Source organism: Dipodomys spectabilis, unplaced genomic scaffold (genome assembly GCF_019054845.1).
Source record: "Dipodomys spectabilis isolate Male_0828 unplaced genomic scaffold, ASM1905484v1 ptg000477l, whole genome shotgun sequence".
Lineage (NCBI taxonomy): Eukaryota > Metazoa > Chordata > Mammalia > Rodentia > Heteromyidae > Dipodomys > Dipodomys spectabilis.
This window is the reverse complement of record NW_024871154.1, coordinates 357,661-475,690: the sequence shown is the minus strand read 5'-3', so window position 1 is coordinate 475,690 and position 118,030 is coordinate 357,661. Positions and strand designations below refer to the sequence as shown.

At 48.5% G+C, this 118,030-nt stretch overlaps 6 protein-coding genes and 2 pseudogenes across 7 annotated transcripts; 3 read left to right on the top strand and 5 right to left on the bottom strand.

Annotated features, from left to right (window-relative positions):
* Positions 1 to 30,448: 30,448 nt before the first annotated feature.
* Positions 30,449 to 30,912, bottom strand: LOC122098393 (annotated as a pseudogene).
* Positions 30,913 to 38,916: 8,004 nt separating this feature from the next.
* Krt7 (keratin 7) lies at positions 38,917 to 55,209 on the top strand. The gene is made up of 9 exons (XM_042668752.1): positions 38,917 to 39,375; positions 41,024 to 41,235; positions 42,787 to 42,847; positions 44,233 to 44,328; positions 45,741 to 45,905; positions 47,267 to 47,392; positions 50,489 to 50,709; positions 54,534 to 54,568; positions 54,906 to 55,209. Exons 1-9 carry the CDS (start codon positions 39,052 to 39,054, stop codon positions 55,061 to 55,063), a joined length of 1,398 nt encoding a protein of 465 aa, XP_042524686.1. The 5' UTR covers positions 38,917 to 39,051; the 3' UTR covers positions 55,064 to 55,209.
* Positions 55,210 to 56,850: 1,641 nt separating this feature from the next.
* On the bottom strand, positions 56,851 to 62,834 carry LOC122098392 (keratin, type II cuticular Hb1-like). The gene is made up of 9 exons (XM_042668797.1): positions 62,460 to 62,834; positions 61,257 to 61,465; positions 60,596 to 60,656; positions 59,736 to 59,831; positions 58,900 to 59,064; positions 58,569 to 58,694; positions 57,673 to 57,893; positions 57,480 to 57,511; positions 56,851 to 57,026 (listed from the first exon to the last, which is right to left on the bottom strand). Exons 1-9 carry the CDS (start codon positions 62,832 to 62,834, stop codon positions 56,851 to 56,853), a joined length of 1,461 nt encoding a protein of 486 aa, XP_042524731.1.
* A 5,470-nt stretch (positions 62,835 to 68,304) lies between these two features.
* LOC122098391 (keratin, type II cuticular Hb1-like) lies at positions 68,305 to 76,985 on the top strand. The gene is made up of 5 exons (XM_042668796.1): positions 68,305 to 68,363; positions 69,222 to 69,255; positions 73,139 to 73,264; positions 74,446 to 74,666; positions 76,781 to 76,985. The coding sequence occupies exons 1-5, from the start codon at positions 68,305 to 68,307 to the stop codon at positions 76,983 to 76,985; spliced, it is 645 nt and encodes a 214-aa protein (XP_042524730.1).
* LOC122098420 lies at positions 76,033 to 76,127 on the bottom strand (annotated as a pseudogene).
* A 5,552-nt stretch (positions 76,986 to 82,537) lies between the features above and the next one.
* On the bottom strand, positions 82,538 to 88,325 carry LOC122098364 (keratin, type II cuticular Hb1). Its single transcript, XM_042668751.1, has 9 exons — positions 87,966 to 88,325; positions 86,681 to 86,889; positions 85,960 to 86,020; positions 85,119 to 85,214; positions 84,730 to 84,894; positions 84,403 to 84,528; positions 83,905 to 84,125; positions 83,582 to 83,613; positions 82,538 to 83,078 (listed from the first exon to the last, which is right to left on the bottom strand). Exons 1-9 carry the CDS (start codon positions 88,323 to 88,325, stop codon positions 82,873 to 82,875), a joined length of 1,476 nt encoding a protein of 491 aa, XP_042524685.1. The 3' UTR covers positions 82,538 to 82,872.
* A 9,625-nt stretch (positions 88,326 to 97,950) lies between these two features.
* Positions 97,951 to 104,498, top strand: LOC122098375 (keratin, type II cuticular Hb6). 2 transcript variants are annotated; one of them, XM_042668770.1, is made up of 9 exons: positions 97,951 to 98,378; positions 99,064 to 99,272; positions 99,942 to 100,002; positions 100,749 to 100,844; positions 101,069 to 101,233; positions 101,421 to 101,546; positions 101,824 to 102,044; positions 104,091 to 104,122; positions 104,269 to 104,498. In XM_042668770.1, exons 1-9 carry the CDS (start codon positions 98,019 to 98,021, stop codon positions 104,451 to 104,453), a joined length of 1,455 nt encoding a protein of 484 aa, XP_042524704.1. In that variant the 5' UTR covers positions 97,951 to 98,018; the 3' UTR covers positions 104,454 to 104,498. The 2 variants fall into 2 exon arrangements, with proteins under 2 accessions (XP_042524704.1, XP_042524705.1); XM_042668771.1 differs by having other exon boundaries at positions 98,019 to 98,378; positions 99,942 to 100,011; positions 104,269 to 104,453.
* A 7,032-nt stretch (positions 104,499 to 111,530) lies between these two features.
* Positions 111,531 to 117,936, bottom strand: Krt83 (keratin 83). The gene is made up of 9 exons (XM_042668778.1): positions 117,568 to 117,936; positions 115,422 to 115,630; positions 114,700 to 114,760; positions 113,868 to 113,963; positions 113,478 to 113,642; positions 113,184 to 113,309; positions 112,753 to 112,973; positions 112,162 to 112,193; positions 111,531 to 111,697 (listed from the first exon to the last, which is right to left on the bottom strand). Exons 1-9 carry the CDS (start codon positions 117,928 to 117,930, stop codon positions 111,531 to 111,533), a joined length of 1,440 nt encoding a protein of 479 aa, XP_042524712.1. The 5' UTR covers positions 117,931 to 117,936.
* Positions 117,937 to 118,030: the final 94 nt, after the last annotated feature.

Genomic DNA, 118,030 nt, shown 5'->3' with positions numbered 1-118,030 from the left:
AAGCTAAAGATAGTACCCAGGCCCTGAGTTCAAGACCCAGTACCAACACACACACACACACACACACACACACACACACACACACACACACACACTTGAGTGCTATTGGATAATCATTGTTATTTTCCTTTTTTCTAGTTTGTTTCAATCCATGTGCCTCAACTTCAATATTTGTCCCCCACTATACTTGGCCTCCAGCGTGAACCCTGGCCCTTGGTGCTCAGCCAAGCAGCTGAGATGCTCAGGCCATGCAGGTGTTCTGTAATGAGGGCAGGCCTTGAGGGCCGGGGGAGGCATGCACAGGCTAATTACACTTTCCCATCTTCAGAGCACTTAGCCCAATTTGTAATTATTTATTGTTGGTTGTTGACGTGTTTGTGTCTGCCTCTCTGGCTGAGCTCTGTGAGCACTGGGACAAAGTTGGGATCAGGGTAATCCAGCACCTTGTACAGAGAAGGGGCTGATGACTAGTTCCTTCTGAGACAAGTCCAGGCTATCCCTGCACACAGGACTCTGACCCTACTGAGTTCCAATGAAGGATGTGCCACCAAGGGCTTTCTGGTGCTGTGGAGGGTTAGGATGTGGGGTGTCCATCTTGTGGTGGGGTGGGATGGGTTTTCCATTTGGGGTGTCATGTAGACCACCACCAGCAAATATCTAGAGGCTGTATCTTCCTGTGTCCCACACCTCTGGTTTCCCTCCCCTGTCTGGGGGTGAGGGGTGGTGCTGACAAGTCCCTTCATAGGTTAAAAAAAATGGAGCCCTACCTCCTGCAAAAGAGAGAGAAACTGATGCAGTCTCCCCACAGTGGCGAAGGCCCCTCCGCTCCAGGATGTAGACAGGTGAGCACCAAGGCAGGCAGGAACCAAGCCAGAGGCCCCCAGGCTCTGTCTTTTTGAGGCAGGACCCAGGTATCAAGCATTTAGTTCAACATCTCCTGGTCCAGGCTGCCTCTGGCCCTGCCTGTTCAGGGAACCCAGCCCATGGCTAGTTGTGTGGGTGCTGGGCCCATGCCAGTGGCTTCCTAGGCCTACCTCTGGGTGGAGATGAGCAGGAAGGATTGCGCATAGGGAAGCCAGCAGGAGGGCAGGCTGTTGACGCTCCTCTGCGGGGGGCCTAGAACAGCCTGGGCTGCCTGGCTTCCTGGGAAAATACCACATTCTCTCATCTACTGCTTCTCCCAGGAGGCAATGTGGGTTCCAGAGAGCCCTCAATACCCACACTCTGCCGCTCATGTCCACTATCAGATAGTGAGGATGGTTCCTACGGCCTTGATTGCTCAGACTTCACTCTGTGCCTCTGAGCCTCCACATTGGCCCACAGCAATGACCCATATTGACTCTCTGATTCTCCCTACAGGAAGTCTCCCCAGGAGTCCCTTGCCTTGCCTTATGAGTGAGAGAGCTGTCACTAGCAACCTCTAGGATGACAAAGACTATGGCTTGTCATAGTTCGACTGTCACTGGCAGAGGAAGGATGCAATAAATAGTTGTTGAATGAACACAGTGTTACTCTATTACCTAACCTTTCTTGGCCTTCTCCCATTAGGCAATCTGAAGCTCTGTTTCCCCCTGTCCCCCAATCTCATTTAAGCCTCCATGTCTGAACTAGGGTCCCTGGAAAATCCAGTAACTCCACTCATCCCATCCTCTGATCTGATTATCCACTCAGGAAATCTTTCCAGGGTCTCTCTTGAGCACCAGCCTTGTGCCAAGCAATGGGGCAAATACAAAGATGGGGAAGATGGGGCTGTGACAGAGGTTTTCATCCTCTAGTCTCAGGGGCTGGGCCTGCCTCTAGACACCAGTGATTTCTGAGCTCTGGAATCTCACTCCAGCCAGCCCCAGCCTCCAGCCACCCCTGCCCAGCTAGTTCCAGCCTCCTCACCCTTTCCTTCCTGGCACAGCACACAGCTATTTAGGAGTTGCCCCCGCCCCCAGGGCTGCTTTCAGAGAGGAACAAAGAGCTACTGGAAGATGGACAGCTGACAAAGGAGGCTGGGGGAGTGGTAGGGCATGTAGGATGTTTATTTGGGAGCTCAAATCACTCCATGGAGCTCTAGCTACTGCCTTTATCTGGCTTGATAATAGACCGAAACCACATTCGGGTTCCCTACTGAAAGACCTGTGCACCTGCCAGGGTGGCAGTAGCTGGTACTGCTCTAGGTGACAGGCCAGCCAGCCCTGGGAAGTCTGGGAGCCAGGAGTCTTCAAATGGGCCATCATGCAGGGACATTGTCAGGGCCAGTAAGGAAGGCTCCCAGGGCACATGTGGAGAGCTGGGGCTTCATCTGCCCCATGCTTCATCCGTCTCTGTACTCCAAATGCTGACCACGGTGCCTGCCATACAGAAGAAGCTCAATGGTTGAATTCTATGCATTCAGCAGCTGCTTATCAGGGACCTACTGGGTCTTTTGAATTCCTTCTTTCCCCCAATGCAGCAAGTTAGAGGCGGCCTGGGGCCAGCCTTGTCTACCATGTCTCAGGGAGAAAGAGGAGGAAGACTTTTCCTGTGCCCCCATAACTCACATAAGTATCCAGTGCTATGGATGCAGTCTCAGTGGCATTGCCAAGCAGGTCAATGCACTGTTGTTGTATGCCACTACAGTTCATACCCATAATTCAGTACCCAGCCCCAAGTCACATTTACCCCTCGTGTTGTCTAAGAGCTTGGTCCTGTGCTGAGTTCTGAGTTCTGGAGGAACTGACATGAGCCAGGAGAGGTGGTAAGGGGAGATGGAGTGAAAAGCAGATAGAGAATGCCTGTAATCTGAACCATGCAGAAGACTCAGATCAGAAGAAGACCATGGTTCAAAGACAGCCTGAGCAGAAGGTCCAGGAGATTTTTTAATCTCCAATTGACCATCCCCAAACTGGAGGTGGAGTTGTGATTCAAGTGGTAGAGTGCCAACCTTGAGTGAAAAAGATAAAGGACATCCCTGAATTCAAACCCCGTACTGGCACAGGAAAACAGATAGCTAGCAGATGTAGGATGGAGTGGGGGGGAGCCTGGACAATGGGTGCAGGTGGACTCAGACCAGGCATCCCAGAAGGGCTATGCTGGCTGGAGCAGGACTGGATGATGGGGATCTGATGACCTCAGCTCCTCCCTCCCTGAGTTGCCTCTGGCTGCCACTTGAGTGGGAAAACAGTACTGGGCAGGACTTGGGACTAATGACTGCTTTCTAGCAAGTAGATTCCTCTATGTAGAGAATATCTTCCTGGGTCATCGCTCTACAGTCGGCACTTACCCAAGTAATAGCAGGCTGATCTGGGGCCGCCTGCCCACCCTAGGCCCCAAGGCCCTCCAAGCTGATGGCAGTAGATGAGGAAGAGGAAGGCAGGAATAAACAGGAGCGCCCCACCACCCCTCCATCTCATGTCACTGCAGGTATGTGCATCTTCCTAGTCAGGACAACTTCTGATATAGATAGGCCTCGGCACAGCCCAACCCCAAGGAACCCTAATCCCTTGTCACAGTCCTGACTTCCTGCCCAAGCCCAGTGGGTCCTCTCATTAGTCTCTGAGGTCCTTCTTCCTCTCTCCTTCTGAACACTATTCCTCATCCATCCTCAGGAAGCCTAAGGAAGAGACGAATTAATGGAGGCCAGGTGGGTGTGAGGACCACTTGTGTCATTGGATCATTGGCGCTATTTCCAGTGGACCATTGTTACTGACGTTTTTGTTTTGCCCTTTTTTTTGGTACTGGTACTAGGGCTTGAACTCAGGACTTAGTGCTGATCCCTAACTGTTTTTTGTTTTTGTTTTGTACTCTATCCCTTGAGGTACACTTCTACTTCTGGATTTTTGTTGATAAATTGGAAATAAGAGTCTCAAACTACCCTGCCTGTGCTGGCTTCCAACTGCAACCTTCAGGTCTCAACCCCACCCCTCCCCCTCTCCCCCAGTAGCTAAGATTACAGGTGTGACCTATAGGTGTTCAGAGTGTTTTTGTTTGTTTGTTTTTTGGGGTTTCCTTTTTTTGTTAGATAAGGTTCCACTTTGTAATCAGGGCAGATCTGCCTACCTTTGCCTCCTGAGTGCTTAGATTATATGCGTGCTCCGTGAACCTCTGTATCTTATAACTTGTCCAAGGTCACCCATTGTGCTAGGCAGAGAAACAGCACCCAAAGATGTCTGCGGCTGGCCAGGGCAAAAGATACTTTGCAGATTTGATTAAGGGAGAATCTAGAGATAGGGAGATTATCCCAGATTATCTGGGTGAACCCAATGTTATTACCTTTAAATGTGAAAAAGGGAGATAGAAGACAGATGTGTCCATGCTGGCCTTGAAGATGGAAGGAGAGCTGGTAGCTTTAAGAAGCAAGAAAATACAAGGAGACAGAGTATCTCTTAGAGCCCCAGGAGGAGCAAGAAGTACAGCCCTGTAGACCCCTTGACTTTAGCGCGTGAGACCTTGGCTTCCAGCGCATGTCCTTTAACAGCTGCAGTGAAAAACAGCATGTAAATAAATAGCAAGTAAATAAAATGGTACTGCGTATCTGTGCCTGTGTATGCCCATATTGAGTCTTGAATTTAGGCCTGGCACTCTTGCCTTACTATTTTGCTCAAGCTTCTGCTCTCTATTGCTTGAGCCATCACCTCCACTTCTGGCTTTCTGCTGGTTAATCGGAAATAAGAGTCCAGGCTGGCTTCAAACCATCATCCTCAGATCTCAGCCTCCTGAGTAGCAAGGATTACAGTTGAGAGACACCAGTGTACAGACAAACAATGAGGTTTGAAGCCTCTGATTTCATGATGATGTGTTACTGCATCATCAGGAGACAAATAGACCCAGCTGATGAGCACAAGCAAGGGGATTCAGCCTCCAGTGACTGCCAGCTGCCTTTCCAGTCTGGTGATAAGCTCTGCCTACTCCTTGTTTGCCTGACTTCCCACCCCCAGCCTGCAGCTGGCCAGACCGCAGTCTATGGGGGAGGAGGATGGGAGAGAAAAAGCCAAACTGGGACAGAATCTGAGGTTCAGTTGCTTCTCAACCTCCAATCCCCAGCCTCTCCACCATGGAGGTCAGGAATGCATAAATACTTGGACACAGCAGCACATCCTTGTGGGGTTTCAAGAGAGGGGTGGTTGGAGCTGGCTTTTGAGCTGCCAATGTGAAGGGGTTGCAGTGTACAACCTGTGCTTTGCTTGGTTTGTCTAGCTTGGTTACTGGGCCCTTTGAAGTAGGGGTAAAGGGATGAGGTGCATGAAGGCCCTCAAGTGTCTATCTCATGGTAGGGAGAGATAAGTGTGTTGGACTGCCTGGTTGTAGAAGGATCCAAGGGGTTCTCAGATCCCATGTACTTCCTGGACATTGTATCTGTTCAGCCCATGTATGTGTGTGTGTGTGTGTGTGAGAGAGAGAGAGAGAGAGAGAGACAGACAGACAGAGACAGAGAGACAGAGAGACAGAGGAGACAGAGACAGAGACAGAGATGGAGACAGAAAGACAGAGACAGAGAAAGAGAGAGAGAAAGGGAGAGCATGCGTTTGCGTCAATTCATGGCTCTGTTGTGGGTAGCTAAGTATGAACATGTGTCTTTCATGCCTTGTGTGTGCATCCACCCTCACCTGTGTGGGTGTGTGGCACATGTGTGTGTGTGTGTGTGTCCACTCATATTCTGTGTGAATGAATGCACCAGGGTGAGAGTGTGCACATGTGTGTCTACTCCCATGCTTGCGTGTGAATGTGGATGCGCATGAATGTGTGCACACGTCATGGCCAAACACATCTATTCTCATCTCCAGCTGTGGAGCTGTGTGTTTGGTGAGTATGTGAATGTGAGTATGTTTATTTCCTCCAATGTGTGTGTATGTGTATGTGTGAGAGAGACAGAGACAGACAGACAGAGACAGACAGAGACAGAGATAGTCTGGGTGATGGGTGTGGGGATATTCAGGCTCTCTGCCCCAGTACCATCCCTGCCCCCAGCTGGCACCGCCTCACCCGGTGACACAGCCACTAATGACTGTTTGCCATTGTCTGTGCGTGGTGGCATCACCTGCTCTAATGACAGTCTCCTTGCCTAATGATCTGGCTCCTGCCCCGTCATTTGGCAGGCACAGGGGCACTGGCCCCCGTGGTCAGAAAGATGTTGATGAGCTCAACACATTTCCTGCTGGCTGTCAGTGGGGGTGGGGGAAGCACCCATCCCACCCCTCCTCCACGGCCTTGGGGTACCCGCGTGGGCAGGAATTTCAGCTGGCAGGTGGCATTCCTGGGCGGGAAGCCCCGCGTCTGGGCCCTGCCCTGTCTCAGCAGGGTTGGATGGCAGCTGAGGAGTTTCCCAGCTGCCCTTCCTTACAAGGTGCTCTGGGCCCTGGTAGGTAACGCAGATGAACATGGGCGCCTCAGACAGGGGTCTGCCTTCCCCTTACCACACCCTCGGGCCCTCTGGCCACTGTGAGCTGAGCTATGCCTTTTGAAAAGGCCTCTCTGTGTCCGAGACGCTCTGGAAATACCAGCCGGGTCTAAAACTGCTGGAGTTCATGGCCCCTGTGTGCAGTGGGAAAACCTCACTTGCACCCCAATGCTAAAGTTTCGTTACAAGGGCCTCTGGCCTGTGAAGGACTAGCTAGGGAAGGGTCATTGCCTCTCTGTGAGCTCACAGACCTTTGTTCTTATTCTCTTACAACTTTGCCTTGCACCCTTCCCTAGATGTCCCCTTCCCCCACCACCTCCAGTCCTCCTATGGAAGTTTACCTTGATGGGCAGAGGAGTCCAGTATGCTGCCTAGTTCAGAGGTACATGCTAAAGGCTTTCCAAGCTCCAGGAGGTAGCTGTGAGACTTTGAGCCAGTGGTCTATGATGTCCCTTGCAGCGTAAGGATGTGTTAACACTTGCTGCTGGGCACAGAGGAAGCACTCAGAATATGGCTGGGCTCAGAGCAACTCCACAAACCATCTTTTCAAAATCTTGTTGGTCCTTCACTATGTGTCTATGAAATGGCATGGCTGATGTGTCTTGATTCTGGGCGGATGGAGAACATGTGTGGTGAGTTCCTGCTGCAGAGGAGGAAGGCAAGCTCACTGCCTCTTCCTGCGTCCTCAGCTGTGGCTCTTAATCTCCCCACCCATGAGGGGTGGAGGGAGGGAAAAAAGAGTGAATGTACCAGCTGTCCTGCCTGCTGACTCAGTGTCCCTGTCCTGGTGGGAGAAGTCATTCTGTTGCCAGCTTAGGGCTGCAGTCCATCTACATCACTTAGAACAGGATTTCTTCTCTCTCTCTCTCTCTCTCTCTCTCTCTCTCTCTCTCTCTCTCTCTCTCTCTCTCTCTGTGTGTGTGTGTGTGTGTGTGTGTGCTGGTTTTAGGGCTTGAACTCAAGATCTGGGCACTGTCCTTGAGCTCCTTTTGCCCAAGGCTAGTGCACTACCACTTGAACCACAGCACCACTTCCAGCCTTTTATGAGTAGTATGACTCTTATCAGAGATAAGAGTCTCATGGACTTTTCTGCCCAGGCTGGCTTCGAACTGTGATCCCCAGATACCAGCTTCCTGAGTAGTTAGGATTATAGGCATGAGCCACTAGTTCCCAGCATAATAGAATTTCTTGGACTGTCACTTGTGACTGGTTAGAGGGTCATGAAGATAGAACACTCCCCCTGATGTATTACCAAGTCCTATTTGATTGAGGCATGTATATAGGTCTCTGTGTAAACATGTACTTTGTAATAGGAGCTGAGATTTCAGACCAGGAGATAGCTGACTTGTGGTTTCTGGGCAGTGGTAGGACAGCACCTTACTTCTCTGCTTCATCATGGAAACTGTGCCCATATGTGCCATCCTGGAGTAGCTGGATTCCCAAAAGAGAAGGAAGTGGATCCAGCCAGAGGTATATCCTTTCTGACCCACTCATCTTCTGTGGTTCCTGGACAAGGCCTGAGCTTGGCATCCAGGAGTAACGAGAAGGGTATGGAGTAGACCTGCACCTGGAGGGCTGCAAGGCCTCCCAGCCACCACCCTCCCGTGGACCTGTGCCTGGACCAATGACCTGTCCTTTCCTCATGACTCTGGACCAGACAAACTATGGGTGAGTGAGGGCATCAGAAAACACTGTACAAAAGTAGACCTTAGCTGGCCACCAGTAACTCATGCCCTGAAATTCTAGCTACTCAGGAGGCTGAGATCCAAGGATCACAGTTCAAAGTTAGCCTTGGCAGACAAATCCAAGAGACCCTTATCTCTAACTAGCCAGCAAAAAGCCAGAAGTTGAAAAGGCTCAAGTGGTAGAGCACTAACCTTGAGCAAAATAGCCAAATGAGCGCTCAAGGCTCTGAGTTTAAGCCCCAGTATTGGGGCTTATTTTGCGCTGGCATGCACACATACACACGCACACAGACCTTGAAAGCCAGGGTAGTCTCTTCCCTCCCCCCACCCCACAGTCTCTTCCAGTAGCACACTAGGTATAGGCTTTACTGGGGCTCAAGGCAAGCTGGAGATGAGAGATATTGGGCCCCTGAGACAGCAAACAGTAGTCTACCTCCTGAGTGAGGAGTGTGTCAGGAATGGCACAGGCCACTGCATTTATCAGCTCCAATCTTCACCATGCTCTCATGGGGTTCTTATTATTATGCTCATTTTTACAGGCAGTGAAATTGGGGTACAGAATAGTTACTCATATGCCATCAGGAAGCAACAGAGCTGAGATTGCACTGCAGGCCGGTCGCTTTCCCCAGCCCTGTGAATGTTGCTGGGGTGCAGCATGGACAAACAGGCTAGTTCTCAAAGCTGAGAAGAGTGAGCCTGGTCTTGGGAGGGTTGGCCATACACCAAAGGTTCCCTTTGAGAAGAAGTTGATCTCCTTCTGATACCCCCCCTAGAGATTCCTGCCCTGACAAGACCTGATCCAGGGCCTCCCTGACAGTCAAAGCGAGAGCGGCAGCTATTCATTGTGGGAAGTTTCACCTGTGAGTGAGATTGCTTGATTATCAAGAGGGGAAAATGTGCAGCAAGAGAGATGTGGCTGAGATTCCAGAGTCTTCCTTGGCACTCCTCAAGGGCAGGGACTAATCCTCTAGCAAAATGGGTTTAATTAACACTGGGGACTCTCACAAGGAGCAAAGTGGTAGTTTTGTGAGAACATTTGCAAAGTCACACATAAACAAGGGCAAATGAGCACAGGGTAGCTTTGGATCTGAGTGCCGCCGAGGGGACGCGGAGGAAGCCGTGGTAAGAGTTGGGTGGGGTCTGTTGGAGAAGGCTTCTGGAAGCAGAGGAGGGTGGAAAGGGTTGGGGAGAACCAGGCTTTCCCCAGCAGGGGGGCTGCAAGGGGAGGGGCAGACAGGTGGTATCACGATAGCATCCATTTTTTGTAGTTTTTTTTTTTCTTTTTGGAAGCTGCCAGCCCCTAGGGGCCCATCCTAGAAGCCTGTGTCTGTGACCTGCTACCCTGGGCATTTGCCCTTTGGTTTTTGGCTTTTGGGGGGTAGGGGGGAGAGGGTGGGGCTTGCCCAGTCTACTTTGGTACCACTTGAGGTATAGCCCTCCTTTTTAGGGATTTTTTTTTTTTTGAGATGTGAGCCATCCAGTGTCTTCTCTGTAGGATGTTGAGAGAAAGAAAGTGGAGGGCGGCGGGGTGGAGAGAAACTTCCCTGAGGCAGGGCTGAGGGAAGGGCTCAAGGATGCTCATATAGCCCATGGCCTCCACCCCAGGGGTTGGAGGGTTCCCCCCAGTGGCCCATCTCTGTGCTAGGCTGCTTCCAGGACTTTAGCCTGAGCACCTAAACATCTGGGTAGGATTCCTCCCAGGTGGGGGTTGAGGTGGCTCTCAGCACTGCAGCTGGGGAGTTTGAAGGGGGCAGGAGAGGTAGACAGAGCCCCCACCCCCGTGACCTATGGGAGAGGTGGACCATAAGGCAGGTCCGAGCTGGAAGGGGCAGGGCCTGGGCAGAGATTACCAATGGGCAGAACTCCCAGGCGGCTGAGGCCTTTGCTTGAGGAAGGAAGCCCCTGACAGTCTAACACTGGATTTGGAGGGGTTGATAGGAGAATCATTTGGCGGGGGGTGGGGGGAGGGAATATCTGGGAATTGCTTAGCAAAGGTCAAGATGCAGAAGTCTGGTGTGGAACTTTGAGGCTGGGGTTGACTCCTGGTTTGTCAGGCCTTTAGGACGCCCCATAACTGGGGCAGAGGCACCTATTTGGAGATTTGTAGTCATTTTATAACTGGCATTTATGTACATGCTTGCAGAAACCTCAGGAATGACAGCCTTTGCCCATCCATCATCTGCCCAACATCTGTCAGTGCCCGAACACAGAAGCATCTGTCCAGGGTCTTCAGGGAGACACAGAAGGAGATGGGAAAGAAGCATGAACTGTCTGTCTCATCCATCATCTCCACAGAGAGGGTTCAGCCATGAGGCCATGGGCAGTACCAAGGGGCTGGGAGAGGGGCACAGGTGTGTCTGGGCCATTGCTAAGGGTCATGGGTTTAGGTCAGAGGACCGCCATACCTGAACCCCTGGGGATGGTTCTGTGGCCGGATCTCAGCAGCTTTCCCGCCTTCCTGTCCCCTGGGTCCATGCCCAAGCCCTGTTGTCAACACCAGCTCTCTGAGCCAGGGCTTGGCAGATGCAACCATGAGATCATGGGGCGGGGTAAGTTGGCAGGCCCCCGATCTCCCTGGAGCCGTGGCAGGTGCATGTCACAGCCCTGGGCCCGGCGCCTCTGTAATCTCCCTCCTGGCGGCCCTGTCTTCTTGCAGGAGGTGTCTCTTCCAACCAGCCAACTCAGCTTCCTCCTCCTCCTCCTCTTCTTCCTCAGTCCCCAAACTCCAGTTAAGATGGCATAAAGCCTTGAGATTAGACTCCAAGAAGAACTTGAAAAACAGATGTGATAAAGGGAAGGGGATGGTGGTTAACATCAAGGATGTGTATTAATAAGCACAACACTTGTCATTGGGGATTTAACACTTGCTCTGCTGTGTGTTTAGGGTTCTGCAAGCCATTCTCAGGTAGTCTTTTCACTGGCCTCGGAGGACACAGAAGCTCGGGCAGTCTTTTACAGACAGGGCATGGAAGGGCTGGTATCACACTTGAGCTGCTGGCTCAGGGAGAAATCTTGGGATTCCAAAAAGCTGGTGACTCCTGAGCTCTGGGGCTCTTGAGTATCTACTTTTGCCTTCATAGCTGAATGAGGTAGGGCTCTAGAGCTCCAGCAGAGTAGTGTTTATGCTGGGCACTGGTGGCTCACACCTGCAATTCTCACTACTCAGGAGGCTGAGATCTGAGGATCACAGTTTGAAGCCAGCCCAGACAGGAAAGACTGCACAACTCTTATTTCCCATTAGGCAGCAAAAAGCTGGAAGTGAAGCTGTGGCTCAGGTGGTAGAATGGTAGACTTGAAAGGAAAGCTAAATGCAAGAGTTTAGGCCCTGAGTTCAAACCCTAGTACTCACACAGAAGCACGTGTATGTGCACATGTGTGTCCGTGGACATGTATGAGCATGTGTGTGCACACACAGGGCTGTGTTCATATTGCAGAAGGCAGCAGGTGCCACGTGGAGCAGATGGTCCTTTTTCTGCCTGATACACCTCCTCTTGGGGTTGAAAGGAAATCGTCATATCAGAACTATACCAAGAGAAAGCAAGGTGAGATAGCAAGTCATTCTGATTTCCAGAGCTACGTGGCATTATTGGAAGATGGAGGACCTAGTTCCTGCAGAGACCGCAGCTAAATACATAATCTGTGTGTCCAGACACACCTATCTGCTTTCTGCTCCTGCTGACTCTAAGCTGTCCACAGTGTCTGTATTTTACCTTGGCAGGCCTTTGAGGGATGATTGTCCTCTTTGCTGATGGTCTGGTTTGCATTCATATTCAGGTACAGTGATGTCTTGATTGAGGACCATTTTTCAACGCTTTTTCAGTTGATCAGACTATTTTTTCTGTTCTTAAAGCCCCTACGTAACTTCCCCCTAGACAGTTTCCCCTGCATTTTCTTTATGAACTCCACTTCCTTCTCCTTTGCCTGAGGATGGGTTTTAGCTGGTGGCACCTACATTTCCTTCTTTCCCTGGAAGCTCGCATCCCACCCTGACTCATTTGCCATCATGTTCCAGCTTCCACAAACTGGACTGGGCATGGCAAGCCCACACAAGACCACGGTGTCAAAAAAACACAGAGGGGAGGGATGCATGCCTGGATCTAATCTCCAGATTCCTTGTGCAGTCTCCTGTTGACTTTGGGCTCCTGTCTGCCCCTGGTGATTCAACCTGTCCCCTTTGCCAGGGGTCTGGTATTAGAGTTCTAATGAGAGTTCTAGGAGATCAGAATCAAGAGAGATCCCAGAGACCAGCTACCCAGGCTCATCTGCTCCTCACTGACAGACAAGGCACCAAGAGAAGGAAGGACCTTGCCCAAGGTCACATAGGTCAGCAGACCTAAGGGGACACAGCTCTTCCTGCGGTGTCCCATTATCTCTCTAATTTTGGCAAGCCCCTCTTCCCCTCCCTCTTTGTGCTCATATTTTTCTCATGCTTCCCCTTCTCAAGTTCACCAGGCAGACCTGGCCCATTTTCTACATCCCAGTTGCCCTTGTCTGTTCTGGAACCTGCTAGATTTCTCTCCTTTGCACTATTAGCAGCCTGCCCTATTAATTCCCATTCCCTAATTGTCTGTAACACAAATTAACGCTTTATTATTTGATGCGTTAATGACTGGGGTTCTAATCAAGCTCAATTGCTTCCCAGCTGTGTGACCTTGGGCTAGTTACTTAACATTCTTAACCCTCTGTTTTCTTATCTGTGAAATGGGGCAGGCCATGGCATCTTGGGGAACAGCACTGGGCAAGGATCAGAGAAGTCAACTTGGGAAAGGCAAGGCTGATACCTAGGATGTGGTGGGTGTCAGTGGGAGGGGATCTCAGCTGGGAGGGGTTATGTGGTTGGCAGTGGGGGCTTTTTGGGGGAAGAGAAATAACAACTCCCCACCTAGGGTTTGAGGGGCAACCATGACGTGGGAAAGAAAGACCATGGGCTTCGGAAACGGAGGAACTGGATTTTAATTCCAACTCTAGCAAGCTGTGTGATAATGCACAAAGAGCTGGAGCTCTCAGAGTCTCCATTTTCAATATGTAGAATAAAGATCAACCCTATTCCCAGAGGTACAGCAAGGATTAAAGGCAGAACATCTATCAGATGCTTGGCGTGGAGTCTTAACATTGAATAATGTTGAAGGAGACCCAGCCAGCAACACAGTTGGGGATTTCATCCCCCAATGGTGACTGCCAACCAGTGTCTGGGCCTGGCTTTGTGTCTGTGTCTTCTCAGCCCTGGGTGTCAGGCTCTCTCCTCATTTCCCAATCTGGAAGTTTCCCAAGGGCAGGGCTCACTAGACTCTTGCTACTGTTGAGAAGAGGTGATGTCATCCCTTGGGCCCTCTGGATGGCTCTGTAGAAGTCCCAGGGATCAGCAAGCAGGTGGAGGTATATCAGGCCCTCTTAGCCACCCATTGTCCTGGTACTGTCCTAGAGGATAGGGGACTCAGGGACCTTGGCATGGACATACTCTCCCCTGAACTCTGTAGCCAGCTGTCACAGAGATAATCCTTAGGGCCATGACCTAAGGTGGGCCTGGCTCTCAGAGTGAACTCCATGAAGGAGACAGGCCCCGTGATGAGAGAGGGTCCCTGGGTGGAGGCCTGGGAAGCACTGACCTGACTGCCAACTCCACCTCCCCCAGTGAGCTACTCCTTCACCTTGGGAGATGGAGAGGGGAGTCAGAAATCATTAGAGCCTAATAACCATTAAACAATAGGTATGAAACACCTCCTGAGTGTTGAGTGGTGTGTGTGGTGCGAAGGATAATCATTTGGCTGAGATCAGCTGCAGAGAGGCTAGGCAGAATTCAAAAAAAAAAAAAGGTTCAGAGTTTATACACCCCAGGAAGAGGGCATAGATCCTCAAGTCTCCTCCTGCTCCTGTCTGTGACATGAAGACTTTCACACTCTCCCAGCAACTCTGATCCACTCAATGCTGTGAGGAAGGCTGGAACACCCACCTCAGTGGTCACGCTGTGGTGTGGGTGAGAGGCGCTTACCCTTTGGTGTCTCTCCGTCTCCCCAACCTGTCTGCCTGGTACATGGTAGAAGCTGAGCCTGCATGGGTGTTAGACAGATGGCGAGCCAGGCTGACCAGGTGCTCACACAGGGGGCCCCATGGCTATCCTTGCCAATAGAGTCTAGTGGAGAAGAGAAAGGGCCGCTCCAGACAACCAGGGGCTCTCTCCAACAGGCTCAGTTGCTAGTCACTAGTACTTGTCTTTCCCTATGGTGTAGGGGAGACCCCCCTTCCCACTTGCTGGCTTCCCCAAGTGCAGGGACCTGGAGATACTGGGACTAGAGAAAAACAGGGCTCAGAGAAGCAGAATCTTGGCCATGTCTGTCCTGACTAGGGGCTGAGATGGCAGGACATGGGAGCTGAGTGGGTGGCTTGGGGTTTAGTGAGTGGTTCCCCACTTCCCCCACGCCTGTGAAGGGTGCCTTGCCTTCCCCCCTGCCTCCCTCCCTATACCCACCCTGCTCTGCAGAGTCCCTGCCTGACCCCTCTACTCTCCCATACTTTCCCTTCTTCCTTCTCATCTCATCTCTACTTGCCTCCTGGCATCATTCTATGTCCCTCACTCCAAGTCTTCCTTCTGTCTCTTGCTCCTCACTGACTCCCACCTTCCCTTTCCCCCTTCATGCTGGTGTCCTCCAGTTCTCTTTGCCTTATTCCCCTGCTCTCTTCGCTGGTCAGACTTCCCTCTCATGTGGGTAGGTGGTCATCCTTCACCCTGCAGGAATCCAGGGCCCCCTCCTGCTCCTCCTTCCTCAAGGGGCATGCAGTCCTCTAGTGTCTCCCCCAGACCACCTGATTCCTCAGGCAGGGGTGGAGGAGGAGGGCATGGACCATGTCATAGACTGCTTCTGTCCACCTTAGGAATCCGGCCTGGGACAGTAGATGTGGCAGCAGCCTCTAGAGGTGAGTCTGGGGATTGCAGCTTCTTAACGGGCATCCTGTCTCCCCCGCCCCCCAGCCCCCAGCCCCCAGCCCCTACTTGCACTCTGGTTTGTGAAGATCTTTGACTTGTAAATGTCTAGGAGTGAGCACAAGCGTGTGTGGAAACCTAGGCAAAGTATGTGTCTGGAGTATGTGATTGGAGTGTGTCAGGGCAGCAGGGCATGTCTATGTGAATGTGGAATATACATAGGAGTGCGGATGGTGTGGGTGGCATACAGGCTCCTGTAGACTTGTAAGTGTGTGCATGGGACTTGTTGGTGAGGAACCTGAGATCCTTTGTCCCTAGGCATTGGGGGAGCACTCAAACAGCATGAAGAAACGTGAGGAGGGGATTGTGAATCCTTGCAGAGGGGTACACTGGCACATACCCATGAGGGCTTGGCCACTGGCCTGGGTTAACTACATGCCTGTGCTCTCATGACATGGGTGAGACTCTCAAGAGGATCTGTGGTGCCACAGAGGCCACTGTGAGTTCTCACAAGGGCTCCAGAAGCTGTCTGTGTGTGTCTGTAAAGAGCATTCTTGGGGGCTGAGGTAGGGCCAGGTGAAAGGTGAAGCACTTATGATTTGTAAGCTTTTAAAGATACACAAAATCAGGCCTCAGATATCACGCGTGCCCCAACTCAGGCCTGACTCAGCAGGCATCTGAAGCCACAGGAATGAAGAGGCTGCGTTGACCCTGGCCTCACCTGCCCACCTGCAGGGCCAAAGCCTGGGGAGAGAAAGGACACCTCTCCTGAAGTACCTGCTGGGCACAGGCCTGGCTGCCAAGGAGATCTGAGGCCATTCGAACCCTGCCCTCTAGCTGCGATGGGGTCACAGTTGAGGAGAGATTCCATTTGGGAGCCAAGAAGTAGAGGGGAGAAAGCCCTCAATAATGTTGAATGAAGAAATGGTGGTACTGGCTGGCTCTAGGGAGTGTGCAGAGAGTAGGCGAGTAGCTTAGTGCCTGCAGATTGGCCTCCAGACTCACTTTGTGCTTGATCTTTTCTCAGCCACACTTTCTTCCTTTCTTGGAAAGAGGCAGAATCCCCCATAAGGTCATTGCAGCAAGGAACTATGTCAGTGTGCCTGGTGCTATGTGCCTGGTGCCTGGCACCAGGTAGATTGAGCACAAGTGCGTCCTCTCTGAGATTTAACAGTGGTAAGAGCCCCTTCCATAGCTCCCTCCTGGACCAGCCATGAGTCAGCTATGGCTGGGCAGCAGGATGCTCGGGTTCCCATTCTGGAAGCATGAGTCAGGCTCAAGTTGGGGAGGAGGGAGTTCACACAGGGGTCAGATGCCGGACCCAAGCAGGAATAGACACATGCCTGGCTGCCACCTTATCATGATGCCAGGACCTGTATCTCAGGAGCTAGGAAGGCAAGGCCTTTGGGCTGCACCAAGCACCCGGAGTGTTGTGGGTTGATGGTGGTGCTGACATAGGCTCTATGGTGTGCTTTTCAGATAAAGCGCTGGCATGTCTGAAAGACATTGCCGCTCATAACTGCTATTGAGGCTGCTGGGGACAGTGGCTTCAGCCGTAGGCTGGCCCAGCTTGGGACTCCTTCATTGTGCAACTGAGCTCCTAAATTCATCCTGCCAGCTCAGAGCAGAGCTCTGTGTTTTATCTTGAGCTTGAACTCTCTGATCAGGACTTGTATACATTATCCTTGCTATCATTCCCTAGGATTTAGTGAACTGGAAGAGTGGAAATTCCTATCATCAACCCTTTTACTGACACCCAGGACTGTATGGAGACCTGCTCTTCCCTGGGGCTGCAAACGATGTCAGTTCAGTACAATGGACAGAGCTCATTTGCCCCATGGGGGTGAGGGTGGGTAGGGAGGGTGGTGGAGAAATGATGGGGGAGGGGAAATCTCTGTGCCTTGCAATCCTCAATTTCAGCCGTATTATACACACCCCAGTGCTTAGCATCTTAGATCTAGGGACCATCCATAGTTTCTCTGACTTTGTATAGATAACGGTGGCTATCTATTTCTGGGTAACTGGACATGCTAGTCTATACAACACTTTGTGTAAATAACCTTTATTATTATTTTTTGAGGATGGAAAGGCTCTTCAGAGTCTTTTAAAGTTAAAAAAAAGAAGGCACAGTATGACTGTGGGGCTTCTTTCTTTGCCTTCCAAAGACAATGAACCCATGCCCACATAAACACAGAGAAACACAGCATTCATTGAGTACTTGTTGTGGTCCAGCCCTGATTAAGCACTAGGAGGGAGTGGATAGTAAGGGTAGTATAGGGTTGAATTTGCAGAATGGAAGCTCAGAGCAGCAGGGAGGATATATGCATCTAGCCACAGTGAGTCCTTTTCAGAATGGCTCTGGGGAATATCAGAACCATTATGCCATGCAAAAGGCAAAGCAGTAGCTTTTCTGGGTAGAACACAAGTGGCCAGACATAACTCAGTGTCCAGCCACTGAACACTGGTCTTGACAGAGCCCACTTTGGGTTCCAGTGGCTACACAACAGTTTGTCTCTGCTGTCCCTGTTGGGGAAGCAAAGTCAAGGACAAGGCAGAGCAGGCCAAGGAGAAGGGGATTTGATGACTTAGGCAAATCAACAAATATGCATTCATCATAAACACAAAGGGAGGCTGTTAGCAATCAAAGGCTCAGCTCTCTTCATTCCCTCTCTCCTCCTCTCTTTCCGATCTGATCTCTATCTGCTCCAAGCACTCAGGGCCTCAGGGGAAGTCTTGATCATGAAGGGATGTTGAAGAAAATCCTGATTTGCTTCTCCTCCTAGCCCAGGCACCAGAGGCCACACAGATCCCCAACAATTTCCTACTAAGCGTCCTCCAGTAATCCTTTGCCTGCAGTCTCAGTCCAGTGCTCCTCTGCTCAAGCCTCGGGTCTGAACCTCTGGACAGAGAGGTCTTTGCCCAGCCCTGTCCCCGTCTGTCAAGGTGAACAGGTTTGGCTGCCTGAGCTGCCTGTAGCCTTTGTTTTGAGTTAGATAAACAAAGAGTCAGAGTTTGGGGTGCTACTTGGCTTGCCCTCCCCCCACATTGGACATTTCAGTTTGTAACTACAATACATCTTGAGGACAATGCTACGTTCCTTTGTTCTTCCCCATCTCTTCCAACCCCCATACTCCCCATACCCTCAAGTTACCTGGTTCCATTTCCATTTTTGTACCTTCTTTTTGGAATCATTTCTAACATATGGAAAAAATGTAGGAATAGTACAAAGTATTTTTTTTCTGAACTATTTGAGAGGAAAGTGCTGGCCTGGTGGTCCTTAGCCCTTAAATACCTCAATTTATATTCCCTACAAACAGTAAGATAGTCATTAAAATTAGGAACCAATATCAATGTGTTACTGCTGTCTAATCCCCAGTCCCCTCTATGTTTTACTAGTTGTCCCAATAATATCTCATATAGCAAAATGATCCAGTTCAGGACCATGTATTGCTGCATCTCTCTCCTCTCTCCCTCCCTCCCCCCTCTCTGTGTATGTGTGTAGTCTGGGGACCACAGGACCTTGCACTTGCTAGGCAAGTCCTCTAACACTGAGCTATATTCCCAGCATGGTTATTTTTCTTGTTGGTTTATTAGTTTTTCATTACTGGAAGTTGGACCCAGAATCTCTTGCATGCAAGGAAAGTACTCTAACAATTAGCTACATACACAATCCTTTTTATTTTGAAATAGTGGGGCTCACTCTGTAAACTAGGCTGGCATTGAACCTGCTATCTTCTGCTTCAGCCTCCTGAGCCCCTGGCAATCAAGTCTTGTTAGTGTTAGGTTCAAAAGATGTGGGGATAAGCCAGGTTCCAGTGGCTCATGCTTGTAATCCTAGCTACTCAGAAGGTTGAGATTTGAGGACTGCAGGTGGAAGCCAGCCTGGGCAGGAAAGCCCATGAGACTCTCTTCATCTTCAATAAACTACTCAGGGGCTGGGTAGGTGGCTCAGTGGTAGAGTGCTTGCCTAACATTCATGAAGCCCTGGGTTCGATTCTTCAGTACTACATACACAGAAAAAGCCAGAAGTGGCACTGTGGCTCAAGTGGTAGAGTGCTAGCCTTGAGCAAAAAAGCTCAGGGACAATGTACAGGCCCTGAGTTCAAGCTCCAGGACTGGAAAATACATAAATAAAAATAAACTACTCAAAAAAAAAAAAAACTGGGCCGGGTACCAATGGCTCACACCTGTAATCCTAGCTACTCAGAAGGCTGAGATCTGAAGATCATGGTTCAAAGCTAGCCCAGGCAGAAAGTTGGTGAGACTCTTATCTCCAATAAACCACCAGAAAACCAGAAGTGGTGCTGTGGCTCAGTGGAAGAGCACTAGCTTGGGCTGAAGAGCTGAGGGACAGCACCCAGGCCCAGAATTCAAGCCCAGGACAGAACCTCCCTACCTCCCCCCCAAAAAAATCTGGAAGTGGCACTGTGGCTCAAGTCATAGAGTGATAGCCTTGAGCAAAAGAAGCTCAGAGAGATACAGGGCCCAAGTCCTGAATTTGAGCCCTGGCACACACACACACACACACACACACACACACACACACACACACACACACACACACACACACACACACACACACACACACACACACACACACACACACACACACACACAGAGTAAGGAATAGACTAAAAAGACAACTCAGCACCAGCATAGCTTTATTTGGAAGAAAACTTGTAGAGGGAGCTTCCAGCCTAAGCTGGAGACTCACTACCACTTACAGGCTGGTGTATTTGTGGTGGCTTTGTGGGAATGCTAGAGTGATCTTGCAGGGGTTGATAACAAAGTAACTAATGGTGAGATATCATGAGAACTGGGTTCCAGCCAGAGAAAGGGAGGGAAGAAGGAGGTGTGTTAGTTCAAGGCCTTGGTCTGACATCAACCACACAAGCTGCACGGGATAAGAAAGTAAGATGGGAGTGTTTGTAAATCAAGGCACTGGTGGAGCCTCAGGGTAAGGGCTTTTTTTTTCCTGCTTATGTGGTGCTGAGGAATGGAACCCAGGGCCTCATGCATGCAAGGCAAGCGCTCTACCACTGAGCCACCTTCCCAGCCCCAGTCTTTTTTTTTTGTTTTTGAACCTGGAACAGATCCCCAGATTTAGTTTTCTGAATCTTGACACTTTGGAGGAGAAGTCAAGTACTTTGTTTTGTCCCTCAATCCTGGCTTGTCTGATATACCCTCAAGACTGGTTATTGATTCTGGGAGAGAAGAATCACAGAAATGATGCTGCTTTCTTCCCACCAGTGTCTGTAGAGCAATTCTCCCTGTCAGTTTGTTCTATTGCTGCTGGCGTTAACTTTGATGGTTGATTGAGATGGTGTCAGAGGAGTCTCCCAGGGGAATAGCCTGCACAGGCTTTGTAATTAAACACTTCCTGAGGAGATACTTTGTGGTCGGTCTTCATCAAATTTCCTCCCACTAGTCTCAGATAAGGGGTGCCAGAGGGCACCTGCTAGGTCAGGTCTTTTCTGTGGGCTTCCCACAGAAAGCCCCAATCACGGGGCTTGAAATGAAGACCTGGACACTGTCCCTGAACCTCTTTTTACTCAAAAGCTAGCACTCTACCACTTGGAGGCACAGCCTCACTTCTGGTTTTATGGTGGTTAACTGGAGATAAGTGTTTCACAGGGATGTTTCTATCCTGGCTGGCTTCAAACCACAATCCTCAGAGCTCAGCCTTTTGAGTAGCTAGGATTACAGACATGGGCCACCCAGTGCCCAGTTCTGTGGGGTTTCTTGTTGCTTGCTTTCTCTAGGGAATGAGTACTTGTCTGCATCCACATGACACATTTCCAACACCTGGAGAGTCAGCCTATGGTGCCCTCCCTTTCAGACATACTAGGCATGGTTGCTAAGCTTGCTAATTCAGTGATAACTTGAGTTCGTTCTCTTTTAACCCTTCCACTTACTCAGTTAACAGCTCTCTGCCAAGCTAATAATTCCTCACATTGAATTCTGTCTGTTCAAATAACCGAGGTGGCTGTCATCTCTGCATTGGACCTGCGGGACATTGAAGGCCTTGGGGCCATCTGTTTCATTTTTACCCAGAAAGGCAGGAGGAGCGAGTTCCTGGGCCAATGGCTTACTGCCTTGTTGACTGAGAAAGCAGATTATGCTAGAGCATTGCAGGTCTTCTTGTGAAGTTTCAAAGAGGAAGGTCCTGTCTGGATTTTTTCTGCTGGGAGTTGATGGCTCACACCTATAATCCTAACTATTTAGGAGGTTGAGATCTGAGGATCATGGTTCAAAGCCAGCCTAGGGAAGGAAAACCCTTGAGACTCTTATCTCCAATTACTCACCCCCCAGAAGCCAAAAGTGGAGCTGTTAAATCAGAACCCTAGGGAAAGTGCAGTGAAGTTTATTTCTCTATTTACATTCAATTTCCACCAGTTGGTTGTTTTGGAAATGGAAACTGGTTTCAACATGATTGATGCATTACAGAATTATGTGAGCCTAATCTAAGTTTCATGTTTGCTTACGCATAATTTTGGCTGTGAGAAATACCGATGGGAGGGTGGAAAACTAACTGCACCCAGCATAATTGAGCCACATAGGAACACAGGAAGTACTTGTGCTGCTAGGGGCCAGTGGCTCATGCCCACTAGTCCAGATGCAGAGATCCAGAGAACTGGGGTTTAAAGTCAGTGTGGGAAGAAAAAGCCTGCAAGATTCTATCTTAACCATCATAAATCTGTGCTGAGATATGGCCCAAGTGATAGAGTTCCTGCTGAACAATAGTAAGCAAGCAAAAAGTTGGAAGTGGAGCTGTGGCTCAAGTGGTAGAATACCAGCCTTGAGCAAAAAGTCAAGCAAGATCTCAAGGCCCTGAGTTCAAGTCTGAGTACCAGCACAAAGAGAAAAAACCCAACAACTATATACTCCTCAAACTTCTGCCAGCGGCCTCAATTCATACCCCATCTACAACAGGTGTTAAAATATTCTACAGAATTCCAGATCACCTTCCTGCTACTTTCCAATACCTCCCAAGCGGCACATCCTTCATGCTCCACACCCACCACCACAAATAAACTATTCACTTTTATTTCTCTAAAAGAAAAAAATGCTTTTTTCCTTTCTTTTATATTGTTATTGTGTAGTTGACGTACAGAGGGATCATAGTTACATGAATCAGGTATAGTCAGCAACAATGTTTTGAACTATATCTCACCTTCCTTCTTTCTCTCCCAGTCTTTCACTCCTGTCCCCATCCATAAGATATCCAATTCATCTTTCACATAGAATCTAGTAGTAGCATTGTTGTAGCATCTTTGTTCCACCTTTTATGTGCCCTCCCTTCCTCTCCCAAATACAAACTAACAAACAAGACAAAAGGAAAAGAAAAGCAAACCCAGCAACAATGGCAACTAAAGAATGTTTCCTGTTTCCTTCTCTTGGAGTTCATTTCATAGCATATTGTAGAATATTATTTTATATGACCATCTGTCCATAGCTATTGAGCCCTCTTCTTCTGGTTTAGTACTGTGGCTTGAACTCAGGACCTCAAGCTCTTGTTAGCTTTTTTTACTCAAAGCTAGTACTCTACCACAACTCTACTTTTGACTTTTTTTGCTGGTTAATTGGAGATAAGAGTCTCATAGACTTGTCTGCCAGGACTGGCTTTGAGCTGCCATTCTTGAATTTCAGCCTCTTAAGTAGCTAAGATTATAGGCATGAGCCACCAGCACTGGCTTCTTTATTGTAGTGTTTATGTATTTCTTAACCATTTCATAACAATTTTTTCTTCAGGTTCTTGTCCTTTGTGCATCATAGGTGAAGTTTTGGAGTGCTGTGAGCTTACTCCACTTCCCCCGCAGAAGCCTGGTGGTTTCCATCATGTGTGTTTATGTAGTTGCTGCTTTTCAGGAACTCGTCTATAACATGACTGTCAGCAGTGTTTTCAGCTGTCAGCATGTACAACGGACAAAGCAAATAGCAAGGGAGCTGATTGCAGAACTCATTTGGAAACTAGAAAGTCGAACAAGTTGTAACGTAGGCCCAGGAGTGCTGAATCTTAAGCCTTCTGTGGGAAAGCCAAGGAAAGAATCAGCAATCTGAAGTTAATGCTGAATAATGAGCTGCATATGCATAAGGTGAAAGTCCACCAGGTAAAGAATAATGTCTGGGAATTGTAAGCTAAACCATTTCCAGAGCTCAAGCAAGGCTGAAAGGCATTTCAAGTTCCAACCAATTGGAAAGGAGCGTCCTTACTAAACCTGATGGGTGGGAGAGAAGGGATTCTGCAGAGAACCTAGAGGGGTATGCTTTGTGGAAGGCCCAAACTAGTTCAGAAGAAATTCTGAACTCACTTCCAACAACGCTTAATGTTAAAAGAGCTTAATGCTGTGTTCCTAATCCAACACATGATACAATCTGTGGACTGATACACTCTGGTATTGGTGAAAGGTTGAATGCGTGGATCAAAGGAACAAGATTCAGTGTAGACATGGACACATACGTATGTGATAAATGATATTTCAAGAGAAGGAATGGGCTTTTCCACAAATGCTCCTGGAAGGATCGACTCTTCCTGATAACGAAGGGATGTTATGTCTGTAACCCTAACTACTCGGGAAGCTGAGACCCAGAGAACTGCAGTTTGGAGCCAGTCTATGCAGAAAAGTCCCTGAGACTCTATCACTACAATAACCAGAACAAAGCTAGGCGTGAGGAGTGGTTCAAGTAGTAGAACCCTAGCCAAGCAAGTCCAAGGCCCTGGGTTCAAATCCTAGTACCAGAAAATAAGCAAACGAAGTAGTAATTTAGGACATTCCATAAAACTTACCTGGATAAGGATCATAGGCCTCAATAGAAAAATCTCTAAAAATACAAAACTTCTAAAAGAGAATAAAGAGAAAAATCTTTGCAATCTAGAGATAGAAGATATTTAAAAGATAAAACACAAAAGCAGAGGATAAAAGAAAAAATGATAAATGGAGCTTAATAAAAATACTATTTTTGCTTGTTGAAGACATCACCAAATAGAAGAAGAAAGGGCACAGCCGGACATGCTGGTACACACCTATACTCCCAGCACTTGGGATGTGGAGGGTTGAGAGTTAAAGATGTCAGAAAAATTGAGTCTAAAGTCAACTGAAACTACTACTATTTTTTTTCATGAGTCTATGTCTCAGAGGGAACTAGGAAGAAAGAGTGCACAACTCAGAGACCTAGAGAAAATATTCATAATCCAAATGTCTGACAATAGCATTAATTGCATAATATATAAAGAACACAATAAAAACAAAATTTAAGTTAAAATGGGTAAAATATAAAATATACACTATCATAAGATATACAAAATATCATAAGATATACAAATGACCAATAAGCATGTAAATGTGCTTGTTATTAATCAAATTATAACTATGCAGAACTATTATTATTCTTTCATTAGAAGTACTCACAGCCAGACATTGGTGGCTCATGCCTGTAATCCTAGCTACTCAGGAGGATGAGATCTGAGGATCACAGTTCAAAGCCAGCTTGGCTAGGAAAGTCCATGAGACTCTTATCTCCAATAAACCACCAGAAAACCAGAAGTAGTGCTGTGGCTCAAGTAGCTGAAGAGCTGAAATGCTGAGGGACAGTGCCCAGGCCCAGAGTTCAAGCCCCATGACTGGCAAAAAAAAGCCAAATAAGTAAGTACTCACAATATCAAGAGTTGATGAATATATTGAACAGCTACATTGCTCATATGATCCTGGTAAAAGTGAATTGGTACAGCTACTTTAAATCTCTGTCTGGTCTTGAATGTACTGTATAGTCCAGACTCGGGATTTCCCTCCCTGTACATCTTGAGTCTGTATATCACACCCAACTCTGTGATTTCTTTTTTTGTGGGAGGGGGATCCAGTTGTGAGGTCTGAACTCTGGGCCTGGGCGCTGTCCCTCAGCTCTTCAGCTCAAGGCTAGCACTCTACCACTTGAGCCACAGTGCCACTTCCAGCTTATTTTTTCCTGCTTATGTGGTACTGAAGAATCGAACCCAGGGCCTCATGCATGCAAGGCAAGCGCTCTACCACTGAGCCACCTTCCCAGCCCTGTGATTTCTTTTAAAATTCTACATACTTAACCTGGAGAAATGAAAGGTTATGCCATAAAATACTTGTACAAAATTATGTCAGTTTTATTCATAATAGGCAAAAATTGGAAATATCCCAAATTATTTATACCATGAAAAGCATTTATAAACAAGCTATACTATATATACAATAATTGCTAACCTGCAACAAGAAGGAATGAAACTTGAGATACACAACAATATAGATGAGTTTCCAACAATGTATCTGGAGCTAAAAAGCTAGATAGAGCTAAAAATCATAGAAAGAACAGGTTCACAAGATCCAGGACTCTGAATAAGAGTTTCAGGGGTTGAAGGCATGGCTCAGGTGGTAGAGTGCCAGCCAATAAGTGAAAGCATCAGATACACCAGTTCTGGCCTTGGACAAACAAATATATAAATAAAAAGAAAGAAAAGAAAAAAGAGGAGAGTTTCAGGAAGAGAGAACAGAGAAAATTTAAGAGCAACAATACCTCAAAACAAGAACCAAACAACTAAAAAAAAAAAAAAAAAGAAGAAAAAGAATCATCAAAGAAAAAATCCCAGAAAAGATTTCAGAACTGAAATGAGTTTGCAGATTGAAATAGCCCACTAAATCCCCAAGAGATCCTTTCACATCCTTTCATGGGGATAAGAAAGAGTCTACAAAGAGATTTGGAGACAAAGGTTTCATATATTTAAAAAAAAAAAAACTAGATTGGGGAGTGTAGCTTATATGGTAGAGTGCTTGCCTAGTAAGCTCCAGGTCTTAATTTAACCTCCAGTATCAAAACAAACAACAAAAAAAACCCAACAAATTAGAATCAGAGTGACTTCAGATTTCTCAGTAGAGATGCTGACAGCCAGAATATGATGGACTCTTCCAAAATTGTGAGGGAAAATATTTTTTAAACACAGAATTCTACAGCTGTGCAAGCTATGAATTGGAGAACAAGGAATGTATAGTTGTATACATTTAGTTGTATGCTATGTATACTATGTATACAACTATACATAGTTGTATATACTCTCAGCTTAGGCATCATTTCTCAGAAAGCTATCAGATAATATGCTCTATCAAACTAGGGAGTGAACTAAGAAAGAGTCAGAATACAGAAGACAGGGAATCTAGAGCAAGAGACACAGAAAAGAGTGGCTTACATGGTGGTGCAGGACATGACAGGATTGGCAGGGGCCTGGTGGGAACAGGGGAGAGATCTGGGAAAAGTAGCTCTAGGTTAAAATCCTATAGATGGACACTGATGGCTCACACATGTAAATCTAGCTTCTCAGGGAGACAGATCTGAAGATTGCAGTTCAAAGCTAGCCCAAGCAGGAAAGTCTATGAGAGTCTGATCTCCATTAACTACTAGAAAACTGGAAGTAACACTGTGGCTCAAAGTGATAGAGTGCTACCCTTGAGCAAAAGAGCTCAGGGACCATACCCAGGCCCCAAGTTCAAGTCCTATGACTGACAAAAATAATCCTTTAGAAATCTGGCCATGTTTGAACAGACTGAGAGGTTTACACCAGGAAAGGAGATTCTGGGATGTTTTGTCAAGTCTGAGTAAACCAAAGTAAGAAGGCTTATTGATTGTGTGGTTCAACAAGTAAGTGGGGTATGCCATGTGGTTGTGTACTAAACATCCATTCCTGAAGCTATAGGAACAAGAAGAAGGGAGGTAGGCAAAGTGATAGCTATGAGATGTTGGGGGAAAGAGTTGAACTCTTACCTTAAGGAATGGCAAATTAATGGTTAACCTCTTATGATGGCTAAACTTCATTGTCAACTGAACTAGATTGAGAGGTGCCTAAAGGATTAGTAAAGCACATCTCAGGGTGTGTCTTAGACAGCTGTTTTGGAGATGATTAGAATGGATGGGCTCTGATCTGCTCAATGGATTAATCTCTTGATAAAGCCATAATATGATGACATTGGGAAAAGTCGGGGTGGGGAGTGAGTTGGAAGAAGTAAGTCCTGAGAACAAGCCCATGAGGTTGTATCTAGCCCTCCCCATGTCTCAAGCTCCCCTTTCCTCCGTTTGCCATCTGCCACTGGATGAGTAGCTTATGCCTTGTGTTCCTGCTACCATGATGTTCTGGCATGACCAAGAACCCAGATTCTATAGAGCCAAGCATCCACAGACCAAAGCCTCTGGCATGGAAAATGAAAGCAAATCCAGCCTCTCTTGTTTATGCTAAGTATTTTGTTGCAGTGAAAAGTAAAAGTCTAAATAGGTTGAGAAGCAGCAGGGTAAATGCATTATATAGAAATACAGATATGAGCTGGGCACTGGTGGCTCATGCCTGTAATCCTAACTACTTAGGAGGCTGAGATCTGAGGATCGTGGTTCTAAACCAGCCCGGGCAGGAAAATCCATGAGATTCTTATCTCCAGTTAATCACCAGAAAACCAGAAGTGGCAGTGTGTCTCAAGTAGTAAAGCACTCATCTTGAGCTGAAGAGTTCAGGGACAGCTCCCAATCCTAGAGTTCAAGCCCCATGCTGCCCCCCCCACCCAAGAAATATAAATATGAACTTTTCGAGTAAAATGGTAAAATCTAAATGTGCTTGTCTTTAGGAAAAAGAAATTGTGAGTGAGAGGTACTACTTTTCATCGTAGGCCTATGTATGCCCCTAAATCATGCATGTGTAACTTGGATCAAAATGATACATTCTATCTATCTATCTATCTATCTATCTATCTATCTATCTATCTATCTATCTATCTATCTATCTATCCCATTGTATATCAGGAAAATGGTGATTGAACTGGAACAATCAGAACAGGTATCTCCAAAAATTTAGTGGAACATGTAAGATAGAACTTAAAAAGTAATTTGCAATGTTTCAAAGAGGATTCAATAACATATTGCTCAAGAATGCTCTGGAAAATTTCACAAAAAAAACCCTAATTTAAAATCAAATAGAAAGTTGGTGCAAATGGCTCACATCTGTATACCTCTAGGTACTCAGGAGACTGAGATCTGAGGATTGCAGTTCAACACTAAACCAGGCAGGAAAGTCTGTGAGAATCTTGCCTGTAATTAACCACTAAAAAACCAGCAATGGAGCTGTGGTTCAAGTCGTAGAGCACCAGTCCTGAGTAAAAAAGCTAAAGGATAGTACTCAGGCTCTGAGTTCAAGCCCTAGGACAAGCACAAAAACCAACAACAATAACAACAAAACCCTGCTGTAGTTCTGGTCTGAGTGGGTCATATTATTATGTTCATCTGATATTGAACTCTGGGCTCAAATAAAGCCTGAAAAGTAAAAGTAAGCTTGGGATAGAAAAACTCTCAAATAGCAAGGAGAGATATGTTAGTAGCAATCTACAGGACAGAGAAAAGAGTGGTATATAGAGAGGAAGAGGGCTAACTTTTATTTTCCCCCATATCCTTCTTTAAAATTTTAAAGTTTTGAAGTGTTTGAAATTGTAATTAGAAGGTGTTACACAGAGGGATTATAATTACATGTCAGGTAATGTGTATATTTCCTTTTGGACAATGTCACCCCTTCCCTCTCTCCCAGTTTTTCCCTCCTGTCCCTACCCACAAGTTGTATAGTTCATTTTCAATACAGTGTTTTAATGAGTACCACTGCTGCATTTGTCCACCTTTTCTTTAATTTTTGAATTCTTTTACACCATTATTTCTGCACCAATCAATCGCCTTTAGGTGAAAAGTGATAATAAGACACACTGAAAAGTGTGTACAGAAAGGATCCTACCATCCCTTCCTTTCTCTCCCAATGTGCTTTGCTTCTTCTGGGAGACAATGAATAAAGATTGTCACTAGGGAAAAGGGCTGGAGAATGAATGTAGATAGATAACTCCAGGGGCCCCAAAGGGAAAAAACTGAAGAACACATGACAAATAAAGATGACTATCTGTGTACTTACAGGTCCTTATTTGTTGGAGAAGGGCAGTGTTCTGGCATGTCCGGTAGGGGATCCATTGTTCTCATCTTGTGAAAGTAGGCCTGGGTGATGGGAGGGGATTTAGAAAATGCCAGGAGGAGCAGCATGATGAGAAGATTCCTGGCCTGGAAGCTAAGGTGTCTGAGTTTTAGTTGTGGCTGTGCCTTTTTTATGAGCTGTGTCATTATGCAAGGTGTGTGTGTGTGTGTGTGTGTGTGTGTGTGTGTGTGTGTGTGTGTGTGTGTGTGTGTGTGTGTGTGTTGTGTGTGCATGCGCACATGCGCTCGTGCGCATGGAGCCCCCCTCCACCCGCCCCCCCCCCAGTTCTGGGACTTGAACTTAGGGTGTAGGTACTCTACCAGATTTTTTTTTCTCACACTAACATTCTACCACTTGAGACATAGCTCAACTTCCATCTTTTTGGTGGTTAATTGAAGATAAGAGTCTCACAAGTAGTTTGGAGGTTCCTCAAAAGACTCCACATTGAACTCCCCTATGACCCGGCAATCCCACTTTTGGGCATTTACCCAAACAAGACCATACTAAAGCTACCAGCACAACTATGTTTATTGCAGCATTATTTACCATAGCTAAGATATAAAACCAACCCAGATGCCCCTCAGTAGATGAGTGGATCAAGAAATGGAATTTTATGCTTCCATCAGAAAGAATGACATTGCCCCATTTGTTAGGAAATGGAAAAGACTTGAAAAAAATGTATTAAGTGAAGTAAGCCAGGCCCAAAGAAACATAGGTCCCATGGTTTCCCTTATTTGCAATAACTAGTATATGTCTGAGACAAGCAGAAAAGGTCAGATAAGATGATGTTAAGCGAAATGAACCCCAAGATAAGGACACAAGTGGTTTTTTTCTTTCTTGCTACCATGTGATTTTTTTTTGTTGCTTTGTATGTCCCTCCTCCAAGGTATAACCCCTGTTCTCACTGTATTTGATGTTGGTATAATTTGGGGAGGGGAAGGGTAAAAACAAATTGTTTAAATAAGGATACAGGTTGACCCCTTGCAACAATGAGATGTACAAGACACTATGTCGAAAATGAACTTTACAATTTGGGGGGGGGGGGTGTAGTTGTGGAGAGGGGAAGGATGGGATGGTAGGGGAAAAACAAAGGAGGAGGTAACAATGCTTGATAAGAAATGTACTCTTTATCTTGCTCATGTAATTGTAACCCCTCTGTATAGTACTTTCGCAATAAAAAACAAATATATGTATATATATATAAAGTCTCACAAACTTTCCTTTTCAGGCTGGCTTTGAATGGTATTTCTCAGATCTCAGCCTCCTGACTAGTTAGGATTACAGAGGTGGCCCTTGACATCCAGCTGTTTTGTATTCTTACTAACTTTCTCACCCCAGAAGCACTGTCATAATTCTCTATATATCTCTGGGAAACATGATGACTAAATAAACAAATAAATTGACTTGCTCAAGTTCAACCTCTGGGAGCTGCATTTGAGTCCATGGGTGTGTTCAGAAAGCTGGATGTTCTGTCCTGCTCAGTGCCATCCTCTTTCTCTCTCCTGCCAGCCGCAGCACTCTGCCACCTCTCGGAGAATCTGCTCGGGGTTGCGCACGGAGCACAGCACCAGGGTGCAGACCACCACGTCCACCGAGCCGTCGGCCACCTCCCACATGTCCTCCCCGGCCGCCACCATGAAGCCCTCCAACTGCAGGTGGTGGCTCTCCGCAAGGCTCTTGAACAAGAACCACTCGAAGTTGGGGTTGGGGTCGATGCAGGTCACTCTGCACCAGGGCGGGTAGAACTTGAAGTTGGTTCCCGTGCTGCAGCCCAGCTCCAGCAGAGACAGCTTCCCCGAGGGCCCCCCCAAACTCCTGCAGGTGGCCAAACAGCTCCTGCTTCCGGCTGGCCATCTGCGAGTTGTACATCACCAAGAAGTAGGGAAACCATTTTTTTGCACATCCAGTTCCACAAGCCCAGAAACGCGATGCAGGGGGCCAAAAAAAAAAGAAAACAAAACAAAAGAAAAGAAAAGAAAGGGGGGAAGATTGTTAGGTATACAGGAAGGAGCACCCAGAACCACGGGATGGAGAGGAGGGGAACAAGGAGGATACTTAAGGTCCTGTAAAATTCCCTCTGGCAATGTCCTGTAATCTCTTGAAAGGTGAAACACACCAAGGCAGTAACTGTTCCAAGTTCCAATTTCCTTGGGCCCTCGTGAAAACAAAGAGCACAGGCATTTCCACGAGCATGGTAGATGTGCTGGTGACCCACTGCCACAAGGACAACTGAATTATGGATTCTTTGGGACACACCAGCTTCAGATAGATGCTGTTGAGCCCCTAATTGACAGATAAGCTCACAGAAGTCAGCTCCAAGGCCACTTAGCTAGGAAGCCACAGCTGAGTCAACCAGAGAGTCCAAACCTTCTTCTTCCCATGAGGCTGCTGATCCCACTTACGAGGTATGACACCCTGTAGATGGAGACTAGAGGAGTCCACATGCAGGCGAGCAAGTCTAGAGAACTTAGGACAGACCCACGAAGGAATACTGCTTCCCTTAAAGTCTGTAGACATTTCTCTGATCTAGTCTCTGCTGCTTACCTGTGATGATCTGTGTCCTTGACCATCCTCAGCTTTTCTTCCTGCATAGACATACAGACATCTCCTCTGAGCACTTGATCGCCCCACATGGATTCTTAAACCCAACTCTCTAGACTTTGTTCTCCCCATTCGTTTCAATCTTTTGAAACCAGGTTTTTAGACCCCAGGCCCAAAGTTCAGGAGTCTCAAGTTAGGTCCAGTCACTTGCCCTCATATGCCAAATAAAGAAACTTAGTGAAAGACAGAGAAAGGAGATTTATTACACAGCATCCCCGGGAAGATAGCAATTCAGTTCATCTTCAGCCATTGAAAGTTAAATAGGGAGAATTGGGGGTAAGGGGTGAGAAATGTAGGCAGAGTTAAAACAGTCCTAAGTCACAGGTATCACCTGGTTGACGTTTTTACTTTTTTTTGGTTGTTTAAGAAAACTTGTTTGAGAGGAAGTTTACTTTCTGCACAGAGTGGTTATCTGAATCTTTTCATCTTCAAACAAGGTGATTGCAAAAGGGAAGCAAGCAGAGAATAGTTCAGATCAAAGGGCACAGAAAAAAAAGCATCTTTTAAGTTGCTGGTTATACTCTTTTATATTTAAGATCTCTTGGGTGTGGTTATGGCTAACGTGATGGAGTACCTCTAGAAGATATGAGGCCCCAGTACTGAAAAGAAAAGAAAGAAAAAAAGAAAGAGAAGAAAAGGAAAAGGAAAAGCAGGGCACTGGTGGCTCACACCTGTAATTCTAGCTACTCAGAAGGCTACGATCTGAGGATCATAGATCAAAGCCAACCTGGGAAGAAGTCTGTGAGACTCTGATCTCCAATGAACCATCAAAACATTGGAAGTAAAATTGTGACTCAATTAGAGTTATGCTAGACTTGAGCACAAAAGCTCAGGGACAGTATTCAGGCCCTGAGTTCAAGCCCAGAACTGTAAAACAAAATTCCTTTAACTTGTCTCTGTTTCTTCTTCTGTCATTCCACATGCCTCAGGTATTACCTGTTAAAATCTTCCTTTCCTTTAGCTTGTTTTCCATTCAAGTTAACCTCCCAGGTCCCTTTCCTTTCTTGCCAAATGTCCTTAGAGACTGCAGTTGGTGCTCCAGTTCCCACTTCCTCATCCCACTGAAACCTGTGCATCCCTGACACGATATCATGGCACCTCCCACAGGTGCAATGAAAATGCAGGCTGCAACTCTGCCAAGACAAAGACAAAGAGAATGGTCGCTAGAGGGAGAGGGAGAGGGAGGGTATAGAAGGAAGGGTAGTGGATGGAGATGAATGCTGGAGGAGGTAACACAGGCTGGTGTCCAGGGTACAGATGGGGACAATTTATCCTCAAGCTGGGTTGGGAGGGTCAGGGGAGAAAGATGGATAAAGGAGATCAGTTTGGGTGGGACAAGAGAAGAAATGATTTTTAATAAAAATAGTCTTGATTTTCTCAGTGAAGACCAGTGCTTCTGTGTGTATGTATGTGGGCACACCTACATGTGGGCATGCATGCACCAATAATGGAATCAGAACTCTGGGTCTGAGTGCTCTCCTTTTTTTTTTGGTCGTGGGGCCTGAACTCTGGGCCTGGGCGCTGTCCCTCAGCTCTTCAGCTCAAGGCTAGTGCTCTACCACTTGAGCTCAGCGCCACTTCTGGTTTTCTGGTGGTTTATTGGAGATAAGAGTTTCACAGATTTTCCTGCCAGGGCTGGCTTTGATCCACGATCCTCAGATCTCAGCCTCCTGAGTAGCTAGGATTACAGGCATGAGCCACCAGCACTCAGCTTTGAGTGCTCTCCTTTATCTTTAACTTTTTTTCTCAAGACTGGCACTCTACCACTTGAGCCACACTTCCACTTCTGACTTTTTGCTGTTATTGTTGATCAGAGTCTTCTGGATGACTTTCTTACCTAAGCTAGCTTTGAACTGCAATCCTTAGATCCCAGCCTCCTGAGGATTATAGACATGTGCCACCTGCACCCAGAGACCAGTGCTTCTTTGACCAAAGATAGGGTGTAGGATGTGAAGCGTGCCTGCACTAGCAGCTAGGAGGCCTGGGAAGGCCTTGGCTGAGCTGCAGACAATGCCTGGCCAAGATGTCAGATTTGGGGAATACAATTTTCTTCAGTGATGCTACAGTTTAGAGGTGGAGGAGGGAAGTTCAGTGCTTAGGCTGAAGATGGCTGGGGCTTTAAGCAGATGGCAGAGACTGCAAGTAAAAGGCTGGAGAGTGAGATTCTGACTAAGTTCAAGACTGAAAGAGAGTAAGGACAAAAATGGACTAGTTGGTTTTGAGGCTGGAGGTGCTGGGGTCACTGAGGAACTTACTTGCTGATGGCAAGACACTCAGAAATGGTCCTGCAGTGTATGACCTCAGAGAAATCAGTTGAGGGTCCAGCATGTGACCACAGATGGAATCTCAGAAGAATGGAAGTGGAAAGTACTAGAATCAAACATTTGGAGGATCCTGAATAAGCTGTGGGTGGAAATAAAGCATAGGTGAGTCATAACTATCATCCTAGCTACTCAGGAGGCTGAGATCTGAGGATCAAAGTTCAAATCTAATCTGGGTAGCAAAGCCTGACTTTTATCTCCAATTAACTAGCAAAAAACCAGAAATGGAAGTATGGTGTGTGAGTGGTAGAGCACTAGACTTAAGTGAAGAAGCTAAGGAAGAGAGCTCAGATGATGAGTTCAAGCCCCAGTACCAGCACAGGTATGTGTGCACACCCATGTACACACTGATGTGGTGGAGCATCGGCATGGAAAATGTGGGTACTAGTGAGTAAATAAGCCCTGGATGCCAGCAGGGACCAATCACAGTGGAGGGAAGGATGCATGGAGTATATAGCTGGATGCAGGTGCCCTGGAGGCTATTATAAAATCACAGCAATTTTGCAATCAATAAGTAAGGGTTAAAAGTTCAATCAGCACATAAAGATTTTATTCATGTCTTTAAATAGCATTCCATTGAATGTAAGTAGTTCAGTTTATTTTTTCAGTTTCCATTTGACAGACATTTATACTTCCAGATATTTATACTTTCCTTGGATATCAAGAATGGCAGCGAGACTTCATGAAGTTGTGTACATTCTCTGTGAGCTGCTGTAGAATAAGTTGGCAGTGAACTTTTAGGTCAATAGAGTAGGGCATCAACTGCCCTTGTTTTCACTTATTCACATAAGAACTAAAGTCTTTTTTTGGTACCAGTACTGGGCCTTAAAATCTGTGGGACTGGGCTCTCTGTCCCTTAGCTTTTTCTGCTAGAAGTTGACTCTCTACCAGCTCTATTTCTGGTTTTTTACTGGTTAATTGGGGATAAGAATCTCATGGACCATCTCAGCCTCCTGAGTAGCTAGGATTACAGGTGTCAGGCATTGGTATTCAGCTAAAAGCTGATACCTTTTCAACTCAGATCATTTGCTAATTTGACCTCCAAAGAGATTTACTTCAGTACCTGACTTATGAATCTGTAAACCCTTGTACATCACCTAACAATAAAAATGATATTTGTGCACATCAATAATTGCACAGGTGATAGACCAGGCTTTCTTTTACCTGCCTGGCTGACAGAGCTGACTGCTGGTATCGGTTATTTCAGGCTTTCCTCATTTGATAGAAAAGAGTGGCTTTTCATTTCTATTCTTGTTCTATTTTTTTGAATGAGGTCAAGCACTTTTTCATACTTGCTAATTGATTTTCCTTCTATCTGTTTTTATTTTTTTGTAAGTATTCTAGTAGTTCCAACTGTCCAGGATCAAATCTTTTCTACGTAGGACCTGTGTGAGATTGAGTAATTTTACTTTAATTCTTAGTGCCTCCGTCTCCTCTTAACACGAGGATAATAATGCCTATCTGAATGGTAGGTTTATCATAAGAACTAACTGGCTTAACAGCTTCAAAGCACTTAGGACATTACATGTATTGCCTACTTTTCTGGTGGATGGTTTTTTTATTTTCTTTTTTCCCCTCCCTCTCTCCCTGCCTTCCTTCCTTCCTATCTTCCTTCTTCCTTCCTTCCTTCCTCCCTTCCTTCCTTTCTTTTACTTTCTTTCTTCGTACCAGTACTAAGGCTTGGACTCAAGGCCTAGGCATTGTCTTTTAACTTTTTCACACAAGTCTGGCATTCTACCATTTGAGTCACAGGTCCATTTCTGGAATCTTGGTGGCTAACTGGGGCTAAGAGTCTCAAGAACTATTCTGCACAGGCTGTCTTCAGAAAGCTTCAGATCCTCAGATCCTCTGAGATCCTCAGATCTCATTTTCCTGAGTATAAGCCACTGGTGCTTGAATTCATCTTTTTTTTTTAAATTGATTCATATATTCAAGAAACTATCCTGCTGTCATGTAGCTGTTTCTTGTCTTTTATTATTTACTATCATCACCTACTTTTGTAGGGGATGATGGTTCTGGGGCTTAAACTCAAGGTCTTGTACTTGCTAAGCAAGCACTCTACCACGTGAACAATGCCCCTAGTCTTTTTACTTTCATTTTTTTCTGATAGCATCTCTTTCTTTGTTTTTGACTGGGAAGGTCTTGGTCTGTGATATACCTACCTCTGACTTCCAAGTAGCTGACATTACAGCCATGCACTGTTTCTATGACAAGATCTCCATAAGTTTTCCCTAGGTTGGCTCAAACCACATCCTCCTAACTCCCTAACTCTCCCTCATGAGTAGCTGTTACATGACATACACACACACACACACACACATGTATGCAGAATGTTGTATATGTATGCAGAATGCAGAATGGCTTTTGTTATAATTACAAGCATTCACATTCCAAGATAATGGGAAAAAATAGTGTGTGCCAAATTTTTCCTTTAAAATGTGTCTGTGTGTGGTAGTACAAGCTTGTAATCCCTGCATTCAGGCAGCTGAGGTCAGAGGTTACTGAGTTCCAGGTCAGCCTGAGCTACATAGTAAGACCCTGCCTCCAAGCAAATGAACAAAGTAAATCAGAATCAGAGGACGTATTTTAGGACATAGACAATGAGCAATTGTGACAGCAGGGAGGTGGAAAGCAGGTCTCCAGATCCCTGGTAGAGCAGCAGCAAGGTCCACTGCAAGGCAGAGCTGCGGGCCAAAGCGTCCAGGTCAGGTTTTGTAGAATTGAGCAGGGCCAAGGACTGGGGCCTGTGGTTGTTCCTAGCTGGATTTCAGAAGGAGAGGAGTGAGAAAATGTGTGTTGATGGGTGTGTGTGTGTGTGTGTGTGTGTGTGTGTGTATGTGTGTGTTTGGATGAACTCTTGCAAGGCAGGAATTTGTTTGGAGGCCTCTCAGTGTTGGCAGCTCGTGGAGCCCTCTAGAGGAGGTTGTAGGTGAGCTGCCTGGCACTGAGTGGGCCCCAGGATGGGCCTGGGAATGTAGAGAAAGCAGGAATCTGGCAAGCACTGGAGCTGACCAGAATGCTTTGGGGAGGGCAGATATGGGGAGGCCTGGAATGGGGAAGTGTTGCTCAAGGAAGCAGAACCTGCAGCCTGGGTCTGAAGAGCTTAGATGTATTTTCTCTTTTGCAAACAACCTCACAACCTCTCCCTTGGCATGGAACTCAAGGAATTGTGGCTCGGGAGTATTGTCTGGGTGACAACATGCCAGCAATGCCCTACTTCTTAGTCATCTCAGAGGCTGGGAGGAAACTGAATACTCCAGATGAAGTAGAGTGGGGGGGAGGGGGACTATAGGGACAGAGAGGTGAGGGGGGGGGCCAGCCAGCTTCAGGACATGGGGTGGGGCTGAGAGAGCAAAAGAGTTGAGGATGAGTCCTGAGAGATAAGGAAGAGGAGAGAGGAGAGAGAGAGAGTATAAATTAAACAATTGGTCTCTGTTGCTTGCTTAGGGTTTTTTTAATTGAAGTGACAAACCAGGAAGGATATTCTACCACACCCTCTCTGCCCAGGTCTCCCCTAAGGGTTTGGCAGGCTGGTAGGAGGTGACAGCTGTGGTCAACTCATTGGGCGGGGCTGGAGGTGGGCTAAAAAGACCAACTTCCTGTTTGGGAAAAAGGAGAGGTGAGTGTAAAGCAGGTGAGTTGTGTGTTGCATGCCGGGAGCTAATGGCATGAGCCTGCACTCAACTTACTCATTTGACCCAGAGTTACTGCTCTAGGTGTACAACCAGGTTCCATTAGAGAAACTACAAGGAATCATTAAGTAGAGCCACCATCAGCCTGGGACCTTTAAGAGGGGTGATGAGGAATTTGTTGGAGGGGGTAGAAGCATGGGCACACAGATATGCCTACAGATGTGGGCTTAGGTGCTGTTCCCTAACTTTTTCTCTCAAGGTTGGTACTCTTACCAGTTGACCCATAGCTCCACTTCCAGCTTTTTGGTGGTTAATTGGAGATAAGAGTCTAAAGGATTTGGGGCTGGGAAGGTGGCTCAGTGGTAGAGCGCTTGCCTTGCATGCATGAGGCCCTGGGTTCGATTCCCCAGCACCACATAAGCAAAAAGAAAAAAAGCCGGAAGTGGCGCTGTGGCTCAAGTGGTAGAGCGCTAGCCTTGAGCTGAAAAGCTGAGGGACAGCGCCCAGGCCCAGAGTTCAGGCCCCACGACCGGACCCAAAAACAAAAGAGTCTAAAGGATTTTTCTGCCAGGGCTGGCTTTGAACTGAGATCCTCACATCTCAGCCCTAGAATCATGAAGGTGTGAGCTACTGGCACTGAGCTTTGAGGTGTGCAGTTATATATTTAGCCTATGAATATACCTAGACCTGTGGCCACACAGAACTGTACCCACACCACTGAGTGTCACAGATATACACAAGTGACCCTCTGCTCTACAGGAACTCATGAAATAAGTGGACAGGAATGTGAGTAGGGGCTGGAAGACACTGGCCTCTGGGTTTCAGGGCCCCGTTGGAATGGGATGGGGCGGGTCCAGAAGTGTGTACTAGTTTCTATGGAAACGTGGTATGTTTGAGTATAGCCAGGGAAAACAGCAGGTCAGGCCCATTCCAGGACCAGATTGCTCAAGACCTGAGCAGTTCTTCTCAGGGGCAGCTGGTCTTGGGAAGGGAGAGTATCAGAGAGAGCCTCTCCGTTTTCAGTATCCTGTGGGTTGCAGTGTTGGTCCAGCTCTTCCCTTTTCTCTTCCCGTTTGGCCTCCCTTCCAACCTCTGAAATCTGGAGCTCTTCCCCTTGTTCCCAAGCCTGCTCCAGGAAGCCTTTCCTGCCCAGCGGGATAATAATCTCTGGAAGATGTCTCCAAGAGATGTTCGTGCTCCTCCTGTTCCCTGCTGTGCTCTCTGTGTCTTGAGGTGGGCAATGTCTGAGGATATTTCTGCAGGCCGTTCCTGTGTGAACACAAAGTCCTGGCGGTGGCTAGGGGAGGTGTGGAGGAGGGTTAAAGGAGGAAGAGGGCTAAAGGAGTGGCCTGGAGGCAAAGAAATGTGGCCTATGGCCAGCCCGGCCCCGCCCCTCTACCTGAGTGAACCCAGCAGCCAGAGGCCGCTGAGCAATATAAGGGGAGCAGTCTGCCAGGGGTCAGTGAGTTCGGGCTCCTCCTCTCCCGCCGCTGCTGCTGCTGCTGGATCCATCTGGGTCCGGCCAGGATGTCCATCCACTTGAGCTCACAGGTGTTCAGCTCGCGCTCCGCCGCCTTCCCGGGTCGCAGTCCCCAGGTGCGCCTGAGTTTCGGACGCCAGAGAGGCTTTGGTAGCAGCAGCCTTTATGGCCTGGGCTCCGCACGACCGCGCGTGGCCGTGCGCTCCTCCTATGGGGGTCCAGTGGGTGCCGGTATCCGCGAGGTCAGCATCAATCAGAGCCTGCTGGCTCCACTACGGATGGACATCGATCCCACCCTCCAGCAAGTGCGCCAGGAGGAGCACGAGCAGATCAAGACCCTCAACAACAAGTTCGCCTCCTTCATCGATAAGGTGAGCTAGACAGAGGGGAAGGAGGGAGCCCGGAGCCACGCCCCAGCTGCCCTGACAAAACTGCTTGCAGGTGCAGATTGCGCACCCCAGGAGGCCAGCTCAGCTTCTCTTCCCACCAATACTGGGTTTGATAGCTCTGTAGCTTTCCTGATTCCCATTAATGAACTCTGCTTGCTCCTTGGTCCCCCTCAGTCTGCAAGACCTCTCTCTTAACTCCAATGTTTCCCAGGTTCTGGCTGCCTGCCCTGGCTGGCTGGGGCTCTTGAGCCATTATCCCAGGCATCTGGCTGGAAGATCCAGAGACCAAGGCCAGAAGTTCTTCTGGGCCTCTTTCCTCAAAGAGGCTGGCTGTGTGGAGCCCATGGATGGGGTGGCATGCCCTTCCTAGCAGAAGACACACTGGATCGTCAGAGGGTGTGGCCACTGGGACAAGTGCTGGAAATAAATGTTGTGGGGATATGGAAGGGGTCTCTAGCCCCACCCACCTACTCCTGGCCTGGTTCTCCAGCTTGCCTTTGGCCTTTGGTAGTAGAAGGTGAAGTTATTTGTGCCCTTAGTGAAAGCCTAGTTGGGGACAGTCAGGGGAGTGAGTGTTAGGAAAATGGAGGAGGATGGAAAAGGAATAGGTTGGACTGGATCATCAACAGGCGAGGACTGTTTATTGAGGAACAGTGAGGGCCACAGACTTTCCCTTGGGTTTGCCCGAGAGTTGGGACAGGAGCTGGGTTTTTATAGGAGGTCCAAGCAAGGAGGCAGAGGTGAATGAAAAAGCCACTAGGTCAAGGAAGGTGGGGGCCTTTCAGTTGGGATGTTTATAGCTGGGCTTAGGTGGATTGCCCTGTCTGCACTTCAAAGGAGTTCACACATACCTGGGATTTTGCCTGGAGTCTGTATGGGCCTGGGACAACTGGGTGGGGGTCAATCCTTTAGTGGATACCCCAGAGAAGAACCATTTGGGGAGTCTTTTCCCTGTCCCTGCTACTCACAAGATCTTAGGAGCAGTGGTTGGTGGGGGATGAGAAAAAACATACTTGACTGGTGGGTCTGGGAGAAGTGGGGCTAAGTGGAGCTGAGCCCAGGAACTAAAGGTAGATCAAAGGGACTTCGATGGCCTAAGAGAAGCCAGTTCCCTTTTTCTTTGCCTGCTATTAGGTCCATGATATCCATTGGCTAGGTCCTCTCTCTTGGACTTAGACAAAGCCTCTCACCCTCAGGCATACTGGGTGCTCCCTAAGAGACTTTTTGCGTCCCAGAGCTGGGCATCAAGAAGATGCTTCTTCTACGTTGGACTGATTTTAGCACACTGTCTTAGAGGTCTCACTAGAGGAAAAAGGATGTAGAGAGAATACTAGAAGGAACAGATGTCCCAGCTGTAAGGAAGGGGCTGGCTCAGCCATCCCCAGACAGGGGGCTCTTGAGTGGAGAAGGAGGGAAACAAAGGTGGGTGGAAATCCTCACACATTAGCAGACCATGCTTACATTTATGATCACACTTGAAACAAAGTCTAGAGAAGAGGAATGGCGGCAAGTACAAGGCATTTTGGACAGGGACCAGCCAATGGGAGCATGGGAGACTGGGCACTCTCTTTTATCCAATGTGGTGACATAGTCAGTCCCTCAAGAATTTCCTCCTCCATACCCTTTCCAGGTGCAGTTCTTAGAGCAGCAGAACAAGATGCTAGAGACCAAGTGGGCACTGCTGCAGGAGCAGAAGTCAGCTAAGAGCAGCCGCCTTCCCAGCATCTTTGAGGCCCAGATTAATAGCCTGAGAAGACAGCTGGAGGCACTGCAGATGGATGGGGGCCGCCTGGAGGTGGAACTGAGAAGCACGCAGGAGGTGGTGGAAGACTTCAAGAATAAGTAAGCTCCCTAGTGCCAGGTTCAAGGATCTGTGGCCTGGATAATATGTGCCTCATCTGTTGACCTTCTGTAAGTCCTCTGGCTCAGGGGTCAGAGTGGGCAGCTACTCTGCCCAGTAACTCCCAGGAGGGGCACAAAGAAACAGTGTGGGGAGTAAGAAACAACAAAGGACAACTTGTCCTGGCTAGTGATGGGCAGAGGCGCCAGGACTGAAGCCAGAGCAGAGCCAAGAAGGAGGCTGCAAGAGGGTTGGAAGCCTGAGGTTTGAGGATAGTCCTCTAGATGATTTCTGGGCTCGCTTTTTCTTGTTCTTCCCATGGAGCAGAAACTAAAGCCAGAACCTTGGGTGGGCCCCACCCTGACACACCTGCCAGTGGACACTGGGGACAGCGAGTTTGCTCTGTGCTTTGCCTGTGTTTGTGACTAAGCACAGACAGGCACACAGGCAGTGACTGGAGGAGAGTAAACAGACCCTCTGTGGAGTATCCCCCACCTGCTACTTCCCTAGAGCAAAAGTCAACAGATTAATCCACAGCAGGTGGAACTGGACAGGGAGGCCTGGGGTAACCAGGCTGCTGTCAGGGACTCACTGATATGAATGTGTGCATGTTCACCCCACACCCACCTACCCCTACCCCAAGGCTTTCATGGTCCCTTCTGGTGGAGCCAGGCTGAGCTCCAGCCTGGGCTGCAGGAGAGGCTGACAGGGGGGTCAGGAGAGCAGGGGAAGATCTGGGCACTGCTGCTCCGGGAGCTCCAATCTTTGCATCCTCTGGGCCCAGTAAGGCAAGACAGAGGCAGGCTGGAGAGAGGGTCTTACAGAAATTTCCACAGCTTCTGTAAGAATCCAAGTAGAACTTTTTTGCATGCATGGACACTCTAAGATAGGGCTCCTCGAGGGGTCCCATAGGGAGCAGCCCATTTCCTCAACACCCAGGCTCCACCTGTTGCCTCCAGCAGCTCTTGGGCACTGCTCTTTAAAAATTCATTTTTGAGGGCTCACATAAGCATTGGGTCAAGACAATGCTTCCTCGTTGCTACTTGCCACAGTCCTCCTAAAGTCAGGAGCTGGCTCTTGGAAGGAAGCAGGATTTAGAAGGAATGAGGCTGGTCCATCTGGCTGGGGCCTGGTTCTTCCTGAACTCCATAATTTCCCCCCACTGTACAGCCTAACTTCACTCCACAGGGGGGTGGAATGTGAAGCACGGGCTGGACACTAGGCTGCCAGGACTCAAGTCTGGGCTTTGTCCCTGATCAGCTTAGTGACTTGGGCAGGTTACCTTTCTCTCTGCGTTTCCAATCCTACCTCTGATGATCACAGTGGTGTCCTGACAGGATTGTGGTGAGGGTGAAATGAGCTGATGTACAGGAAGTACGCAACAGTGCAGGCCCCAAAGCAGGCCCTAAGCAAGGCTGTTGTTTGCCCTGCCCCCAGTGGATGCAGCCTTTGTCCTTTAGTTCACGTGCATTATTCGCCAAATTTCCCATCTGTCTCCATGGGGCTCTGGGGCAAAACTATGCCCACACCAGGCTGTTTCTCCCCCCTTGCAGGTACGAAGAGGAAATCAATCATCGCACAGCTGCTGAGAACGAATTTGTGGTGTTGAAGAAGGTGAGGTGCACCCAGGCTAGAGGCATATGGGACAAGAAACCACAGAGCCCCTCTCACCTGAGAAGCTGGTTGGGGATTTTGTTTTTGCCAAAATCTGGCCTGGGTTGCACAAAGAGGAGTGATAGGCTTCCAGAGGGAGAAACTGGGATCTGAAAGTCAGAGGTGCATAGTGTTACGCATGTGTGTGGACAAGTATGCGTGCATATTGAGTCAATGGACTTCTTTCTGGGGTTAGGCTTAGAACCAAGAGATGGAAGTGAGGGGAAGAGTTCTTATTATTATCTTTAAGTAGTTGTACAAAGGGGATTTCAATTCAACATGCATGAATATACTGCATCTTGATCAATGCCAACCTTTCCAGATTCCTCCTCCCCATCTCTCCCAAACCCATCCATCCACGAAGTGGCTTGGCTCCATTTTCACATATGTACATGGAATATGATGTCTGTATTTACCCACGTTTCCTCTCTCTATGTGTTTTTCCCCCTAGAGAGAGAGATTTAACCTTGATCAGGAAGTGCTCTCTCACAGGTCAGAGCATTTCATCTCAGACAGGGTGGCACCTGGTCTACCTAAAGTATTTGCTGAATGAAGGTAATGAGCTTTCTGAGGCAGGGAAAATTCTCTGCCCCTGGAGATGTGCGAGTGGAGTTTGAAGGCCTTGAGAGTATCTTAGAAAGTGTTGGGATACATATTCCTTAAAGTTCTGTGTCTGTGCACACTTGCTGAGCAGCTCTGTTTGCTAAATCCATTCACAGAAAAACAACCTGTCTCATAACCAATCAGGACCGGTCTTTGGTGGGAATAATTGCAGTATAGATTCAGGGACAAGGGAAACTAATAAAACCTAGCCTTACTCATAGACATTCAGCTCAAGGAAATACAGCCTTTCTACCTGGGCATTACCTGTGGCCCACCTGCCTTGAAGTTGCCCATGCTTCCAATTGAGCAGCCAGCTCTATCTCAGATAGCACCTGGGAATCTGGGTGATACATGTTCTCCTATAGACTGAGGAGAAGCTAAGGCTTGCAGATAGATATGTGATTTGCTCCAGGTCACATAGCTAGTTGGTGGCAGAACCAGGGTAGTGTTGAAACCATAAAGCATAAAGTTTTTAGGCTCCTGGTTGCTTTGGGTTACCAGTGGAGTCAGGAAGATGTTGCTGGACCTGAGGATATGTCCAGATGCTGCCCATGTAGCTCACAGCCTGGAGAGCCAGAGGATGGTTCTTGCATGGCTATGTCAGGCAGCCTGGAGAAAGCAAGTTTCTGGATAGGCCAGGGGTGTTTGGCCCAAAGGATTGGATAGGGATTGCTTGTTCCTATCACACACCAAATATTCTCTGTGCTGAAAACATGGTGCTCCTCTGCTACCCTCTCCTCTAGGATGTGGACGCTGCCTTCATGAACAAGGTAGAGTTGGAGTCCAAGATGGACAGCCTAAATGACGAGATCAACTTCCTCAAGACTCTTGATGAGACGGTGAGGACCTCAAGGGGCCATGGTCACTTCCCACCCTGGGTGTGTGTTGGGGGAGGGGAGTTTTCCTGTTTTATACCCTTTCTGGACTTGGGAATCTGTGATGCATTAGGGGGTTAGGAAGAGCTGGGAGTAGCCGAGAGGCTGAGTGGATCAGGTCCGGCCTATAGGAAAATGTCTGTGGGATGTCTGCAGCATTTGTCAGCTAGGGCTGACAGAAGCCTGGAAGAAATCAGAGGAGCCCACGCTGTGAGTGGCTTCGAAGGTGAACTAGATGTAGTAGAGGGACAGAGAAGCCCAACTTAGGAGGTACAGGGTACCTGAGAGAGCCTGGGGATGTAGCCACCCACTGACCAGCTACTCTTCTCTCTTCATACTTGCCTTCTCATTCTCTTTCTCTTTGCACTCCTGTCAGACTGGGCTTCCAGTATTTCAAAATCTCTTAAGGGGATTTAAAAACCTCCCTGGCCTTAGGCAGAAGATAGGGCGCCTAATCATCTGGCAGAGCTTGGGCCTGCTAAGTATACACCAGTTCTCAATTCCTTCAGCCTCATCTTTGTCTGGATGCCTAGCCTCAATTAGCCCTTCAGAGCAAATGCCTACATTCATGTGAACTTCAGGGACCAGGGCCTCAGGGATGTTCACACAATCCAGCTCAGCCCAGGTCTTCCTGTGCCTAGTGTGCACATTCTACCTACCTACTTACCTACCTGTCTGTCTGTCTGTCTATCGTCTGTCTGTCAGTGTCTGTCAGTCTGTCTGCCAGTCTCTCTGCCTCTATCCTATCTCTCTTTGTCATCACTTTGTGTATCTGTATACACATATGGACACATGCTACATTTATATAACTTTATGTATGACATCTGATTGTTTCCTTGTGGAAGTAGCATTGTAAAATTAACACATACTCATTGCAAAAAGCTGAACATTAAGTAAGGCATAAAACTGAAAACAAATCATTTATACCTACTGCTACCATCTTTGTAGTTACCTTTCCAGTCTTTGTACACTTAAGAGTGATATGTTTTTATAAAAAGAGTCATACCTGTTATGACATTAACACTTCCCACTGACAAGCTTCCCTGCCCATTCATATAGCCACTTACCCTGTTTCAAAGGCTGCAGAGAACTCCCCTATAGCATGGGCTATGATTGGTTCTCCATCCCCACTCACCAGTCACACACAGTACCACTCCACCACTCGATCTCCTTTCATTCTACCAGACTCTGACATTGGACATGCTGGGGGAAGAACTGTTCAGCGTGTGCTGGGTCTGTGTCCTTCCTTGCCTGGCCACTCAGGCCACCGCAGCCTCTTTTCTCTTTCCCTTCCTTGAGTGGGATCTCAAGGCAGGTATGGGCACAGGGGTAGATCATGGCCAAGCCCCAGTGTTGAGTATGTGTTCTCCCTGTAGGAGTTGGCAGAGCTGCAGTCCCAGATTTCAGACACATCCGTGGTGCTGTCCATGGACAATAGCCGCTCCTTGGAATTGGACGGCATCATTGCCGAAGTTAAGGCCCAGTATGAGGAGATGGCCAACCGCAGCCGGGCTGACACCGAGGCCTGGTACCAGACCAAGGTATGTGGTCACTTGTTCCTGCCAGGGCCCTCAGTGGGATCTTCTTTTCCTCCTTGCCCATCTGGGACTTTCAGAGCCTTATAGGCACCAGTGGCTTAAGGCCATTACATTCTCTGAACCCATGAAGAAAAGAATAAGAAAGCCAGGTCCCCGCCTTGGGTGAGGTCACAGCCTTGATTTGGAAACAAGACAGAGGCAATAGACATGCACTAAGAATTAAACCATTGAATCCTAGCTACTTGGGAAATCAATCATCAGGAGGATCATGGTTTCAGGCCAACCTAAGCAGAAGTTTTTGGAGACCCCCCCACCCCCTCAACAAATAGCTGGATGTTGTGGTGCCAATCTGTCATCTTAGCTATGCAGGAAGCATAAATAGGATCATAGTCCAGGCCATGACTATAAGACCCTATTTGAAAAATAATGAAAGCAAAAGGGCCTGGAGATGTGTCTCAAATGATAGAAGAAGCACAAGGTTTTGAGTTCAAATCCCAATACTTCCAATATGAAAGAAAACATTTGGCAAGACAGTTTCAGTACTTATGCAGACCTGGCCCACTTACCTAGTGGTAGTAGGTGGTATTTCCAATGCTCTGCCTCTGTTGACTTATTTAATCTAAGAGCAGCTCTATTAAGTATGCAGTAGTTAGGATCACCATTAAAGACGAGGCAACTGAGGCACAGAGAAACTAAGTAAGTTGCCTAACTTTACCCAGCTAGGAGGTAGAAGAGCAGGATTAAATCTTGAGCCAAGGGCCTTAAGTCTGGAGGCTTCATTGTGAAGCATCCTTTCATGGAGGCTGACAGATGAGGGCATGGGTACTGAGGAATAGAAGGGAACACAGAGGTAGACCAGTGTCTCTGACAGAGAGAGCCCAAGCAGCCACCTAGAGGATGCTGTGCAGAAGCAGGAATCCTCTGGGGTACATGGATGAGAGCATAGACATACCCACTGGAGAATCTGGCCCAGGCCCTTGTGTTGCTGTTGACTTGCTATGGGATCCCTGGTGGTGCTTCCCTTCCTCTGGACTCACTTTTCACATCTGTAGGTCTGGGAGAGCTAATGGTCAACATCTCAGACTTTCAGTAATTCCATAGCACTAGAGCAGTGTGAAGAACTCCAGAGTTAATGTCAAAGGGCCTGAAAGATGTATAGGTCCTCACTGTACTAGTTAACAGGGGACAGAACCCTTGTCCATCCCACTGCCCGGTAGTTTGGTCTGTGGGAATTGGGTGGTGATGGGCTTGGAGTTGGACTGTCCTTTTGTGGAATGAAGGCTGGTGGAGCTTTCCTCAGATAAGGAGAGGTTCATCCCCTTCCCCCCACTCCCCATCCATCCTCCTCTGTATTGCCCTTGCAGGTTGAGACTCTCCAGGCCCAGGCTGGGGAGCATGGAAATAACCTCCGGAACATCCGCAACCAGATTTCAGAGTTGAACAGGATCATCCAGCGGCTGAGGGCCGAGATCGAAAATGCCAAGAATCAGGTGTGTATGAACCTCTCTCCCTGCACCTCCCTTGCTCCTTGCTCCTTGGGGGCACAGGAGAGGTAGCCAACAAGGCCAAGCTCAGGGTGAGACCTAGACGCAGAAAGGAAGAGGTGCCATGCAACCCTCCTTGGGTTGAAGCTGTGTTCTAGCCTGGTGAGGCCTTTAGGGCAGAATGCTCTTGTTTGGGTTCTGGCTTGAGGCCAGAAGAAGAAGAGTCCTGGCTGAGTATAAAGTCTGCAGAAGAGATCTCAGATTGAGATCACACCACATTCACACTGAGCGTTCTACTTAGAGCTGGCTCTGGGGTAGTCTGGGAAATGGGAGTGCACATGGGCTCCTAGGAGAGACTGAAGCCAACAGAGACCCTTCATATGTCCCCAAAGCCCCTCCCTAACCCTGATCTCCTTTCCCCTGGTTGTTCTCCCTCACTCTGGCCATCCTTGCCTGCTTCCTGGATCCAGCCTGAGCCAAGCATGTTCATGCTTCAGGGCCTTTGTACTTGCTTTCCCTCTACCTGCAGCAGTCCCTTTCTCATACCTAGAGTTTAGGATGGCTGGGTGATGGCTTCTTCAAACACCCAGCCACTATGTCAGCAGTCCATCAGGAGCTGTTTGAAGCACCCATCCCCTTCTGGCATGCTGTCTCATTGTGAAGTTATACAGTACACTGTCCCTTCCCCCACGCCACAGAGACAATGCCTTGAGAGCTGGATCTCCCTGCCTGGTTCACCTGTCCTCTCTTCCGGCACCTGGTACATGATAGGGACTCAGGTCTCAGACATGAGGCCCATGGAGGCATTTTGCTGGAAGCTGGATTGCAGTATACTGATGTAACACAGGTGTGATCATTGCAGCTCAGCCTGAGCAGTTGTTTGCCATGGAGAGAGAGGGCAGATGACACATACTGAAGCTTCAGAAAATGTGTTTCCAGATGAGATGGGGGATGGGACTCACAAACATCCTCTCTTGGGCCCTGAAGGCTTATTTACCCAAGGGTGAGGCTGCCTGCTGGCACAGAAGAAGAGCCTATGAGTCACCCCCTGAAGGGGACCAGCCTTCAGGCCAGGAGGTGAGGCTCAGAAGAATTAATTATGTTTTTCCAACCTTGCAGCCTCTACCATATGCAACACCCAGTTTTCTATCTTTGTGAAAAAAAAACACCTAAGAAAACCAACACTGAGGGGGAAAGATTGGTTTCTGCTCACAGTTTTAGAGGTTTTAGGCCATGGCTACATAGTGTTATTGCTTCTGGCCCATGGGCAGGCAGAACATAATGGAGGGTAAGCATATAGTGAAGAAAAACAGCTTACCTCTTGGAAGCAAGGAAGCAAAAAGAGAGAGAGAGAGAAATGGGACTGGGTACCCATATCTCCTTCAAGGCCATACCTCCAATGACCTAACTTACTTGTATTAGGCCACACCTCCTAAAGGTTCTACCACCTCCCAATAGGGCTATCAGCTAGGAACTGTGCTGAATTTGCAAATGGATAGCAACACCCTTATACTTCATAAATTTTACTTAATTTATTTAAACACTTCAAATACAATCCATACCAATAACTTACTCATGCCTAATTCCACTAAGTGTGTCCCACACACGGGGAAGCTCACAGGGCACGTCACTTGGTCTGGAGGTCAAGCAAAGTCCACCAAGGGTGTCCTCCAGGCTGCTCCAAGTCACTGAAGGGAGAAGCCACTGGCTCCAGCAGAAAGTCAGTCGCATGAGGTCACCTCGCTGAGTCTCTGATGCCCTGGGTTTTTATATGTTTTAGGCTGGGCCTTTCGTTTCTGTCTGTCTGATTATCAGGGATGCTTCAATGGCAGCATTGCTTCTGGTCACATCGATGAGGGCACAGCTGGCTTGCCTCTGACTGGGTCTGGTTATCTGGTGGACTAGTTGCCTTGGTGATGGCTCTTATCTCTATCGTCCATAGTTCTAACTTCTAACTCCTCAACTCCTAATTTTGCAGCTTAACATCTCATAGTAATTCACAGCACGCATCCATTGAATATATTCCTACTCAATAGCCTACTATGTCAATAACCAATAACAGGTTATGTGAGTATTCAATAAAACTCCATGTCAGTATTTAATAGCACTATGTCAGTACTCACTAAGTCAGTATTCAATAACACACACACTATGTCAATATTTCATAATATTTACTACAGGAACCAAGCACATGGATCTTTAGGGGGAGGAGGGATTCAAGATCCAATTCAGTAGGAGTCCCAAAGCAGAGGCTCTCTAATGCCAAGTAGTGTTTGGCAGCTGCTCAAGGCAGATGCAGGTCCTTTGGAACCAGACTATCCCTCTCCAGACTCATGACCTTTGGATCATATAGCCAGTGGCCTCTAGGGTGACTAAGTAGGGTCTCTGTTTTAAAGGCAAGTTATTGGTCCTTGTCAGCTGCCTGGCATTTGGGAATTTGACCAGGATCTTATGATCTTAGAGCCTCTAGTCACCAACATCAGTGGCTTCTAGCTACTAAGGAAGCTGAGATCTGAGGATCTTGCCTCAGTGCCAGCCTGCATGGGAAAAGTTTATGAGACTCTAATCTCCAATTAACCACAAAAAGCTGGAAGTAGAGCTAAGGCTCAAATGGTAGAGTACTAGACTCGAACAAAAGAGCTCTGGGACATTGCCCAGGCCTGAGTTCAAGCCCTAGGACTGATGTGTGTGCATGTGTGTGTATACATGCACACACACACACACACACACACACGATTGCAATCATGGTAGTATTAATTAAGCACTTAGTGCTAGCCACTATGCTAAGACTTCTGGCAATAGCCCTATAAAGTAGGTCTTGAGATCATTGATCTTTTAGAGAAGAGGAGATTTGGGCTTAGAAGGATTGATTCAGCTTAAGCCACATAGCTAGTAAGTGGCAGACAGAATTGAAAGCTAGGCATTGGATCTCCAAATCCACGTATGTGTTTAGCCCTTGGGATTCCCTGGAGTTTGATGAAGAAGATGGTACCAGTGGAGCCATCTTAAGCTTCCCAGGTGTGTGCTGTAGGATGAGTCAGCAGGAAGGTAGTGCTGGTTGTGGGCCCTTTCCTCCAGTTCACAGCTCACTACTGCCCACAGAATGGCAAGTTGGAGGCCGCCATTGCTGAGGCCGAGGAACGTGGAGAGTTTGCCCTCAAGGATGCTCGACACAAGCAAGAAGAGCTGGAGGCTGCCCTGCAGCAGTCCAAGCAAGGCATGGCGCAAATGCAGCGTGAGTACCAGGATCTGTTGACCGTCAAGCTGGCCCTGGACATCGAGATTGCCACCTACCGCAAGCTACTGGAGGGCGAGGAGAACCGGTGAGAGTTGGGGAGCCTAGACAGAGAATCTTGGGGTTCTGCAGGGATCTAAGGCCTGACATTCACTCATCTTTCTACAAGTATTTCCTGTGTGTTCCTCCACTGCAGGGCACAGGATACAGAGGTACAGAGCTGATGCTTGCTGCTTAGCTCTCAACCAGACAATCTTCTAGAAGGAAAGGCTACAGGGTGTGATGAATGTTGGGAAAATGGAGAACAGAAAAGGAATAGGCTGGACTATAGACGAGGACTGTTTATTGAGGAACAGGGAGGGGCACAGACCTTCCTGCGGGTCTGGAGGTCGTGCCAGAGAGATGGGACAGGAGCTGGGTTTTTATATGAGGTCTGAGCAAGGAGGCAGAGGCTAATGAAAAAGCCACTAGGCCAAGGAAGGTGGGGGCTTTTCAGTTGGGCGCACAATGGGATGTTTACAGCTGGGCTTAGGCGGATTGCCCTGCCTGCACTTCAAACAAGTTTGCACATACCTAGAATTTTGCCTGTATGGGCCTGGGACAATGGGGGTGGTGGGCAGTCATTCAAGGAAGGGACATTAGCAGTATATCTTTTGTTGTTGTTATTGTTTTGGTGCCAGTACTGGAGCTTGAACTCAGAGCCTTGTGCTCTTGGTTGGCTTTTACTTTTTTCTGCTCAAGGCTGGTGCTCTGCCACTTGAACTATACCTCCACTGTTTGTTTGTTTGTTTGTTTGTTTACTGGTTAAATGGAGATGTCTTAGGATTTTTCTGCCAAGCCTGGCTTTGAATCAAGATCCTGAGATCTAAGCCTTGTGAATAGCTCTGATTACAGTCATGAGCTACCAGAGCCTGGCTTTAGCAGGGTATCTGATTTGATTCTCAGCATATACTCAAGAGAAATAGGTAAGGGAGTATTGGTTCCACTATCTACAGGGTGGGAAAAGCTAAGAGTTCACTTTTGTTAGTTGAGGGAGCAGGGTAGTCAAGAATTCAATCAAGGCCTATCGGTTTGTAATCCAAGCATCTTTCTGAGCCCAGGCTGCTTCTCACCACATAACTCAGCTAAGTCACATGGTGCTGACTGCCCTGGAAGAGGACCATTTCCTTTGTCTCCAGAGAAATTTGCATATTTGCCTGCAAATCAGAAAGGAAACTGGATGAGTTAGTCTGGTAGGATATTGTTTATGAAAGACTGTTTGAGTCTTTCATGCAGGTATGCTTCATCTATGTAGTTGGGGTTTGGTTCATACATTCTTAGGGTGATTGATTCTTTCTGTCAACACATAGGGCTTTCAACTTGCTCTCAGGAGAGGTCAGGATCTACAGAGGTGAGAAGCAACAGTATGGGCAAAAGCTTGGGAGAGGACTTGTCATGCTTGTTAGAATCCAGCACAGAGAGATAACTAACGTGTAAGACGTGTTTCAGTGCTCAGGGAGAGTACACATCAGTTGAGGAGACAAATCACCTGCCAAGGAAGCACACAGAGACAAAGGGCTTGCATTTTAAAAGTGCTAAATTCGTGAAAGAACCTTTTCTGAGTGGTTTGGGGAGAGGATGGAGTGTGGATGGAGCTGAAAGGAAGAGGAAGGAATGAGGGTGTTAGAGATTGGATCTTGGAAGGAGAATGAGATGCAGGAGGTGTGATGGGATAGGGAGATGTGGGAAGGGTCTGTATCTGAACTTGAACTGTCCTTCCATGGGTACATCCAGGCTTCTTTGTGGAAAGAGAAACTGAACATCAAAGACCTCTGAGAAAATCATGCTGACCTCAGGATACAGGATAGCTCTAGCCAAAATACCTCTCATTGCAACCTTCATTCCCATGGGCCTCGAGTCTCCAATTTCTTGGGAATCCATAACCTGAGCTTCATTAATTCATAGAATTCATGGATGATGGCTTTTACAGAAGGACCTGATCCGGCTTTCTCCAATGGGTTAATGAAAGGCCTAGAGCTCGGAGAGAGTAAGGGATGTGCCTCAAGTTACAACAAACACACATCTCTCCTGAAAGCTTTTCCCAGTCTGGATTGTGAGTCACACTTCCATCCTGGTTCTTGGAGAGGAGACTGCTCTCCCTATCCCAGAAGATGCAGAGATGGATACTTAGCATTTTTCCCTTACCCCTATAGTCCTACCTGGAGCCAATCCAGGATTATGGTCCTGAAATTTATACAGTTCAGGGGACCTTTGAGAATATAAAGCTACAACTATAAAACTAAGCACACTCAGGAAAGTAGCAACTTGGAAAAAACAATCTAGCATGCCTAAAGTTTTCAGGAGATGCATATTTCCTTTGTCTTTCTTAGGCTGCCTGCATGTAAAATAAAATAAAAATAAGCACAATAACACTTTAAAATATGGAAAGAAATCACACAAATCACGAAAACTTGGACATTTAGGTCTCTTCTTGTAAATTTGTTAGACATTGAACCAGAGATTCTTATGTAGAATTGCTGCTTCGTTATATAACCTGCTCTCGCTCACAAATTCTACTAACTTCCAGAACTTGCAGGGACTGTTTGAATAAGCATTCAGGAAGCTTCTAGAAAGCCCATCTCTTGCTCCCTTCTAGGTGGGAGCTAGATTCTCTTAGCTCCTCCCCTTGCAGAACAAACAGATTCCCTAGGGCTTGGTGACAATGGGACTGTGAGTCACAGAACAAACACACCCAGCTGCTTCAGAATAGATTCTAATTTCCACTGTAATTCCTGTTTCATCTCCACAGGCTGCCAAAAGCTACCCCACCTACTGTCCCTCCTCAGTCTTAGCTAGATTCTCATTCAGTCAGTCAACAATTCATTAATTATTTCAACACCTATTAAATACTATTAGTTCCAGGCTTCATGCTAGGCAGCTGAAGACACAGGAATCAGTAGTAGTCAACAACCTACTTTTAGCACTTTATGATGTGATGAGAGAAAGCAGATTATGATAAATGATAAGTACGGCTACCAGTTACCAAATCCTGGGTGTACAGGACTTGTAGGTAAATTATATTATCTAACCAACACAGACAAGTCTTAGACTTTGGACTTGTATCTCAAATAACACCCCTGCCCCCCAAATTTTCCATCCAGCCTGGTGCTGGTGGCTCCTACCTGTAATCCTAGCTAGTGAGGAGGCTGAGATCTGAGGATTGAGATTCAAAGGAGAGAAAAAGAGAGAGAGAGAAAGGGGGTTGAGGGTCCTGGGTGCTATCGCTGAGCTTTTTGTTGTTGTTGTTCAAGGCTAGTTCTCTACCACTTGAACCACAGCTCCAATTCCAGCTTTTGGGGTAGTTAATTGGAGATAGAGTCTCATGGTCTTTCCTGCCTGGGTTGGCTTTGAACTTCAATTCTCAGATCTCAGCCTCCTTAGGAGCTAGGATTACAGATGTGAGCCACTGGTACCTAGTATCCAGGAGATTCTATTTCCAGTTAACCAGCAAAAAGCCAGCAGTTGAGCTCTGGCTTAAGTGGTAGAGCACCAGCCTTGAGTGAAAAGGATGAGTAGGCCCTGAGTTCAAACTTCAGTACACACACACACACACACATACACACTATATATATATATATATATATATATATATATATATATATACACACACTATATATATATATATAATCCAATGTATAAGTGAGAAATAGCTCTAGGATGTGGCCCAGGGGTCATATGGCCAGGAGATAAAAGTGTTTAAGGGAATCCTTCCTGCCCTCACTCATCCACCAGCATTTTGCAGTATTGAAGGCAGGCTGGAGGTATAGGACAAAAAGAAAGGGGTGAGAACCTTCCTGGAAAGTGGGGACTTGGAGTCATTGTCACCAGCATCGAGGCAAGAACTACATTCATCTATCTGTCCTTTGTCCCTAGGCTGGTGGAAGATGGAGCAGGAGCTGTGAACATCTGTGAGTTCTTAGCCCCTATCCTGTGCTATGCGGATCAGGCTGGGTGTCCAGAATGACAGACTAGTCTGGGGGCTTTGCTTGTGGGGCCAGGGTCTCCTTTCTTTCCAGAGTGCTGGCAGGTTCCTTGGAGCTGAGGTCTAGCTCCATGGTCCAGAATAGCAGTACAAGAAGGCACAGGGTGACGGGGGAGGGGAGGGTCCCATCAGAGGCTTCTTTTGGATTGGCTGATGGAGGAGCCATTGATGATGGGCAGAAGTGAGGGAGAGGGGCAGGAGTATGGGGTGGATGGCATGTGGGGAGGTCTCACACCAATAGAGCCTCTGCCTTTCTCTCCCAGCTATGGTGAATTCCATCGGGGGCAGCGGCAGAGGGCTGGTCTTCGGAGGAACCATGGGAAGCAATGCCCTGAGCTTCTCAAGCGGCGGGGGACCCAGGGCCCTTAAGGCCTATTCCATCAGGACCACATCCGCCACGCGCAGGAGCACCCACAACTGAGCTATGGGTGTGCAGGGCCCCCTCTCTCTCTGCCCTCATCGTGGGAAGCTTATTACTGCCCATCCCTGTCCTGAGATGGAAAAACTGCCTGAAACTGGTATACAAATAGCTTCAATAAAGAGTCCCTCAGAGGCTTGGGTATGCAATGCTATGTATCCTATGCAATGCTTGGTATCCTGGCTGGACCAGAGAAGGCAGGACCTTCCTTAACATTAAGGAAGGCTCTGATGCAGGGAGCTGAGGTTGCATGTGGTATTTTGGGGTGCTGCTTTAAGAGGCTGGGTTAATCTTCTCCCAGAGCTGGGTCTGGGGCTGGTCCCAGTACTTTCCTACAGAAGCACACGAAGGCACAGTCAGCAAGTGAGCCCTAAAGACCTCCTTTGCCCAGGGTGGAAGGGCTGTTGACACCTTAGGCCTTCTGCTGCCACAACACATTGTTCTTGTAATGAGAAGGCCACACACATATGGTGACCCCAGGCCTGGGCTCTGAGTGGCCCAGCCAACTTTTATGCCATCTTTCTGAAGCCTTTCTGGGTACTGGGTTTGCCAGGCTCTGAGCCCTGAAGCCATATGTGTGACTGAGTGTGTGGAGGACCCACTGTAACTGGGGTGGTGGTAGTGGGTGGTCTGAGTGTATATGGGAAGGTATCTCAGATTGTAGGTCCTGGTAAGGGGTCTGTGCCTAAATCTTAGGTGGAGGAACAGGCTGGGCTGTGTCTAGATCCAGTGGTGGGGAGTGGGGTATGGGGGTAGAGGGAAGATGTCTCTATGATTCCTGGACCTGCTTTATGTCTGGGGGCCTCCAAATGTCAGGTCTCCAACATATCTGGTGAATAATGGGGAGGAAGAGAGTGATCTCTATATCTGGGGTCCCTGGGAGAAGGGAGGTTGATGATGGGTGGTGGTAAGGAGGAGAGCATTGGGGACTTAAAGGTTGTTATTAGAGTCTATGTATTTGACACTATGGGCCAAGGATTTGGAGCTGAGATCACTGTGTCCCAATAGTTGCAAGTAAAGAGGTCCCTACCTTGTGTGTCAGGTGATCTAGGCTTTTCCTCTCCTAAGTAGAGTCCTTCCTGAGCCCCTCAGCTCCTTCCAGGCTGTGTGTCAGGGCTTGGGGGCTGCAACTCACCCCCTCTGCCCTTCAGGATGGAGCATGTGTACAGCAAGCGCAGGATATCCAGTGACAGCCCTTCCTCCAGGTCTATAAACAGTTCTGGGCTGGCAAGACTTCTACTTGACAAGAAGTAGGCAGGGCCAGAAGGAGGTGATCAGAATACACATCATATATGACCATGAGCTTTATTGGTAATGAGAAAACCAGGCAGAAGAGAGGAAAGGAAGCCCAGGCAGCTGGAACTTTGGCCTTTTGGAGAGCAAAAGGCAGCCTGTCACCACCATAGCATGGTTGGGAAGGTGGAAGATGCAGACCCACAGGACCCTGGGACCCATTTTTGTCCCTCCTAAGCGAGAGGGGCCCAAGCCTCCTGGGATTGGGTCTTTGCCCAAAGCAGCAAAGAAAGCAGTCATTTACACACTTGGGAGTGGCTGAGCCACACCAGACTTATGGTCCAGGAGCCCAGCCCTGGAAGAGATGAAGGGACAAGCGCTAATGGGGATGAGATGGAGGTGCATGGCAGTCAGGCCACTGGTGACTCCAGCCCTTCTTCCTCAAGTCCAGGGAGCCTTTGGGGCTACAGGAACACAGTAGAGGCAGGAACTGTGGTTCATGGAGTAGCCAAAGTGCAGAGACTGGGTTGTGGGGGTGGCAGGGTTGTGGGGTGGCATTATGCAAACCGCACAGAACGGCTACTGCCACAGCCCTGGCCACAGGGTGCACACATGCCTGTGCTCACTGCCAGGTTCCCAGTGCATGGGGCACTGCACACGCTGCCTGTCACAGGCCTGGAGCCAGACACACAGAGGTCACCGCACACGACCCCGCCCCGGGAGCTGCTGACACCTGCAGGAAGAAGACACGTCTTAGCCCCAGACAGATGGTCACTGGCGGCCAGTACCTGGGAATCAAAACCACCTCTTGCTCTGGGCTTCTCCCCTCAGCTTCTACTCCCCTTTCCCTCTCCTGTACACCTTACGATAGTCTAATAGTTAGCCCAAGTCTCCCTAGGCAGCAACAGCAACTTAAGTTATCACCGCCTCCTTCATCTTAGTCTCTGCAAATCATGGCCACCAGCTGGCCTCCTGTTTTGTAGACTAAGTTGTACTGAAATCCAAGCAGACCTATCTTGGCCTAAGGCTGTCACAGCTTTCACCTTATAAGGACAGTACTGAGTAGTTGAGACAAAGACTGCATGACCCACAAGCTTAAACTATTTACTATTTCACCCTTTAGGAAACATTTGCCCTTGGGAACCCAGAGCTCTTATTTCAGAAGCTACAGTGTTATTTTACTTACAGACATTCACGGCACCAACACCCTCACACAACCTGGGGAGAACAAAGAGACCAGTATTAGTCGGGCCAGGCAATACTGAGAAGATCCTTTCACTGGCAAATTCCCCTCTACATGATGCTGATGCAAATCAGATGCAAACAACATGCAAATATGCTCCTGGCTCCTCTCTCCTTGGGAAAGTGAAGAGCCTCACCTGTGCTCCTCGCCTTCCAGCAGGCGCCTGTAGGTGGCGATCTCGATGTCCAGGCCCAGCTTGGAGTTCATCACCTCCTGGTACTCCTTCAGCAGGCAGGCCATGTCCTGCTTGGCCTTCTGCAGAGCACCCTCCAGCTCCGCCAGCTTGCAGCGGGCATCAGTGAGGGCTGCCTCACCCTGCTGTTCAGACTGGGTCACTGCAGCCTCCAGCTTGGTGTTCTGGAAGGAAGGGGAGGGTTACTGAGGTCCTCTGCTTCATTCTCAGAGTAAGAAGTCTTGGCATCAGGACAGAGCTTCCAGGAAAGCTACGTTCCCGGGAATGTTAGCTCAGTGCCTTCTCTTTTGAACATTTCCTGTAACAATCCAGATTCATAGCTTCTTGTGAAAAATCAGAGGATCTGGCCACACTAGATCTCAATTTCCTTCTGGGTTACCTGTCTCCTTTGACTCTGGTTAGCTCTGCCCTTGGTGTTTTCGAACTGGCTCGCAGATCCTTCCCTGGCCTAACCCAGTGTCCTTGCATGAAGCCTGCTGTATTCCTTTACTAGCACTGTTGATGTCTAAGTGAGTGATTGCTGAGTAGAATGCAGGGCCAGAGAGGTCCATGGCTTACTGAAATTGCATGGCCTGCAAGTAGCAGCCCAGCTTTTTTGAACCTTTCAAACCAGAGCTAATTCCTCTATCCTTCAGCCCTTGGGACCAGGAAATCCCTGGTCACCTCATTTTCTCTCACCATCCTCCCCCCTCTCTTTTCAGACAGAATGAGAACATTTCTTATAGCAAGACTCTTTGCTGTTTGCTCCTCTTCCCACACATTGACAAGGAACTGAACTTAAATTCTTTGCTGTTTGCTGACCCCATTCTCTTCCTGCACAGGGCACAGCTGCCCCATACCTGGCACTTGGCATTCTCAATCTCAGCCGTCAGCCTCTGGATCATGCGGTTCAGCTCATTCATTTCCTCCCTGGTGCGGCGCAGGGTCTCCCCATGTCGGATCACTGTGGCCTTGATCTCCTCACACTGGAGAGAAACAGGGGTGCCCATGGGCTGACATTAGACAGTGCTCAACCTGCCCAACCAGCCACACATGGCAGCCCTGACCTGAACCCTGCCTAAGAGCTGTTGGCCCCTCCCTTCCAATCCCACCTTTCCTTCCCATCCCACCTTTTCTAGGAGGCACCTGCTCCTTCTCACTGTCTAGAAGGCAGCTTTCTGGAACAGTTACCTTGCTGCGGTACCAGGACTCAGCCTCAGCCCTGCTGCGGGTGGCGATGTCATCATACTGAGCCTTGATTTCAGCCACAATGCAGTCCATGTTGAGGTCCCTGCTGTTGTCCATCTTGACAATGACTGAGGTGTCTGAGATGTGGGCATGGAGGACACGGATCTCCTGCAGGAGGAGGTGGGCAAGTAGAGGTGCTTTTTAATGTAGAGGCCTACTATCAACTGCATCAACTCGTAGTCTCTGTCTGTTCCTTCCCCTGCTTTACCCCCCCCCACCCAACATGCTCATAGTTGTTCCTTTCTTTTTTTTTTTAATTTAATTTTATTTTATTTGTGAACATACTGTACAGAGGGGTTACAATTACATGGGCAGGATAATGCGTACATTTCTTACCAAGCATTGCAGCCTCCTCCTTTGTTTACCCTTCACATCCCTTCCCAGCCTCCCCCCTCACCCCCCAACCCCAACCCTTCTCCCCCCCCCCATAGTTGTTCCTTTCAACCTTGAGACATCAATGCCATTGGGTTTAGAGTCCCAGGACTGAGAGGAGGAAGTAGAGAAAATTCATGTTTAAGGCCAACTGCCTGATTTCACTCAAGACCTTTAACCTGATCCTTAGAGCCCAGGACCTGGTTTTACCAAGTTGTGATGGGTGTTACTATCATAACCAGACATTCCAGCTTGCCTGCATATGCTCTTTCATTTCCCAAGAACCTGCCTCAGGTCTTTCAACTGCTCTGCACCCCACTCCACCATGGGGTTCACGAGACAAATGGTGATCCCTCCTCCCACTAGTTAACATCCTCCTTGCCACTCTTTGCGCTGTGGCCCCTCACCTCCTCATACAGTCGCCGCAGGAAGTCGAGCTCCTGGGTCAGCGCCTCTGAGTTGGCCTCCATGTCAGACTTGCGCAGGTAGGCACAGTCCACATCCTAAAAGGGGAAGATGGGTGGGAAGCCTCACTAAGAGGCACACATTCGCATGTCTTCCCCTGTGTGTGTGTGGAAGCCATTACATGGGAAACCCTCCTGAAAACCATCCTTAGATGGTCATCCCTGGACCTGATGGCATGGTGTAGGCAATGCTTATTACATAGCTGGTGGGGTCAGGAACAGATATGGGGATATGGGGAGGAAGGAGAATCCTGGGGTTTCCAAGCTCTTCCTTTAGTACCACTGGGATGATTCCTCTAAATCTATACCTGGTACTATCCCCTCAACTCAAGATCCAGTGTGAAATAGGCCCTTCCCTTTCCTTCCCTTCCCTTTTTCTTCTTTCTTTCTTTCTGTTCCCTCTCCCCCCATCTTTCTCTCAATCTTTCTTTCTAGCACTAGAATTCAGACTCAGGGTCTCACACGTGGTAGATAGGTGCTCCACTAGTGTTTCCAACTGTGGCCATCCACAGGGTGCATCCAGTCCCTGGTATTAGTGTGCACACTTCCTCATCTAGTTTTCAGGTGTTCAGTCTATCATTTTCTGCCAAGCACAGGACTGAGAGAGATGGGCAGCTATTGGCCAGATGGATGTGGGAAGACATTGCTCTGCTTGAGGCTGGCAGTGGACTCTGATGCCAGAAGCCACCCTTCTGGGGACAGGGCGAGGTGCAGTGGAGCAGAGTGAGTCTGAATTGCCAAGCGCCCCTGTTTGCCTTTGCCCTAAGTTCTGATCAGAGGATGAGCAACCAAGGGTCACTCACCTTCTTTAGGGCCACAAATTCATTCTCAGCAGTGGCCCTTAGTGCCACTTCCTCTTCATATCTGGGGACAAAGAATACAAAGCTTAGATTTGAAAAGAAATAAAAAATGAATAAAAGCCCAAACACCCTGGGAGCTGGACTTTTTGCAGGCAGTCATAGAATCAAACAGCCTGAACTGGAAGGGGCCTTGCTGTCCCTGTCCCCTGGGCACAGAAACCAACCAAGTCCCCTGAAGTACTTCCTGCCTCTGGGGTTCTCACTGATGACCTTATCAACATCCTTCTGTTTTTGTTTGTTTGTTTTGTTTTTTGCGGGGGTCTAGGGGTCAAAGTCTTTCCCTGGTTCTGTCACCCACCCTTTCCCTTCCTTCCTTTCTTTTCATCCATTCAGGACCTAATTGAGCACCCAAGACCAAAAGATGTTCAATGAAATATTTGATGAATAATGAGATAAACATATGATAAAGTAGCTGGAGCATCTCAGAATTTCCACAGTCTTTAAACTCAAGGCCCAGGAAAGAAATTGCTTCCTGCCCCCAGGGGGTCACGGTCACTGTCTTCTTTCTGCTGGAAAGTTCCTCCTATGCTCTACCCCAAATCTATCTGGCTTTGACTAAGACCCATTTCATTTCTACAAACCTTCCCTCCCCCACAGCACTCACTTCTTCTTGTAGCCCTCCATCACCTCCTGCACATTATTGAGCTCTGCAGCCAGCCTCCCACTGTCGGCCTCCACAAGTTCAGCCTCCCTCCTCAGCGTCTCGATGTAGCCCTCGAACAGAGGCTCCAGGTTGCTCTCGCAGCACTTGCGGTTCTGGTAGAACTGCCACTTGGTCTCCAGCAGCTTGTTCTGCTGCTCCAGGAAGCGCACCTGGGATGAGAGAGGGGGCAGGTCTGTGGGAGAAGCCACCATCCTTCACCCTGCTTATTGAACAGGCAGAAGTAGCAGCAGGAAGGGCTAAGGCCTAATGGGCATCACGGCTCCAATGGGGCTCTCCTAGCTGAAGATGCAGTGGGTGAGCCCTTGGTTCATAGAGGCTTGTTCAGGCCTGAATGAGGGTCTGCCAATTGGGCAAGGATGAGAGGGGAGAGGGAATGGAGGATGGTGATCTTCAGTCCTGGAAAAGCGACTGCAAAGTAGAGTGGCTGAATGGTCAGGGTGGGAAGGACTTTGTAGCTATGAGGACAGACAGATGAGGCTCTGGTCAAAGCTGGAGAGGCTTGAGGTAGAGGGAGATAAAGTCCTAAGGGGCCTACATGTGTATCAGACACTGGCATACATCTCTGGAGCTACTCAAGAGGCTGAGATTCCAGGACCATTGCTGGAAGTCAGCCTGGACAGCTCTTATCCCCAATAAACCACCTAAAAGCCTGAGGAGGAGCTGTGGCTCAAGTGGTAGGGCTCTAGGTGTGAGCAAAAAAAAAAAAAAAGCTAAAGGAGAAGGCCCAAGCCCTGAGTTCAAGCATGCACACACACACACACACACACACACACACACACGCACAGCGGGAAAGAAAGGAATATTAGAGAAACACTGAAGGCATTAGGACCCTGTGAGATTTTTCTCCACCTCTTTTTGCAGGACAGACACAGCCAGGAACATCAGATTTTTCAATGCTACTTAGTATCATGGGGCAAGGACTACCCAATCATCATAGAACAGCTCTTTCTTTCTTTCTTTCTTTCTTTCTTTCTTTCTTTCTTTCTTTCTTTCTTTCTTTCTTTCTTTCTTTCTCTTTCTTTCTTTCTTCTTTCTTTCTTTCTTCCTTTTTCTAAAAAGACCAGCTTGAGGTTCCCTGCTTCCCTCCCTCCGCCCCTCCAGCCCCACATCTCCCCAAGGTGCTGCTTGATCCAGGACACCCACCTTGTCGATGAAGGCAGCAAACCTGCTATTGAGACCCTTGATCTGCTCCTTCTCCTCATGCTTCACGCACTGCGCATTGGGGTCGATCTCCAGGTTGAGGGGCGTCAGGAGGCTCTCGTTGACAGACACGGTGGTGATGCATGGGGGGCTGGGCCCGCAGACGCCCCCTGAGCGGTAGCCGAAGCTGCGCCCATAGGAGCCAGAGCGGAAGCCCCCGCAGACGCTGTGGCTGCTGGAGAGGCCGCGGTAGCAGGAGATGCCGCGGTAGGGGGCGGCGGTGATGCAGCAGCGGCCTGGCCGAGGTCCGCAGGCCGAGGCGCAGCTGAAGGCGCGGGTCCCGCTAGGGGCACCGAGGCGGGAGGAGAAGCAGGTCATGGCTGGCGATGAGGACGGGATAGGCTGGACCCCAAAGCCGGCGCGCTGTGCCTTATATGGCGGCCCCCTCCCCCCTGCCCTGGGGTCCGGGGAGGGAGTTCGCCGCCCAGGCGTTTACGAGCTTGGAGGGCTCGGCCCCAGCGCGCCTGGCGGAGCCTGGGAATCAAAGCGGGCCGGGCTGCCCCCATAAAACAGCGTTGGCCTCCCGCCCTTGCTTTATGGGGCCTGAGAAGCGCCTGGTCAGCTGCCCGGGGCCGGTGCACTGCGGGCGGGGTGGGGTGGGATGGGGGGGGCCTGGCCCACCACACCTGACTTCCACCCAGGGCTCTCCCTGGCTACTACCTGGGGCTCTAGGCCTGCAGGGCCGCCAGCCTGGGCCTCGGTGTGCAGTGCATATCTACACGGTGTGGGCGAGGAGCCTCCCGAGTCGTGGGGGTCATGACCTTGAAGCATAGGCTCACCAGAAGCAGGTATAGTAATGGCACCCACCTGAGTCTCCTTGGAAGGATCTAATGAGATCATGCCACCCCCCCCCCCACCCCACCAAGCATTTAGGCTCTACTTGGCATTTACTAAGAGCTCCACAAATGTTTGCTTGTGTATTTATTTGCTCTGTTTATTCTACTATCGTTAATCTGTCACTCTTCCTGTATCCCTTGGGGCCCAAACTTTCTCTTTTACTCCTTCTGGGAACTCGGCTTCTACCTCCTCTCCTCGTAAGGTTTTCTTCCTTTCCTCTTCCCCCCTACCCCCTCCTTACACCTCACAAGGATTGCTATTCACTCCTGCACAAAGATGAGGGCAGGGAAGGGGCTTATGTTGGTTGATGGAGTGCCAACAGTGTGTCTAGCGCTGTGTGGAAGGCTGGCCTCTTCAAAATTAGCATACATGAGTTATGCAAGAGAGGATTTTCATTGAGATTTCTATACCTGTATACAGTATATTCCAATCAACCCCCTCTCTGTACTTCTCCCTTACTACCTTCCCCCTTTCTAATACAATGTCAACAGATTTCATTGTTTTATTGTGACACTTGCCTTTAACAATCTATTTGGATCATATTCATTCTCCTTCACCCATGTTAACTCATTGTACTCATCTCTGCCAATAGAGATTCTTTCTGCTTTCTCTCTCCCCGCAATGCAGATCAATAGCTTTTGTTATTCCCCTCCTCTGTGGGTATGTATGTGTGTGTGCGTGTATGTATTGTTACTGAGACTTGAACTTGGAACCTGGATGCTGTCCCTTAGCTTTTTTGCTCAAGGCTAGTGTTCAACCACTTGAGCCAAACCTCTATTTCTGAGTGTTTGGTGGATGGTTGGAGATAAGAGTCCCAAGATTTTCTTGCTGATTTCAAACAAGGATCCTCAGAGCTCAGGCTCCTGAGTAGCTAGGATTACAGGAATGCTACTGGTGCCTGGCCATTGAAGTTCTTTATGTTGTTTTTAAATATAGTTGCAGTGGGCTGGGAATATGGCTTAGTGGTAGAGTGTTTGACTAGCATGCATGGAGCCCTGGGTTCAATTTTTCAGTACCACATAAACAGAAAGAGCTGGAAGTGGCACTGTGGCTTAAATGGTAGAGTGCTAGCCTTGAGCAAAAGAAGCTCAGGGACAGTGCCCAAGCCCTAAGTTCAAGACTCAGTACTGGAAAAAAATATATAGTTGCGGTGGATCTCAAAACTATTCCCCTTTATCTTTCCTTTACCCTTTTCCTTCTTAGTTTCTTATTTAGACTCATATTCTATGTTTATCCATATGTACAATTATGTATACAGGTATATATACATATGTTCACCTGAGCACTTTCCCTGTGCTCTTCAGCTCAAGGCAAATGCTCTACCACTTGAGCCATAGTGCAACTTCCAGTCTTCTAGTGGTTTATTGGAGATAAGAGTCTCACGGAGTTTCCTGCCTGGGCTGGCTTTGAACCATGATCTTCAGATCTCAGCCCCCTGAGTAGCTAGGCTTACAGGCGTGAGCCACCGGCGACCGGCTATGTGGAAGGTTTTTTAATATATAATCTCCAATAGCTAACTGCCAGAGCAGTCTTCCTAGTGAGGTTGGTATTATTGTGTCCATTTATCTGACCAGGAAGTTAGCTCAGAGTGTTCCAGTGACTGAAGATCTTATTATCTGAAAGGAAATTCCAGCCCTCCTCCATACTGGTCTCTCCCAGGTCTGTGTCTTTGGGGTCTGAATGAGGCTGAGTATTTTGCATGGGCTTTTTTGGGTTTGGGACTCTCAGAGAAGTCAGCCTGATCCTAAACGTTCCCCTCAATGGATGCCATTATAAAGGAGGCTAATTATGTGCCCATTATTGGCAGAAGAAACTATAGTGTGTACTCAGCAACCTGCATTAAAGAGAAGCTTGCCTGTCACCTTGAGCTTCCTTTGCTTTTAAAAAAGATGAGTTATTGTGCATGCAGCAATTAAATCTTGCAACTGCAAGGTCATCAGGGCCATCCGTGGCTGCAGGCTGCCTAGTACCTCATTTCCGTGGAGTGTCCGATGGCCTCCTTTGCTCTTTTCCACACTCTCCTGGGTTTAATTTCCTTTGATCCAGCCCTGGTCTATTTTGTAGCAGTTTAAGCCCAGCCACAGTTCTCTCTAGAAGACAGAGTTCAACAGCTCATGTCACAGGCTCCCTTCCAAAGCCTCAGCATGGGTCACCAGCTGTGATTATGTGACTAAGGCTTGGCTGTAAGACCATTTCTACTCTATTTTTCCTTTTTTGGTGCTGAGATGGAACCCAGGGACTTCTGCATGCTAAAATCTTGCTCTACCACTGAATCACGCCTGAGCCTTCTTTTTGGAGAATAATAGTGTTGAAAGAATCTTCCCCTGGGTCTCCCCCACTAATGGAGGGAGACTTACCTTATAGGATTTAAATTAGATTTATAGTCACTTATGTGCTTGTGGCTTGGACCCTATCTGGGCATGGGTGAGTAGATGAAGTAGGCTTTCTGTGCTGTCTCAGGCAATGAGGATGTTAATAATCCATCTTCATCTACATGGAAAATAAAGTGCATTAAAAGTCCAAAGAGATGGGACAGCTGCAGGCTGAATTGTGCCACTAAGAACACAACCTAAAGGGGATGAAGTTGAAAGAGTTGGCATGTAGAACTCAGTGGGATCCCAGAACACTAGAATTAATCAGATCCAGTTTCATAAAACCATGCTCTCTGATAGCTCCTTTATTACTCTGGAGATTCAAGGGAGAGAGATGAGAGGAAGCATTAGGCACTGGTGGCTTGTGCCTGTAATCCTAGCCACTCAGGAGGCTGAGATCTTTAGATCTTTAGCCCAATCAGAATACTCCATGAGACTCTTTGTCTCCAATAAACCACTAGAAAGCTAAAAATGAAGCTGTGGTTCAAATGATGCAGTACCAGCCTTGAGCCAGAAAGCTAAGGGATAGCATTCTGGTCCTTAGTTCAAGCTCCAGTATGCACACATACACAACACACACACACACAAAGAAGAGAAAGCATAGGAAAAGGAAGAAGAAAAAGGAGGAGGAGGAGGAAGAGGAGGAGGAGGAGGAAGACATGCAGAAGGAGGAGAAATAGGAGAAAGAGAAGAAGGCAGACTTTTCCCTAAGAGGGCTGCTAGTGACAGGTGCTGGGAAGAGTAGGGTTTTGCCATTCTTTTTTTTTGTCAATCCTGGTACTTGAACTCTGGGGCTGGGTGCTGCCCTAAACTTTTGTGCTCAAGGTTAGTGCTTTACCACTTGAGCCACAGCTCCACTTCTGGCTTTTTGTGGTTAATTGGATGTAAGAGTCTCACAGACTTTTCTGCCCAGGCTGGCTTTGAACTGTGATCCTCAGATCTCAGCCTCCTGAGTAGCTAGGATTACAGGCGTAAGTCACCAGCACGTAGCTTTTTGTAGATACGGGGGTTTGAACTTAGGTCCTCATACTTTCTCAACATGTTCTCTGCCACTTGAGCCAAGCCTGCAGCCCTTGGGCTTTGCCATTCTTAACCAGTAACCAGATCTTCTAGATAGAAAGGGTCTCTGCCCCTTTCATCTGCAGCCACCAGTCTATGGGTGTGGCACTAATGGCCTGCCTTGGTCCTTATATCTCTTCTTGACTTCGAAGAACCAACTTGGGGCACAAAGTACAAATCACCCGAGGGCCTATCAGGAACCAGGTTCACATTATAGTTCACCCCACCCCCTACATAGACTACATGGAGAAGCTTCATACAAAGCTACAAGGGCCTGCAGCACTGGAATCTAGGGACCAGGCCAGGGCTGGATTTTTGGAGAATGAGAACAGAGTTGGGCCAGAGAAAGGTGTGAGGAACAGAAAGAGGGGAGGATGATTCAGGAGGAGGAAATGGAGTAGGCAAAGACAAGCAAATGAAGGAGGTCAGAGCACATGTAGGAGTGGCAATCCCAATCTACTTTGGTAGAAAAACAGGGGATAGATGAAGGCTGGGGAAGGAGCTGGCTGAGGCCAGAGAGTGGGTAAGGAGGGATGTAGGAGTGAATAAAGTGTCGAGCTGAGCACTGAGTGCTGAGAACTGTAGAGAGCTGTGCTAAGAGATGTGAAGGGGAATTCAGAGTGGGGCAGTGCACAGAAAGTGTGTGTGTGTGTGTGTGTGTGTGTGTGAGAGAGAGAGAGAGAGAGAGAGAGAGAGAGAGAGACTTCATTGTGAAACATCTTAACCATCAGTGTACCCATTCTTTAAATACATCTCATCCTCAAGTGTGCCCTTGATTCATCTCAGCTCTGGTACCTCTAGGTGAAATTGTACACATAAGCCTTAGTTTTCTCTGTAACTAGAACTGAGGTGATCAAACCAGCACAAAGATATTGCAAGCAGAGTGAGGTATATGTGAAAAGCAATGCAATACCTGCTGTAAGGTAAATAACCAAAACAATGTAGCAGCTTTTATTTATTATTATTGTTGCTGCTGTTGTTGTTGGTCGTGGGGCTTGAACTTAGGACCTGGGAACTATCCCTGAGCTTTTTTGCCCAAGGCTAATGCTCTGCCACTTTGAGCCATAGCACCACTTCCGATTTTGCTGTTAATTGGAGATAAGAGTCTCATGGACTTTCCTGCTTTGGCTGGGTTTGAACTATGATCCTCACATCTCAGCCTCCTGAATAGTTAGGGTTACAGGCATGAGCCATCAGTGCCCAGCTAACTGCTTTTTATTACTGTTGCTATTTTCTCTCCACTGCCTGTGAGTGGCCCTGAGCACCTGCCCTGGTAACCATCTCAGAGCTCCCAATGGCCTCTGCTGCTCTTACAGGTCTGGGGCTGTGGCCTCCTGCACAAGAATGTTCTCCACTAACCCCTGAGTTCAGGCTCTGTAGGCTGGCCAGGCTCATCATTTATGGGGCAATCTATCTTGAAGGGCATCCAGTCCAACAGAGCCCAGGTAAAGAATAAGTCCATGGTTTTTGGCCAAACTGAGGGGGAGACTGTTTGGTAGGAGACAGGCAGTCTTGAAGGCATGGAGGTGGGCAGCTTGGAGACCCAGCTATTTGGAGCTTTCAAGCCAGTTGCTTACACGTGATCACCAAGTTCATGAGGCTTGCAGGAGGAAGAGCTGAACAAATAACTGTTTGGTTGTGTGGCTGATTTTCCTAAGAGTGAATATATATCCTCCAGGCCATGTCAGGGGCCAAATGTTCCAGATGACCTTGGATTTGAACTTGGACCTTATTAGGCTCTGCCTGAGGGAGTCTCTGGTAGCCTGTGTTTCTCAAAAGTGCCAGGGTGCTTTTCCCAGAATGAAGATGGCTATTTTTGTCTTTGGTCATAGATAGCCTAAACTGAGTGACAGAAAGGTTATGACACCCCCCAAAGGGAGCATGATAACCCAGCTGCCCTTCTACTCCTTACTTACCTCACAAAATACAGTTCATAGGCATTGGCTGAGCTTGACTTGCTAAGTACACTCAGAAGAATTCTGCCAAGGTTTCAGAAGACAAGACAGCAGACATACTAAAATGTCACCTAAGAGCCTCTCCCCATCTCATTGTGAACTTCTTAGGATTACAACTCCATCTCTCTGTCATCCATCCATCCTCCATCTTCCATCCCTTAACTACTTCTGGGAACTAATTCTGTTCCATTATTGTGTTAGATGCTGAGGATACAAAGATTACAAAACTCTCCATGTGACTCCACGGTTCATAATCACCACTTCCCTGGATCTAGGCTCAGGAAAATTAGTTTATTATATTACATGGTTAATAAGAGCAAAATCTTTCAATATGTAACATCTGCTCAAGTTAGAGGACACCGAAACGAGTGGAGAGTGATGTTTCAGATATCCTGGGAGAGGGATCTGACACACCAGATTGGCTGTTACTAATAAGTCACTGAATAGTTTCTCTTGTTCCAAATCTCTTTCCTTTTGTGCAGGACCCCAGCCCAGAATGTGGTCACAACCAAGCAGGTAAGTGGTAAGCATGGGAACACTTGGTCTGGGAACCTGGCTGGTTCCCATGTCAGGCCATTTTTCTCTGTCCCACTAGATCCATGGGGAAAGAATTCTTTAGAACTACCTTCAGGGAAAGGCTCAAAGAGATGGAAGAATGCATCAAGGTCACATAGTTTTGTCCTGCTGGAGTTAAAGGGAGAGTGAATTTCTCTGACCCCCAACTTCTGTACCTATTCCTTTAACTTGCTGTGCAGGGCTAAGAATGGGAATGGGAAAATGGTGAGTAGGAACTCAACAGTCTTTTTGTGTTTCCAGGAGTTAACTGTGCCTATGTAGGCAAGGGAGACCTGAGACCAATGCCCACAGCCTGTGGACATTAGCTTTCCTTGTATGAGCAGAAAAGCACTGTACTAGTCCTGGGACTTGAACTCAGGGCCTGGACACTGTCCCTGAGTTTTGTTTTTTTTCTCAAGGCTAGTGTTCTACCACTTGAGCTACAGCTCCACTTCTGACTTTTTGCTTGTTCATTACATAAGAGTCTCGGGGACTTTCCTGTCTGGGCTGGCTCCAAATCATGATCCTCAGATCTCCACCTCCAGAGTAGCTAGAATTAATAGTAGGCATGAACCACCAGTGCCCAGTTGGCATATATGATCTTAATGAGAAAACAAGTGAGAATTATAGAAAAATAATAAAGTAGAAATTCTAGCAATAAAAATTATAATAATGAAACATTTAAAGAATGGATTTACATAGTAGATTAAAGGTGTCAGAGACAGGTGTTTTGAGAGCCTCCAGGTGAACTTGGTTCCATTGTACCTGACTGAGTGTTCACAGTCTTCCTTATATGGAATGTTTCCTTTATCCGGCAGAAGTCTTATGACTAGCTGTCTAACCTGTTACTGGGGGGCCCTCACACTGAAAACCTGTTTGCAGTTGCTCTTGCGGCTTTTTGTCTGACTCATGTCCAGTTTATCTGTGCCTGACCGTCACTGTGGTACGGTGAGCCTATCCTTGTGCTCTCCCCTGGTGTGTGTGTGTGTGTGTGTGTGTGTGTGTGTGTGTGTGCGCACATGTGTGTGTATGCATGTGAGCATGCATATGTACATGGCCTGGAAGCAATCCTTGGTTCTTCTGATGAAATAATACAGTAGGAAATAAATTCTAAGATTTATTGATTTATTATGCACAGGCTCGAGCAGATAATAAGTAAGTAAGTAGTCTTCATTCTTTGGGTGTGTGAGATGGAAATAAAATTGGGGAGATGGAAGGAGGGGGGGAAGGAGGAAGTAGCTAGAAGTTTATGTAAGGGAATGAGGTGTGGGTTGCTTTCCCATGTCAAATGCTTGAATAGTCCATCCGAAGGCAGTGATGGGAGCCCAGTCTGAGAGATGTCTCCAAGTTCTTGTCTTCCCCTAGGCTGGATCTTTGGAGGTGGGGCTTTACTTCTAATGGCCTGACAGCTACCTTTGCTCTGCTCTTCCCATTACAATACAGCCAGGAATCTTGAAGACAGATGCATAGAAATTTTCCAGTCCAAAGAATAGGAAAAAATACTGAAGAAAAAAATAGCACATCAAAGACTTATGAGAGGGCTGGGAAGGTGGCTCAGTGGTAGAGCGCTTGCCTTGCATGCATGAGGCCCTGGGTTTGATTCCTCAGCACCATATAAGCAGAAAAAAAAAGCCGAAAGTGGTGCTGTGGCCCAAGTGGTAGAATGCTAGCCTTGAGCTGAAGAGTTGAGGGACAGCGCCCAGGCCCAGAGTTCAGGCCCCACGACTGGACCCCTGCCCCCCCCCCAAAAAAAGACTTATGAGAAAATTTTTATTAATCTAGCATATATACAATTAAATGTTGTCATGGAAGCATAAAACTAGTGTGATTCTATTGCACAGAGATTGAAGTAGGCAAAATTAGACACTGGTTTAGAGATCTATGCATGACAAAACATAAAGGCAAGAGAATGTTTAGTATAAGAAACTAAGATAGTGGTTACTTGGAGATGGAAGGGCTAAGAAATATATGGTGGTGGGATCAGCAAGGGACCCCATGGAGCTTTGAAATTACCACTGGGAACACAAAGATTTAGTGTGTGTGTGTGTGTGTGTGTGTGTGTGTGTGTGTGTGTGTGTGTGTGTGTGTGTGCCAATACTGGGGCATGAATTCAGGGCCTGAGCATTGTCTTTAGGATTTTTACTCAAGGCTATTGCTCTACCACTTGAGCCAGCTTTTGGTGGCCAATTGGAGATCTCATAGATTTTTTTTTTTGGCACGAGATGCATTTAAACCATGATACTCAGGTCGCAGATCTTTCATAAGTATGATTATAGGTATGACCCACTGCCTCCTGGCTAAAGAAATTATTATTGTTATTTCAATCATTAAGTGTATGCTATAGATGCTCTTTTGCATGCATAAGAAATTAATAAAACCAAAGGCTAATGCTGATGGCAGCTTCTGTTCGCTAGTCCCTGCTCACTCCTCTAACACTAAAGCCTTACCTCAGCTTTCATACTGACTGGGAGATGATCTCCCTAGCCCATTTCTCATTCTCCAGTCCATCACCCAGGATGCTTTTCCTCAATGATCTTTCACAGCAAGCCATTTTTCTGCTCAAGCATATGCTGTGTCTCCCCATTGCCCCACCATAAGCCCAAACTCTGGCCTGAAAAAATCTTCCCCTTCTTCCCCTTGTCTTCACTTTCCCGTGTCAGCCCATACACTTCTGTCTTCCCCTCTGGGTTCACGGTATTGCTTTACGCCTTTCCTGTTCTCCAATCGGAACATTACAGCTGTAATTAGGTGAGGTCACAAAGCCCCCAGAAAGGAGAGGCTTTAGAAGCGAGAATTCTGGGAGCATTTTGGGCTCGAGTTGGGCTTGAAGGAGGCTATAGCTTCTTTCATCATGGTGAGAGTTGGCCACCTTTGGTCACCCAGGGGTGAGGGGACTTGGGTCCTACCCAGATCTGCTGAATGGATCCCTCTAAGAGTCTGCTTGGCCTCAGCTCCTGAGAGTTACCTATAGAGGCAGGAGGTCTACTGACATCATCTCACCCCTGAGGATAGCAGTTGCCATTCGTGGCTTTGAGCTTGGAGATGGACTGGCATTGGATCCATCCCTGGGTTCCTACTCATAATATTAATCAAGGGTGTTTCCTCATATTCCTGGTGGCTTAGGGGTAGGGTCAGGGTGGTACTTGGATTTGAACTCAGGGCTTTTCACTTGCCTGACAGGTGTTCTACCACTTGAACCACACCCTAGCTTTTTTTTTTTTTTTTGCTTTAGTTATTTTTCAGCTAGGGTCTTGCATTTTTTTTTTTTTTTGGGTCTGGTGATTGCCTTGGATCTTGATCCTCTGACTTATACACCTGCATAGCTGGAATCACAGATACTTGCCATTATGCTCAGCTTTGTGGTTGAGATGGGTTCTTGCTTTTAGTCCAGGTTGACCTCAAACTGTAATCTTAAGAACCCCTGTTCCCAGAATAGATGAGATTATAGGCGCAAGCCACCATATCTAGCTCCACTGGATTTTATTAAATGCTTTTTGTACAACTCCAGTCACCACCTAGAGCTGATCTCATAGAGACTAAATGATGCTGTTCCTGGGACAACCCTTTCTGTGGCCTCAGTGCTAAAGATCCCTTTAGCAGATGGTTGCCTGGTGAGTTTGACTGCAGGCTCCCTTTTGGCTTGTTCAGGCCTGGCTGGCCAAGTACATTACATCCTCCCCAATAACTCTGGGAGACAGGAAAGATCACATTTCACACATGGAGAAAAGAATGCTCAGAAAAGCAAGATGACCTGCCTGGGACAGCAGGTAGCTGGGGTGGTCACTGAAACTGCTTTTGATCTTCTCTCCCTGCCCACTTCTATGTTCTGTTGCTGTGGTCCCAGTGTGAGGAGATAAAGTCAACCATGCAGAAACACAGGCAGAGCCTGAGACACGGCAAGGAGGATCTGAACAGGCTTAACCAGGCCATCCAGCAGCTGACAGTAGAGAAGGATGGGGCTAAGACTCAGGTGAGCTCAGGAATGTGGCTACTGTGTAGCTCATGTGTATCTGTATTTAAGATTTTATGTGAGAGTAAGTAACTAACATGTATGCGTATATACATGACTATGTATGCTTGCTTGTGTTATCTTTTAAATATCAAAGATTTTTTTTGCTAGTACTGGGGCTTGAACTCAGAGTCTGGGTGCTGTTTCTTAGCTGTGTTTGCTCTAGGCTGATGCTCTACCACTTGAGCCATACCTCTATTTCATGTTTTTTGGTTAGTACTTAGTTAGAGATGAGTCTCATGGACGTTTTTTTTGCCTGGACTGGCTTCGGACTGTCATCCTCAGATCTCAGCCTCCTGAGTAGTTAGGATTATATGCCTAAGCCACCACCACTTATTTATTTTTCTTTAAGTCTGTATTAATTTTGAGCCCTGCAGGCATTTGTGTTTGTGACTCAGGCTTCTGGCTGCAGAAGGAGAGGATTCTTATGGACAGTCTCTTCCTCTCGCATCATCTATTATCCCTGGAGACCCCTGTGGTTTATTCCTCACATCCCTTTCCGCTCTCACCTTTCAATTATCTCAGACTTAAGGGCCATTCCTTAGATGGAGGAGCTCCTGGCTAGGAGTGATGACTTTTTTGAGAGGGACAGGCTGGTTGAGTGTGGCCGAGTAGCCACACCGAGTAGGTGGGCCCATGGTGGCTCAGTGTCTCATCCGCCACAGCTTTGCTGATTGTCCACATAGCAGGCCTACCTCACTGAGATAACTGTTTACTATTACTATTATTCCTCAAGATCACCCACTCTAGAGTCTTATAGTGGTGATACTTCCTGCTTATTTCCATATGAAATACTAGCCCCAGATGTACATTGTTAAGGAGCATTAGATAACTTCCCTAAACCTTGCTCCTATGGCAGGTGTCACCATGCTAGACACAAAGGGCTGTTCCTCAGCCATTCCAGGTAGCAAAGAGCAGATAGATTCTTTCAGCCTGAGGTTTACATGTGCACACACACACACACACACACACACACACACACACACACACACACACACACACATGTTTCAGAACAGGCCTGCTCAATCCATTTCCAAACCCTTTTTTGGCCTACCTGGCCTCTGGGAAAGGTCTAGATCCTTGAGGGAAAGGAGCGAAGGCCAAAGATACTCTTCTGTCCTCGCTCTTTCCTTCACTCCCAGATCTGTGAACTAGAGAAAAACAAGGACCTGGTGGCTCTCCAGGAGGAGAGGGCTTCAGGCAGTGCTAAGGGCAAGCTGGCTTGGCTGGAGGCTGCCCTGCAGAAGGCCAAGCAAGACATGGCAAGACAGCTGCGCGAGTACCAGGAGTTGATGGTTGTCAAGCTGGGCCTGGACTTTGAGATTGCCACCTACCGCAAGCTGCTGGAGGGTGAGGAGAACAGGTGAGAGGTGGAAAGTGGTCCTGATGGCTGGGTGAGAAGTGTGGGGTAGCAGGTAAGGGGCTAGGAGAGATAACCTAGGAGTCCAAGCTCTCTTTCAGCCACATTCCTACCATCTTGCAGATCTTTGAACACAAAAAAGGCCTAATTAATGGGCAACTGGGGTAGGGAGAGTCACCAAGCCACCATCCCCACTATCAGACAGCAGGGATAAGGTTGCCTTTGAGACAGCTCAGAGACCAAGGGTCTAGCCAGTGGGAATAAGGTCCCCCAATGTGACATGGGGTCCCAAGCCCTGGGGAAGCCAATGTGTTTGAATTTTCCCTGCAGACAACAGTGGGATCAAAGAGCTACCAGGGAGCTGGGTACACCAGGTGGGAAGGAGAGGGCTGGATGCCCACCCTGTGGCAGGTGCATTGTATTTGTTACCTCCTTTAGTTATTCTGAAGCCTGGGAGGGAGGAACCCTTCAGCTCATGTTATAGATGAGGAAACTTAAGTCACCAGGTGGATAAATGACCAAGGACACATGGATAGAGAATGATGGGACGGGGCTTGGACAATATTCTTCATTTAATTGAGCCATCTTTTCTATGGTCTCCTTTAAAAGTTGCAAATACTCTCTCCCCTCTTTGCCTCCCAGGTTTAAGTTAAGCCAAAGAAAGGATGGATCTTTTGCTTTCAAAAAGGCAACACTCAGGAAAAGAATTTGGAGATGTAGAAAGGGGGAATCAAAAAGAGCCAACAAGCCAGGTCTTGGTGGCTCACTCATGTAATCCTAGCTACATGAGAGGCTGAGATCCCAAACACACAGTTCAAAGCTAGCCCAATTAGAAAAGTCCATGAAACTCTTATCTCCAATGAATCACCAAAAAACCAGAAGCGGAGCTGTGGCTTAAGTGGTAGAGTGTCAGCCTTCAGTGGAAAAGCTCAGGGACTGTGCTCCGGCCCTGAGTTCAAGCCCAGTATTGGCAAACACACACACACACACACACACACACACACACACACACACGAGCACACACTCAGAGAGTCATTTTTTTTTCTTTTTCTCTTTTTTTATTGTGAAAATACTGTACAGAGGGGTTACAATTACATGAGCAAGGTAATGAGTACATTTCTTTTTTTGGGGGGGTGGTCTGGTCGTGGGGCCTGGACTCTTGACCTGGGTGCTATCCCTCAGCTCTTCAGCTCGAGGCTAGTACTCTACCACTTGAGCCACAGCGCCACTTCCGGCTTTTTTTTCTGCTTATGTGGTGCTGAGGAATCAAACCCCAGGACCTTAAGCATGCAAGGTGAGTGCTCTACCACTGAGCCACCTTCCTAGCCCCAATGAGTACATTTCTTATCAAGCATTGTTGCCTCCTCCTAAAAATATGAATTTGCATGTCATCCTTGTGCAGGGGCCATGCTAATCTTCTCTGTATCGTTCCAATTTTAGTATATGTGCTGCCAAAGCGAGCATTCAGAAGAGTCATTTTGAGGCATTTTGAATCAAGGCAGGAGAGACACTGAGTTTAAAGCTCTGGAAGGAGTTTAACTAAACAACAACAACAAAAACAAACAACACACACACACCCCAACCCCTGGGAATCAGGGAAACCCATAAGTGTATTGTAAAATGAAGAACATCAAACTTAATAGGTAGATTCACTCACTTGTTTGCTTCTTCTCCTAGCAGGCTTGGCCGGAGATTTGAGGCAGGGGATGTGGGTAAGTACTAGGGACACAATTTAGGTAGAGGCCAGCTTTTATCTCATCGCCTCTTTTCCCCAGGCATCCTCCTGAGAAGGGAGATGTGTGTCTGTGGTTGCTGGCTTTGTGCAGCTTGCATGGTGGGGTTGGGTGTGAGATGTAGGTACAGGGTGTTTCTTTTCTTGGGAGTGCGTGTGTCTATCTGTCTGTCATGATCTTTGAAGGAGTGTAATCTGTCTACAGGTGGGAGTGTCTGTAGATCCGGTCCCTTGCATTATGCCATTGTCAAGTTTCCTGGGTGGAGTTGAGGGGGGAAGGAGGGCTTCCTGCTCATCCTCCCTATTCTCTGTCTAGTCCTGGGCAGCCCTCCTGAATGCCTGCCCAGCTCAGCCTCGGGTGCCACCTGCCTGCTGGTGCCCACAGTGGGTTCGAGTGCCCTGAACACGAGCGCCCCCAGCCGCGGCTGCGCGCTCTGCGGCTGCCCGGGCTGTGTGGCGGGCTTAGGCTGCAGTGGATTCCGGGGATGCTGAACTCTTCCCGCTGCACTCTGGAGAAGACTGAAGAAGCTGGCTTCTGTTCCAAAGACTTGTGCTTCCTGTCTCATCCGCCCTCTGGACCCCTATACTGACCTTCACCTCACCACCTCACCTCTCCCTCTTGCCCCCACCGCAGTGGGAGATAGCTAAGGGCACCCTGAGCCAGCACCCCACCCCCCCCACCCCTGCACCCCCCACCCCTGCACCCCCCTCGTTTCCAAGGATCCCTCCCTTGCAATAAAGAGTTCTATCTACAGTAACCTAGCTGCCAGACTGCTTGAAACCTAACTTCAGACCAGCTCAGCAGAAACCAGGATGGCCTATTGGGGGACAAAGAAGGCAACAGTAACAGGGAAACGCCCCCAGGGATGTGTGGGTCCCTGTCGTCTTAAGGTTTTGGTGACTGCTTAGTGTAGAACTAGGATCTTTAGGATGGGGAGAGTGCGGCCTTGGGTCTCCAGCCAGCTCTTCTGGCAGATTACCAAGATCCATATTCTCTCATCCACAATAATAATGGCAATAATAATTTATTAGAATAAATTATAATAATAATTTTTCAGGGCTCATCCTGAAACTTGAACTCAAGGCCTACGCCCTGGGTTTTTGTGTTTGTTTGTCTTGTTCTTGTTGTTGTTTTGCTCAAGGCTAGCGTTTTCTACCACCTGAGCCATAGCTTCACTTCCAGGTTTTTTCTGGGGGGGGAGGGATAGGGGGTGAGTAGTTGGAGATAAGAGTCTCAAGGACTTTCCTGTGTTGGCTTTGAACTACAGTCCTCAGGATCTCAGCCTTCTGAGTTGCTAGGATTACTAGGACAAGCTACCTGTACTTGGCTATTGCTAAATAATAATAATAATAATAATGTATTATTATTGCTATACTGAGGTTTGAACTCAGGGCTAAGAAGGCGCTCCACTGCTTGAGACATGCTTCCTGCCCTCTTTGCTGTAGTTTTTTTTTTTTTTTTTTTTTTGTCAGTCATGAGGCCTGGGCACTGTCCCTCAGCTCTTCAGCTCAAGGCAAGCGCTCTACCACTTGAGACACAGCACCACTTGTGGTTTTCTGGTTATTTTTAAGATAGGATCACTGTTTGCCCAAGCAGGCCTAGACTTCTATACTCCTGTTTTGCTCTCCTGCTTGGGATGGCAAATGCTCCCCCTGAGCCTAGCTATTGTTTGAGATGGGGGTCTTGTAACTTTTGGCTTTAAATCTCCAATCTCCTGATCTGTGCCTCCCAAGTAGCTAGGAATCCAGGTATGAGCCACCAGCAACCAGCTCCAAATAGTTCTTGAATCACATCCTGGTGTCCTACTTAGGAGGTAATTCTTGGTGCAGGAGAAAACGTAGTCACAGTGTGCAAGAGATTGTAAACTGGCTCTTTGGAGATGACTTCCTGTGTATGCATGTGGGGGGGAGGGGAGGTTGAGGATGGAGGGAAGCTGGCCACAGCAAGGAAATAAATCAGAAAGATGAGAGCACCGAGGCCACGCTCTAGACCTACACCTCTTGCAGGTTGGGCCAAATTTTCACAAGGAAACTGGACTTTGGGACAGAGGGTTAGGACAGTCTGGGTGGTGTGACTCTTCCTTTTCTGGAATAGTCACACCTAAGCTGGAGAACAGCTTCAGCTTCTTGAGCTGACATTCTTTTCTGTTGCAGCAAGGATTATGTCAGTCATCAGTGTGTGTTGGGAACAATAGTTCCTGCTTTCTGTGCCCCAGGGTGGGGCTAATTAGCATCAAGAGCCAAAGGGCCTGGCTTTACCTTTTAAGGCACTCTAGTGCCAGGGTGTCTACTGTTTTCCTCTTCCCCTGCCTGGAGCACAGGTATCCCACAGGCCCCCTTCCTGAACAAACACAATAGTCTCATGCAAAAGGAATGGGACTGAAACCTGACTGGCTGGGAGCCACCTGCCTAAAGAAGGGGTCTAACACAAGTCCCACGGGGCTCCTTTCAGCCCTATGGGGACAGCATGGACCTAACCCAGTGGTACAGACAAGTTTTTTTTTGCCAACATTCCCAGTATCTAATAGCTGCCCTAAAGCAGAGCTTCCCCTTCTTACCAGGTTCTGGAATCCAGCTCTGTGTTCCTTGCCAGATGATGAAATTCTAGGGTTTTCAAGCCCAGCATTTCCAGCTCCTTATCTGTCATCCAAGGACCTTTGTTGAGAAGCGCAGGCAGGATTTATGGCGGGATTTCTGCAGTTGAATCAACTGCATCATGGAGGTCTGACTGCCTATGGGTTCTCTTTCCCAACCCCAAACCAAGACTTGCCTGGTGCCATTCCAGGTTATCTCAAGGGCTTCAGGGCTCAGTTGGAGTCTCTTTCTGGGTCAGGAAGGTATGGGTCACTGGCAATTTTTGTGGTTTGGGACCCATTCTCTTGAGAGGCTCCCCAGAGCCACAAGCCACATTCCAGCCTGGGGTGGGATGGAGGAGGCATCTGGTGCTTTGTGGATCACTCACAAGCCCATTTATAGGGTGCCAGCAGAAGCGACTTCAGCTCAGTTCAGTCATAAAGGACCATCCACAGGGGCTCAGCCTTCTGCCGGCTCCAGGTGCCTGTCACACCACATCACTCCTTAGCACTCACGCATGCCCAATGCCAACTCGGCTGGACTGGTTTCTTTAAAATGATTTTATTGTTACTATTGCACAGAGAGGCTACCATTTCATAAGTTATGTCATGAATACATTTTCTTTTTGACCATGTCTCATCTTCTTTTACTTCCTCCCCACAATGGACTCACTTCTTGAGCTGAGCCTCACAAGAACAGTGAACATCTCATTTTTCTTCACATAGGGATGCAAATGACTTAAGGATTTCTGGTTGATGTGTCTGCCTTTTCCCCCACCATTAGCAGGTCTTACTCTACAAAATGCCTCAGAAGTCTCTATGTATGTATGTATGTATGTATCTATCTATCTATCTGTAGTGGCACTGGGAGGTCAAATCCATGCATGAAAACCATATAGTCACTGAGCTACATCCCCGGCCTTTGAGGCATTTTAAACACTTTTAAAGAAAACCACACAAAGCCTGAGGTCAATTGAACTTCCCCTGTCCCAGTTAGAGCTAGACTGACAGCAAGCAGGACAAATAGGGAGGGAAGCCCAAGGGTTAGAGCTACAAGGACTCTATAACCATGGCTCCCCAGAATGACACTCAGCAGCATTGATCCATGACCCCTTCCACTTAATTGAGTCTCTGCCTGTGACCCTCCTGTTACCAGCACATATGGGCACACTCAGGTTTCCACAAATCCTCCCTCTTCAGCAAACCTGCACATGAACACACCCATCCCATGTATAGACACACTTATGGTCACCCATGTCTAATCCCCTGTGTAGCTGGGAGGTGTATGCGTATCCGAATGCAGTCTGACAACTGTGGTTGTACACAGCTACTGCAACAGAGCCATGAAGATTACAGAAGCATACATACAGCATGGGATCTGCTCTCTTCCTCTTCTAAAGAATGGTACAGCTTTCAGATCCAGGCCTCAGTGGCTCCTGTCTGTAATTCTAGGTACTCAGAAGGCTGACATCTGAGGGTCATGGTTCAAAGCCAGCTCAGGCAGGAAAGTCCATGAGACTCATATCTTCAATTAGCCAGCAAAAAGCTGGAAGTAGAGGTGTGGTTCACGTGGTAGAATGCCAATTGAGAGCGCAAGGACCTGAGTTCAAGCCCCAGGAGGACAAAAAAATAACATCATGATATGGCTTTCAGATGGTAAGAGACTTTAGGATTTTATTAGTGAATATACTGAAGCCCAGAGAGAGGAGGTGACTTGTAAAATCTTCCACAGGGTTTCCATTTTCAGCCTCCTCCTGCTGACTGAATCTTGTTCAGAGAGAGAAGCTTAAGGGAAATAAAGTTGTGGAGCTAGAGTAGGGAGGAGGAGGAAAAGAGTCAAAGTTCAGAGAAGCCAGGTAGGCACCAGTGGCTCATGCTTGTAATCCTAGCTACCTAGAAGGCTAAGATCTGAAGATTGCAATTCGAAGCCAGCCCTGGCAGTAAAGTACTTGAGACTCTCCAATAAAGTACTCAGAAAAAGCCGGAAGTGGCACTGTGGCTCAAGTGGTGGAGCGCTAGCCTTGAGCACAGAGAGGCTCAGGAACAGAGCCCAGGCCCTGACCTCAAGCCCCAGGACTGGCTGAAAACAAACAAAAAGCTTCAGAGAAGATGAGAGTGTGAGCCAGTAGGTCACAGAGGCCTAGCTAGGCTGATGACATAGAGAACAGTGACACACAGGGAGGGGCTAGCTGGTAGAGATGGGAGTCCCTGGGTTCTGGATCTGTAGCTGGCTTCTGAGCCAAGGCAGAATGGAGAGATGCAGCTGGGGTGTGAGCCTTAGGACTAGACTCCTGACACAGGCCCTGCTTCTTTCTGAGCTGGGTAGTGTCACAGCACACAGAACACCCACACATTCTGTGGCTTTCTAGGGCTCTGTCCTGAACAGAATCCCATCACAGATAGCCAGGGACCTTGGTTTGAGTTCACCTCTAAGAAGGAAGAAGCTGTGGCTTCAGACCATTCTCTTCTGGGCTTTTGGGGTCCCTGAATCAAACTATGGTTTCTGTTGCCCTGAGACCTGAGACTGGAAGTTTAGAAATTCACCTGCAGTAGTGATCTCTATTTAGGAACTCAACTTGATCCTCACTGCAGGTGGGCTATCCCCACTCCACTTGTCAGATTCTCATCCAGGTCCTGTGTATACTTCCCTGTATCAGGGCAAGTGGGGGCTCCATGGCCTTTCAGACAGACACCTCTATCTCCTTGCAATCTCTGATCAGGACTATGAGTGTAGCTAGAGGCTGGCCATGGCCCTCAGCCCTGGACATGTACATCCCACTTTACATTCTGCAAAAGTGGAATGAATGCAAATGATAAATGCACTGCCTAGGGATTACACATAGATGAAATTGCTTAGTCCTCCCTCTGAACCTGAGGTAGGGGTTCTTTTTCCAGCATTTTTTGGTCTCATCATTTTTACCTAGGAATAGGCAAAGCAGTTTAGATCTAGAGTCTGTGCTTACCTCTGTTACATCAACACCTTGCTGTGTGCTATTTCTGTCCTTGATGTAATGTTTCAGCTCTGGCACGTCTCCAAACCTCAAAGGGACTCCATTAAAAAAAAAAACACCCTGTCAAAAGCTTTTGGAAACTTTACATCATGTTTCTGCATTCACCTCCTGAAGAATTCTAGTAAATTACTCAGGCTGAGTCTTCTGCACCACAGCCATGAGTGATGTTTCCTTAAGCTTTCAGTAATTAGGAAATCTCACACTCATCATCCATCAGTTTACAGATGTGCAAGGACTATTTCCTGGGAGGCAGTGATAACAGCAAAACAAACACAAGAGATGCTCAAACAGCAGCTGAATCCCTGAACCGAGTGAGAGGTTGGGCCTTACTTCCTGGGTTGTTTTAGGACTGGTTTCTTCATCTTGATGATGTTGAAGTTTCATGCCTAAAATTTCATCATGTAGGAGTAACATGATGTGGAGCCTCCTGTTCCTGTTTCATGGGACTTTGGGGAACCCCATGAATCCTGATGACACCCCCATCCCACCCTCCAAGGAAGTTCACAAACATGCAGACAAGGCCCAGGTCTAGCTACATTGATTTATTGGAAACACAAAGCAAGACAGAGATTAGATTGTAGAGGGTACAGGGGAGGGGGGAGGGGGAGGCTGAGGCTCTAGATCTATGGATGCCTAGGGTTCAATCCTAATCTGGTCCCTCCTAGCCCTGGGTCCACTTCTTGTGGCTCCAAGGAGACCTCTGGAGAAGCCCATTTCCATGCTGGTAGGCAGCAAAGCCGGAGAGCAGGGACCATGGAGAAATCCAAGCTGGGGTAGACAGTGGGAGGGACCACTGAAAAGTGCAGAAGTGGCTGAGCTCATGTTCCAAGCCCCAGGAGCTAGTTCCACAGGAGAGAGGCTCAGCAGGGTGACCTAGGCTTGATCTGCCAACTCTAACATTTCCTGCAGCTGCTTCTGCAGGAGCCCACGCCGAAGGAGCTGACACCGCATGAAGGTCCGGACCCACAAGGCGCGCACATGCCAGTGCTCACTGCCAGATTCCCGCTGCATGGGGCGCTGCACACGCTGCCTGTCACCGGCCGGGAGCCTGACACGCACAGGTCACCGCACACGACCCCGCCCCGGGAGCTGCTGACACCTGTGGACCCCGAAGACTGAATCAGAATTGGAGGTTTAGAGCAAGCAGTCCCAGTTTCCTAAAGCCTTTGCACTCAGGGGATTAAAAACCAGCCCATCGGATGGATGCCAGAAGTCCACTCCTCTCATCCTAGCTACTCAGGAAGCTGAGATCCAAGGATTGTGGTTCAAAGCCAGCCTGGGCAGGAAATTGAGACTCTTAACCACCAAAAAGAGCCAAAAGTGGTGCTTCATCTTAAGTGGTAGAGTGCTAGCTTTGAGCAAAACAGTACAAAGACAGAGTCTAGGACCTGAGTTCAAACCCTTAGACCTGCATGTGTGTGCACACACATAGCACAAATACAGAGACACAGAGCCCATATTTTTAGTGTTCATCTACCGCCAAAGCAGTGGCCTTTCTTGATGATGTCTGATCCCAAATCTATCCTGCTATGCCACACTTCTCTGCCTCCCGCCCGGGCAGGAACTGAATCCTTCACATTGGTCCAATAGTCAAATACTTACAGACATTCACAGCACCAACACCTTCACACAGCCTGAGGATGGACAAAGAAGAGAGAGACACAAACAGAGAGAGACCAAGAGACAGAGAGAAAAAAACATTAATGACACAATGGCAAAGGAGAATTACAAAAGTCTTCAGGTAGGATTCATAATTGTCAAGGAATTTGGGAGTCAGTTCTCTAGAGAACCTGTTGACGTCTATAAATGGCAGTTTTCCAAAGTGACAAATAACAGAGTTTATCTGCAGCCCCAGGCAAAGAGAATGGTGGAGTTCTTGCAATAAGGGGATGGGTGATTCTGAATGAATCTAGGCTTGGACCCACCTGTGCTCCTCGCCCTCCAGCAGGCGCCTGTAGGTGGCGATCTCGATGTCCAGGCCCAGCTTGGAGTTCATCACCTCCTGGTACTCCTTCAGCAGGCAGGCCATGTCCTGCTTGGCCTTCTGCAGGGCTCCCTCCAGCTCGGCCAGCTTAGAGCGGGCATCAGCCAGGGCTGCCTCACCCTGCTGTTCAGACTGGGTCACTGCTGCCTGCAGCTTGGTGTTCTGGAGGCACAGGAGGGAATAAGGTGGGTTACAAGTACTGGGTCTCTCTGTTCTTTACTGAGATGTGCATAGTTTATCTGCCCAACTGGGAACCACCATCTCTGCACAAAAAGACAGCGTCTCTAGCTTCTACAGTTGTGTCTCACTGAATGACCAAAACCAGACACTTGTCTTATGCATAAAGCTAGGGGACTAAATAGAAAGATGAAAATGAAGAAAACAAAGCACACTGGCCAGGCCCCCACCTCCTCTGCTCTTGGGCAGAGCTGCCCCATACCTGGCACTTGGCATTCTCAATCTCAGCCGTCAGCCTCTGGATCATGCGGTTCAGCTCATTCATCTCCTCCCTGGTGCGGCGCAGGGTCTCCCCATGTCGGATCACTGTGGCCTTGATCTCCTCACACTGGAGAGAAACAGGGGTGCCCATGGGCTCACGTTGGACAGTACTCAACCTACCCAACCAGCCAATGGCATCCCTGACGTGAACCCTGCCTGAGAGCTGTTGGCCCCTCCTTTCCCATCCCACTTTTCCTTCCCATCCCATCTTTTCTAGGAAGCACTGCTCCTTCTCATTGTCTAGAAGGCAGCTTCCTGGAACAGTTACCTTGCTGCGGTACCAGGACTCAGCCTCAGCCCTGCTGCGGGTGGCAATGTCATCATACTGAGCCTTGATCTCAGCCACAATGCAGTCCATGTTGAGGTCCCGGCTGTTGTCCATCTTGACAATGACTGAGGTGTCTGAGATGTGGGCATGGAGGACACGGATCTCCTGCAGGAGGACGGGGGTAAAGGACAACAGAGCTTTTGGAGAATGCATCCCTACCTAACAGACTTCAATGCAACTGGACAGTCACTCTGGCCCTGATCGTTGCCACTTCATGCAACCCCATGATCAGAATCCACTGGCAATCCCTTTCCCACACTCCACTTCCATCCAAACCATTGCCTTCTGTGCTGGTTGCCCTAGGCCTCAGTCCAGCCCCCACCCCTCACCTCTTCATAGAGTCTCCTCAAGAAGTCAATCTCCTGGGTCAGTGCCTCTGAGTTGGCCTCCAGATCAGACTTGCGCAGGTAGGCACAGTCCACGTCCTGGGAAGGGAGGGCAAAGTGTGAGTCTCAAGGGGCCTTGCTGATGACCCCTCAAAATTGTCTCTCTTCTCGCCCTTCCATTGCAGCCCAGGGCAGAAGGAACCCCAAGCTCCTGAGGCTCCATCACAGGCAAAGGACTTACATAGATCATCTCTCCCATTATCTTCCTGCTGTGCCCAGGCAGACTCCAGCCCATAAGGACAAATTCTTCATACACTCACAGATACTAGCTGCCTTTCAGCCCACTCCATGAAATAGTCCCCTCTGTCTTCTTGTCTATACTATCTTGTCAAGGGAGCCTGCCCATAACTCCCAGAAGACCACCTGACCCTGACCTGCCTCTCAGCAGCCCAGGTCAAGGCCTCAAGTTCACCTGGCATGCCTAGATCTGCCCATGTTCTCTTAAACAATGGCATCTGGCCCTGATTGAAGTCAGTTATAAACAGTACTGGGTAGAACACACTGACCCTCAAGACACAGAAGCCCCCCAGTTCTATGAGATTCCAGGCCAAACCACAACCTCTGAGGCAGAATACGACAGCCAGGGGTCAAGGTAGACATCTACTGCCCCAGTAGGGCATCACTAGACATCCCAGAGCCCTGGCTGCAACATGGAGTGCCATCCTGATGTGCAAGCTGCCTGCTCCCCACCCTGAGGCTGAGCACTTGAGACTCCAGGAGGATCTGCCTGCCCCTCCCAGCCCACCAGGGTCCCAGGAAGCTCCTCCCATTCCCTGCTACTTGCCTTCTTCAGAGCCACAAACTCATTCTCAGCTGTGGCCCTCAGGGAAACTTCCTCTTCATACCTGAGATGGGAGGGAAGGGATATCAGAGAAGGCCAGTCTCCCCCAACCTCACTTCCTGGCCTGACTGGGGCTTGAGCAGGGCCTCCCTGTGCACTCTGCATGGGGGCGGGGGGTGGAGAGGCTCATCTGGAATGCCCCAGGCTCTTTGCCAAGGCTGCTGTGAGGTCAGCTCAGAGTACAGAGAAGGACTCCTGATCCCGTCTGCTAGTAGCAGCCATTGCAGCCTCTGGGCCCTGCAGTGCCAGCCTCCCTTCACCTAGATTCTGGTCCCAGGTCCAGGGTGGGGGACCCAGAGGCCTCAGGACTCAGCACCCAAAATGCTGTGTCCCCAGAGCCTGAGACCTGTTGTTTCTCAGCCCGTGGGCTGGATGTGATCAGGGGCTGTGGGTATAGGAGCCTGAGACTCAGCAAGGGAATGAGGGAGCTATGTGGTTTGCTTTTCCAGAGAGCAGGGTCTCAGTCCAGGGTGGCAAGGCTGAGTGGGACCAGAATCTTCTGAGACCCTCAGCCTTCAGGAGCAGTGGTTGGGATTTGACCTCCATAGAATAGTGGTTCCTGGAGCTCCCTGGGCCTGGCTGGGCTGCACACTGCCTCCCTCCTCCCTCTCCCTGTCAGTGCCAGGTTTGAAGCTAAGCCATCAGCTGGGTAAACCACACTCACTTCTTCTTGTAGCCCTCCATCACTTCCTGCACATTGTTGAGCTCTGCAGCCAGCCTCCCACTGTCAGCCTCCACAAGTTCAGCCTCCCTCCTCAGTGTCTCGATGTAGCCCTCGAACAGAGGCTCCAGGTTGCTCTCGCAGCACTTGCGGTTCTGGTAGAACTGCCACTTGGTCTCCAGCAGCTTGTTCTGCTGCTCCAGGAAGCGCACCTGCCATTCAGGATGGGGGAGCAGGAGGTGAGGGATTGCTGGAGGACCCCACCTTGAGCCCAGAAGACAGTGGGCAGAGCTGAGCACAGGACAAAGTCTCTACTTCCTGTTCCTCTCTCATGCCTGCTTTCCCACCTGAACAGGACTAGCAGAGGGCAGAGCCTAGTCCCAGGTGAGCTGAATCCTCAGGTGTCAAGTGTCAGGGGCTGCTGTAGGGCTAGGCTCCCTGCCCTGAAGACAGGAGAGTCAGGAGTCCTCACAGACAGGGCACCCAGATCCCCAGCCCAGCACTGGTTCTGGGGATGGGATCAGGACTGGGTTCCCTGTGACATGCAGGGCAAGTTCAGCTAGCCTGGCCTTTCCCCATTGCCTCTGGCAGGCAGGTGCCCTTCCCCTCAGAGGGAGCTCAGGCTTCAGCTCAGGCTTGAGACCCTCCTGGGTCTCAAGTGCTATAACTGTATATCTTGGAACTTCCTCGGTGTAGCTTAGGAAGATTGTGCTCAGAGCACTGTGGCCATTCTTCTATTCCACAACTCTTCAGTTGGGTCTGAATTTAAGGTCTGTGCATATGTGCATGCTCCCAGGTCTCCCGTAAGTCTAGGCTGTTAGTGAAGCAGAGGTCTTTCTTCCTTCGATTCCCCCTCAATGCTCAGGCTTGTCTATGCAGACAGGCAAGTAGCTCCTGAGCCTATTTTAATCTTTTTGTCGATGAATATCACTCTTTTTTGTTCCTGTCCTGGGCCTTGAACTCAGAGTTTGGGCTCTGTCTCTCAGCGTTTTGGCTCAAAGCTATTGCTTTACCACTTGAGCCACAGCTCCACTTCTGACTTTTTGGGTAGTTTAGTGGGGATAAGAGTCTCACAGATTTTCCTGCCCAGGCTGGCTTTGAGCTGCAATCCTCAGCTCTCAGCTTCCTGAGTAGCTGGAATTACAGACATGAGCCATGGGTGCCTGACTATCATCTTCTTTTTAACCTAGGAGCTTCTGTGGGCAAGTGCTTACTTCTGACTTTCTTTTCAGTACTTAGTCCTGAATGTGCAGACAGGTGGGGACTCAGGACACTCCAGGACACCCACCTTGTCGATGAAGGCAGCAAACCTGCTGTTGAGACACTTGATCTGCTCCTTCTCCTCATGCTTCACGCACTGCGCATTGGGGTCGATCTCCAGGTTGAGGGGCGTCAGGAGGCTCTCGTTGACAGACACGGTGGTGATGCATGGGGGGCTGGGCCCGCAGACGCCCCCTGAGCGGTAGCCGAAGCTGCGCCCATAGGAGCCAGAGCGGAAGCCCCCGCAGACGCTGTGGCTGCTGGAGAGGCCGCGGTAGCAGGAGATGCCGCGGTAGGGGGCGGCGGTGATGCAGCAGCGGCCTGGCCGAGGTCCGCAGGCCGAGGCGCAGCTGAAGGCGCGACCTCCAAATCCTGATCCACAGGTCATGGTGCTTCTGAGAATGTGTGCTGTACAGGACAAGATGGGCGATCTGGAATCTGGTTGAAACTCCAATGTGCTCTCTGGGCCTTCTTGGTCGTATTTATGCTCCCATTCTGCAGGCCCGGCTGTAGAGATGGGTTGGGACAATTGAGCTTTATGGGCTTGGGCGGTTAGCCCTGGCCAACCCCTCTGCAGAATGTGCTTTAATGGTGGAGTGGCCCGCACCCTCCTCTTTGTAAGGCAAGCTAGCCCCTGGGCTCTGGGACTCAGCAGTTTTCATCTTCAAAGTGCCTAGAGGTAGGGCAGGCACTGTGGGCAGAGGGGGAAGGGAGAGCCATGCAAGTGTGGGGGGGGGGGTTGAGGGGGGGGTGGACAGGGAAGGGCTGGTATCCAGAGAAGGGGCCTGGGTCTTGAGTGAGGTGGGGAAGGTGCAGTATTAATTTGTGACAAGAGGATGTTTCTGTTGCATAGTGACTGAGGCTCTATAAAACGCAGGTCTGGGTTTCTGCACTGCTGATGGTAAGGGCTGCTGAAAATCCTTCACTTTCTCTACCTGGGCTGCACTTTGCCTATAGGTACATGTTTTTCTCTTCTGTCCCTTCCTACATTTACTGTGAGAGTTGTCAAACAGAAAATTCAAAATAACACCACAAACGCAGATTGCTCTACTAGATTCAGTGGTTATTAAGACAATGTCACAATGTTGCCTAATGACTCTCCAGTTTCAGAAAATAGGAAGTATAATCCTGACTACTTCTGCCGGCACATCTCTGTGTGTTCTCTTTTTTCTTTTCCTTTGTGTGTTGCTAGGGCTCAAACCTCAGAGCCATGAGCACACTAGGCCAGTGTTCTGCCACTGTGCTACATACACCCCAGCTACTTCAGCAATGTTAAAAAACAAAAACAACCTCCCCAAAACGCACATAGCTGGGCACCAGTGTCTCACCCCTACCTACTCAGGAGGCTGAGATCTAAGGATCACTGTTCAAAGCCAAGTCAGACAAGAAGTTCCATGAAACTTTTTATCTCCAATTAAGCACCCCAAAAAACCAGAAGTGGAGCTATGGCTCAAATGGTAGAGCACTAGCCTTGAACCTGTACAAATGTACGTATACACACACACACACACAAATAATGTCCTTAAAATGAGGTCAATAGTATTTTTACATGTAAAATAATGAATAATTCCCAGAACTAGGCATTCTTCAGTCCATATTTAATGTTTCCAGTTGTTTAAAACTAAAGCTGATTTAGCCTGTGACTCTCTTTTCTCTCTTGTATTTTCTCTAAACTGGAAGTTGAACCTTGAGCTGGACAGTCCAGGATGCTAGGACAGGATGCCAGGCTATTAAAGGTTAAATTGGTTAACATTCAAGAAACAAAGCAATATAGCTCTTTAGTTTGCAGTTAAGTCCTCAGCTACACAGGACTAGGGTCCACTTTATTGGACAGTACAGGTAAAGAACATTTATTTCCACTATCCTATGAAATGCTTTTGGACAGTGCTGTGCAATGGCATGGTGGCCTTGGGATGTGGAGGCAGAAAGATTTCAAGTTCAAGACCGGTCTGGGCTACATAGTAAGACTATGTTTCAAAAAAAAATAAAACAAAACAAAAGTAGTATTGGGTGACAGTGGCTCACATCTGTATTTCTAGCGATTCAAGGGGTTGAGGGCTGGAGATCAAACTTCAAAGACAGTTAAGTAAAAAAGTCTGTGAGACTTTTATCTCCAATTAATCAGCAAAAATCTGAAAGCAGAGGTGTGACTTAAGTGGTAGAACATCATCCTTGACTTGAAAAGCCAAGGATGGCCTTGAGTTCAAGCCCCAGTACGAGAGCACACATGCACCTATACATACACATTGGATTACTTAAGTATAGTTCCCCCTTACATGTAGAAATATTTCTGTGTTTACTTTTTAAAATCAGCAATCTACTATGTGATCCTCACTCCAAGTCATAAATGATTTCTGATTCTTATATCACCATATGGATTCCATTTTAACAGATGAGGAAACAGGCTCAAGATAAGTTACAGACCTTTCCCAAAGTTTCCCAGCTGCCAAGTCATGGAAGCAGAAAAACCATGCCCTTTCCTCTGCTGTGCGAACCCATGCATTTCTGAATCTCTGGAACAGTTCTGAGGGTAGAGAGAGAGGGCTAGGAGGGGAACTTTGCCGGCTTAGGGTAAAGAGGAGGCAAACTAAAGAGGAAAGGCAAAATAGAGGGCTGGGTGGGTAGAAGAGGAGGGCCCTTGGATCTGTTTGTGGCTTAGGCAGTAGGAGCTACTTTAGAACTGGGGATGGATTTGCAGTACCAGGAAAGTGACAGAAAGTCTTTGCTGCTTGTATACAACTGGTATATTGCAATTGCTTTGATAGGTTTTACTAAGTCCTACGTAGTGAGTGTGTGTGTGTGTGTGTGTGTGTGTGTGTGTTGCACATGCTGGTGCTAGGGCTTACACTCAAGGCCTGGGTACTGTCCCTTAGCATTATCAACTCAAGGCTGGAACTCAACCACTTTGGAACTAAGAGTCTTAAGGACTTTCTTGCCAGAGCTGGTTTCAAATTGTGGTCCTCAAATCTCAACCTCCTGAGTCTCCATACCTTAATAGGACAAGTCGTAGAAAAATGACTTCCTAAGGATGCAGAGGTTTGCATGGAACTGGAGACAATGAGATGGGAATGTCATGACAAGGCTTGCAGCACTCAGGGGCAAGGCAGGCAGATCCTTAGAGAGGAGCCAGGGACTAGGGTTGGGGGGGGGGAGACGGGGAGGGGGGGGGGAGGGGGGAGGGGACGAGGAACTAGAGGGCAAAGCAAAACATTTAGAGTTTTTGACAGGATAGACCAGAGGTCAAGGTCACCTTGGAGGAGGGCGTGGCACCTGCTGTCACTTTATATGTTCAGGATAGCTGGGCCAGCACTTCCAAAGCTCTTTGTGGCATCGCTTGCATTTTAGGCACTGCCCACAACTCAGCAGTCTTGTCCCTAGCTAACCAGCTGGCTGGTGTCATGTAGGAAGCTGAGTCAAGGTACCTCTCTCACACTTTGCCTTTTCTGCCAGTGGCACTCCTCATAAAAATGCCACGCATAAACATGAGCTAATTACAAATGGCTGGCCTTTGCTAAGCAATTTTCAAGCCAAAAGAGGCAATTTAAAACAAGATACAAGGAAACTCAAATGTGACACTACTTCATTAAACTTCAGGAATTGTTAATTACTGCTAATTTTGAAGACCTAAAAGGATACTCAACATGTTATTTTTTTTTTCTTCCCAGTGAAAAAGCTTGTGGTGGGGAAAGAGGGAGGGGTGAGGAAGGAGGAGGGTTCTGGGAAAAAGAAGGAAAAGGTGGGGAGGGAAGAGGGAGGAAAATGTGGGAAAGCTGATGTAATAATCTCTCTATTGTCTGGTCTTGGCTCTGGCAGTATAAAGTTAACATCATTTAACTTTATGAAAGTTAAAGTTATTTTTATTCCAAAGTATGTCCAGGTACAGCAGCTGTGCCCATGGGGAGACACAGCATATGTGTGACTTAGGAGCTAGCATGGTTGCTCTTTCCATGTTGTCTGGGCCATCTATGCAAAAAAGCTTTCCATGGGTGGTTCTTTAAAGCTATACACATACAGCCTGGTGTCAGGGGCTCACACTTGTAATTCTAGCTACTCAAGAAGTCGAGATCTGAAGATCACAGTTCAAAGTCAGACTGGGAAGCCCATGAGAATCGTATCCCCAATTAACCACCAAAAGTCAGAAGTGGAACTGTGGCTTAAGTGGCAGAGGACTAGCCTTGAGCAGAAAAACTAAGGGACCATTCCCAGGTGCTGAGTTTAGGCCCCAGTTCTGGAGTGTGTGTGTGCACGCACAAACACACACACACGCACACACACACACACATTACACAATCATGTATTTAGTATATAAAGTATTAAATATTCTTCCAAATTTAAAAAATGAATCTTACCATGTACCAGTGTCTCACACTTGGGAACCCTACCTATTCAGGAGGCTGAAATCTGAGGATCACTGCTCAAAGCCAACCTCGGCAGCAAAGTCTAGGAGACTCTCCAATTAACCACCAAAGAGCTAGAAGTGGAGTTGTGGTCGAGTAGAGTGCTAGCCTTGAGCAAAAAAAAAAAAAATCAGAAATAGTGCCCAAGCCCTGAGTTCAAGCCCCAGGACTGACACCTAGCTAAAATCAACCCACCAAAAATGAATCTCTCTCCCTCACCCTCTTCTCTTTGTGGTGCTAGAGAGGAGACCCAAGGTCTATACATCCTAGACAAGTTCTCAATTAACTGAGCTCCACCTTAGCCCTAAGAATCTCTTTTGGGGTTCACCTCAATTCATATCTGATACTCTCTAGGGCACCCAACATTCACTGTCAGGTAATCATTCCTACGGGTACCCTCTGAGACAGATGTTCTCAGGCCTAGGGAAGTTATGAGACTCGCTCAGGTGAGAGAGTCAGAGGTGATGCTCAGAGCCTGGGTGCTTGACTCCAGTGGAAAGGATGTGTTTGTCTCCTGTACTCCCACCTGTCTGTCATCATCCCTCAACAGAGACAACACACATACAATAGTGTTCTATGTAGCGTAGAAGACACCCACTCACTCATCTCTTCCCTCCTCTTCAAGGTCTGCAGGATGTTCTCAGGGCTCAGAGCCAGAGGATGGAAGAGAACTCACCCTTATTCCTGGTGAGCTTCCAGTTTTGACAAGTTGCTAGCTGGACTTGTACCCAGAGCACAAACAGAAATGCAAACCCTGAAATGCATCACCATGCACCAATGTTTGTTTGTGGGTATGTTCCGAGGGCTTGACATATAGTAGGCACTCAATAAAGTTTGTTGAATGAATACAACGAATGCCAGCTATGTATTAAGTGCTGAGTAATGGAGCCTTCAAAGCTTGGTGGCTTATTGTGCAAAGCTTTGTGGTAGGTCAGGGTGGGGACCAAATGAAGCAGAGCAGAGGATGGACATTCCTGGGGGTGGGGTGGGGAGGGTCATGCTCCTTCCTGGGGCCTGAAGGAGGAAAGAAGTGCATGGGATGTGCCCTTGGCTAAAGTGGGCCAGTCGGTGACAGCAAACATCCTAGACACCTTGGGGGCGTAGTAAAGATGGGGGTGCATTGTCGGATTGGGGAAGGAAGAAGAGGCAGAGGGGACTTCTAAGGAGAATGGAGTGCTTGATCTTAAACTTTCAAGGTCCCTTTAAAAGAGAGGGAGGCATGCTTTGAAAGATTGGGAGGGAGAGATAATGGGGAGACAGAAGTAGAGGAAAAGTAGGGGAGAGCCATGATGGCAGGGTGGAGGAGCGAACAAAGATGAGGTCAGTAGGGAAGAGGTGCAGGCATGGTACAGACTTATCTGAAGAGGTGGAGATCCTCAGTCCAGATTATAGTAGCGAACTGTTACAGGTGAGACATGGCTGGGGTCTGTGCAGGGACTCAGCCTAGTATGGGGGGTAGAGCTCATCAGGTAGACTCATGAGTGGGGGTCCCAGCCTTAACATGCTTTCCACATGACCCTCTGGCTCACTCATTTTGGTTAAGCATATCCGTATAATGAATTCACACCCACCCCTGTGAGCTCTGATTGGTCAACCATATCTCTATCTGATGAGATCTGATGGATGATTGGCTGGTGTCCAGGGCTGTCTTGGCTGAGGATCATGACTCTGATGTGGACCTCTCTTCAACTTCCCAACTCAACCATGTTCTAGAGGCTAGAATCGTCAGGACCTTGGTTAACAGCTCAACAGCTCTGCTACTATGTAAACCACCATACTGCTAACTCCTCAACTTCTACTTTACCAGGTCTATATTGACTTCCTGTGAGTAGAATACAGGAACTGCAGAGTAAGGAAGGGTACAGCATACAGATGTTTTAGAATCCTCTACATAAAAAGCCCACAGGGTCAGGTATGGGTGGCTCATGCCAGTAATCCTAGCAACTCAGGAGGATGAGATCTAAGAATCATGGTTCAAAGTCAGCCTGGGCCAGAAAGACCTTAAGAGTCTTATTGCCAATTAATCACATAAAAGCTGGAAGTAGAGCTGTGGTTTAAGTGGTAGAGAACTGTCTTTGAACAAAAATATCTCAGGACAACACCTAGGCCCTGAGTTCAAGTCCCTAGGTTGGACTCCAGCACTAGGCACTGCATTCTTTAGCACCTGAAGTTACATCCAAAAAGCTGCCCTCTCCATATTACTGGCCTTTCTCATGAATGTGCACCTTTCTTCCTGCCACATGGGGAGTTCCTGAATTCACATCTCCTTTCTTTTCCTTATTCCTCTCCTCTCCTAAATGAAGACAGAGTTCAACACTGGTGCCAATTCCCCCTGAGAAGATGATGATATCTCGTCTCAGCTCTCCTTCATCTTGAAAGACCTCCCTCACACCAACTATAGGAACAAGAGGGACTGAAGAAAACTCAGAACAAGGAATTCCTTCTGTGAAAATGATCTGATCTGGAATTGCTCATTCTTGTCCTCTATCTATTGGCACAGGGTCCGCTTCGGCTGAAAGAGAAGACTGATGTCCAGATCCCAAGTCTTCTGGTTTAACCTATCTCTGCAGACAAGGTGCCCAGTTTAGAAGAGGTGTTTTCCTTGACATAAAGCTTCCCTAAGTGGCAGATCAAGTGTCACCTGTTTTAAGAGAGTGGCTACCTTCCTTCCTTCCAGGAAGTTCCTTGTCAACTCTACCTTCTGCTTGTCCAGCTGCAGTGAAAACCACCTTCTCTTGTTTTCTTTGTAGTTCTGTCATCTGTGGATGGTTAATCAAGGGCATGACCCCTAGCCCTCTAGTATCCTCTGGCTACCACCTAATCAGGAGATTTGGTGGGAATTGGCAAAAAGAAAGATAGATGGTCATGACATTGATTTATGACTGAGGATCACTGGTAAGGCCAAATAATAAATATAGATTTAGGAAGTATTCACCAATTTCTGACTTCCCAGATTACCTAAATGTCTTCTTGATCACTAGTGTGGTTGTCCAAGGGTTGACATTTTCTCCTTTGCCTAAAATGAGAGCTACTCCCTAGGCCTTCTCTGGAGCAGTCAGGATGTATCAGGGAGCAAATTGGACTCTTTACCATGGTGAAAAATCTCAGTCCTTTCTGCCCCTTGGGCTGGTTGACATGGTAGAACAAAAGTAAAGAGCATTTATTGAGCACTTTCTGTGTACCTTTGTCTTTGAAGTACTGGGGTTTGAACTCAGGGCCTCGTGCTTCATATGGAGGTAATTTACTGCTTTTGTTACTTTTTTGTCAACATGGGCACTTAGGGCCTGGGTGCTATCCCAGAGCTTTTTTGTTCAAGGCCAACATTCTACCACTTTGAGCCATAACTCTACTTCCATTTTTCTGCCCTGGATGGCTTTGAATCATGATCCTTAGATCTCAGCCTCCTGAGTAGCTAGGATTACAAATGTGAGCCACCAGTGCCTGGCTTTGGTTATTTTTGAGATAGGGTCTTACTCTCTCCCTGGCCCATCATCCTCTTACTTGTTTTTTTTTTTTTTTTTACCACAGTTGGGCTGACGGTTATGCCATCATGCACAGCATTTTTTGGCCCAGATGGATTAGGCCCATGATCCTCCCATTTTTAGTTTCCCATGTCGTTGGTATGACAGGAGTGAGACATTACACTCAGGTGTTGGTTGAGATGGGTTCTCATGAACTTTGCCCAGGTTGGCCTAAAAAAATGAACCTTCCTGACCTCTGCATCTTGAATAGTTTGGATAATAGATGTGAGCCATGGGTTTCAGACTTCCAGTCTCTTTCATTAACATACAATTCTGGTTAATCCCATTGTGGATTACAACATGAACTCTGAGAAAACACTGTCGCAAAGAAAAGTGCCCCTTAAAGATTATACTGAATCCCACAGTAAAGACAATGCACATCCATGTTCACTGCTTCACGATTTACCACTGCTGAGTATGAATAGAAATAGCCTAGATGCTCTACAATGGATCAAGAAGGTGTGATATATTTATATAACTAAATAATATCTCTATCTATCTATCTATCTATCTATAATGTTATGTGAAGTAAGTCAGGCTCAGAGAGACAGTGTGTGTTTTCTTCTCATATGTAGAAGTTAGATCTAAATTACAAACATACTGAAAATATATACAGAGTTATATGCATAAGTACAGAAAGGATGTTATACTGTAATGGTGTAACTTCTCTGAACAACTAATGAAGAGTTTAACAAATGAAACCAGGAAGCTGAAACATTTTTTGAGGGGGGGTATGGGGAAGGGGGCAGATGAATGGGGAGAGGAAGGGCAAGCAAATACAATAATTACATTCAATGTACATTATATAAAAATAGAACAAAGCTTGAGGGTATGATGGAATTGGGAAAGATGAGGGAGAATTCTGGCAGGGATGACTCTGCTCAAGATGCATTATATTCATAATCTGACTTGTTGAAGTGAAACTTCTTTGTGCAACTATTTAAAATAAGTATTAATAGTAATAAAGATTATACTGAAGTCCATCTGCCATGTTCTCTGGCTTTACCAAGCAGGTCCACATCTCTGAAAGTCTCCAAGCAGCAGCAGAAGGCAAAGCTTAACATATTTATTCCAGCTCACACAGAACTGCTCCCTAACCATCTCTGTAGTTCTGGGTATACCCTGCATGGACAGCACAGGCTAACATGGAACTATTCTGACACCTGTCAATGCTATGGACAGATTGTGTGCAAGGGTGGGTCTACAGGGGTCTTAGCATGGATTTAAGGGTGATAGCCAGCAGAGGCAGAGTCTGGAAGTTTCTCTCATATGGCGCTGTAGATTTCATAATCTGAGACAAATATTCCATAGCCTCAAAAGAGTGACACCCACTCCAACCCAGAGAAGAAACCCAGAGATTTTAGGTGAAATGCTGTCATTTGAGCCTTGGTTAAGGCCCCACTGGAAATGGCTGGGCTTTCTTGGGAACCAGAGAGGCAATGTGTGTCCCCAAAGCATTGAGGAAGACTCTGCAAACAGGCATCTCTCTTCTTGGCATAAGGTGGCCAAGATGGCTTAAAGACTAGGTAGGAAAAATAGAAGATGCTAAAAGGTACAAGTATGAGTTAGGGAGTTGGTAGAAGGGAGTTCATTAGAAAAGTATGTAGGTTACTGAGTTAGAGATTGGATAAATGTGTTTCTGTTGGGGTTCAGAGAGAGAAAGACCATCTAGGTCAGGGAGACTATTAAGCAAGTGCAACCTGAATTCTATATCACCTAATCTCATCCTGGCCCAATATCCCTTAGGCAAAAGAAATCAGCACCAGGGACAGCAGCACCACCTACCAGAGCCCAGCCTGGCCCCTTTCCCCCTCCATTCCAATTTGCATGACCTTCCACCTCCTTCCCAGCCTCTGTTTCTGAGTACTGGACTATTGAGGTGACCAAGGTGGAGGTGAGCTGGCCCTTTGAAGAAGAAAATTGTGTCGTTTAGGGCCAAGGACCATAAACATCGGCTGCCTCTGGGCACCAATTAAGCACATTTAAGGAAGAGCCAAGCCCATAAAGACATCTCATTCCTTCTGACCACGTGACCACAATCAGGCGGGCAGGTATATAAAAGGCGAGCAGAGGTCGAAGAAGTAAGCATCTGAACCCACATCCCCTGCATCCTCCATTTGCTCATCACCAAACTCCGAGCCTCCTGTCCTACCCCAAAGCACCATGACTTGTGGATCTTACTGCGGTGGCCGCGCCTTCAGCTGCGCCTCGGCCTGCGGACCTCGGCCAGGCCGCTGCTGCATCACCGCCGCCCCCTACCGCGGCATCTCCTGCTACCGCGGCCTCTCCAGCAGCCACAGCGTCTGCGGGGGCTTCCGCTCTGGCTCCTATGGGCGCAGCTTCGGCTACCGCTCAGGGGGCGTCTGCGGGCCCAGCCCCCCATGCATCACCACCGTGTCTGTCAACGAGAGCCTCCTGACGCCCCTCAACCTGGAGATCGACCCCAATGCGCAGTGCGTGAAGCATGAGGAGAAGGAGCAGATCAAGGGTCTCAACAGCAGGTTTGCTGCCTTCATCGACAAGGTGGGTGTCCTGGATGGTGCCTTACCTGAGTCCCCACCGGTCTGCAGATCTGAGTCTGGATTGTGAGAGAGCACCAGAGGCAAAAAGACCTCTTCTTGATTAAGAGTCTAGATTCATGCAAGAGCTAAAAGCCCTCTTACACACTCAGACCCTAAAATTCAGACGCTAATGACTGTTCAGAGACAAAACTATGAGAGACAGGAATGACCAGAATACTTTGGAGACAAGGGTCCTAAGCTAGGCTGAGAAAGTCCCAGGAGGTCTCTAGCAGAAGCCTGAGCTCCCTCTGAGGGGAAGGGCACCTGCCTGCCAGAGGCAATGGGGAAAGGCCAGGCTAGCTGAACTTGCCCTGCATGTCACAGGGAACCCAGTCCTGATCCCATCCGCAGAACCAGTGCTGGGCTGGGGATCTGGGTGTCCTGTCTGTGAGGACTCCTGACTCTCCTGTCTTCAGGGCAGGGAGCCTAGCCCTACAGCAGCCCCTGACACTTGACACCTGAGGATTCAGCTCACCTGGGACTAGGCTCTGCCCTCTGCTAGTCCTGTTCAGGTGGGAAAGCAGGCATGAGAGAGGAACAGGAAGTAGAGACTTTGTCCTGTGCTCAGCTCTGCCCACTGTCTTCTGGGCTCAAGGTGGGGTCCTCCAGCAATCCCTCACCTCCTGCTCCCCCATCCTGAATGGCAGGTGCGCTTCCTGGAGCAGCAGAACAAGCTGCTGGAGACCAAGTGGCAGTTCTACCAGAACCGCAAGTGCTGCGAGAGCAACCTGGAGCCTCTGTTCGAGGGCTACATCGAGACGCTGAGGAGGGAGGCTGAATTTGTGGAGGCCGACAGTGGGAGGCTGGCTGCAGAGCTCAACAATGTGCAGGAAGTGATGGAGGGCTACAAGAAGAAGTGAGTGTGGTTTACCCAGCTGATGGCTTAGCTTCAAACCTGGCACTGACAGGGAGAGGGAGGAGGGAGGCAGTGTGCAGCCCAGCCAGGCCCAGGGAGTTCCAGGAACCACTATTCTGTGGAGGTCAAATCCCAACCACTGCTGCATCAGGCTGAGGGTCTCAGAAGATTCTGGTCCCACTCAGCCTTGCCACCCTGGACTGAGACCCTGCTCTCTGGAAAAGCAAACCACATAGCTCCCTCATTCCCTTGCTGAGTCTCAGGCTCCTATACCCACAGCCCCTGATCACATCCAGCCCACGGGCTGAGAAACAACAGGTCTCAGGCTCTGGGGACACAGCATTTTGGGTGCTGAGTCCTGAGGCCTCTGGGTCCCCCACCCTAGACCTGGGACCAGAATCTAGGTGAAGGGAGGCTGGCACTGCAGGGCCCAGAGGCTGCAATGGCTACTACTAGCAGACGAGATCAGGAGTCCTTCTCTGTACTCTGAGCTGACCTCACAGCAGCCTTGGCAAAGAGCCTGGGGCATTCCAAATGAGCCTCTCCAACCCCCCCTCCCCCCCCATGCAGACAGAGTGCACAGGGAGGCCCTGCTCAAGCCCCAGTCAGGCCAGGAAGTGAGGTTGGGGGAGACTGGCCTTCTCTGATATCCCTTCCCTCCCATCTCAGGTATGAAGAGGAAGTTTCCCTGAGGGCCACAGCTGAGAATGAGTTTGTGGCTCTGAAGAAGGCAAGTACTGCAGGGAATGGGAAGAGCTTCCTGGGACCCTGGTGGGCGGGGAGGGGCAGGCAGATCTTCCTGGAGTCTCAAGTGCTCAGCCTCAGGGTGGGGAGCAGGCAGCTTGCACATCAGGATGGCACTCCATGTTGTAGCCAGTGCTCTGGGATGTCTAGTGATGCCCTACTGGGGCAGTACATGTCTACCTTGACCCCTGGCTGTCATATTCTGCCTCAGAGGTTGTGGTTTGGCCTGGAATCTCATAGAACTGGGGGCTTCTGTGTCTTGAGGGTCAGTGTGTTCTACCCAGTACTGTTTGTAACTGACATCAATCGGGGCCAGATGCCACTGTTTAGGAGGACATGGGCAGATCTAGGCATGCCAGGTGAACTTGAGGCCTTGACTTGGGCTGCTGAGAGGCAGGTCAGGGTCAGGTGGTCTTCTGGGAGTTATGGGCAGGCTCCCTTGACAAGAGAGTATAGACAAGAAGACAGAGGGGACTATTTCATGGAGTGGACTGAACGGCAGGTAGTATCTGTGAGTGTATGAAGAATTTGTCCTTATGGGCTGGAGTCTGCCTGGGCACAGCAGGAAGGTAATTGGAGAGATGATCTATGTAAGTCCTTTGCCTGTGATGGAGCCTCAGGAGCTTGGGGTTCCTTCTGCCCTGGGCTGCAATGGAAGGGTGAGAAGAGAGACAATTTTGAGGGGTCATCAGCAAGGCCCCTTGAGACTCACACTTTGCCCTCCCTTCCCAGGACGTGGACTGTGCCTACCTGCGCAAGTCTGATCTGGAGGCCAACTCAGAGGCACTGACCCAGGAGATTGACTTCTTGAGGAGACTCTATGAAGAGGTGAGGGGTGGGGGCTGGACTGAGGCCTAGGGCAACCAGCACAGAAGGCAATGGTTTGGATGGAAGTGGAGTGTGGGAAAGGGATTGCCAGTGGATTCTGATCATGGGGTTGCATGAAGTGGCAATGATCAGGGCCAGAGTGACTGTCCAGTTGCATTGAAGTCTGTTTGGTAGGGATGCATTCTCCAAAAGCTCTGTTGTCCTTTACCCCCGTCCTCCTGCAGGAGATCCGTGTCCTCCATGCCCACATCTCAGACACCTCAGTCATTGTCAAGATGGACAACAGCAGGGACCTCAACATGGACTGCATTGTGGCTGAGATCAAGGCTCAGTATGATGACATCGCCACCCGCAGCAGGGCTGAGGCTGAGTCCTGGTACCGCAGCAAGGTAACTGTTCCAGGAAGCTGCCCTCTAGACAGTGAGAAGGAGCAGGTGCCTCCTAGAAAAGATGGGGTGGGAAGGGAGGGGCCAACAGCTCTCAGGCAGGGTTCAGGTCAGTGCTGCCATGTGTGGCTGGTTGGGCAGGTTGAGTACTGTCCAACGTGAGCCCATGGGCACCCCTGTTTCTCTCCAGTGTGAGGAGATCAAGGCCACAGTGATCCGACATGGGGAGACCGTGCGCCGCACCAAGGAGGAGATCAATGAGCTGAACCGCGTGATCCAGAGGCTGACGGCTGAGATTGAAAATGCCAAGAGCCAGGTATGGGGCAGCTGTGCCCAAGAGCAGAGGAGGTGGGGGCCTGGCCTGTGCCACACAGCCAACTTGAGCCTTCATTAAATAATACTATTTGGTCTCCAAGGAGACTTTCACATGATTAGAGTCTCTACTTGTGGTCACTTTGGGTGACCCAGGTGAACAAGGGAAGAGCCCTTGTTTCTGGAATGTTCCTTGCTGCTGTTAGAGGACTGGGTCCTTCCAGGTAAAGGTACAGTAATCCAGCACTCACAACTGATCTCATTCTCTCCTGGGCCCCTAGAACACCAAGCTGGAGACAGCTGTGACCCAGTCTCAACAACAGGGTGAGGCAGCCCTGGCTGATGCCCGCTGCAAGCTGGCGGGGCTGGAGGAGGCCCTGCAGAAGGCCAAGCAGGACATGGCCTGCCTGCTGAAGGAGTACCAGGAGGTGATGAACTCCAAGCTGGGCCTGGACATCGAGATCGCCACCTACAGGCGCCTGCTGGAGGGTGAAGAGCAGAGGTGAGTCATGTAACTTTTAATCCCCTAGCCGGGCTGGGGTCTCAGCAAGTCATGTCTCTCACATTCTGAGTCCCACTCAACCTTCGCTTCCACATCTCACCGTTGGGCACCTGGACAGAAAACTTGTGTAAGTCTTTTGCCTATGATCTAGCCTCATCTGATTTCTGCTTCTCCACCCATGCTTGAGATGTGATGGTGCCTTTGGAAAAATCTGGCTTCAGAGCCCAATGTAGGAAAGCAGTTATTTCTATTCTGAGGGTACATTGCTCAGGCCTGGGATCCTCTCCTTGGCATGGTGCTTCTTCTCCCCAAACTTGGTTGCATGTATCCTTCAGAATTCTTCTCCCTCAGTATCTGTTGTCCAGTTGGTTACCTGGTCATGCATCCTGTGCATTTAGGAAGATCAGGAGCGCAGGTTTGGTACCAGGAAGTCTAGGTGATCCTATAATGATTACCCCTTCTTTCCATAAAGTCAAATAATTGTGCTAAAAAGCCTGGAGGTGCAGGGTGATTGCATAGCTTGGGCAGCTTCATCAGGACGAATTCTGGGTGGAGTTTTACAATTTGGGATTTGGAAATTGGAAAGACACTTGGGCACTACACTGGAAATGGAGAGCCCCACCCCTCTGTCAGAAGCTTTGGTATGGTTGGTTAGGAGACCTGGGCGGGGCATGATCTGAAGGGTAAGTTTAGTAGGCTTCTGCTTGATGCTTTTCGGGGAGACAGTATGTGGGAAGAAAATGCCGACTTCAGTGTCAGCCCTATGTTGGGAAGCAGGTGATGGCAGATGTGGAGTTCCAGTTCTACCACTGTCATTGGCCACTTCTCTGGATCTCAGTTTTTCCACCGGTGGGATGAGAGATCATTTGTGGATAGTCTCTAAACCAGTGCTAAATGGGTTAAAAAATCCCATTCCTATCCAGGTGCCGGGGCTCACTCCTATAATCCTAGCTATTCAAAAGGCTGAGATCTGAGGATTGTGATTCAAAGCCAGCCAGAACAGGAAAGTTGGTGAAACTTATATTTTCAGTTAACCACCCAAAAGCCAGAAATGGAGATGTGGCTTTGGTAGAATGTCAGCCTTGAGCAAAAAAGCTAAGGGGAAGCACCTAGGCCCTTAGTTCAAGCCCCAGAACTGCCACAAACTAACTAACTCTCTCTCTCTCTCTCTCTCTCTCTCTCTCTCTCTCTCTCTCTCTCTCTCTCTCTCACACACACACACACACACACACACACACATTCCCTCTCAAATTCATTCCTCAGCTAAGAGTAATTTTTGAGTTAGTCATTTATTTATTTATTTTTATTTTGACTTTGTATGGGCAGTGGGGCTTGAACTCAGGGCCTTGCCTTCTCCCTTGGCTTTTTTGTTAAAGGCTGGCCCTTTGCCATGTGAGCCACAGCTCTACTTCTGGTATTTTGCTGGTTCATTAAAGAATCTTACAGGTTTATCTTCCTGGGCTGGTTTTTTGTTTTGTTTTGCTTTTTAAAAAACAAGATCTTCAGATCTCAGCTTCCTGAGTAAATTAGAATTACAGGTATGAGCCACCAGCTTGTAGCCCAGGCATTAGTTTTTAGGGAGTGGAGGAAAAAAAAAAGAATAAGTAGAAAGTTCTGTCCTCCCATAGGCATACAGGCTAATGGCAGTAATCAGACTGGATTGAGGAGGTAACAGTAAGCTCCCCTACCATGCATTTACAACTCAATCAGGACTGACACAGAACCAGAGCAGCTAATGGCTCTTAAATACATGCTTGCTATAATGCCAGGTGTTAAGCCCTGTATGATCTTCCTGGAGAGGTGACAGGATAGGGAAGCTATAAAAATCAGGTTGCACAACTAACAAGTAATGGGGAGCAGGACCCTGCCTGCACTGCCTCCAGGCCCCACAAAATGACCTAGAGCTGTGGTGTTCCTTGCGTGAACCATTTCTTGCCCCATCCCATTGGCAGTAGCCTTAGAAAGAGGGCTCCATCTTACCAGTCACCTGGGGCACTAGTTCTCAAGATTCCTAGCCCACTGATATCTGTCTTTTCTTTCCCGCAGGCTGTGTGAGGGCATTGGCTCCGTGAATGTGTGTAAGTAGTCCCAGCCCCTCTCCTTTTTCCAGTAGGCTGGCCTAGAGCCTTTGGGGAGCGGGGGGGGGGGGGGCCACGTGCACTTGCTTTTGCAGAGCTGCCTGGCCTCAGAGGGGGTGCCTGATTTGGCTTTCCCTTTTCTCCAGGCGTCAGCAGCTCCCGAGGTGGCGTCGTGTGTGGCGATCTCTGTGTCTCCGGTACTTCCCCTGCTGTCAACACCAGAGTCTGCAGTGCCCCCTGCAGTGGCAATGTGGTGGTCGGCACCCCCAATGCCTGTGCCCCCTGTGCAGGAACCGGCAGCCTCTGCAGCAGCGGCTGTAAGAAGTGCTAGGGAGCCACCATCACCAGCCACCACCATGGACTCTGCCCAACCAGGACCTTGCAACCGGAATGCACATCTGCTGTGTCCACCACACAGGCCCTCAGCTCTATCTGGCCTCAAGCCCCTGAGACACAGCAGCGCTTTGGTGTCTGTCCGTAGCCTTTCCTAGTACTCATCCTTTTCTTTTAACTTCTATTTGTTTTGATGGATTCGTAGGTCCTGCGGTAGCTTGGAGGGACAGGGCCAACTTTAGAACCCCTGTGTCTGTCCCTCTCTAGAGTCTACCCATGGGCTTCTTCCTGGGCTTGGAGACCCAGCCAGACATTGTAACTCTGGGAGGGACACAGCCAAGAGCACCTTCCTTGCAGGGCTACCCGGGAGAAGCTTCTGAAGAACCAATGATTCAACTTGCCTATGTGTTTGTCTTTGTCTCACTCTGCTGCTGTTTCCAATAAAGTAATTGTAGCCAATCAGAACTATGGCTTCAGCATCTTGAAAATGCCTCCTGTGATGGATGTCCTTGCAAACATTTCTCAGAACCCGGGGGCTCTCACTAGATGAAAACATGTTGCTGGCCTTGAGCAGCCCAGCTTTTGAGGAATTAAAGGCTGACTCCTGAGGATGGGGACTCCTATGTGCCAAAGGGTTTCTCTAAGTAGGGAGCTTGGCCTCAGCTCTGTTGGCATTGTAGGCTGGTTAATTCTGTGGGTTAGCATTGTAACCCAAGAGAATCCTGGTGCTAAAATATATAATCAACCATTTGATGAGTCCAAATCAGGGGGGAAAAAGTTATATTTAATCTCCAGTTTCCAAGCCAATACATCTAATATGTTACCAGAAAATTTAGATCAGCAAAACAACTTTGGTCCTTGCATCTGTCAAGAGGAGAGCTCAGGAAAGATGTGACTATAGTAAAGCTCATGAGAAAAAATTATTAAATGAGAAAGATGATGGAGGAAGAGAGCATAGGCATGTCACCAGGACCACGTGAGTTTAGCCAATTCTGCCATCTTGGTGGTCTTCTACTGGCGCACTGACTGCAGAGCTTGACTTTGGGTTACATAGTGAGAATTGGATGGCTTTTGGTGGGTGAGTCTCCCTTTCATTTCCTGTAAGCTATGACACCCCATCCTGTCGTTATTTTGTCATTCTTTTGTCTTTCTTGCTTCCTTACCCTTCTGTGTGCCCTTGCCCCCATTTTGTTATCAGACGCCTTTTAGTTTATCAGCTTATCTTGCCATCTGCAAGCTGAATAGGTTGCCATTCTCTGTCAGCTTTTCTACCAAAAACCCATCTCAGAATCGCTGGCATCTAGCTATCAGATGACAACACAGATCTTTCTGGACATGCCCAAATGTCTCCTCAGAATTCTCAGTAATGGTGACTTTGTCTCTTTCCCTCCAAGGGCATTGCTGAAGAGTGCGAAGGAGAAATAAGCAGGTCACTTGCCCCTGCTGAGCTTTACCTTCTTCATGTGTAAAATGGGGTGAGAATCCCGGGGGCAGTTGTAGGAAGATTGTCAAATGTCCACTGCTTGTGATACCTTACTCCTAGGGAGAGGCTGGGAGCAGTGTTTTTATTATTCTTCACAACTCAACTAGTTCTCCTTCCTGTGGTATTTTTGGGAATCCTGGGGTGCCTGGAAGGTCTAAAATGGCCTCCCTCACAGAGATAGATTTGGTGTCTGCTAGCTGGGGAGCTCAGTTGTGGCTGTTGGCCAGGATGCATCATTCAAGTTCTGATCAGAGAACAATCATCAAACTATAACCAAAAATCAAAGAGATCAACTAAAGAATACAGGAGCTGGGATAAGGGATACAAATAGTTGAGTGGTAGGACACTGGCCTAGCATGTGTGAGACCAGAGGTTTGATTTCTAGCACTGAAAAACAAAAATAACAACAAAAAAGGAAAGAAACAAAAAGGAAGAAAAAAGAATTCATACGTGAGGCTTGGGTATGAGGGATGACCCTGCCTTTGGCTTTTTCTCTAAAATCTAATGGCCATTTCCTCACTGCCTATCCAGACTTTGCCAGTTTTTCTCTGAGGACATTCAGGCTCAGCTTAATGCTCCAGCCAACATCATAGTTTTCAGATTTTGTTCAAGCAGCAGCCCATGACTAGGTACCAACTTCTGTTCCACTGAGCTATTGTGACATAACAAAATATTCCCAAACTTAGTGGTTCTGAAAAATATGTTTTATAATTGTGTGGGGTGATGGATTTTGTGTGTGTGTATGTGTGTGTGTGTGTGTCTGTCTGTGTGTCTGTGTGTGTCTGTGTGTGTGTGTGTGTCTGTGTGCATGCACGCATTCTAGGCTTGAGCTCAGACCTTTTGAATCTCACTTGGCTTTTTTGCTTACGGCTGATACTCTACCATTTGATCCACACCTCTATCTCTGGCTTTTTGATGATTCATTGGAGATAAGAATCTCTTGGATTTATCTGTCCAGACTAGCTTTGAGCCTGGATCTATAGATCTCAGCCTCCTGAATTGCTAGGATTACAGGTGTGAGCCTCTAGCACAAGGATTATGGGTAATTCTTTTGCTTCCTGTTATTGACTGAGGTTCTGAATGGCTGGAAAGTCTGAGATGGTTTTACTTAGATGATTAGATTTAGTTCTAGCTATGGGTCTAGGGCTTAGCTGGATGATGGCCAGGAACCTCTGCTCTCTTTGTGCTGAGAATCTTCCTAAGGCTTGGACATAGAAAATCCACAGGACCCCTCTATGACCTGCTATTTGGTTGGTGATTGCAGAAATGAGCCAGCCCAGATTCAAAAGGAGGGACCTGGGTCTTGACTGTGAGGAGCCACATTCATGGGGAATGGTGAAATTGTTGGGGGGCACTGGAGGATCCAATGAGACAGTACAAATCACATGTAGATGATTGTGCGGCTCATAATCATACTGGGTCAGGCACCCATGGCTCATACCTGTAATCCTAGCTACTCAGGGGACTGTGAGTTGAGGACCAAGGTTCCAAGCCAGACTGGATAGTAAAGTCTGTAAGACTCTTGTCTACAATTAACCACCCAAAATCCAGAAGTGAAGCTAGGGCTCAAGTAGTAGAGTTACCAGTCTTGAGTAGCAAAAGCTCAGGGGTAGTGCCTAGGCCCTGAGTTCAAGCCCCAGTACAGGGACATGGACACACACACACACAAAACACATACACAGAGCATATTGGGAGCATATGTTCTTGTTACTGGTACCACTGATGGCCTAACAGTGCAGAATTCCTAGCTTCCAAAGAGTACACACAGAATAGGATGTTGGGAAAAGACCCGGGGTTGGAAGCCTGGAGGTTTAGGTTCTTGTCGGGCTTTGTCATCCAGAATGAGTGGTCTAAGTCTTTCACTGGAATACCAGCGAAATGACTCAGGTGATGAATGGAGCAACCCACCAGCCCACTGGATGTGCAGGGGCTTCAGTCTATGTGTAGAGCAGGACAGGTGCAGCACAAGGGTCCATTATTCCAATATTGTCACTCAGTGACTGATCTCAGGCTTGGCAGCACAGAGGGGCTGAATAGCCAGCTGGCTCATATCTCTCAACAGCAGAAATCAGAAGGTCCTGCTAATTACCCCAGCCACCTACTGCTGCAAGAGGGAAAGTCCTGGAAGTAGCAACAACAAGATGCTTTTATGGGGTAGAGTTGGAGTTGGGGCTGGAGCAGATCAAAGAGTGAGTCTTTTTGAAGCTTCTAGAAGTGCTGGTGAGCAGTCCCCAGCCCTCCTGCTAACCTCACTAGATTGCTTAGAAGAGTTAGGCTCTCTCTCCAGCCCAGCCTCTGCATAGGCGACTCCTCCTGCATCTGTAATGCATGTCTGCCTTCCAGCTAACTTTTTTTTATTGTGAAAATACCGTACAGAAGGGTTACAATTACATGGGCAAGGTAATGAGTACATTTCTTATCAAGTATTGTTGCCTCCTCCTTTGTTTCCCCTTCCCATTCCTTCCTCCTCTCCCCCCTCCACCTCCACCAAGGTTGTAAAGTTTGTTTTTCGACATAACGACTTGTACATATCATTGTTGCAATGGGTCCACCTGTATCTATATTTAAAAATTTGTTTTTCCCGTCCCCTCCACAAATTATACCAACATCAAATACAGTGAAAACAGGGGTTATACCATGGGGGAGGGACATACAAAGCAACAAAGAAATCATCTTATAAATATGTTAGAAACAATTGCAAGAAAGAAAAAACATTTGAGTCCTTATTCTTTTTAAAAAGATTTTTTTTATTGTTATTATAAAGGTAGTGCACAGAGGGGTTACAGTTACATGAGTCAAGTAATGAGTACATTTCTTTTTGGACAATGTTTCCTCTTCCCTCACGCTCTCCCAGTTTTTCCTTCCTGTCCTTACATCCAACTTACATAGTTCATTTTCAACATAGTGTCTAGTGAGTACCACTGCTGCATTTGGTCACACTTGTTCCTCCATTTCTGTGCCCCTCTTTGCCCTCCGAAAGACAGATAAAGAAACAAGACACAAAGAAAAGAAAACAAAAACAGCAACAAAGAAAAAAAAAACTCTTGTTTCCATTTCCTGGCATTCATTCCGGTATTATTGCACACGATCAGAGGCATATAGGCATTGCACCTTTGTATTCCTTTCCTAAGAGTATCCTCCTTCAGTCTCACTGTGTGTGAATGCCTAGGCCTAGCTGTATAATGTAAGCTTCAGGGACAAGCACCTTTGACCATTTTCTTCTCTTGCATAAACGAAAGCTTAAGTACTAGTACCAGGTACACAGAAGGTGCTCTATCATTGTTCGTGGGTTCAGTGCATGGACTCTTGGTCCTCCCTAAGGTCTCAACTTTAGTCTTTGCTTCCTCTGGTTGGTAATCTTCCAGCTGTGCTCTTTTATTCCCAGCCCCAAGATCCAGGGCTGCTAGTGGCATGGAGGAGGCTGGTCCAGGGACCTAGAGGCTCTCACGGATAGTGTTTGCAACAATGTCAGTCTTGCCTGGTCCCTTGGATTGGAAGGGTGGAAGGAAGAAGTGTCACCTTGAACCGGCACTTCCATGGTTCCTGCCACCTTCCACATAGTACCGTGATGGTCTCCCATACTTGGCAGTCTATAAGGTCCCACTTAGGTCCTCAGAAAGGAATATTAAAACCCCAGAATCACTTTCCAAAAAGGCCAATTCTGAAAAAGTCATGCAGAACTTCCAGGCCACCTTCAGATGACAGCTGATCAGTGAACATGAGGCAGAAGGGCGGAGGGGTAGGGTGGTGAGGATTGGGACTGGGGAGCAGTCCTGAGGGGCTACCCAGACACAGGCTTGTAGGGCTCAGCAACAGACGTGTTGCTCTGGTTGAAAGTCCAGATTATCTTTAGGCAAGAGGGGACCCCAGAAAGGCCAGACTTGTGTTATGGAGTTCTCTCTGGCTGACAGGACATGTGTGTGTGCGGGGGGTGGAGGGGGAGCAGTAGAGCAGGAAGCTGGAAGGGAATAAGAGTCAGACTCTAGCCAAGATGATGATAGCCAGAATGAGGTTGGGGAGGAGTGTGGGAGGCTGAGGAGAAGCATACTCAGGGACTGATTTTGAGGGAGAGGCCTGGAGAGCTTGTGGGTTCTGGTCGGAGGCCTAGCTGTGGCATCACTGTGTGGTTGCATGTGGCAGGGCTGGTGGGGGAGGCTCTGGCAGAGAGGAAGGAAGGAGGGAGTGAAGCTGGGGTAGGCTTCTGTGGATAGGTAGTGCTGCCAGGAGATGGTCCCGTGGATTTGCGGCACAGGGGCTGCCGCTGAGCAGTGAGGGTGGTGGAGAGCCTCGCGTGCATGTCCACGGACAGGGCGCAGAGAGGTGAGGGGTGAGGGGAAGGCCCCATGGACTAGGATGCTGGAGGAGGAGGTGAGGACGCCTGAGGAGGGCCAAGGGATCATAGGAGGAACTGAAGTGTGAGTTTTGAAACAGGGAGGAAAGGCTCAAGACTTGGGGGTCAGGGAGTGGGAGGAGAGAAGGCAACAGGAAGCTGAGGGAACTTGGTGAGGAGTCTGGGGGGGGCTTAGAAATTCCAGGAGTGGAGGAAGAGGCAGACACCCCCCCCCCAAATAAAAACAGCTGGGAGACTGGAGTGGAACGCACGAGGGAAATAGAGGTGACCAGGGGGTGGTGGGCAGTTCATCCCCGGAGTGATTCCTCTAAGGCAGGGTTAGGGAAATCTCAAAGTCCTATTCCTTAGGCCCTCCAGAGCACAGAGAGGTCAGGCCAAGGAGGGGCAGAGGGCTGTATTCGAGTTAAGCCTATGAGGTACTGGGGACAGGGGGAGGGAGGGGACAGCATGCTCTTAGCAGCCACAGGGCCAACTAGAGCTGAAGAGGGCGGAAGGACAGGGAAGAGGTAGATGTCGAGGGTCTCAATCCTGCTTGTTAGGTCGACAGCATGGGGCGGACACTGGAGATGGGGGTGGAATCCAGTATGGTTGTGTGGTGGGGTAGAATGAAGGGGTGCTGAGAGAAGAACGTGGGGTGTGTGCAGGAAGGGACTAGAACCAAACACACAAGAACACAAACATGCATGCACATGCCACTGCCTTCGAGCAGTTCCTATGGCCTCCTCTGCTTCTTTCAGGGCCACTCGGAGAAGCAAAGCCCTCAAACCAGCCCACACTGGCCTGTGGGACTCAGGCAGGCCTTGCCTGGCTCTGGGAACAGGTTTTGCAAGTGTCCAAGTTGAGGCTAGCCCAGAATTACCCTAGTCCTCAGGCCGTATCTTAGGGTGCTCACAATTAGACATGGGATTAAAGAAAACAAGACATCATAGCATAGAGAACAGGGTCCCCAATTTATTGGCAAATAGGAGACCAGAGGTCAGAGAAGCACTGGAGGCAGCCCCACTATGCTCCTTCCAGAGAGGGAGAGCCCTCTACCGGCCATTTGTTGGTACTACATCCAAAAGGGGGCCCAACCACCCAGCCATCCTTTCCAGTAGGGGCTGGGGAGGGGACGAGGGACTGGTGGGAGCAGTGTATTCTCAGAACACAAGGCAAGGCTACCGAGGCCCTGCTGTGCTCAGCAAGGTTGGGTTGTTGACATCTGGCAGTGGGAAGGACTCTCTCCATGCTCTCTTGGCCATCTAACACCTGCCCTGGTAGCAGGAGCCCGCTCCACAAGGTGCACACATGCCAGTGCTCACTGCCAGATTCCCAGTGCATGGGGCGCTGCACACGCTGCCTGTCACCGGCCGGGAGCCAGACACACAGAGGTCACCGCACACGACCCCACCCCGGGAGCTGCTGACACCTGAGGGAAGAAGACAAGAGTCCTGAGGCCTGGCTGGTCACCACCCTACCCAGCCATCTCCCCAAGCCTGTGTGATTGGTCGAGTCCTCCAAGGAGCCACAAAGAGCCCTTCATTATAGTTTTGAAGCCTTGGAGAAAACCTCAGCCCGGGAGCCAGAAGGCCTGGGCTCTGCTTTGTCATCTTGGACAAATCCTTCCCATGCTCTGGTCTCGGTTTCCTCTCTTCTAACACGTTGACATTATGCTGAGATCCCTTGGAGTGACTTCTTTCCTCTTTTCTAAACTCATTCATGTTGTGAGGCTCTTCCTGAAAGCTAACTGCAGTCTCTCCAGCTGGCTGCATGAGCAACCAATTCGCCATACTGGGGAATGATGGGGAACATACTTTCCAGGGTCTCTGTATACCCAAGCCAGGAGTTGCTCAACCACCATTTTTTTTCCTTTTCAGGGTTCAAGATACTTACAGACATTCACAGCGCCAACACCTTCACACAGCCTGAGTCAAGGAAAAAATGGGGAGAAGAAGAGAAAAGGAAACAGAATGAGACCATAGACTTCCCCTAGGTGCCAACAAGGCTCATTTTTAGATGTTCCTGATCTGTACTTCATGCCTTTGCACAATTGAGGGAAGGATGTCTTGCTGGCAGGTTAGTAATGCTGGGCATTACTATTTAGCAACTTGCTTTTGCCTTCATCTGTCTGCCTTTGTGCAGTATCCAGCCTGAACAACCTTATCTGGCCAAGCTGGACAGGCTCAGCCTTAGAAAAAGGAGTTTTCTTGAGCACACAAGGATTAGAAATTGGTCCAGGGGAAGTGACCTCCTAGAAATTAGGAAGGTGAGGATTATGGAAACGTTAAGGGTGGAGGGTTCTTAGGAAGATCTCGGCCAGAGACCAAGTCCTGTAGGGCTAGTCCTAGTAGGTCACTGGGCTGTGGACCTAACGAACTTTGCATGGTGAAAGCAAGATGCCCCAGGTCCAACCCTGTGTGAACTGGTATGAAGTCCAGTCTATCTTGGGACTGGTTTGGGGGCCAGCAGTAGGCTGGGACTCACCTCTGCTCTTCACCTTCCAGCAGGCGCCTGTAGGTGGCGATCTCGATGTCCAGGCCCAGCTTGGAGTTCATCACCTCCTGGTACTCCTTCAGCAGGCAGGCCATGTCCTGCTTGGCCTTCTGCAGGGCACCCTCCAGCTCGGCCAGCTTGCAGCGGGCATCATTGAGGGCCGCCTCACCCTGCTGTTCAGACTGGGTCACTGCGGCCTCCAGCTTGGTGTTCTGGGGGTCCAGGAGAGAATGAGGTAGATCATGAATGTTGGGTTACTTTGTCCATTAACTAGAAGAACCCAGTCTCTACCAACTGGAGAGACTAATAATGAAAAAATCTCATTGGAGACTGGATAATAAGAATGAACTAGGGCTCAAGTTGGCTGTGTGGCACAGGCCAGGCCCCCACCTCCTCTGCTCTTGGGCACAGCTGCCCCATACCTGGCACTTGGCATTCTCAATCTCAGCTGTCAGCCTCTGGATCATGCGGTTCAGCTCATTCATCTCCTCCCTGGTGCGGCGCAGGGTCTCCCCATGTCGGATCACTGTGGCCTTGATCTCCTCACACTGGAGAGAAACAGGGGTGCCCATGGGCTCACGTTGGACAGTACTCAACCTACCCAACCAGCCAATGGCATCCCTGACGTGAACCCTGCCTGAGAGCTGTTGGCCCCTCCCTTCCCATCCCACCTGCTCCTTCTCACTGTCTAGAAGGCAGCATCCTGGAATAGTTACCTTGCTGCGGTACCAAGACTCAGCCTCAGCCCTGCTGCGGGTGGCAATGTCATCATACTGAGCCTTGATCTCAGCCACAATGCAGTCCATGTTGAGGTCCCGGCTGTTGTCCATCTTGACAATCACTGAGGTGTCTGAGATGTGGGCATGGAGGACACGGATCTCCTGCAGGAGGACGGGGGTAAAGGACAACAGAGCTTTTGGAGAATGCATCCCTACCAAACAGACTTCAATGCAACTGGACAGTCACCCTGGCCCTGTTTCTTGCCACTTCATGCAACCCCATGATCAGAATCCACTGCCCAATCCCTTTCCCACACTCCACTTCCACCCAAACCATTGTCTTCTGTGCTGGTTGCCCTAGGCCTCAGTCCAGCCCCCACCCCTCACCTCTTCATAGAGTCTCCTGAGGAAGTCAATCTCCTGGGTCAGTGCCTCTGAGTTGGCCTCCAGATCAGACTTGCGCAGGTAGGCACAGTCCACGTCCTGGGAAGGGAGGGCAAAGTGTGAGTCTCAAGGGGCCTTGCTGAAGACCCCTCAAAATTGTCTCTCTTCTCGCCCTTCCATTGCAGCCCAGGGCAGAAGGAACCCCAAGCTCCTGAGGCTCCATCACAGGCAAAGGACTTACATAGATCATCTCTCCCATTATCTTCCTGCTGGGCCCAGGCAGACTCCAGCCCATAAGGACAAATTCTTCATACACTCACAGATACTACCTGCCGTTCAGTCCACTCCATGAAATAGCTCCCCCTCTGTCTTCTTGTGTATACTCTTTTGTCAAGGGAGGCTCAGAAGACCACCTGACCCTGACCTGCCTCTCAGCAGCCCAGGTCAAGGCCTCAAGTTCACCTGGCATGCCTAGATCTGCCCATGTTCTCTTAAACAGTGGCATCTGGCTCTGATTGAAGTCAGTTATAAACAGTACTGGGTAGAACACACTGACCCTCAAGACACAGAAGCCCCAGTTCTATGAGATTCCAGGCCAAACCACAACCTCTGAGGCAGAATATGACAGCCAGGGGTCAAGGTAGACATCTACTGCCCCAGGGCAGGCATCACCAGACATCCCAGAGCCCTGGCTACAACACGGAGTGCCATCCTGATGTGCAAGCTGCTTGCTCCCCACCCTGAGGCTGAGCACTTGAGACTCCAGGAGGATCTGCCTGCCCCTCCCCGCCCACCAGGGTCCCAGGAAGCTCTTCCCATTCCCTGCAGTACTTGCCTTCTTCAGAGCCACAAACTCATTCTCAGCTGTGGCCCTCAGGGAAACTTCCTCTTCATACCTGAGATGGGAGGGAAGGGATATCAGAGAAGGCCAGTCTCCCCCAACCTCACTTCCTGGCCTGACTGGGGCTTGAGCAGGGGCTCCCTGTGCACTCTGCATGGGGGAGGGGGGGTGGAGAGGCTCATCTGGAATGCCCCAGGCTCTTTGCCAAGGCTGCTGTGAGGTCAGCTCAGAGGACAGACGAGGACTCCTGATCCCCTGTGCTAGAAGCAGCCATTGCAGCCTCTGGGCCCTGCAGTGCCAGCCTCCCTTCACCTAGATTCTGGTTCCAGGTCTAGGGTGGGGACCCAGAGGCCTCAGGACTCAGCACCCAAAATGCTATGTCCCCAGAGCCTGAGACCTGTTGTTTCTCAGCCCGTGGGCTGGATGTGATCAGGGGCTGTGGGTATAGGAGCCTGAGACTCAGCAAGGGAATGAGGGAGCTATGTGGTTTGCTTTTCCAGAGAGCAGGGTCTCAGTCCAGGGTGGCAAGGCTGAGCGGGACCAGAATCTTCTGAGACCCTCAGCATGCAGCAGGCAGATGTTGGGATTTGACCTCCATAGAATAGTGGTTCCTGGAGCTCCCTGGGCCTGGCTGGGCTGCACACTGCCTCCCTCCTCCCTCTCCCTGTCAGTGCCAGGTTTGAAGCTAAGCCATCAGCTGGGTAAACCACACTCACTTCTTCTTGTAGCCCTCCATCACTTCCTGCACATTGTTGAGCTCTGCAGCCAGCCTCCCACTGTCAGCCTCCACAAACTCAGCCTCCCTCCTCAGCGTCTCGATGTAGCCCTCGAACAGAGGCTCCAGGTTGCTCTCGCAGCACTTGCGGTTCTGGTAGAACTGCCACTTGGTCTCCAGCAGCTTGTTCTGCTGCTCCAGGAAGCGCACCTGTCACCCAAGATACAGCCCAAGATAACATTGATTGAAAGGAGCTCCAGGAAATGGAAACATTCTTTTTCTTTTTCCTTTAGCTGTTTTTGTTTTCTTCTTTTCTTTGCTTATCTATGTGTTTGGAAGCATCAGGGATGGTAGGGAAGTTGAAGGGACAAAGGGCCAACAGGTGAATCAATGGTCCTCACTAGACACTGTTTTGAAAATGAACTCTACAACCTGTGGTGGGGATTAGAGGAAAAACCTGAGAGAGAGCGAGGGAAGGGATGACATTGTCCAAAAAGAAATGTAATCTTTACCTGACTTATCTAACTTTAACTCCTCTCTTTTTTTTTTAGCATTTTCAAATAAGAATAATGAAAAATACTTTTAAAAAAGATACAACCTGTCTTCTCCAGAGGAATCTGAATACCCAGAGTCCTTCTTGTGTATGCTTGCCATCAGTCTCAAAAACTATGTACATCAGGGCTTAACCACCTCAACACCTAGAAGGCCTTCCTTTCACAAACTTCTGTCTCTTCAAATGTGTCACAAGAAGTACTTAGACCAGCTGAGTCTAGATTCCTCTGCCACTTGCTAAAAAGCATGATCTTGGATGGGCTCTAGTGGCTCATGCCTGCAATCTAGCTACTCAGGAGGCTGAGATCTGAGGATCACAGTCAAAAGCCAATTCTGGGCAGGAAAGTCCATAAGAGTCTTATCTCCAATAAACAACTCCGAAAGCCAGATGAGGCACTGTGGCTCAAAGTGGTAGAGCACTAGCCTTGAACAAAAGAGCTCATGGACAGTTCCCAGGCCCTGAGTTCAAGACCCATGAACTACAAAAAAAAAGAAAAAGTGTGATCTTGGACAGAGTGCTAGTGTGGCATGGGGTTCAGGTACCCCTCATTGTGAGGATTAAGGAAGTCCTGGGAGAAAAAAATACACCTCCCCCAGACAGATGGACAGTGATCCAAACCCAGAATGGCATGATGGGAGGGCAGTTGGAGTGGGGTCCCCTGGGATGCTTTGTACCCCACCCAGGCCTGGCAGCTCATCTGGATCTCCAAGGCAGGGAGGAGCTTTGCACTTCACATTAAATTATTGTAGACTCCTAAGCTCCAAGAAAATTCTCACATCCATCTTCCTGCCACTAGGTTGGTTGACTCAGATTCTTTTGACTAATAACTTTGTCACCCCCATCACCCATTGAAACTTCTCTCTCATGCTAGCTTTAGTTTAGTTTCTCATCTTACAGGATGTGTGTGTGTGTGTGTGTGTGTGTGTGTGTGTGTGTGTGCGCGCGCGCGCATGTATATTTTGCAGTTCTTTCTGCTACTTCCTAATGACAATCTTGTCTCTCAGTCCTCAGACCATGGCCACAGGCTGGCTGGCTGCCTGGGTTTCAAGAGGATGGCTGCAGACTTGCGTTGGACACTGCTCTGTAGATGATGCCTGCCTTGCCCCATGAGGACGAGGCCTGTGTCCACTGCTTGCCGCTGTGTGTTGAGCCCCAGCTGAAGTAGCTGGGGAGGGCTTACCCCGACTCTCAATGGGGGAGGGAGGTGGATCAAAGTAGCTCTCTGTGATCCACCCAGGAGAGATGCTTTTAGGCCATCTTTGGGGTCACAACCTCTGCCCTTGATATAGGGAGCTGCTTGGCTTCAAATGTAGCAAACCCCACGAGCTTTTGCTCACTGGGCAGTGTCATTTGCTGTTCCAAAGGCTCTGCCTCTACCTCCCCTGTGTGTTTTCAGTTTGTTACCCCCCACATCTATCCCATCCCAATCAGGCTGGCAGCTCCTGATGCTATTTTTGTCTTTTTGTCTATGACAACCACTCATGTATACATATATATACATACATACATACATATGTAGGAGCTTACATGGGCAGATGCTTACTTCTGAGTTCCCCTATAGTATCTAGCTCTGGGTGGGAGCTCAGGAACTTACCTTGTCGATGAAGGCAGCAAACCTGCTGTTGAGACACTTGATCTGCTCCTTCTCCTCATGCTTCACGCACTGCGCATTGGGGTCGATCTCCAGGTTGAGGGGCGTCAGGAGGCTCTCGTTGACAGACACGGTGGTGATGCATGGGGGGCTGGGCCCGCAGACGCCCCCTGAGCGGTAGCCGAAGCTGCGCCCATAGGAGCCAGAGCGGAAGCCCCCGCAGACGCTGTGGCTGCCGAAGCCTCCGGAGAGGCCGCGGTAGCAGGAGATGCCGCGGTAGGGGGCGGCGGTGATGCAGCAGCGGGCTGGCCGAGGTCCACAGGCCGAGGCGCAGCTGAAGTTTCCAGCACGGAGTCCACAGGTCATGGTGGTGGAGAAAGCAGGTGTCTGAGCAGTGGAGAAGTTGGCAGGGAAGGAGCCAAGGCTCTGTGCTCCCTAGGTTGTGGCAGGCCCTTTTATGTGTCAG

Coding starts and splice junctions, on each gene's coding strand:
- Krt83 (XM_042668778.1), bottom strand. CDS start 117,930: ATGACCTGTGGACTCCGTGCTGGAAACTTCAGCTGCGCCTCGGCCTGT. Junction 113,310..113,477: donor AGTCTTGGTACCGCAGCAAG/GTAACTATTCCA, acceptor GTTTCTCTCCAG/TGTGAGGAGATCAAGGCCAC. Junction 111,698..112,161: donor TGTTGGCGCTGTGAATGTCT/GTAAGTATCTTG, acceptor TTCTTCCCTCAG/GTGTCAGCAGCTCCCGGGGT.
- LOC122098392 (XM_042668797.1), bottom strand. CDS start 62,834: ATGACCTGCTTCTCCTCCCGCCTCGGTGCCCCTAGCGGGACCCGCGCC. Junction 59,832..60,595: donor AATTTGTGGCCCTAAAGAAG/GTGAGTGACCCT, acceptor TTCCCCTTTTAG/GATGTGGACTGTGCCTACCT. Junction 59,065..59,735: donor TGCGGCGACTGTATGAGGAG/GTGAGGGGCCAC, acceptor CTCCTCCTGCAG/GAGATCCGTGTCCTCCATGC.
- LOC122098391 (XM_042668796.1), top strand. CDS start 68,305: ATGGAGGTGGGCAGCTTGGAGACCCAGCTATTTGGAGCTTTCAAGCCA. Junction 68,364..69,221: donor TTCAAGCCAGTTGCTTACAC/GTGATCACCAAG, acceptor CCTTTTGTGCAG/GACCCCAGCCCAGAATGTGG. Junction 69,256..73,138: donor ATGTGGTCACAACCAAGCAG/GTAAGTGGTAAG, acceptor CTGTGGTCCCAG/TGTGAGGAGATAAAGTCAAC.
- LOC122098364 (XM_042668751.1), bottom strand. CDS start 88,325: ATGACCTGTGGATCAGGATTTGGAGGTCGCGCCTTCAGCTGCGCCTCG. Junction 84,126..84,402: donor TTGAGAATGCCAAGTGCCAG/GTATGGGGCAGC, acceptor CTGTGCCTCCAG/AACACCAAGCTGCAGGCAGC. Junction 83,614..83,904: donor CTGGAGGGCGAGGAGCACAG/GTGGGTCCAAGC, acceptor GTCCATCCTCAG/GCTGTGTGAAGGTGTTGGTG.
- LOC122098375 (XM_042668771.1), top strand. CDS start 98,019: ATGACTTGTGGATCTTACTGCGGTGGCCGCGCCTTCAGCTGCGCCTCG. Junction 98,379..99,063: donor TTGCTGCCTTCATCGACAAG/GTGGGTGTCCTG, acceptor CCTGAATGGCAG/GTGCGCTTCCTGGAGCAGCA. Junction 100,845..101,068: donor TGAGGAGACTCTATGAAGAG/GTGAGGGGTGGG, acceptor GTCCTCCTGCAG/GAGATCCGTGTCCTCCATGC.
- Krt7 (XM_042668752.1), top strand. CDS start 39,052: ATGTCCATCCACTTGAGCTCACAGGTGTTCAGCTCGCGCTCCGCCGCC. Junction 42,848..44,232: donor AATTTGTGGTGTTGAAGAAG/GTGAGGTGCACC, acceptor CCTCTCCTCTAG/GATGTGGACGCTGCCTTCAT. Junction 44,329..45,740: donor TCAAGACTCTTGATGAGACG/GTGAGGACCTCA, acceptor TTCTCCCTGTAG/GAGTTGGCAGAGCTGCAGTC.